The sequence below is a fragment of the Palaemon carinicauda genome, chromosome 30 (assembly GCF_036898095.1).
Source record: "Palaemon carinicauda isolate YSFRI2023 chromosome 30, ASM3689809v2, whole genome shotgun sequence".
In the NCBI taxonomy this organism is placed as follows: domain Eukaryota; kingdom Metazoa; phylum Arthropoda; class Malacostraca; order Decapoda; family Palaemonidae; genus Palaemon; species Palaemon carinicauda.
This window is the reverse complement of record NC_090754.1, coordinates 71,282,529-71,426,707: the sequence shown is the minus strand read 5'-3', so window position 1 is coordinate 71,426,707 and position 144,179 is coordinate 71,282,529. Positions and strand designations below refer to the sequence as shown.

The 144,179-nt window shown below is 41.4% G+C and overlaps 2 protein-coding genes across 7 annotated transcripts in view; both read left to right on the top strand.

Moving 5' to 3' along the window:
- LOC137623272 (quinone oxidoreductase-like) overlaps positions 1-13,379 on the top strand; it is a 129,950-nt gene extending 116,571 nt beyond the window's left edge. For all 4 annotated transcript variants that reach the window (XM_068354041.1, XM_068354042.1, XM_068354040.1 and 1 more), the window contains 2 exons: positions 8,678-8,770; positions 13,296-13,379. In XM_068354041.1, the coding sequence (XP_068210142.1) occupies positions 8,678-8,770; positions 13,296-13,370 (168 nt within the window). In that variant the 3' untranslated portion in view covers positions 13,371-13,379. The remainder of the gene's footprint in view (positions 1-8,677; positions 8,771-13,295) is intronic.
- Positions 13,380-56,929: 43,550 nt separating this feature from the next.
- On the top strand, positions 56,930-111,902 carry Gmppa (GDP-mannose pyrophosphorylase A). Of its 3 annotated transcripts, none has more exons than XM_068354038.1 (10): positions 56,930-57,086; positions 67,302-67,500; positions 67,698-67,927; positions 68,436-68,586; positions 68,891-68,986; positions 82,473-82,644; positions 85,235-85,350; positions 87,030-87,178; positions 88,603-88,709; positions 111,627-111,902. In XM_068354038.1, the coding sequence occupies exons 1-9, from the start codon at positions 57,044-57,046 to the stop codon at positions 88,701-88,703; spliced, it is 1,257 nt and encodes a 418-aa protein (XP_068210139.1). In that variant the 5' UTR covers positions 56,930-57,043; the 3' UTR covers positions 88,704-88,709; positions 111,627-111,902. The 3 variants fall into 3 exon arrangements, with proteins under 3 accessions (XP_068210139.1, XP_068210138.1, XP_068210137.1); XM_068354037.1 differs by having other exon boundaries at positions 88,603-88,729; XM_068354036.1 differs by lacking the exon at positions 88,603-88,709.
- Positions 111,903-144,179: the final 32,277 nt, after the last annotated feature.

Here is a 144,179-nt window from a genome sequence, read left to right as displayed (position 1 = left end):
TTAATACTGAAAATAATTCATCTGATGGGCTCACCTGATACTGACAGCATTCTTAATATGGTGATCTCTTTGTTGCAGAGTCAGTGAGTGTTTCTAGTGCTTGCTTTGTGATAAGTCCCCCTGGATATTATTTTGTTGCAGTGGAGGAAGCTCTTGTAACTTCTTCCTCATTAGTGCACTCATTATCGGTTTCCCAGACCATGACTCCTGTGTAAAGGAAGAATTGTTGGCAAAGGGAAGAAGAGTTCACCCTTACTCTTCCTCTTTTACCAGTCTCTTCTCCCTCCTCCATTCCCTGCTTCAGACATTTCTTTCTGGAGAAGATGACAAAGATAGTCACATATAAAGTCTTCTGCCAAAGGTGCCTTGGAACTTATAATGATTACCCTTCCCCTTCGGGGAGGGAGTGATGGTACACTAACTGGTGCCTTCGGGATTGGTCTAGCAACAGTGAGGTGGGGTTAGGTACTGGTGTTACACTAGGAGCAGTGAGCTGTCCTTGCTGACTGAAAATCAGTACAGTAGGCCAAAGGAGGATGGGAGAGTATGTACACACCTTTCTTGTTCCTATCATGAAATAGGGAGTGTTCCTTACCTTGGTGGTCTCTCTGTGCCTTCTGGAACTTGCCTGCCGACCCTTACCTTTGGGATTGGTTAGCAATCATAAACCTGGTGTTACAGCCACTGTGGTTTCACCAGTTTCAGGTGAGCGGTCCTACCCCTACGATATCTAGCACCGTACAGTAGGCTAATACTTGTCATGCTGATAAGGTGCTCACGTATCTACTGGTACCTTCGGGGCTGGTTAGCTATTGTGAGGTTATTGTTATAGCACAACTGTTTCATCAGATGCAGGTGAATAGTCTTATCTCGTGCCAATCTCGAGCACAGTACACAGTCTCCATGGGTATTGTTTTCGTTACTGAGCATAGTCAATGGAGCTCACACGTCAACCTGTACCTGTGAGGTCGGTTAACAATCGTGAGCAGGGGGTAACAGTTGCAGATGTTCACGTTTGCGCCACTATGGAGTTTTATAACCGACCAGTACTTTTGGAGTCAGTCAGCAATATGAGACCAGTTAAGCAGTAACTGCTCTTTGTGATTGGACCTTCTGAACCAAACATCAACTTCTAGTGGAATGAAGATAAAGGTAAAATATCATGTGAAGCTATTCTCCTTCTCTTTCTCTTTGGAGTCTGACGCTTCATCTTGGAAGTTGAAGAAACCCAAGAAGGCTGATTGCAAGTCATCCAGTTGGACTTAGTACTGCAGTGCTACTTGAGGAGGAATCGACACCTTGCTTGCAAATGTGATAGCCTTCTCATTAACCCAAGCAGGAACAAGAAGTGTCTATACCCAGTTTCTTCTGGCTTGACGAAGCTGCTTATAGATATGACTATGGTCAGTGCATATCTCCACTATTGTAAGTAAGAAGTCATAAGCCTAGCCCTCTTAGTAGTCTAATGAAGAGTGTTCTGAATGTGAGACCACCTTTTCCTCTCTTTACCTTACAGGCATTGCCCTCACTAGGGAGTGAATCTGCCTATTTCAAAGGAAGAAAGGTTTGTTTACACACGGGAACAAATGATAAATTTTAAAAGTTATTTGTATTTTTCCTAACCATGCAAACCTGAGTCCTTTGAATTAAATTCCCCACTTCAACTGCCCCTCTCAGTCTAAGGCCTAAGGACAAAAGTGGCTATTATGTGACAGGCAGGTAGGTGTGTTTACTTCACACCACCTCGGTAACCAACTATCTTTTTAACAATTCAATAACTGTTCTGGTGTCACTGAAGACGGATACCTATTTTAAAGGTCTCAGTTTTGTACAGTATAGTTAGGGAAAATACAAATTAGTTTTATAATTTTATTTTTATGTAATTTTTACATGAATATTTGTAAACTTGATGAACTATATTGGGAGTGGTATTTTTGATTATTTTTTATATGCTGTATAGTATCCAAGCTGCATCTTAGCAAAAGTAGAACTGGACAGTCAATAATTTTTATGATTTTTTGCCTTACCATCATGTTTTTCTATTTTTATTTACTTGCCATCGTTATTTTTAAATATTTAACTTAGCCGGTGAATATATAATGGCTGCTGCTCCAGTGGCTCGACAGAAAACACACACAAAAACTCGCGAGCGATCGCTATGAAGGTTGCGGGTGTGCCCACCAGCGCCAACTATCGGCCAGATACCGCATATACATGTAAACAGACCCAATTTTTCTCTGTCGGCCTTAACGACAAGACGTATCAATACTCGCTGTATAACCTGGAGTTTTCTCAACATATTTGGTGAAGAACTTCCTTTTGGTTTGAGCTTTTGCAGTGCAGGTGTTTTATCTTCAACTTAAATCTTGAACTCGTTTTTGGATAGATTTAATTTTTGATGACTTTGGATGGTTTTTTGGACTTTCTTTGACTTTTAAATGGCCGACCCTTCCCTTAGTACGGAAGTGTGTTTTAGGCTTTTAGCAATTATCTTATCACGTTATAAATTAATTATAGATTTTCCTCTATATATTTTATATCTCAACCGCCTTCATTAGGCCTCTTCGATTAGCTTTCCATTTATAATAAACATCAAGATAAATTTTAATGATTTGTTTATATGCGACCTTTCCTGAGAGTAGGCGGTCCTAACTTGGAAACCGAAGTTAAACAACGTTGAGCCCTTTCAATCGTAAATAACTTTTACAGAGCAAATGATTTAAAACTTATTAAATGAATATTTTTTAGTAGATATTTTATGAAAGATTTTCTTTGAATAGTCTTCGTACTGTTTCAAAGATGAACTAACGTTTAGTTTATTTATGCTACGCAGTTTGCGCTCTATCGTTACGATAGAGAGAGAGAGTATCACGGTTTCACTTTGCAGAAAGAGTAAATCGATTCTGACGTTTTGTTCATCCTTCTTTCAAAGCTTAAATGTTTTAAATACTATTTTAAAGGAACTTTTTAATTGAAAAACCTTTCAGTTTTTTCCTTTGGTCAAATAACCTGTTTATTGACGAAAGGTAAGTGGGCTCTCCTCTTCGGTGCGAAATCAAGAGAGAGAGAGAGAGAGAGAGATAGAGACAGAGAGAGAGAGAGGAGAGAGAACGTTCCGATCTTTATTCTCGTCCCAAGCGAGTAACGTTGTTCTCGAGTCAGTTTTTTACTCTCGTCCCTAGTCTCTGTACGGGGAGAAAGGATAAAACGTTTTTAGTTTTTATTCTCGTCCCAAGGCACTGTACGGTGAGAGATTGAAAACGTAGTTTTGAATGAACTAGTGTTTAGTCTCCTTCCCAGCCACTGATCTTTTTATCTTAAAATATGTTTACTGTTTTTTGCTTGTATTAATGTGCTTACATTATACGACTGATTTCGCAATTATAACCTTTTGATGAGGGTAGAATTGCGTGCTTCAGGTAGAAATCAGTTTTATTCATACCTAATGTGAATTGTTAAAAAATTTAATTTCAGTGAAATAAGTGCAAAACAGAAAATCGTAGTGATAAAGTGATAATTGCGCAAAGTGTTATCAGTGTTGCGACCGAGGGTTCGTCTGTTCGTGCCTGTCGTTCTCCTAGTCCGAGACCTCTTGCAAGCTCCCAAGCCCAGGGGAGAAGTAATGTCGTACGACTTATGGGTTCGAGAGGACTTGATCAGCGAACAGACGTTCCCTCTATGGTTTCAGGCGTGTCTCATCAACACCGCCCCTACCATAAGACGAGCGAGACGATTTTCTCCTCGTCATCCGAAGGCTTTTCGCATAAGAAACCGTGGAACAAGGTTTCGAGGCCCTTTAAGCGAAAGTCAGTCCTTTCAGGACAGGTCCAGCGTCCTGGTTTTAACTATTAGGACAGCTCTGACCCTATGCAGTCATCGGAAGACTGCTCGCCGCCTAAACAAAAGCGTAACACAGGCTCCGAGAGTCTTTTTGTAGGCAAGGTTTTGCAGTCACAGACGTTACCCTTGTCTCTTACCGCAACCATTCCCGTTGATCCTAAATGGGTTGTACGGCAAGACATGCAGAATAAGCTTGCCTCTCTTATGGAGGACTATTCTGCTGAGCAGGTTCACGATGATCCTCGCCGCTTAGCTGATCGAGATCCTGGCCGTCAGCCGCCCAAACGAACCTTTGCTCGTCCTGTTGACGTTGACGTTACAAAGTCACGTCAGTCACGTTTTGTAGAGCCTCACTCGATGCAGTCCAGTGTTGACTTTCAGCCGCTTGTGGACGTTCAGCCGCTGCCGCATGCTCTTGTTGACGTTCAGGACCTTCGCCAACCAGCGAAGTTGACTTGTTTTGACGTTGAGCGTCAAGCACCGCAGTCAAGAGTTGTTTTGACTGCTCAGTCTAGGCAGTCAAGGCAGTCTCGAGTTGACGTCGAGCGTCCTCCCGCACCTGTTAGTTGTTGCTGGTCAGTCCTTTAAGCAGTTACATGACATAGCGTCCTTGACTGCTACTGTTGCTCCTTTGCGTGTGGACTCTGTTTGTCAAGCATTGCCACCACGGCAGGTCTCTCCCTTGCTTGAGACTCGGCTATTGTCGGACAAGGTTCCTTCAGATGAGGAAGTTGCTGTTCCCCCTCCTACTGATATTCCCTTGAGGACTCTGTCAGACGGAGAGGAGCCTAAAGCTGCTCAGCCCTCTATGGACTTTAAATAAATCATGCTGATTTTTAAGGATCTTTGTCCGGATCTTTTTGTAACTGCTGCTCCTCGTTCGCCTAAACGTCAGAGTTTACACTAGGCCTAGCTACTTCGAAGCCGTTGTTTTATAAGCTAGTGCTCTCTCGCTCTTCTAAGAGAGCTTTACGTTTGCTAGGCGACTGGTTTATCACCAGGAGGAGTTTGGGGGAGACAGCCTTTGCTTTCCCTACTTTTAAGCTGGCTTATAGAGCAAGAGTCTGATATGACACGGGAGAAGTTCTCGGCTTGGGAGTTCCTGCCTCTGCCCAGATAGACTTCTCAAACCTCATAGACTCTCCCTGGCGCCTGGCCATGAGACGCTCCAAGATTTTAAGGTCGACTTCAGAGCTAGACCATCTCCTGTTAGGAGTTTTTTCGAGCGTTTGAAGTTTTGCTGTACAATTATGTCATGCATAAACAAGGCTTTCAGGGATGGCTCCAATGATCTGACAGCCACGTTCTCTGCAGGAACAAGTCCCTCAGGGATGGCTCCAATGATCTGGCAGCCATGTTCACTGCAGGAGTACGTAAGAGGCAAGTGCGCTCAATTTGTTCATTGTCAAGACAAACTTCACGATGAAGTCTACCAGGCTGTCTTGACAGCATTAATGGAAGGCGACTGGATGGTCTCTCTCGACCTTCAGGAGGCATACTTCCACATTCCTATACACCCGGATTCCCAACCGTTTCTGAGGTTTGTTTACAGGAATGTGGGGTACCAGTTTCGAGCCCTGTGCTTTGGCCTCAGTCCTGCTCCTCTCGTGTTTACGAGGCTCATGAGGAATGTGGCAAAATCCCTCCATCTATCGGGGATCCGAGCCTCCCTGTACTTGGACGACTGGCTTCTCAGAGCATCGTCCAGTCTTCGCTGTCTGCAGGATCTACATTGGACGTTGAGTCTGGCCAGGGAGTTGGGACTTTTGGTCAACCTAAAAGTCCCAACTGATCCCATCCCAGATTATTCTATATTTGGGGATGGAGATTCGCAGTCCAGTTTTTTCGGGCTTTTCCGTCTGCCACCGAATAGAACAAGCCCTGCTCGAAGTCCAACTAATGCTGAAAAGAAAACGTTTGTTCAGTCAGGAGTTGGAACAGTCTCGTAGGGACTCTCTCATCCCTGGAGCAGTTTGTCTCACTAGGGAGACTACACCTTCTGCCTCTCCGGTTCCATCTAGCCTCTCACTGGAACTAGGACAAGACGTTAGAGACGGTATCATTCCCAGTCTCCGAACCAGTAAAGGCATGCCTGAAATGGTGGGACAGCAATATCAGTCTGAGAGAGGGACTATCCCTAGCAGTCAAGAACCCAAACCACGTGTTGTTCTCAGATGCGTCGGATTTGGGTTGGGGTGCGACCCTGGACGGTCGGGAATGCTCGGGTCTGTGGACCTCAAGTCAGAAGAGCTTGCACATCAACGGCAAGGAGCTATTAGCAGTCCACTTGTCCTTGATGATATTCGAAAGCTTCTTCGAAACTAAGTGGTAGAGGTCAACTCAGACAACACCACAGCTTTGGCGTACATCTCCAAGCAAGGAGGCACACACTCCTTCACGCTGCTCGAGATCGCAAGGGACCTTCTCTTATGGTCAAGAAATCGAGGCATCTCCCTGTTGACGAGATTCATCCAGGGGGACTTGAACGTCTTGGCAGACTGTCTCAGTCGGAGGGGTCAGGTGATACCCACGGAATGGACCCTCCACAAGGACGTGGGCAAGAGTCTTTGGGCTACTTGGGGTCAACCCACCATAGACCTCTTTGCCTCCTCGTTGACCAAAAGGTTACCAATCTAGTGCTCTCCAGTCGTAGATACAGAAGCAATCCACATAGACGCGTTTCTACTGGATTGGTCTCTTCTGGACTTATAGGCATTCCCACCATTCAAGATAGTCAACAAGGTACTGCAGAAGTTCGCCTCTCACGAAGGGACAAGGTTGACGTTGGTTGCTACCCTCTGGCCCGCGAGAGAGTGGTTCACCGAGGTACTTCGATGGCTGGTAGACTTTACAAGAAGTCTTCCTCTAAGGGTAGATCTGTTACGTCAGCCCCACGTAAAGAATGTCCATCAAAGCCTCCCCGCTCTTCGTCTGACTTCCTTCAGACTATCGAAAGACTCTCAAGAGCTCGAGGCTTTTCGAAGGAGGCAGCCAATGCGATTGCAAGAGCGAGGAGAGCTTCTACCATTAGAGTATACCAGTCGAAGTGGGAAGTCTTTCGAGACTGGTGCAAGTCAGCATCTGTGTCCTCGTCCAGTACCTCTGTAGCCCAAATCGCAGATTTTCTTTTACATCTGAGAAAGGTTCGCTCCCTTTCAGCTCCCACGATTAAGGGCTACAGGAGCATGTTGGCTTCGGTCTTTCGACATATAGGCTTAGATCTTTCCAACAATAAAGATCTCCAAGATCTCCTTAAGTCTTTCAAGACCTCTAAGGAACGTCGTTTGGCAATTCCTGGATGGTACTTAGACGTGGTCCTAAGGTTCCTCATGTCAGACAGGTTTGAGCCATTACATTCAGCCTCCCTGAAGGATCTCACCCTCAAGACACTTTTCCTAGTGTGCTTGGCTTCGGCTAAAAGGTTCAGTGAACTTCATGCCTTCAGTAAGAACATCGGCTTTTCTACAGAAAAAGCCACTTGTTCACTTCAACTTGGTTTCCTGGCCAAAAATGAACTGCCTTCTCGTCCTTGGCCTAAATCTTTTGATATTCCTTGCTTATCAGAGATCGTAGGCAACGAACTGGAAAGAGTATTATGTCCTGTTAGAGCTCTTAAGTTCTATTTAGCTCGTACTAAGTCATTACGAGGTAAATCTGAGGCATTATGGTGCTCAGTTAAGAAACCATCATTGCCTATGTCAAAGAATGCTTTGTCATATTTTATCAGATTTTTAATACGAGAAGCTCATTCTCACTTGAATGAGAAAGACCGATGTTTGCTTAAGGTTAAGACGCACGAAGTTAGAGCTATAGCAACCTCCGTGGCCTTCAAGCAAAATAAATCTCTGCAAAGTATTATGGACGCGACTTTTTGGAGAAGCAAGTCAGTGTTCGCGTCATTTTACTTAAAAGATGTCCAGACTCTTTACGAGGACTGCTACACACTGGGTCCATTCGTTGCAGCGAGTGCAGTAGTGGGTGAGGGTTCTACCACTACATTACCCTAATTCCAATATCCTTTTTAATCTGTCTCTTGAAATGTTTTTAATATTGTTTTTTGGGTTGTACGGAAGGCTAAGAAGCCTTTCGCATCCTGGTTGATTTGGCGGGTGGTCAAAGTCATTTCTTGAGAGCGCCCAGATTAGGGGTTTGATGAGGTCCTGTTGTATGGGTTGCAGCCCTTAATACTTCAGCTCCTGGGAATCTTTCAGCATCCTAAGAGGATCGCTGGGCTTCGTGAGGAAGACAGACTAATAAGGCAGAGTAATCGTCTAAGTCAACTTCCTTACCAGGTACCTTTATATATTTGGGTTTTGTTATGATATAACTGTCAAAAACTCTAAGCATATACGCTGTAAACTTAATTAACTCTGGTCTCTACCCACCACCATGGGTGTGAATCAGCTATTATATATTCACCGGCTAAGTTAAATATTTAAAAATGATATTTTAATTATAAATAAATTTTTGAATATACTTACCCGGTGAATATATAAATTAAAGGCCCCCCCTTTCTCCCCGATAGAGACTCAGCGGGATGAGAAAAATTGGGTCTGTTTACATGTATATGCGGTATCTGGCCGATAGTTGGCGCTGGTGGGCACACCCGCAACCTTCATAGCGATCGCTCGCGAGTTTTTGTGTGTGTTTTCTGTCGAGCCGCTGGAGCAGCAGCCATTATATATTCACCGGGTAAGTATATTCAAAAATTTATTTTATAATTAAAATATAATTTTTCCGGCTTATTGTCATGATATGGAAATTTAACCAAGCTACTTTCTGAAAAGTTTTTAGAACTTCTTTTAATGCTATATTGAAGGGTTCTCTTGCTTTGTAGGATGAATGGTCTGAAATTGCTGCTGCCATTGTTGATGGTATCATGGCTGGTTGGGTAAAACCTATCGTAGATAAAGTTTATTCTATGGAAGAGGTAAGTTGTATTTTATTTTTATTTTTTATAGTATATTTAGAAAACTGGTTACTTGAATTACAATTTGTTTCTAGACAAAATACAAACCATCGTCCTTTATGTAGGGAATGTGTTAACAGTGCGAGCTGGATGGTGATTGAATCGTTTTATCGAGCAGTTAAGCGACAGGTAGGAGCGAGGGGGAGGAGCCCCACCCCATGCCTGTCAAAATTTCTAAACTTATGTTTTCGGCCGGGGTTATCTGACAAGGTTATTGATTTCTTAGAAAAGCCATCCAAGCTTTCCACACAGATAGGTATTGTCTTGTGGATGAAGATCTCTTGCAGCTCATCAAATAAATCAAGTTGTCACCTGAAAAATCCCTCTTGTTGAAATGGAAGAGAAAATCCAAGAGTGAAGGATCTGGGTTAGAAAGGATGAAGTTAAAATAATCCAACTTCTTACTTTCTGATACAGCTGTGCAAACCAAAGCAAGTGGTGTTTTGATCTCAGATGCTGTAGCAGTGGATATCATGGGCTGTTTGGCTAAAGTGGAGCTTTTAGCACAGCTGACCTTGAAATGTCCTGAAGGATATTGAAAACTTTGAGATAAAACTCATCAGAGGGAACATAGATTGATAACCATATGTTCTAATCCAGATTCAGAGCATCTCTTGCCACTGCCTAAGAATCCACATTTGGGGCTGTACATAGGGGAAGTTTGTAATTCTTTTGTTTTTGTTGCAAACAGTTCTATTTAGAGATCTAGAACTAAATCTAGAATCTCATGAAAAGAGCTCTAATCCAAGGTCCATTTCGTATGCATTACTATCTGTCTGTCTGGATAAAGCATTCGCCAGTACGTTGAGAGATCCTGACATAATGGGAAGAGCCACTGCATTGAGAATTATCTTTGCTTGAATTCCATCTGCTGAATGTAGATCTGGGATTGCTGAATCCCTTCATAGAGATCCAGCCAAAATTAGTGAATGGTACAAATTATAGGGCATGAAGTGATCCTAACAAAACTCAAAGTATGATTGTAAGTATGTTAAAACTGACTCCTCAACCTCCAGAACTCTGCATTGATAATGTTCCTTTAACTCTGTATGACTCCTTTAAAATTTTAGGTGTGATTCTTGATTGCAAATTTAATTTTGAGGAACACATTCTGTCTGTTTCTTACTCAATTGCATAAACAATTAGCTTATTGAGAAAGTCTTTTAAGATTGTCGTTGATCAATCTATTCTGAAGAAATGTTTTAGTTCTTTCATTCTGCCTTGTTTCGAGTATTGTTCTCCTTTCTGGTCTTCAGCTGCTGAATCTCATCTTAATTTGTTTGACAAGAACTAGCAGTCTATTAAATTTGTTATTCCTGATCTACATATTATTCTCTGGCACCATCATTCTGTTAGTTCATAATGCATGTTGCATAAGTATTTTCATAATTCTGACCATCCTTTACATTCACATCTTCCTGCACAATTCCATTCTGTTTGTAATACTAGGCAGGCAGTTAATTCTAATAGCCAGGCCTTCTCCATCATGAGGCTCAATACTACACAGTATTTTAGAAGTTTTGTTCCATCTGTGATCAGATTGTGGAATGATCTTCGTAATTGAGCAGTTGAATCAGTGGAACTTCAGAAGTTCCAACGTGGAGTGAATGTTATGTTGAACAGGCTGATATTGGTCTCTCTTCATAGGTGATATATGACAATCTATTCTAATGTCGTTACTGATCGTAAGATATTTTATATTCATTGTTCATTACTTCCCATGTAGTCTATTCATTTCCATATTTCCTTCCCTCACTGGGCTATATGTCCCTGTTGTAGCCCATGGTTTTATAGCATCCTGCTTTTCTAACTAAGGTTATAGCTTAGCTAGTAATAATAATAATAATCCACCCCTTAATCTGAGGCAACAGACGAATGCTTAGTTGTTTATGAAAATTTTTATACTGTTTGGAAGTTCCTTCTTGGACTGAGTCTCTTCAACTTTAGGAAGACTGCCAGCAGTTTGAACACAATTATGTGAAATGCTGCTAACTGAGGGGATCATTTCTGAACAGATAGATCTCCTATGAATAACCTCCCCAACCCAACCGAGATGCATCCGTATGAAGAGTCATGGAAGTCGAAGGAGAGACCAATGGGACTGACATGGAAAAGGCATTTGATATTGTCCATGGCCTGAAAAGTCTTGCAACAACCAGGCAACTAAACCAAAAGGTCTCGAAACCTCTTCATGCCACTCTTCTCCACACCCAATGGAAGTATATCAACCTGGTTTTTAAAACCGGGTCAACTATTGAGTCACACTGAGGAAGGCCCAAAATCTCAAGTTGCTGCCTGGTGGTGAAGTGGTTTGAAAGAAAGAATTTAACCTTGCTCAGAATTATTTGCTTAGATGCTCTAGTTGGACATGGAGTAGTTTTCACATATTCCATTGAAGACCTGGCCACTGAAATATCCTTATTGGAATTAGTCTTGATTTTATAAAGTCGATCAGAAAACAAAGATCCTGAAAAACTTGCTAGACAGGATTTACCGTATATTTCCACGTATAAGGCGACCTCCGTATAAGACGAGGTACAAAATTTGAGCAAATTTTTATGAATTTATCTCATATCGGTAGTATAAGACGACTGTTGAATCATAAAACCATCTGTGTATAGCCTAGGCTAGCTTTTGCAACACCAGATATCTTATGAAATATAGATTATGTAAGGTTGATGATATTACTTACTGTATCCTTATAAATTAAAAGTAAATGAAATAACAAAACAAATCCTTTATTGTTTTCCTAGAACACACGTCACCTAGCCTGCGTTGTTTTGTTTACGCTCATCAGCTGCTCACGTACGAAATGCCTGTTTCTCCTCTTTCTTCTTCTTCTTTTATGTTCTTTGCGAGTTTGTTATAAAAGCATAGGATAATGTAAAGGTGGAAAGTGTCATGAAATAATGTTTAAAATACGGGATCTCAAATGACATGGATGGCAGTGAAGACGATTTATTGTACGAATGTGACGACGAAGCCAAAGTCGACTCACCGGAACCGGACTGGAATCCTTACGATGATGGCGTATATGATAAATCTCGTGATATGTTCGAACAGCTTTTCGAAGCAGACAGTGATAACTGTGGGGAGTTTTAGTGGTGTTAGATTTATACATGTCGCAGGTTTGATGTTTAATATTGATTGGAAATAGTTTTACAAATTTCTAAGTTTTAAATGCAATACTGTTATGTACTGTAATTTCTATTGAGAAATGAAGATTGTACCGTTTGTAATCCAAAATTGTTAGTTATAGCTAAAAATAATAATTTTGAAACAAATAAATATGATATCCTATGTTATTACTATCGTAATTAACACTAGCATTAAAATTACTGAAAGGTTGGCGAGAGAAAAAGTTGCTAACAACGCAACCAATACTCGATGTTTACATTTTCTCAGCTGTGCGCGTATGGTTAAAAGTTGGAATTAATCCTCGAATTTATCATTTATCCCATTTTTGTAGATATGCCAATAATATATACGGTAAAAATGGTTTTATTAATTTCATTATACATTTATATATTAATGTAAATCATTTCATGTGTGTCGGGGGTAATTGCACCTCAACCTAGGCTAGCCTACTGATAAACCTGACATAGAATTCAAGGTGTGATTTTTATAACGGTAGTATAAGACGACCCCTCATTTTTAATGGTTAAATTTTGGAATATAGGGTCGTCTTATACGCGGAAATATACGGTATGTATTTTTGGCATAATTCTGTACTGTACTAGGTAAGACAGCTAAATCATACTTGTTAATTTTTAAATTTAATTAAATTTCTTTTGTTTATATGTACCTAGTGTAACATAGCCAAGATATGGTAATGTAGAAGGAGTAGTTATTAAAAAAAGAATTAATAGTTTTGCTTCCCATGGGTAAAAAGGTAAAAAGGCATCACTAATATTTTTGATGGCTTAAACATAACATATGATATTTTATATTATGCATATTCATCCCAACATACAAATTTGGTTATGATTGCTGAAATCTGGTAGAAAAATAATCAAATATCTGAATTTTTTTTTTTTGCTATATTTCTTTATCATAGTGGTTTGTTGATGTTTTGTATTTGCTAGAATATAAAAAAAAACATTTGTTCTTAGTAGGTTGAGTAAAGTCATGTCCACCTTGTAATAAAAAGGTCAGTATAAAGTTTTGCCTATGTGCTCTAAGCAACTAGTTTTGGTGTGTAGGTTTTACTGCCTTATCCTTAACAGTATTATGTAAATACTAAGTGCGATGGTAAAAATATCAACACTCAAAATAAATACAGACCTGGACTTCGGACCAGCTTGAAGATTAGAGATTTTTGAAGCCCCACATACACAACTGCATATCAATACAGTATTGTCACCTTCTTGCAAAGTGGTTTTTTTTTTCATTTAATGCTGTTATAAATAGTAATGTGCACTTATGATAATCAGAGCTCTTTTGTTTTCCTTGTACAGTAACTTCAATTTACTATTTTCCATTTCAGGCTGGTCAAGCTCACCATGACATTATACACTCAAAAGGCGCAAAAGGAAAGCTTATTGTCAAAATACAGGACTGAGTGTTTGCTGTATCTTTAACAGCCTTTTATTAATATTAATGCTTATACTTTATATATTTTTTGAGGAATTTAATATTTTGTGAATTATGAATAGCATGTAACACTTCTAAGGAAAGGCACAACTCATGTGGAAGTGGAAGTTGGTAAGTTATTGGCATAATTGATTAAAATTGTAATTTTTGTCACCATTAACATAGTTGCACTGTAGTGTTATTGTATTTATGATTGCTAACCCAAAACATTTAACTTTTTTCAGCTTAAAGTGGCAAAAGAAATTGCCACCTCCCAAAAAAATGTTCAAAATGTGAATGGAAATCATTGAAGAATATACAGTAAATGTGAAAGTACTTGACATGTAAAATGTCCAAATAGTGAGAACTATTACAGTATTCATTTTTTACGTAAGTTTCATAATTAATGAAAAATTATCACCATGGTATTTTATTAGTCCTACACTAATCATTTAGATGTATATACATTTGTAGTCGCATTGGGCTAAAAAATTCTTTTAATATTTCAGTTGTATTGTCCTTAGTGAATTGTATATTTGCAGCTACCGTATATTACTGTGTAAAGGGCAAAATTTTAAGATCAGTTTTGGATGAAAAAACTTCAGGGTTTGCTCATTACATGAGAGTTACTTTTGGAATTATTAAAATATTTATTTTCTCGTTTGTATTATTATTATTATTATTATTATTATTATTATTATTATTATTATTTGCTAAGCTACAACCCTAGTTGGAAAAGCAGGATGCTATAAGCCCATGGGCTCCAACAGGGAAAATAGCTCAGTGAGGAAAGGAAACGAAGAAATATAAAATATTTTAAGAAGAGCAACAACATTAAAATAGATATCTCTTATATAAACTATAAAAACTTTAACAAAACAAGAGGAAGAGAATTAAGATAGAATAGTGTGCCCGAGTGTACCCTCAAGCAAGAGAACTCTAGCCAAAGACAGTGGAAGACCATGGTACAGAGGCTATGGCACTACCCAAGATTAGAGAACAATGGTTTGATTTTGGAGTGTCCTTCTCCTAGAAGAGCTGCTTACCATAGCTAAAGAGTCTCTTCTACCCTTACAAAGAGGAAAGTGGTCACTGAACAATAACAGTGCAGTAAGAAGAATTGTTTGGTAATCTCAGTGTTGTCAGGTATATGAGGCAGAGGAGAATATGTAAAGAATAGGCCAGACTATTCGGTGTGTGTGTGTGTGTGTTTAGGCAAAAGGAAAATGAACCGTAAACCAGAGAGAAGGATCCAATGTACTACTGTCTGGCCAGTCAAAAAGACTCCATAACTCTCTAGCGGTAGTATCTCAACAGGTGGCTGGTGCCCAGGCCAACCTACTACTGTTAGGGTAATCTAATTGCTTATGCTTCATTAATAGGTTAGTAGTTTAGAAGGATTGACTTAAAATCATATAATATACTCACTTTAATCACGGTACAGTATATAGTTTTATGTGTAAGTAAAATAGAAATATTTACTGGTAATTTCATGTTTATTTATTTAAAGTACAGTACTAAGGCTATATTGTGTGAACCTTTTGGTAGGCTAGCCTAGTTGTCCGAAACCTAGATTGTTCCAACACAGAGACTTACCTCGAACTACTTTCTTAGGAGGTACCTGGAATCTCCTCTCAACCGACCAGAGTTTTGTGTAGTTTACCCTACTTCCGTTTCTGAAACGGTCTTACATCCGGGCCCAGGCTTCTACTGTCGTCTCTTTCCGGTGGAGAAAGCGACGGGGGCTTGGAGACCTGTGATAAACCTGTCAGCCCTCTACAAGTTTGTGTGCAAGACCGACTTCAAAATGGACACCCCAAAGTCGGTCTTGCAGTCCTTGAGGGAAGGGGACTTCATGATGTCCATAGACCTCAAGGACGCGTATTTTTAAATCCCTATCCACCCCTCAAGCAGGAAATTTCTCCGGGTGAAGTGGGGTACCCAGATCCTGCAATTCAAGACCCGCTGCTTCGGATTGTCAACAGCGCCCCAGGTATTCACGAGAGTCTTCACGACAGTCTCTGTGTGGGCTCACGAGCGGGGTATTCGCTTCATTCGATACCTGGACGACTGGTTACTCCTTTCCTCCTCAGAGGTAATTTTGAAGGAGCAAGGCGTGAAACTAATACAATTCTGCAAAGTTCTGGGTATCACGATCAACCTGGAGAAATCGCATCTGTCTCCCTCCACCAGGATTACTTACTTTGGGATAGTGCTGGACTCCCATCTAGTGAGAGCCTTTCCGTCGGAAGAACGGTTGAACAACCTAGAACAGATCCTCCAGCCTTTCCTTTCGGGACAGCCCAGGAGAGCCAAGGACTGGCAGAGGTTGATAGGTCACCTAGTGTCATTAGAGAAACTGGTTCCCCAAGGGAGGCTCAGACTCAGGAGCATCCAATGGAACCTGAAGGGGCTCTGGAGCCAAGTGGACTTGCCATACAAGTTAATTCCCGTCCTTCCGGAGGCAAAACAATCCCTGGAGTCATGGCAATATTGGCCGAATACCCTCAAGGGGATGCCCTTCGCAACCGAGCCCCCCGAGATGCTTCTCTTCACAGACGCCTCCAAGGAGGGGTGGGGAGCACACCTCCTCAACAGGTCAGCCAGAGTATCTTGGACGGAAGAAGAGAAAGCAAAACACATCAACGTCCTAGAGATGAAGGCAGTCCGAGAAGCGTGCCTACAATTCGTAGATCTTCTAATTGGAAACACAGTGGCGGTGATGTGCGACAACGCCACTGTAGTAGCGTACATAAAGAAGAACGGAGGTCTAAAATCGAAGGAGTTGTGCGATCTCGCGTTGGAGATCCTGGATTGGGCCGAGTCGGAAAAAATTGTGGTTTCAACAAGGTTCATTCCAGGCAAAACGAATGTCCTAGCCGACGGGCTCAGCAGGATGGGCCAAGTAGTGGGTACCGAGTGGTCTCTTCTCCCAGGAGTAGCCAGGCTCATCATTCAGAAATGGGGTTCGCCGATGATGGATCTTTTTGCAACCAGACTGAACGCTCAACTCCCCGTATTTTGTTCTCCTGTCCCAGACCCAAAAGCGGCATTGGAGGACGCTTTTCAACACAAATGGGACAACCTCGACGTGTACGCTTTTCCTCCCTTCGCATTGATCAGGCAAGTGCTCAACAGAGTAAGGACAGCTCACAACTTATGGATGACTTTGGTAGCGCCAAGGTGGCCGGAGAGAGAGTGGTTTGCGGATCTAAGAGATCTAGCGTGTCTTCCCCCGTGGCCTCTGCCCGACAGACCGGACCTACTTCGGCAACCACACTTCCAAAGGTTCCACGACAATCCTCGGTCTCTTCGCCTTCACGCTTGGAGACTATTGAGCGACTCCTGAGGAAGGAAGGATATTCGGCAGGAACCGCTGAAAAGATGTCGCGTTATCTGAGGCGATCTTCAGCAGCGGTCTACCAGGCAAAATGGGCTACTTTCACGAAATAGTGTGCCTCAAAGAACATCAAGCCTCTAAAAGCCTCGGTTCCGGATATTGCGGATTTCCTCGTGCACCTCAGAGACGGGGTGGGCATGTCAATACCGGCCATCAAGGGAGTCTGTGCAGCCTTGGGCCAAGTTTTCCTCCTGAAGGGCATTGATCTGGGCTCTTCTAGGCACATCTCTATGCTCATCAGGAGCTTCGAACAAGCATGCCCTCCGCAAGCCTCCAGGGTACCGCAGTTGGACGTGGCAAGAGTATTGAAGATGTAAAGTGAACCACCGTTCGAACCCCTGAAGGACATAGTGAACAGGGATCTCACTCTCAAAACGGTATTCTTGTTGGCCTTGGCCTCAGCTAAGAGAGTAGGAGAAATCCATGGGTTGTCCTACGAAGTCTCTCATTCGAAGGGGTGGCGGGAACTCTCCTTCAGGTTCGTCCCTTCTTTTGTGGCAAAAACACAGAATCCAGCAGTCTGGGACCCTAAGTTCGAGGGCTTTTCAATACCAGCTATTCCTAAGACAGGGAATCCAGAAGATTTGAAGTTGTGCCCCGTCAGGGCCGTGAGGAAATACCTTGAGAGGACGGCTAATCTCTGCCCTGGTATCAAAAATCTTTTTGTCTCTACGGGTGTAACGAAAAAGCAGGTATCTAAGAATACCATCTCCTATTGGGTAAGACAGGTGATTGTCAGGGCCTATAGCAAAGCGGGTCTTCCCCTGACAAGTAATCCCAGGCCCCATGACATTAGGGGTCTTAGTACATCTCTGGCTTTTGAGAGGAACATGGCGGTGGCCCAGATCCTTAGAGCAGGCACCTGGTCGAACCAGTCGACCTTCACAATGCATTACCTCAAAGATTGCTTGAGGAAATCTCTAGACGGGTTCTCTATTGGGACAGTCATCTCCGCGCCCCAAGCAATTTAACGGTGAAGCTCCAGGTACAATCGTGGGTGGCAAGACCAAGAGACACAGGTTCGTTCCCTTTCACCCTTGTCCCTTTTTCCCTTTCCCGACTCGGAGATAGACCCAGATACAACCTGCAAAAGACACGTCTTCACAACTTCGCCACAGGACTCAGCATCATGGGATTTTTGAAAGGGTGAGTACTTAGACACTAACATGAGCTCTTTGTGTAGTTTTTACCTATGTTTCGTTTTCCGGATATCTTAGAACCTAGTTTACCACCTAGGTTCCTGGTCGGCCGTTTAGTTGGGTCTAGAGTTCAGGAAGACAGTCCCACCTCCTAATGTGTAAGTCTCCTAAGAAAGTAGTTTGAGGTAAGTCTCTGTGTTGGAACAAATCACAAATTTTAAGTACAGTGGAACCTCTACATCCGATCGTATCTACATCCGATCGTATCTACATCCGAATTTTCCAACATCCGAAGTAAAATTCGAGCAAATTTTTGACTCTACACCCGAATTTTATTTCGACACATGAATTAGCAATTTTCGTCGTACCGGTTGTATCCGAATTTTTAGACACGCGAAGTACAATTCGAACACGTTCCGACTCTACACCCGAATGTTTTTTCGACACCCGAAGTAAACAATACTCGTACGCGTAGTCGGTGCTCATAGCGCCTGAAGTGTTTTTTATTTCCGCCGATAGAAGGCAGCACATCGACCTCGGAGGGACGCTCAATTAGCGCGGCTTGGGTCAGTCCTCTGTTCTCGTCGGCTTCGTGCGGTTGTGCTCTTTGCGTTGTGATATTAACTGTGAATTAATCGTGATTTTTTACGTGCATCCATTAACGATAATTTACGTAAATCATGGGTCCAAAAAGGCTTAGTTTTGCCAGTGGTAGTGGTAGTGGTGAGAAAAGGAAGAAGGAAATGCTTTCTATAGAAATTAAGCAGGAAATTATTGAAAAACATGAGCGTGGCATCCGCGTGAGTGAACTTGCTAAACAGTATGGCCGTAATATGTCGACGATCTCGACAATCCTTAAACAGAAGAAAGCTATTAAAGCAGTGAAACCTTCTAAGGGGATCACTATAATTTCCAAACGCCGTACCCCTATCATAGAAGAGATGGAACGACTTCTACTAGTGTGGATTAAGGATAGAGAGATCGTTGGCGACACCATCACCGAAACCGTTATCTGCGAGAAGGCGCACGCCATCTTTACGGACTTGAAGGAGGAGAGCTCTGTGGGTGATGCTGGGGAGAGTTCAACCGAGCCTTCCTCAGATGATTTCAAGGCATCTCGTGGCTGGTTCGAGAAATTTAAGAAACGGTCCGGGATTCATTCAGTTGTTCGCCACGGAGAGGCTGCTAGTGCGGACACAAAGGCTGCAACTGACTTTGTTAAGAAATTCGAAAATATCGTAAAGGAAGAAGGCTACGTAGAGCAGCAGGTGTTCAATTGTGATGAAACCGGGCTGTTTTGGAAGAAGATGCCGAGTCGAACCTACATCACTGCTGAAGAGAAGAAATTGCCTGGGCATAAGCCAATGAAGGATCGGTTGACTCTTGCTCTATGTGCCAACGCTAGCGGGGACTTTAAAGTCAAGCCCTTGCTTGTTTACCATTCGGAGAACCCTAGGGCCTTTAAAGCACACAACGTCGATAAGGATCAGCTTCATGTTTTCTGGCGATCCAACTCGAAGGCCTGGGTCACTAGGCAATTCTTTGTGCAATGGGTAAACCAAGTTTTCGGTCCTTCTGTGAAGAAGTATCTTCATGAGCAGAAATTGCCTTTAAAGTGCCTGCTATGCCTTGACAATGCACCCGCTCACCCCCCCGGACTTGAAGATGATATCTTCGATGAATTCAAGTTCATAAAGGTGCTGTATCTTCCACCAAATACCACCTCTATCCTCCAGCCCATGGACCAGCAAGTCATCTCTAATTTTAAGAAGCTGTACACCAAGCACTTATTCAAGCAGTGCTTTAATGTCACGCAAAGCACCAACTTAACTTTGCGTGAATTTTGGAGGGGCCACTTCAATATCGTGCACTGCTTAAAGATCATTGATCAGGCTTGGGTGGGATTAACTCGACGGACCCTCAATTCTGCATGGAAGAAGCTGTGGCCTGATGCAGTTTCTCCCCGAGATTTCGAGTGTTTTGACCCCGAACCTGATCCCGTGGTCGGTGCAGCGGAAGCCGTAGAGGAAATCGTCTCCCTTGGCAAGTCCATGGGTCTGGAGGTCGACGCAGATGACGTTACGGAACTCGTCGCCGAACATCACGACGAACTGACGACGGATGAGCTCAAGGAACTCCATGCTATGTCGGAACACATGAGTGATGACAAGGAAGAGAGCGAGGAGGTAGAACATGTGTTAGGTTCAGCGCAAATAAAAGAGGTGTTAGGAAAATATCAAGACGTGGTCGACTTCATCGACAAATACCATCCAAAGAAATTGCAGGTTTGTCGTGTAGTTTCTCAATTCGATGATGTTTGCCTAACGCACTTTCGAAACATTCTGAAAAGCCGTACGAAGCAATTATCTATCGATGCTTTCTTTAAAAAAACTGCGAAGCGAACTCGCGATGAAGAGGATGTAAGTGAACCGAAGAAAACGGCAAAGAGTGAAGAGGAAGAAAGGGAAACACAGAAAACGGAAAAGAGTGAAGCAAAAGAAATTCAGTCAATTTTAAATGTAAGTGATAGTGATTAAAATTACGTAATCATCAAAAAGAAAAAAAGAAAATGTAAAAAAAGATATAAAATATAAAAATAAAAAAAAAATAAGCTAAGTTATGTTAAAGTTCACTTAGTGTAAGTTAGAATAAGTTACGGTAGTGTTACGTTTATCGTAGTTAACCTCTCTACCTCCTCGCCGTCCGTCCGTCTCCTCTCTCCTCTCTGCGTAGCGAAGACGAACAACACCTGCGCTGGAGTTTCTAAGGTAAAGTGACGCTAAAAACCCGTTTCTTATTTATCATTTTTTGCTAATTCTTCTTATTTACATGTCTATTCTTCTTATTTACATGTCTATTCTTCTTATTTACATGTCTATTATCTAATTTAGTGTTCATTATTCTCATGGGAAAGTTATGTGTAGTAGTTTATTAAGAAGTTATCATAGGTTTTTGGGCTCAATCACGGATTAATCCTATTTCAATGTATTCTTATGGGAAAATTCGTTTCGACATCCGATCAATTTCTACATCCGAAGTTGGTTCTGGAACAGATTAAATTCGTATGTAGAGGTTCCACTGTAATTTGTATTTTTCCTAACATACTTACCGAGAACTACTTTCGGGTAATGGCCCTCCCTTCCTTCCCCGAGTGCCTTACTGACCCTTAAGACATTTTGTAACATCCAGGAACTTACTGAGGAGCGAGACCCAAGCTAACACGCGACCTGGCTCGGGACTAGCCTCAGGGCACGTATCCTTACGACTTGGGTATTCCTCACAGAAAACGGAAGTAGGGTAAACTACACAAAACTCTGGTCGGTTGAGAGGAGATTCCAGGTACCTCTTAAGAAAGTAGTTCTCGGTAAGTATGTTAGGAAAAATACAAATTACTTGAAATTTGTGATATTTTACATATTAGTATTTGTAATTAATTTTTCTACTTACATAGTAGTTAGGAAGGATTGACTTAACAGTGTATAATATGCTCAGTATAATCATAGAGTGTAGATGTGTATGTAAAGATAAGAATTATTTTTTTCTATATTATAATACTTCTGTCACCAAAATTTGTTTCAGACAACTAGGAGTTTACATTATTTGCCAAGAGTAGTGGTGGTTGTACGAAACCTAAAAATTTGCAGGTTATCAGTGCCTACGTTGGTATATAGGAAAATAATGATGCAAACAAGTTTAAAAAAAAAAGAAAAAGATATTTAATAAACTTGAAATTAAAAACCATCAAATTTAACAACCCTGCCATGGGGATTATCTTCATTGCTTTCGTTTGCATTACTAGCAGCCGTTGTCTTCTGGTCCATCTAAATTGAAATGCTTTTCCTGTATACTTAGAAATCCAAAATGAATTAAATAAAGATTTTTTATCATGCTTTTGCTAAACGCGCTACCTAAAACCGATACCTTTGGTTTGTTTATGTTCCATTGCCGATCATAACGAACAAACGAACGCATTTACACATCTGTGTATAGGTTAGCTTTAAGAGCAGTAACTATTTCATAAAGTATTGGTTGTGTAATAATAATATGATTAATGTCTATTTACTTACTTTATCCTTATAAATTCAAGATAAATAAAATAACGAGTGATTTTATGTCATGTTTTTCCTAAAAACACCGCCTAAAACAGAACACGTTTTGTTTACGTCTCATTGCCGTTCATAGCATTTACACATGCAAGTGATAACAAATGATACTAAGAGCCTATGGTAAAGATATTATAAATAAAGATGAAATATGTGTAAAATATTTATAATAAAAGTGTAGTAACATTAGGCTGGCCTTGAATTTTCCGTTCGCTCATAACATGGAGTATATGATAAAAATGCTGTTTTTAAAGGAAATTTTGGGGTTCGCCCTTTACATGGGGTCGTCCTTTACTCAGTAATATACTTTATTTTTTTCTAGCTGGGTCCTTTTAGATTAGTTAGCTGAAACCAGATGGTATCCCTAAATTTTTGTTGGATTATTGTATTTCAGTCTTAGTGTGAATGTCTTTACTGGAGAGTTGACTAGGTTATATTTTCTTTTTGTCAATTTCACTTTTTCAGCTGTAATTTTTGAGTGAGTAGAATATCATTTTCCGTGTCGGCTTTTACTCTTAGATTTGAAATCTATAATGTTGTTGCCTTTACTTAGTGTTGCAGTAGTTGCCTATTTTCACCTAGTGTTGCAGTAGTCATTTTGGATTTAACAATGGTACACAAAACAACCTTGACAGTGAATTGGCGAAAAATGGTAATAAAAGAAACTATGCAATTAGCTGTTTAGTTAAACAAGCTGAAAAGTAAAAGTTTCACCGAACAGTAAGGACTACCCTGAATTACTTCATGAAGTCTTTAAGACAAATGTCTTCAGTTGGCATTCCTTATCCTGTTGACTGTCATTGTAGGTTACCTCATTTGATTTTCGTTCAATAAATATAAAGATCAAAGGCAACCTAAATATTTGTTGTAGACAATATAAAGGTAAGTTTGTTAATCACCTTTAAAAAGTGAATGGGACATTTGTTCCTACACGAATACAAATCTTCGTCCTATAATAAGAGTATGATTCAGCGAAGTTGTTTTTGCCAGATGCACCAAGCAGCTATCTCTCACAGAAGCCATGTGCCTGAGGAATTCAAACTTGGTAAACTTTCCTATGCTGTTCCCACCTACAAAAGTTGCTGTAGCGATTGAAAAGGCAGAGAAGGCTAACCAGTCTTCCTCTGTTAGGAGAACTGCAGCCCCAAGGATGCCCGGCCCTCAGCAATCTCCAAGGAATTCTCCCTTTAAACACCCAATCCAACAGATGCTTGTTGCCTCCTATGGATTCCCAACAGCCCCGGAAGCAGGACCACCAGCCCACCTTTCGCCACCAGTGGGGGATGTCTACAAAACCATTGAGACAGGTGGCAGTTCTTCGGGTGTTGATCCCAAGACGGTAGAAGTTCTATAGGAGTATCAAATCTCGTTCATAGACTGTACGCCCCTGTTAGCTTGGACTTTGGCAGTACGACTATACTATTTGTAGTGAAGCTGTCGTAGACCTCTCCCACATGAACCTGTTTGTTTTGCAAACAAAGTTCAAGATTGGACTCCTTTCACAGTTCTTCAGTCCTTCAGCAAGAATGACTTCTTTCTGACCTTAGACCTAAAAGATGTGTACTTTGAGGTCCCTATCCATCCCTGACCAAGAAAGTATTTGAAGTTCTCTTTCAGAGAGAAGGTCCTACCACATCAAGGTGCTATGCTTCAGTCTCTCTACGGCACCTCAGGTCTTCACCAGGATCTTTGTTTGTGTGTCATCCTGGGCTCATGCCTTGGACATCCGGTTCCTACGGTATCTAGACGATTGACTTCTTCTAGGAGAGTCATGAGCCCTGCTCGTACGCCACGGATTTCCACGACTTTTGCAAAGAGTTGGGGATTCAACTGAACCTAGATAATTCCAGCCTTGTTTCTAGGCACGGAAATCAACTTGGTCCAAGCCAGAGCATTTCCAACTTCCAGCAAGGTAATGAGATTCAAGTAAGTGGTAGAGCCCTTTCTCGAAAGGGAATCGCTCCCAACGTGCACTTGGCAGAAGCTTCTGGGGCACAGCCTCATCGGAGAAGTGGATCCCATTCAGGAAGATGCATGTTCGTTTAGTACAGTGGGCTCTGAAGAGCCAGTGGTTACAAACATCAGACTCTCTGCACCCTTAGTGTCATTGCCCCCAAAATTCGTGACAGATCTGCGGTGGTGACAGAGGCAGGAAAACCTACTAATGGGTACAACTCTACAGGTTCCACCTCCAGATTTACTTCTATTCTTGGATGTTTCTCGCCTTTTGGAGGGAGCAAATATCAGGCCTGTGGTCACAGGAAGACAAATCCTTCTTCATCAGTTACTTGGAAATGACAGCACCATACCTGATGTTGCTTCTTGAAGACCCTCAAAGGTCATTCCTTGGTATTGATGAGTGACAACTCCACAGTGGTGACCTACATCACCATGCAAGGGGTTTCAGTATCCCATCTGCTATTCCAACTAGCAGTGGGATTTCACCATTGACCACAAGTTAATGTGGTCCTTCTGTCAGGGAGATTCATTTCCGTGAAGAGGAATGTCATTGCAGACCATCTGATCCGACCAGGAACAACAGTTGGTTCAGAATTGTCTTTGCTTCCCTAGTGGTGAAGAGTCTTGTGACTTTGTGAGGTTGACTGACTCTGTACATATTCACCAGTCGCCTGAAAGCCAAATTCCTAGTGTATTGTTTTCAGCTCCAGACCCTCCAGTGGTGATGGAGGATGCCTTCCAACATCCATGGAAAGGACTGGATATTTATGCCTTTTCACTGTTTTGTCTGATTCGTTAGTTACTGAACAGAATCAGTCTGTCCCAAGAAGTCAGAATAACACTAATCACCCTAAAGTGGCTGCAAGCGGAGTAGTACCAAGACCTGCTGAATGGAGGTTATCCGGCACCTCCTCCAAAAGAGAGACTTTTTTAAACCAACTACGAAACAACTTTCCGGATACCTCTTAAAGTCATTCACAGCGGTCTACCAAGCCAACTGGTCAACTTTCTATGGTGTCGTAGGGGGAATACGGCTTCACTCGAGGCCACTATTCCACTGATTACAGACTTTTTAGTGTTCCTGATGAATGAGAAGTCCCTCTCAGTCACATCGCTAAAAGGCTATTGCTCGTCCATGAGCCAAGTCTTTAAGCTGAGGGGACTCAATTTCTCCTTCTCCTGGGAACTAAGCTTTCATCAGGAGATTCAAACAGACCAGCCCTCATTGGGAACTTAAACTTCCATGGAATGTGATTAAGGTTCTCCCTCCTGAGGGCTCCTAATGAACCTTTACATAAAGCCATGGATGGAAATCTAACTCTAAAAACTCTCTTCCTTCTTGCCCTTATCTTATCTTATTTCACATTCCAATTGATGGAAAGAATTATCCTTCTCTTTTGTTCCCGAGTTTGTGACTTAAACCTAAAGTCCGGCTATCAATGACACCAGATTTAACTCTCACGATCTCTTCTCTAAGAGAGGTAACGGATGATCTGGATAATCTGTTACTGCGTTCTGTAAGAGCAGCCAGGAAATACCCGAAGAGGACAGCACCTTTCACACCTAATATTGCTAATCTGTTCTTAAGTACTGGTCACTCCAGAAAGTATGTTTTAAAAATCATGCTTTCCTTTTTGGTTGCGGGGAACTATTATACATACATATACCAAGGGCACTTCCCCCAATTTTGGGGGGTAGCCGACATCAACAAATGAAACAAAACAAAAAAGGGGACCTCTACTCTCTACGTTCCTCCAGCCTAACCAGGGACTCAACCGAGTTCAGCTGGTACTGCTAGGGTGCCACAGCCCAACCTCCCACATTATCCACCACAGATGAAGCTTCATAATGCTGAGTCCCCTACTGCTGCTACCTCCGCGGTCATCTAAGGCACCGAAGGAAGCAGCAGGGCCTACCGGAACTGCGTCACAATCGCTCGCCATTCATTCCTATTTCTAGCACGCTCTCTTGCCTCTCTCACATCTATTCTCCTATCACCCAGAGCTTTCTTCACACCATCCATCCACCCAAACCTTGGCCTTCCTCTTGTACTTCTCCCATCAACTCTTGCATTCATCACCTTCTTTAGCAGACAGCCATTTTCCATTCTCTCAACATGGCCAAACCACCTCAACACATTCATATCCACTCTAGCCACTAACTAATTTCTTACACCCGTTCTTACTCTCACCACTTCGTTCCTAACCCTATCTACTCAAGATACACCAGCCATACTCCTTAGACACTTCATCTCAAACACATTTAATTTCTGTCTCTCCATCACTTTCATTCCCCACAACTCCGATCCATATATCACAGTTGGTACAATCATTTTCTCATATAAAACTCTCTTTACATTCATGCCCAAACCTCTATTTTTTACTACTCCCTTAACTGCCCCAACACTTTGCAACCTTCATTCACTCTCTGACGTACATCTGCTTCCACTCCACCATTTGCTGCAACAACAGACCCCAAGTACTTAAACTGATCCACCTCATCAAGTAACTCTCCATTCAACATGACATTCAACCTAGCACCACCTTCCCTTCTCGTACATCTCATAACCTTACTCTTACCCACATTAACTCTCAACTTCCTTCTCTCACACACCCTTCCAAATTCTGTCACTAGTCGGTCAAGCTTCTCTTCTGTGTCTGCTACCAGTACAGTATCATCCACAAACAACAACTGATTTACCTCCCATTCATGGTCATTCTCCCCTACCAGTTTTAATCCTCGTCCAAGCACTCGAGCATTCACCTCTCTCACCACTCCATCAACATACAAGTTAAACAACCATGGCGACATCACACATCCCTGTCTCAGCCCCACTCTCACCGGAAACCAATCACTCACTTCATTTCCTATTCTAACACATGCTTTACTACCTTTGCAGAAACTTTTCACTGCTTGCAACAACCTTCCACCAACTCCATATAACCTCATCACATTCCACATTGCTTCCCTATCAACTCTATCATATGCTTTCTCCAGATCCATAAACGCAACATACACCTCCTTACCTTTTGCTAAAAATTTCTCACATATCTGCCTAACTGTAAAAATCTGATTCATACAACCCCTACCTCTTCTAAAACCACCCTGTACTTCCAAGATTGCATTCTCTGTTTTATCCTTAATCCTATTAATCATTACTCTACCATACACTTTTCCAACTATACTCAACAAACTAATACCTCTTGAATTACAACAGTCATGCACATCTCCCTTACCCTTATATAGTGGTACAATACATGCACAAACCCAATCTACTGGTACCATTGACAACACAAAACACATATTAAACAATCTCACCAACCATTCAAGTACAGTCACACCCCCTTCCTTCAACATCTCAGCTTTCACACCATCCATACCAGATGCTTTTCCTACTCTCGTTTCATCTAGTGCTCTCCTCACTTCCTCTATTGTAATCTCTCTCTCCCATTCTCATCTCCCATCAATGGCACCTCAACACCTGGAACAGCAATTATATCTGCCTCCCTATTATCCTCAACATTCAGCAAACTTTCAAAATATTCTGCCCACCCTTTCCTCTCGTTTTAACAACCTTCCATTTCCATCTTTCACTGTCTCTTCAATTCTTGCGCCAGCCTTCCTTACTCTCTTCACTTCTTTCCAAAACTTCTTCTTATTCTCTTCATATGACTGACCCAATCCCTGACCCCACCTCAGGTCAGCTGCCCTCTTTGCCTCACGTACCTTGCACTTTACTTCCACATTTTTCTCTCTATATTTTTCATACTTCTCTATACTATTACTCTGCAGCCATTCTTCAAAAGCCCTCTTTTTCTCTTCCACTTTTACCTTCACTCCTTCATTCCACCATTCACTGCCCTTCCTCATGCTGCCTCCAACAACCTTCTTGCCACACACATCACTTGCAATCCCAACAAAATTTTCTTTTACTAACTTCCACTCCTCCTCTAAATTACCAGTTTCTCTTACTCTCACCTCGTCATATGCCATTTTCAACTATTATGAGAAACTATAAATCCTCGGGAAGCACTGCCAGTGTCCCCCTTTGAGCACATGACGTTCGTGGCCTTGCTGCAACATTGATGTTCTGCAAGATCCACTCGGTGACCCAGGTGCTTAAGGGGGCCACCTCAGAAATAAAATTCCTTTTCTCTCTCCATATTCCGTTGTCCAACCACTTGATCCTTCCAACTAAGTCCATTCTTTATCGTATAATATAGGCTTGTACTACATCAAACGATATGTCCACCTAAAAAAAAAAAATTCCTTTTCTCTCCACTTTCCACAGTCCAACCACTTGATTCTTCCAACTTAGTCCATCCTTTATCCTATGATGTAGGCTTGTACTTCTACATCAAAGGATATGTCCACCTCAAAAATAAAATTCCTTTTCTCTCTAAATATTCCGTAGTCCAACCACTTTATCCTTCCAACTGAGTCCATTCTTTATCGTATGATGTAGGCTTGTACTACATCAAAGTTTATGTCCACCTCAAAAATAAAATTCCTTTTCTCTCCATATTCCACAGTCCAACCACTTGATCCTTCCAACTTAGTCCATCCTTTACCTATGATATAGGCTTGTACTTCTACATCAAAGGATATGTCCACCTCAAAAATAAAATTCTTTTTCTCCATATTCCACAGTCCAACCACTTGATCCTTCCAACTTAGTCCATCCTTTACCTATGATATAGGCTTGTACTTCTACATCAAAGGATATGTCCTCCTCAAAAATAAAATTCTTTTTCTCTCTCCATTTTTCACAGTCCAACCACTCGATCCTTCTAACTAAATCCATCCTTTATCCTGTGATGTAGGCTTGTACTTCTACATCAAAGGATATGTCCACTTAAAAATTAAATTCCTTTTCTCTCTCCATCTTCCGTAGTCTAACCACTCGATCTTCCCAACTGAATCCATCCTTTCTCCTATGATGTAGGCTTGTACTTCTACATCAAAGGATATGTCCATCTCAAAAATAAAATTCTTTTCTCTCATCTTCCGTAGTCTAACCACTTGATCCTTCCAACTGAATCCATCCTTTATCCTATGATGTAGGCTTGTACTTCTACATAAAAGGATATGTCCACCTCAAAAATAAAATTGTTCCAACACGGAAACTTACCTCGAACTACTTTCTTAGGAGTACTGTACCTGGAAATCTCTTCTCATCCGACCAGAGTTTTGTGTAGTTTACTCTACTTCCGTTTTTTGTGAAAGCTAACCTCAGGCATAAGAATACGTGCCCTGAGGCTAGTCCCGGGTCAGGGAGCGTGCTAGCTTGGGTTTCGACCCTCAGTAAGTTCTCTGGTCGCGTCGTGATATCATCTCGACGCTCTCCTTATCTCAGTGCGACCCTTTGTGTCCCCGACTCCATTGTGTCCTGTGTGGTTCCCACGTGGTATCCCTGTGCTTTCCCTTTGTATCCCCGTGTGGTTAACTTATCCTTCCCTTGTGTTCTCACGTGTTATCCTTGTCCTTATTACCCTTTCCCGCTGCGTTCCTGTGTCTTGCGGTGTTGCGATAGTGCATGATGGAGCATCCCTGCTGTTGTCCTGGGCCTAGAGCTGGGAAGTCGTGTGGTGCGTTCTTTCTAAGCCGGAGGTAGACCCTCATTCCTTGTGCTCGTCGTGCAGGGGTAGAGTATGTTCTCCGTCGGACACGTGTTCGCAGTGCGTTTCTTGGAGTGAGATCCAGTGGGTACGATTCAGTACCAAGAAAAAGAAGTCTGCCAAGCTTTCGCCCAAGAAGGCTAACACCTCTTCGCCCTTTACGTCTCCAGAAGGACCTTCGATTAGGGTTTCCCTTCCATCTTCCCCTACCCAGAGTAGGGGACGAGGTAAGTCCGTTGCGGGGAAGAAGCCAGAGGTTCTTCCCCAAGAGTCTTTTATCCATGATAGTGGGGTAGCAGCATCTTTCTAGCCAAGCGGTGGGCCTGAAGGTGAGTTTAGTGGGGGTCCTACAGACGATGCCCTGGTGCACGCGGGTCACCTCTCTTCGAATGACCCCATGTGGAGTAAAACTGTCCCTGTCTATTCGCCCGCTTCATGGGCAGGTTTTTCAGGTACCTCCGCAGCTGAAGGCGCCCCAGAGAAGGAAGACTCACCGGCGGCGGATCCCCTCGAATGGGTCCCTCCTAGGATGCCCTGTAGGTCACCGTTGAGGTTGGAGGAAGGCCTCGGATCCTGGTTCCCCAACGTAGAACTTCCACGCTCTCCCCCAGCACCGCCGTCGTCAGTTCCGGAAGTGTTCCTGCAGCCCGCCCTCTCCGTAGGACAACAAGCCGCTCAGACGACCACTCTCCGGGCCCCGGCCCCTCGGACGGGTTATGAAGAGTCCTCCAATTCATCGGTAGCTACAACCCCCTATTCCTTGGAAGGAGAAAACCGGAGGAATTCCCGACTTAAGCGTGAGAGATCCCGGAGGAGGCACTCCCGTTCTCGGTCACGTTCCAGGTCTCGACGTGGGAGGAGGCGCTCCAGGTCTCCAAGGAGAAAATTCAGGAGGAGCAGATCACCAGTGGAGGAATGGGTGGTCATTCCCCGCAGTAAGCTCGTGGACCTTACTTCGGTCCCGAGCACTTCAGGCTGGCGACCCAGAGACAAGTCCCCAGGAAGGTTCTCCTCCAGCCACAAGCTAGAACCACGGAGGGACCCGGCCTCACGGACCTCCTCCGACAGGCGTAAGACCGCGAGGGTTCCGACTCAATCCGCCCAGCGGAGGGAGTCGCCCCCTCGGACGGGCAGCCTCGTCGTGCCCTCAAAAGTGGCACCACGGATCCTGGAGAAGGAGAGACGGTTTCCTCCGTCGGGCAAGCCCACGGAAGCCGCGTCCTCCATGACTAAGGACAGACAGAGGACGGAACCCCTCGCCACCACGGCAATGCCCCGTCCTACATCCAGAGCCTTATGCGGAGGCATCCGCCTGTGGGATTCCCTCTAGAGAAGTAGGCCGCCAGACGGAGGACATCGACGACGACGTGGAGGGCGCCCCAGCGGAGGACTCAGCTTACAGGAGGGTGATAGGCCTCATTAGACGACACCATTGTATTGAGGAGCCTGAACCCTCCAACGAGGATCCCTGGCACTCTAGCCTCAATAGACTAATGGAGGCCCCAGCCCAGCGGAGGGCTCCGTTGGCTCTTCCAGTGGCCAGCAACATGTGGCTCGGTAGAGCTCACGTCAACAAGATTGTGACTGGCAATACAGAGGCCCCCCAAGTCTCAGAGCTCCTCGAAGTTGCTCCAGGGACTGAGGTCCCAGAGTAAAGTCTACCTTCCGGAGGGTCAACGTCCAGGGGCCTGCAAGTTGGAACCCTCCCTCAAAGTTTTAGGACAAGGGGCCCCGGAAGACAGGGCCTCATCAGCCCCAATCTACTTCTCCCAGTCAGAGGCGACTATGATGGAGGAGATGGCAAAAGACCTTGCGAACGTCGCCTCTTGGTTAGATTGGTGGGCCTCCACTCTCGTAAGTGTTCAATCCTCCTACGACCTTTCAGTTCCAGGGAATCAGGCTCTCCTGAAGGAGCTAATCATCTCGGGAGGTAGGGCATTAAAGTTCTTGTCTTACCAGTCCCTTGCCCAATCAGCCAACTGGGTACTCAGGAGGAGAGACACTGTCCTGAGCAAGCTGTCGAGGAGGATACCGGACAGGGAAGTGAGGGCCCTTAGAAGCCTGCCCCTCTGGGAAGACGTCCTCTTTCCCCTGAAGGAGGCAAAGGAGATCATGGAGAAGGTCTTGAAGAGGAAGGAGGTGAGTGTTCCTAGACCTCAAGCACCGAGGAGGCCCTTCCACAGGAGGCCCGCGTCCGATGGTCCTGCTACTCCTTGAGCCTTGTTTAGCCAGCACAGGAGAGACTCCCCAGCGGCTCCTTGGTCGCAGCCTTCTCAGCCCTCCCGAAGGGTAACAGCATTAGCCCCAGCCTCCTTTAGAACTTCCTTCTCGGCCTCCAGGAGGGGGCGTACAGGTCGTTCCTCCAGAAGAAGATAGGGAGAGAGGCCCCCTACTCCTGCCTAAGCCTCAGGTGGGGGGGTGCCTCAGACTTTTTTGGCAAGCATGGAAAAACCACGGAGCAGACCCGGGGACAGTAACAGTGTTGAAGGAGGGGTACAGGCTACCATTCCTGGCAGAACCTCCACCCCAGATCCCGGCCATTCGGGCGGAGGGGTTGGCTCCCTAGGACTCCTTGAAGAGGAAGTTTCCACGATGTTGGCGAAGGGAGCAATGGAAACGATACGGGACCCGGGCCCGGGCTTCTACAGTCGGCTCTTCCTGGTGGAGAAAGCAACGGGAGGTTGGAGACCGGTCATAGACCTCTCGGCTCTCAACAAGTTTGTGTGCAAAACCGACTTCAAGATGGACACCCCGAAGTCGGTCCTAGAGACCTTGAGGGAAGGGGACTTCATGATGTCCATAGACCTCAAGGATGCTTATTTTCAAATCCCAGTCCACCCCTACAGCAGGAAGTACCTTCGGGTGAAGTGGGGTCCCCAGACCTTGCAGTTCAGGTCCCTCTGCTTCGGACTATCCAGCGCCTCAGGTCTTCACGAGGATCTCCTCGACCGTCTCTGTGTGGGCTCATGAATGGGGCATCCGCCTTATTCGTTACCTAGACGACTGGTTACTCCTTTCATCCTCAAAGGAAGTTTTGAGGGATCAAGGCGCGAAGCTTCTGCAGTTCTGCAAGATTCTAGGCATCACCATCAACCTGGAGAAGTCTCATCTGTCACCCTCCACCAGGATGACTTATCTAGGGATGGTCCTGGATTCCCGTCTAGTGAGAGCCTTTCCATCGGAAGAGAGGCTGACTAACTTGGACAAAATCCTCCGCCCCTTCTTGACGGGACAACCCAGGAGAGCAAAGGACTGGCAGAGGCTAATAGGTCACCTCGTGTCATTAGAGAAACTGGTTCCCCAGGGGAGACTCAAGCTCAGGAGCGTCCAATGGAACCTGAAGGGACTCTGGAACCAGACGGATTCCCTCCACAAGGTGGTTCCAGTTCTCCCGGAAACGGGAGAAGTCCTAGTGTGGTGGCAAGACTGGACAAACACCCTCAAGGGGATGCCCTTCGCAGCCGAGCCCCCGAGATGCTTCCAAGGAGGGATGGGGTGCCCATCTCTTCGGAAGGTCAGCAAGAGGCAGTTGGACGAATGAAGAAAAGGCACAACACATAAACATCCTGGAGATGAGGGCGGTTCGAAAGGCGTGCCTACAGTTCGTCAACCTTCTACGGGGAAACACTGTGGCATTGATGTGCAACAACGCCACAGTAGTAGCATACATAAAGAAGCAGGGAGGACTGAAGTCGAGGGAGCTGTGCGATCTCACGTTAGAACTTCTGGATTGGGCCACGGCAGAACAGATCACGATTGTAGCGAGGTTCATTCCAGGGAAAAGGAACGTCCTGGCCGACGGGCTCAGCAGGATGGGTCAAGCGGTAGGAACCGAGTGGACCCTGCACTCAGAGGTAGCCAAACTCATCATCCAGAAATGGGGTTCGTCAGTGATGGATCTCTTCGCAACAAACTGAACGCACAACTCCCCGTATTCTGTTCTCCTGTCCCAGACCCAAAAGTGGCGTTGAAGGACGCCTTTCAACACCGGTGGGACAATCTGGACGTATAAGCCTTTCCCCCTTTCGCGTTGCTCAGATAGGTGCTCAACAGGGTGAGGACGGCCCACAGCCTAAAGATAACTTTGGCAGCGCCCTGGTGGCCGGAGAGAGAGAGTGGTTCGCCGACCTAAAAGAACTAGCGTGTCTTCCCCCGTGGCCTCTTCCAGACAGACCAGACCTGCTGCGGCAACCCCACTTCCAAAGGTTCCACGACAATCCCCGGTCCCTCCGCCTTCACGCGTAGAGGTTATCGAGCGTCTCCTGAGGAAGGAAGGTTATTAAGCTAGAACGGCCGAAAGGATGTCGGGATATCTGAGGCGTTCATCGGCAGCGGTGTACCAGACTAAGTGGACCACCTTTACGAAGTGGTGCTCCTCCAGAAACATCAAGCCATTGAGGGCCTCTATTCCGGACATTGAGGACTTCCTGGTACATCTCAGGGATGTAGTCGGTATGTCTATCCAGGCCATCAAAGGAGTCTGTGCAGCTTTAGGACAAGTCTTCCTACTGAAGGGCATCGATCTAGGTTCCTTGAGACATATCTCAATGCTCATCAAGAGCTTCGAACAAGCATGTCCCCCTCAAGCCGTCAGGGTGCCGCAGTGGGATGTGACGAGGGTCCTGAAGATGTTAAGTGAACCCCCGTTTGAACCCCTGAAAGACCTAGTGGACAGGGACCTCACCCTCAAGACTGTCTTCCTGTTGGCACTGGCATCAGCTAAGCGAGTGGGTGAGATTCACGGGCTGTCTTACGAGGTCTCACACGCGAAGGGTTTGCGTGAGATTTCCCTCAAGTTCGTCCCGACTTTTGTGGCTAAGACCCAGAACCCAGCAGTTTGGGATCCCAAGTTTGAGGGTTTCTCAATACCAGCAATTCCTCGTTCGGGCAATCCGGAGGACTTGAGGTTGTGTCCTGTCAGAGCCATAAAGAAATACCTGGAGAGGACTTCCAATCTCCGTCCTGGTATCAAGAGCCTTTTTTTCTCCACAGGTACAGTGAAAAAGCCGGTTTCGAAGAACACTATCTCCTTCTGGCTAAGACAGGTGATTATCAGGGCCTATAGCAGTGCGGGCGTTCCCCTGCCGGGAAAACCCAGGCCCCATGACATTAGGGGTCTAAGTACCTCCCTAGCTTTCGAAAGGAACATGGCAGTGGCGCAAATCCTAAGAGCAGGCACCTGGTCTAACCAGTCTACCTTCACAAAGCACTACCTGAAGGAATGCTCAAGAAAGTCCCTAGACGGGTTCTCTATAGGAAAAGTCATCTCCGCGCTCCAAGCGATTTAACGGTGTAGCCCCAGGTACAGTCGTGGGTAGTAAGACCAAGAGACACAGGTTTGTTTCCTTAAGGTCCCCCTTGTTCTTCCTTCCCCCTCTTTCCCCTGGAGATAGACTCAGGTAGAGCCTGGACAAGACCTCAAGTCACAACATCATCAAAGGACACATCTCCGAGGAATTCTTACACAGGTGAGTTACTTAGACACTAACATGAGCTCTTTGTGTAGTTTTCTCCTACGTTTCATTTTCTGACCGTCTCTGAATCTAGCCCCTTATCTAGGTTCCATTGCATCCTGCTTAGCTAGATCTAGGGGCCAAGAAGGACACTCCCACCTCCTAAAGTGCAAGTCTCCTAAGAAAGTAGTTCGAGGTAAGTTTCCGTGTTAGAACAAATCACAAATTTCAAGTAATTTGTATTTTTCCTAACATACTTACCTCCAACCACTTTCGGGTAATGGCCCGCCCTTCCGTCCCCGAGTGTCTTCCTGACCCTTTAAGTAATTAAACAACCAAGAACTTACTGAGGGTCGAGACCCAAGCTAGCACGCTCCCTGACCCGGGACGAGCCTCAGGGCACGTATCCTTCCGCCTGAGGTTAGCCTTCACAGAAAACGGAAATAGGGTAAACTACACAAAACTCTGGTCGGATGAAAGGAGATTTCCAGGTACTCCTAAGAAAGTAGTTCGAGGTAAGTATATTAGGAAAAATACAATACTTAAAATTTTTGATTTCCTTTTCTCTCATCTTCCGTAGTCCAACCGCTTTATTCTTCCTACTGAATATATCTTTTATCCTATGATGTAGGCCTGTACTTCTACATCAAAGGATATGTCCACCTCAAAAATAACATTCCTTCTCTCTCTCCATTTTTCACAGTCCAACCACTCGATCCCTCTAACTAAATCCATCCTTTATCCTGTGATGTAGGCTTGTACTTCATATCAAAGGATATGTCCACCTCAAAAATAAAATTCCTTTTCTCTCTCCATTTTTCCGTAGTCTAACCACTTGATCTTTCCAACTAAATCCATCCTTTATCCTATGATGCAGGCCTGTACTTCTACATCAAAGGATATGTCCATCTCAAAAATAAAATTCTTTTCTCATCTTCCGTAGTCTAACCATTCGATCTTTCCAGCTGAATCTGTCCTTTATCTTATGATGTAGGCTTGTACTTCTACATCAAAGGATATGTCCATCTTGTAAATAAAATTCCTTTTCTCTCTCCATTTTCCATAGTCTAACCACTCGATCCTTCCAACTGAATACATCCTTTACCCTATGATGTAGGCCTGTACTTCTACATCAAAGGATATGTTCTCCTCAAAAATAAAATTCTTTTCTCTCATCATCTGTAGTCTAACCATTCAATCTTTCGAGCTGAATCTATCCTTTATCCTATGATGTAGGCTTGTACTTCTACATCAAAGGATATGTCCACCTAAAAATGAAATTCCTTTTCTCTCTTCATCTTCCGTAGTCCAACCACTCGATCCTTATCCTTTGATGTAGGCTTGTACTTCTACATCAAAGGATATGTCCACCTCAAAAATAAAACTTTTCTCTCATCTTCCATAGTCAAACCATTCGATCTTTCAAGCTGAATCTATCCTTTATCCTATGATGTAGGCTTGTACTTCTACATCAAAGGATATGTCCACCTAAAAATGAAATTCCTTTTCTCTCTTCATCTTCCGTAGTCCAACCACTCGATCCTTATCCTTTGATGTAGGCTTGTACTTCTACATCAAAGGATATGTCCACCTCAAAAATAAAACTTTTCTCTCATCTTCCATAGTCAAACCATTCGATCTTTCAAGCTGAATCTATCCTTTATCCTATGATGTAGGCTTGTACTTCTACATCAAAGGATATGTCCAGCTAAAAATTAAATTCCTTTTCTCCCTTTATCTTCCGTAGTCTAACCACTCGATCCTCCCAACTGAATCCATGCTTTCTCCTATGATGTAGGCTTGTACTTCTACATCAAAGGATATGTCCACCTCAAAAATAAAACTTTTCTCTCATCTTCCATAGTCAAACCATTCGATCTTTCAAGCTGAATCTATCCTTTATCCTATGATGTAGGCTTGTACTTCTACATCAAAGGATATGTCCACCTAAAAATGAAATTCCTTTTCTCTCTTCATCTTCCGTAGTCCAACCACTCGATCCTTATCCTTTGATGTAGGCTTGTACTTCTACATCAAAGGATATGTCCACCTCAAAAATAAAACTTTTCTCTCATCTTCCATAGTCAAACCATTCGATCTTTCATGCTGAATCTATCCTTTATCCTATGATGTAGGCTTGTACTTCTACATCAAAGGATATGTCCAGCTAAAAATTAAATTCCTTTTCTCCCTTTATCTTCCGTAGTCTAACCACTCGATCCTCCCAACTGAATCCATCCTTTCTCCTATGATGTAGGCTTGTACTTCTACATCAAAGGATATGTCCACCTAAAAATGAAATTCTTTATCTCTCTTCATCTTCCGTAGTCCAACCACTCGATCCTTCCAAGTGAATCCATCCTTTATCCTATGATGTAGGCTTGTACTTTTGAATCAAAGGATATGTCCACCTCAAAAATAAAATTCCTTTTTCTCTACATCTTCTATAGTTCAACCACTTGTTCCTTCAAAATAAGTTTATCCTTTATCCTATGATGTAGGCTTGTACTTTTACATCAAAGGATATGTTCACCTCAAAAATAAAATTCCTTTTTCTCTACATCTTCTATAGTTCAACCACTTGTTCCTTCAAACTAAGTTTATCCTTTATCCTATGATGTAGGCTTGTACTTTTACATCAAAGGATATGTTCACCTCAAAAATAAAATTCCCTTTTCTCTACATCTTCTATAGTCCAACCATTTGATACTTCAAACTGAGTTTATCCTTTATCCTATGATGTAGGCTTGTACTTTTACATCAAAGGATATGTCCACCTCAAAAATAAAATTCCTTTTTCTCTACATCTTCTATAGTTCAACCACTTGTTCCTTCAAACTAAGTTTATCCTTTATCCTATGATGTAGGCTTGTACTTTTACATCAAAGGATATGTTCACCTCAAAAATAAAATTCCCTTTTCTCTACATCTTCTATAGTCCAACCATTTGATACTTCAAACTGAGTTTATCCTTTATCCTATGATGTAGGCTTGTACTTTTACATCAAAGGATATGTCCACCTCAAAAATAAAATTCCCTTTTCTCTACATCTTCTATAGTCCAACCACTTGATCCTTCAAACTGAGTTTATCCTTTATCCTATGATGTAGGCTTGTACTTTTACATCAAAGGATATGTCCACCTCAAAAATAAAATTCGTTTTTCTCTACATCTTCTATAGTCCAACCATTTGATACTTCAAACTGAGTTTATCCTTTATCCTATGATGTAGGCTTGTACTTTTACATCAAAGGATATGTCCACCTCAAAAATTAAATTCCCTTTTCTCTACATCTTCTATAGTCCAACCATTTGATACTTCAAACTGAGTTTATCCTTTATCCTATGATGTAGGCTTGTACTTTTACATCAAAGGATATGTCCACCTCAAAAATAAAATTCCCTTTCTCTCTCCATTTCCGTAGGGCAAACACTTGATCATTCCAACTTGTTCTATCCCTTATGCTATGAGGTAGGCTTGTACTTCTACATCAAAGGATATGTCCACTTCAGAAATATTATACCTTTTATCTCCCCATCTTCCACAGCCCAACCACTTGATCCTTCCAACTGAGTCCGTCCTTTATCCTAAGATGTTGGCTTTTATTTCTATATCAAAGAATATGTCCACCTCAAAAATAAAATTCCTCTCTCTCTCTCTCTCTCTCTCTCTCTCTCTCTCTCTCTCTCTCTCTCTCTCTCTCTCTCTCTCTCTCTCTCTCTCTTCCATAGTCTAACCACTTGATCTATCCAACTGAGTCCATTCTTTAGCCTATGATGTAGGCTTGTACTTTTACATCAAATGATATTTCCTCCTCAAAAATAATATTCCTTTTACTCTACATCTTCTATAGTCCAACCACTTGATCCTTCCAACTGAGTCTATCCTTTATTCTATGATGTAGGCTTGTACTTTTACATCAAAGGATATGTCCACCTCAAAAATAATTTTTTTTTTTTCTACATCTTCTATAGTCCAACCACGAGATACTTCCAACTGGTTCTATCCTTTATCTTGTGATGTAGACTTGTACTTTTACATCAAATGATATTTCCACCTCAGAAATAAAATTCCTTTCTTTCTCCATCTTCCAGAGTCCAACCACTTCATCCATCCAACTAAGTCTATCCTCCATCCTATGATGTAGGCTTGTACTACTTCTACTCTTTTTCCTCCTCCTTCTTCTGCTGTTGCTGCTGCCTCTTTTTTGAATTTTATAGTTTATATATAATATTTTATTTTAGTTTTTTATTAATTTATTTTTTTTTCTCCTGCTGCTATTCCTCCTCCTCCTGCTTTCGCTGCGGCTTCATTTTTTGAGGTGAATTTGTACTGTTTATAATTTTTTTTTATGGATTTTGTCATTTTCAATATTTAACTTAGCCGGTGATTATAATAGCTGCAACTCTGTTGTTCGACAGAAAACTCTAAGGTAAAACTCGCCAGCGATCGCTACACAGGTTGCGGGTGTGCCCAACAGCGCCATCTGTCGTCCAGATACCCAGTACTCATTGTAAACAAAGACTCAATTTTCTCTCTGTCGTGCTACCGACAAGACGTACTTACTCGCTGTTGCTAAACTGGATTTGTTTTCACAACTAATTGGTGAAGTACACTATTCTAGTTTTGAGCTTTCGCTGTGCAGGCTTTCTCTTCCCAAATCCTTGAACTCTTTTTGATTACGGATTCTTTGTTGATGACTTTTTGATAGTTTTTGAATTCCCCTTTGACCAATTCAAAATGGCTGACCCTTCACAAGTCCCAAAATTTAGGAAGTGCAATGCTAGGGACTGTTCAAGGCGTCTTCCGAAGGCCTCTATCGACCCTCACACTGTTTGTTCCAATTGTCGGGATAAAACCTGTCAATTGGAAGATCGATGTGAGGAGTGCGTTGGGCTTTCGGAATTCGATTTTATCGAATTCCAAAAGTATACACGTAGGCTAGAGAGAGATAGAGTTAGGAGAAGTTCCTCTCGTTCTATTGACATTTCCTCTCCTCATGCCCCACAACCTATTCCTTCCCCTGTAGTGGTTGCTCCTAATCCCCCTTCTGGCACTCAGGAACCTTCGATGGCTGATATGATGCGTGCCATCCAAGCTCTGGGTGAGAGAGTTGAGTCCCTGGCTAGTGACCGTAATCAGCTCATGGCGTATGTGAAGGAGCTGAAGTGTAAAAGTGCAGTGGGAAGTGTTAAAGTGAGTGATAGTGTTGTGGATAGTGTTGCGCTTGAGGGTTCGTCTGTTCGTGCCTGTCGTCCTCCTAGTCCGGGACCTCTTGCAAGCTCCCAAGTCCAGGGGAGAAGCAATGTCGTACGACAAATGGGTTCGAGAGGCTTTAATCAGCGAACAGACGTTCCCTCCGTGGTATCGGGCGTATCTACCCAAGATCGCCCCTGCCTAACAAAGACGAGAGAGCCCATTTATACCTCGTCTTCGGAAGGTGTTTCTCGCAAGAAACCATGGACCAAGGTCTCACGACCGTTAAAGCGCAAGTCGGTCCCTTCCGCACAAGTCCAACGTCCCGGTTGTAGCCACTGGGTCAGTTCGGACTCGCTGCAGTCATCCGATGACTGCTCACCTCCTAAGAGAGGCAAAGCGGTACCGCTTCAGACAGTTACACCGTCTGTCGCCGCACCTGCTCCTGTAGACCCTAAGTGGTCTTTACTGCAAGACATGCAGTCTCAACTAACGTCGCTTATGCAGGACTTTCGTGCGGAGAAGTTTGCTGCCGCACCAGCTAGTGCAGCTCCTTGCCTACAACCACCCATACGATCGGTTGTGCGTCCTGGGGACGCTGAGGTAACCTTCTCACGCACTCCAGTTGAGAGAGTTCTGCCACCCATGCGTTCCAGTGTGATCTGCCAGCCGCATGTTGACGTTCAGCAACGCACGGAGGTATCCGTTGACGTTCGTGAGGTTCAACAACCGTCAGAGTTGTTTTGTTTTGACGCGGTGCGTCAACCTCCGCAACCCAGTGTGGTTGCCACTGCTCACCCACATCAGTCTAGACAGTCTGGAGTAGACGCTGTGCGTCCCCGCGCTGCTATGGTTGTTGCCAGCTCACAGACTGGGCAGCAGTTCCATGACGTTGCGTCCGGCTCAGTCACGCATGCACCCGTGCGACCGGACTCAGCTAACCAGCCGTTACCCACTCCGTTGCCGCTCCCTCATCAGTTCTCGGATGAGGGACTTTCTGATGATGATGGTGCTGCACACGTAGATGAACCGCATTCAGAAGTGGACGAGCCTAAGTCTACGCAACCCTCTTTGGACTTTAGGAAAGTTTTGGCCCTGTTCAAAGAGATGTTTCCGGACCAGTTTGTGTCTGTGGCTCCGCGTTCTCCTCCGTCAGAGTTTGTGTTAGGCATGCCGTCAACCACTCCTGCCTTTACTAGACTCGTCCTCGCACGCTCGTCCAAGAGAGCTTTGCGGGTGATAGGAGAATGGCTGCAGTCCAAAAAGAGTTTAGGGAAGACAGCTTTTACTTTTCCCCCTGCTAGACTCTCGTCTAGATCGAGCGTCTGGTATGCTACGGGAGAAGTTCTCGGCTTGGGAGTTCCTGCCTCTGCCCAGGGCGACTTCTCAAGTCTTGTAGACTCTCCCCGCCGCCTAGCCATGAGACGCTCAAAAATATGTTGGTCATCTTCGGACCTAGACCACCTTTTGAAAGGTATCTTTAGAGCCTTCGAGGTTTTTAACTTCCTAGACTGGTGTCTAGGAGCTCTAAGCAGAAAGATCTCTCCGATGGAGTAGGAGACGTCCTTGCTCATTATGTCCTGCATGGACAAGGCCGTACGTGATGGGTCTAATGAGCTTGCTGCATCTTTTGTGTCCGGAGTCCTTAAGAAGCGTGAAAACCTATGCTCATTCCTTTCAGCTGGAGTTACACCATGCCAGAGATCCGAACTTCTGTTGGCTCCTCTTTCCAAGTGCCTTTTTCCAGAGGACCTGATTAAGGAAATTGCCGCTTCTTTGATACAGAAGGATACTCACGATCTTGTTGCGTCCTCTGCTCGCAAAGCCACCCCTTTGCCTACCTTGTCAGCTAGACCAAGGATGGACACTCCAGCGTCCCGTTTTATTCCGCCCTTTCGTGGCAGAGCCTCCAGCAGAGGAGGTGCTCGTGCCGAAGGGAGACGTGGAAAGAAGAAAGGAACCAAGTCCTTTAAGGGCAGAGTCTGACTGCCAGCTTCTTTAGACAGCAGTGGGAGCCAGACTCAAGAACTTCTGGCAGATCTGGGAAAAGAGAGGCGCAGATGCACAATCTGTGAAGTTGCTCAGAGAGGGGTACAAGATCCCGTTTGTACGAAAACCCCCTCTAGCAACGTCTCCCATCGATCTCTCTCCCAGGTACAGAGAGGAAGACAAGAGACGAGCATTGAAACAGGAAGTGTCTCTCTTACTAGAGAAGGGAGCGGTAGTCAAAGTCCTGGACCATCAATCCCCGGGATTCTACAACCGTCTCTTCTTGGTGTCAAAGAAGACAGGAGGGTGGAGGCCGGTGCTAGACGTCAGTACGCTGAATGTCTTTGTCACAAAGCAGACGTTCTCCATGGAGACCACAAAGTCGGTTCTAGCAGCGGTCAGAAGGGAAGACTGGATGGTCTCATTAGACCTAAGGGACGCCTACTTCCACGTCCCCATCCACCCGGACTCCCAACCTTTTCTGAGATTCGTTTTCAAAAAGGTTGTCTACCAGTTTCAAGCCCTGTGCTTTGGCCTAAGCACAGCTCCTCTTGTGTTTACGAGGCTGATGAGGAATGTAGCCAAATTCCTTCATTTAGCGGACATCCGAGCCTCCCTCTATTTGGACGACTGGCTTCTCAGAGCTTCTTCCAGTCGTCGCTGTCTGAAGGATCTAAAGTGGACTCTAGATCTGACCAAGGTATTGGGTCTCCTTGTCAATATGGAAAAGTCACAAGTGGTCCCATCCCAAACTATTGTGTATTTAGGGATGGAGATTCACAGTCTAGCGTTTCGGGCTTTTCCGTCGGCCCCCAGAACAAGCCAAGCCCAGTTATGCATCCAGAACATGCTGAAGAAGGAAAGATGTTCAGTCAGGAAGTGGATGAGCCTGATAGGGACGCTATCATCCCTGGAACAGTTCGTGTCATTAGGAAGACTACACCTCCGTCCTCTTCAATATCACCTAGCATTTCACTGGAAAAAGGACAAGACGCTAGAAGCGGTCTCGATCCCCATTTCCGAGAAGATGAAGTCTTGCCTGACATGGTGGAAGGACAGTATCAGCCTCAGAGAGGGTCTGCCCCTGGCTGTTCAGACTCCCAACCACGTTCTCTTCTCGGAGGCATCGGACGTAGGCTGGGGTGCGACATTAGACGGTCGGCAATGCTCGGGAATATGGAACTCGAGTCAAAGGACAATGCATATCAACTGCAAGGAGCTACTGGCAGTACATCTGGCCTTGAAAAGCTTCAGGTCTCTCCTTCAAGGCAAAGTGGTGGAGGTGAACTCGGACAACACCACTGCTTTGGCGTACATCTCCAAGCAAGGAGGGACCCACTCACTGACGTTGTACGAGATTGCAAGGGACCTCCTCACCTGGTCAAAAGGTCTAAACATATCACTAGTAACGAGGTTCATCCAAGGCAACTTGAATGTCATGGAAGATTGTCTCAGTCGGAAGGGACAAATAATTCCAACAGAATGGACCCTCCACAAGGATGTATGCAAGAGACTTTGGGCCACCTGGGGCCAGCCAACCATAGATCTCTTCGCAACCTCGATGACCAAGAGGCTCCCAATATATTGCTCACTAATCCCGGACCCAGCAGCAGTTCATATAGATGCCTTTCTCCTAGATTGGTCACATCTAGATCTATGCAGAAGAACCACAGGGAAAATGAAAATACAGAATATACACTTGAGTCCTGACTAGTTTCGTGATACTTCCTCAGAGGACTGATTTTATTGAGAGAGGTTTCTTACATTACCAAGGGATGTGTATATCGTATTCCATGCAATGCTTGTGAAAAATACTATATTGGTCAAACTGGTAAAGCCCTAGAAAAGAGAATTGAACAACATAAGAAAAGTGTCAGGTATGCTCAAGATAATAATGCACTCTTTGCCCACGTTAGAGATAAAAATCACCCTATTAATTGGTCAGGTGCAAAGAAATTGGTTTATTCAAATAACTTAGTAGAAAGAAACATCATAGAGTCCAGTTTCATAAAAGAAACCTTTGAAAACAACTTGAATATTGGTCATGGAATGTATAAACTCGACGCCTTTATATGTAAAGAGATTTGTAAACTATATAAAAAAACATTAACCACTTAATGTAGAATTGAATGTATTGTGAATAATTAACGTCGGTGTGAAATTAATATTTAGACCTAAGCTACCATTCATTAAAGGAAACAATTATTTTATATAGTATGCATAAGTATATTGGCACTATATAGTGTTATGCTAGATATAAGTATTGATATATACATGATTATATGTTTATGATATTAATGTTGTATACATATGAATGTATATATGCATAGGTATGTATGTGTATATATGTATACATGTATATATGTGTGTGTATATATATATGTATATGTGTATGTATATGTATGTGTATGTGTAAGTATTTATGTATATGTATATGTATTTGTATCTGTATGTATGTATATATATGTATATGTGTATGTGTATGTATATGTATGTGTGTGTATGTATGTATATGTATATGTGTGTATGTGTATATATATATATATATATATATATATATATATATATATATATATATATATATATATATGTATATATATGTATATATATATATATATATATGTATATATGTATATATATATATGTATATGTATGTATATATATATGTATATATATATTTGTATTTTTGTGTATGTTTTGCTTATGTATTTATATAGATAAGGCTACCGCATTGACATATAAATAACTGTAATGAAAGTAAAATAAGAAGAAAACAAGAATATACCCGCCACTAGAAATGACCCTTTTTAGCAGGTGTCTAACGAGCTTTCGGACTCCTCCTACGCACACCTGAGTCAAACCCAGGTAGCGGGTAAGGGAGTGTCATTGTTCTCTAAATCTCTATATGTATGTTCGTACTTTTGCTTTCCCTATAAAATGTAAGAAACCTCTCTCAATAAAATCAGTCCTCTGAGGAAGTATCACGAAACTAGTCAGGACTCAAGTGTATATTCTGTATTTTCATTTTCCCTGTGGTTCTTCTGCATCTGAGCATCACGTTTTCCTGTGATTTTTACGCATCTAGATCTATATGCATTCCCTCCGTTCAAGATTGTCAACAAAGTACTGCAGAAGTTCGCCTCTCACGAAGGGACAAGGTTGACGCTAGTTGCTCCCCTCTGGCCCGCGAGAGAATGGTTCACCGAGGTACTTCGATGGCTAGTAGACGTTCCCAGAACTCTTCCTCTAAGGGTGGACCTTCTACGTCAGCCACACGTAAAGAAGGTACACCAAGGCCTCCACGCTCTTCGTCTGACTGCCTTCAGACTATCGAAAGACTCTCGAGAGCTAGAGGTTTTTCGAAGGAGGCAGCCAGAGCGATTGCTAGAGCAAGGAGAACATCCACCCTTAGAGTCTACCAATCGAAGTGGGAAGTCTTCCGAAACTGGTGCAAGTCAGTATCTGTATCCTCGACCAGTACCTCTGTAACTCAAATAGCTGACTTCCTCTTATACCTGAGGAAAGAACGATCTCTTTCAGCTCCTACTATCAAGGGTTACAGAAGCATGTTGGCATCAGTCTTCCGTCACAGAGGCTTAGATCTTTCCAACAATAAAGATCTACAGGACCTCCTTAAGCCTTTTGAGACCACGAAGGAGCGTCGTTTGGTTACACCTGGTTGGAATTTAGACGTGGTACTAAGATTCCTCGTGTCAGACAGGTTCGAGCCGCTACAATCAGCCTCCCTGAAAGATCTCACCTTAAAGACTTTTCCTGGTATGCTTAGCCACAGCTAAAAGAGTCAGTGAGATTCATGCCTTCAGCAAGAACATCGGATTTTCATCTGAAACGGCTACATGTTCTCTACAACTTGGTTTTCTAGCCAAAAACGAGCTGCCTTCTCGACCTTGGCCAAAATCGTTCGATATTCCAAGCTTATCGAATATGGTTGGAAATGAACTAGAAAGAGTCTTATGCCCTGTGAGAGCTCTTAAGTTCTATTTAAAACGAACTAAACCTTTACGAGGCCCGTCTGAAGCTTTATGGTGTTCAGTTAAGAAACCATCTTTGCCTATGTCAAAGAATGCTTTATCCTATTTTATCAGACTGTTAATACGAGAAGCTCATTCCCATCTGAGTGAGGAAGACCAAGCTTTGCTGAAGGTAAGCACACACGAAGTTAGAGCTGTCGCAACTTCCGTGGCCTTTAAACAAAATAGATCTCTGCGAAGTATAATGGACGCAACCTATTGGAGAAGCAAGTCAGTGTTCGCGTCTTTTTATCTTAAGGATGTCCAGTCTCTTTACGAGGACTGCTACACTCTGGGACCATTCGTAGCAGCAAGTGCAGTAGTGGGTGAGGGCTCAACCACTACAATTCCCTAATTCCATAACCTTTTTAATCTTTCTCTTGAAATGTTTTTATTGTTGTTTTTGGGTTGTCCGGAAGGCTAAGAAGCCTTTCGCATCCTGGTTGATTTGGCGGGTGGTCAAAGTCATTTCTTGAGAAGCGCCTAGATTAGGGGTTTTGATGAGGTCCTGTTGTATGGGTTGCAACCCTTGATACTTCAGATCCTAGGGGTCGATCAGCATCCTAAGAGGATTGCGAGGCTCCGTAAGGAAGACGTACTTAAAAAGGCAGAGTAATTGTTCAAGTCGACTTCCTTACCAGGTACCTATTTATTTTGTTTTTGTTATTTTTGATAACTTCTAAAATGAAATAAAAACTCTTAGCTCATAATAATGTAAACATATATTGCTGGTCTCTACCCACCCCCCTGGGTGTGAATCAGCTTTTATAATCACCGGCTAAGTTAAATATTGAAAAATGTTATTTTTATAATAAAATAAATTTTTGAATATACAGTGAACCCTCGCTACTTCGCGGTTCGACCATCGCGGATTCACCACTTCGCGGATATTTTCCATAACCCATATATATACAGTAATATATATATATATATATATGTATGCATGTATTTATGTATATATGTAGGTATGTATATGTGTATACATATAAATATATATATATACACACACACACACACACACACATATATATATATATATATATATATATATATATATATATATATATATATATATATATATATATATATATATATATATACCTAAAGTAGGAAGATGTAATGTAGTTCTAAGGGAAAAGTATGGGAAATATGTCTGGGTAATAAGCAAAGCTCTACCTCCAGTTTGTTTCTACATTATGATCAGAGATAAATGTAAACAAAACATTGGTTGCCATTTTTTATCGTGCTTTTTAGCATGTTTAGGAAATGCATGATATAAAATCACCTTTAATATTTGTGCCTGTTTTAGTTTAGGGTACTGTAGTACATGCATTAAGTGTTCTGTACATTAAAGGGTAGTTTGTTAACAGTACTATGTACAAGGGAAGGTTTTAAAAGTCTGAATATACATGTTGAATAAATAGGTAAATGTGGTGTCACTACTTCGCGGATTTTCACCTATCGCGGCCGCGACTGGAACCTATCTACCGCGATAAACGAGGGTTCACTGTACTTACCCGGTGATTATAAATTAAAGGACCCTCCCTTCCTCCCCAATAGAGACGCAGTGGAACGAGGAGAAAATTGAGTCTTTGTTTACATTGAGTACTGGGTATCTGGACGACAGATGGCGCTGTTGGGCACACCCGCAACCTGTGTAGCGATCGCTGGCGAGTTTTACCTTAGAGTTTTCTGTTGAGCAACAGAGTTGCAGCTATTATAATCACCGGGTAAGTATATTCAAAAATTTATTTTATTATCAAAATAACATTTTTTATTTTTATTTTTTCTAGTCTTTTTCTGCTGCTGCTCTCCCTCCTCCCCCTGCTATTGTTGCTGCTGCTTCATTTTTTTTCTAGCTTTTATAATCTTTTTATTTTGTAGTTTTTAATTTTTTTTTCTGTTGCTGCTTTTCCCTGTCATCTCCTGCTGTTTGCTGCTGCTTCGTTTTTTTATGTGGGTGGGGTGCTAGTTTTTATATTTTTTTTTATTTTGTAGGTTTTTTAATATTTTTGAATTTTTTAGTTTTTTTTTTTTTGTAATTATTTTTGAGATTTTATTTTTCTGCTGCTGCTTTTCCTCCTTCCCCTCCTGCTGTTGCTGCTGCTTCATTTTGGAGAGAGAGAGAGAGAGAGAGAGAGAGAGAGAGAGAGAGAGAGAGAGAGAGAGAGAGAGAGAGAGAGAGAGAGAGAGAGGGGGGGGAGAGAAATACATATATAAGAGTGTCATAATACTTGTAATACATAACAAAGCTAAAATAGTGATTCTGAAATAAGATAACTCATCACCCATGGTTGTGGTGGCCTCTGTGGTAACGTCCCTGGGGTGATCGCCAGACTGGGTTTTGAATTCTGCTCAAACTCGTTAGTACCTTTGGTCACTGCAACGTCACTATCCTTGTGAGTTAAGGATGTGAGGTTGGGGGAGCCTCTAGGTCTATCTGCTGAGTCATCAGTATTCATTGCCTAGCCTTCTTTGGTCCTAGCTTGGGTGTAGAGGGTGCTTAGGCACTAATTATATGTATAAATGGTCAGTCTCTACACCTCTGCCATTCTTGAGCAGCCTTTATTATTATTTTTATTATTATTAATATTATTATTATTATTATTATTATTATTATTATTATTATTATTATTACTTGCTAAGCTACAGCCCTAGTTAGAAAAGCAGGTTGCTATAAGCCCAGGGCTCCAATAGGGAAAATAGCCCAGTGAGGAAAGGAAACAAGGAAAAATAAGATATTTCAAGAACAGTAACAGCAACATTAAAACAAACATTTCCTATAATATCTTTAACAAAACAAGAGGAAGAGAAATAAGATAGAATAGTGTGCCTGAGTGTACCCTCAAACAAGGGAACTCTAACCCAAGACAGTGGAAGACCATGGTACAGAAGCCATGGCACTACCCAAGATTAGAGAAGACTGGTTTGATTTTAGTGTCCTAGAAGAGCTGCTTACCAAGAGGAAAGTGGCCACTGAACAATTACAGTCCAGTAACCTCTTGGGTGAAGAAGAATTTTTTGGTAGTCTCTGTGTTGTCAGATGTATCGGGATAAAGGAGAATTTGTAAAGAATAGACCAGACTATCCGGTGTGTATGTGTAGGCAAAGTGAAAATGAACCGTAACCATATATATATATATATATATATATATATATATATATATATATATATATATATATATATATATATATATATATATATATATATATAAAAACACCATATGGTTTGTGTTGAGTGGTCAATTAGAGTCAGATTTTTTTTCTAGACCCTTGACTACTCTCAGTCTGTAAGCCTAATTACACTAGGCTACTCATTTTTTGGTTTGTATACGAACAAGAGAATGTGACCAAAGCCCACATATGCAAGTAAGCTGAAATAAAAAAAATACTTTGGTCATAAAATCTACGTAGGAAAATATGAAGGCTTCAGAGATCAAGAAAACTATCATGAAGAAGATAACCACGGATGTTGAACGGATCAAACCCTCTAAACAAGGCCACTTGGTAGTTAATTTTGTGGATAAAGTTGGGTTAGAAAAGGCTAAAAATTACTTTAAAGATGTCAAGAACGACTTAAGGTAGAAGTGGATGAAAAGGATCTACTTAAACCGAAGATCAAGGTCTGCAATATTGATGAAAATGAAGATGATATAATTGCCAGTATAATGGAGAAGAATGAATGGTTGAATGATATATGTGAAAAGGAAAAAGACTTTAAATTGATCAGGAAGTTTAAATCAAGACATAGCGGTAAATCACATGTCATTAAGTGTAGTCCAACTAGCAGGAAAGCTTTCCATAAAAAGGACGACCGAGTATATACCACGTATGGAGGATGCTGTAAAATTTATGATTCCTACAATGTATTTCAGTGTTATAAATACCAGGAATTTGGTCATACTGCCGAAAATTGTAGCAAGACTGGTATGTGCCAAGTGTAGCCAGGAACACCGAACCAGGGATTGTAGTGTTGATACGTTAAAGTGTCATAACTGCTCAATGAGGAATTACAATGATACGAATCATAAGATATATGATGAAAACTGTAAAATATACAAGGAGGAGCTTACCAAGATAAAAAATAGAACCGATCATGGAGTCTAGCCCATTGGTTAAGTGTGGTCTGATAAATATTCAATCGGTGGGAAATAAAACCATAAAGATTAGAAATCTTATCAATGGAATGGAATTAGATTTATGCTTATGAACTGAGACTTGGTTGCAGGGAAATATTAGTGATAACTCAAAGATTCAGGAGATGACGCCGTGTACTCACGATTTCTACCACGTACCAAGAAAGGATAAAACTGGAGGAGGAGTGGGTGTCTTCGTGTCGAAAACCTTCTCTAGGGTTTCTATCATGAATGAAATAGTATTTGGCACGTTTGAATATATCTATTTAAAACTGACAAGAAACAGCAAGGTACTGAATATAATATCATTGTATAGACCACCAGGGAGTAATATGAAGAAATTCATTGAAGAATTTAGTGTTCTTGTGAGTGTGGTGGACGATATTAAAAATACATTAATTGGTGGTGACTTTAATTGTTGGGTAAATGATAAAAATGATAATAAGGCTAAAGAACTTGAGGAAGTATTTGAGATGTTTAATTTAATAAACAGTGTTTTGGTATCAACGTCAGTGGGTGGTCATGCACTCAACTTTGTCATATGTGGGAAAAATTCTGACCTAATAAGAAACCTTGAAGTGGAACCAGACTTTGAGATCTCAAAAACACATAAACTCATCACTTTTGATGTTAATAGAAATTGCATCAGAGTATTGAAGAAATGGATCACATATAGGGAACGGGAAAATTTCGATGCAGAGAATGTTATTCCCGGAAAATCAATCGGCCTACAGAGCTAATCATTCTACAGAAACTACTTTGTGCTCAGTAATGAATGATATGATAGGTCTTCTTGATGGGGGAAAGTGTGGAATTTTAATTATGTTAGATCTTAGTGCTGCTTTTGACACTGTTGTGCACGAATACTTACTTGACGACTTGAAGTCTATTGGAGTGACTCAGGAAGCACTGAAATTTTTGCGAAGTTACTTAGTGAACAGGAAGACTATTGTAGAAGTTTCTGGAAACCGATCCAATGAGAGAATACTTATGAAGGGTGTACCACAGGGTAGTGTCCTGGGCCCTATCTTGTTTAACATATATACTATTGAGCTATCACACATCTTGAAAAAACAAAAAGTGGGTTTTAAACTATATGCAGATGATACTCAGTTTTACCTCTCAATTTCAACAACACAAGATACAGGGAAGAAAATTGATGAGATAATGACTGAAATAAAAACATGGATGCAGAGGAAAAAGCTCAAATTAAATGATGATAAAACAGAATGTATGTTTTTCGGCACAAGGGTGGCTTTGAAGAATTACCAGTTAATTCAAAGTATAAAAATTGGTGATGCTGATGTTGGGATTGTGCCTGTTGTGAAAAATTTGGGTGTAGCCTACTGATAGACTGTAATTTGTCAATGAAGGACCAAATTGTGAACACAGTGAAAGTGTGTAACTATCACCTGAGAAACATAGCATTTATTAGAAAATATTTAACAGAGGGCAGTACAAAAATTTTAGTGGTGAGTCATGTAATATCAAGGCTTGATTATTGCAATACTCTGTACTACAAATTGCCCAATACACTACTAAGGAAGCTTCAAAATGTGCAAAACCGGGCGGCTAGACTGATAAAAGGCATTAAATTTCAGGAGAGAATAACTCCTGCACTGATCGATCTACATTGGTTACCTGTTAAGGCTAGGATTGAATTTAAAATTTGCTTGTTGACTCACAAAGCACTTACAGGTGATAAGCCTAAATATCTTCGTGATTGCTTGATCCCCTACCCTGAAGCTACCAGCGCCACTGTAAGAGTTAGACATGCAGATGACCCACATAGACTATTCGAAATTAGTGTGAATCATGCAATAGGAGGAAGAACGTTCAGTTATGCTGCACCGAGACTCTTTAACGACCTTCCACTCGATGTCAAGAATAGCACAAATGTGGCTGCCTTCAAGAAAAACCTGAAGACTTATCTTTTTAGAAAGTGTTATAATAGTGACCTGAAAACTATTAAGCCTGAATACAAATGCTAGCGAAATAACTGATAACGATACAGAGCAAAATAGTAACTGGAAAGGAATTATTTTTTCATACATCAAGGCCCGCCTGAACAGACCTTTAGTGTTTGATGGAGGGCGAGAAATAAACCTCTAAAAGTAAAAGTAAGTAAGCTAGTGTAGCGCAAATGTCTTGTGAGAACATACAATGTGAACGTATGGTAGATGGAGAATGTGTTAGGTGTTATACCAAAAAATATAATGACAATTTTGGAAAAATGTATGATATCAAGTGTCCTATAAAGAGCAAACAAATAGTTGTACACGAAAATGTTAGATGGTATAATAGTGAGCAATAATATTAAAGGCAAAGAGACATAGACGTAAGATGGAAGGTAGATGGAAAAGAGCCAAATCCTCACAAGCCGGAAATCTATATAACAAGGCCAGAAATGACTATAACATCCTGTTAGAAAAAAAAAAAATCTACAACGGTGAAAGTAAAAAAAACTAACAACATGACGGAGTTTCACAAAAAACTAGATGATTTGAAGGGATTAAAGAAAAAATATGTCTTGCCTGATAATGTCTGTGCAGAGAAATTTGCTATATTCTTCAATAAAAAATTTATAAAATTTATAGAGGTTTCCTTCAAAATCAGTTAGGACAGTCAGTTATGCCAGTGAAGGAGGGTAAGAAGATAATAAAATTTTAGGAAATAACTGTGACTTGTTAAAGGTTATGAGAGAGGTGAAGAATACATGTTGTGGAAACGACTCTTTCCCAAATAGTTCAATAAGTGAAGCTCCAAACAAGCAAGTTGTATATAATATTTACCTGAACATAATTAACCTAAGTATATCACAATCCAGTTTTCCTAGCTGTGAAAAACTGCGTTGATCAAACCAATATGCAAAGGAAAAGGTGATGTAAACGAACTAAATTCATATAGGCCCATTTCAAATTTATCCTACATGTCTAAGCTTATTGAAAAAAATCATAAGTGAGCAATTATGGGCGCATATTGATGAGTTAGAGGTATTCCCGGAAAATCAATCGGCTACAGAACTAATCACTCTACAGAAACTACCTTATGATCAATAACGAATGATATGATAGGTCTTCTTGATGAGGGAAAGTGTGGAATCTTCATTATGTTAGATCTTAGTGCTGCTTTTGACACTGTTGTGCACGAGTACTTACTTGACGACTTAAAGTCCATTGGAGTGACTGAAGAAAGCACTGTAATTTTTGCGAAGCTACTTAACGAACAGGAAGACCATTGTAGAAGTTTCTAGAAACCGATCTAGTGAGAGAATTCTTATGAAAGGTGTACCACAAGGTAGTGTTCTGGTCCTTATCTTGTTCAACATATATACTATCTAGCTATCACATATCTTGAAAAAACAAAAAGTGGGCTTTAAATTATATGCAGATGATACTCGGTTCTACCTTTCAATTTCAACAACACAAGATACAAAGAAGAAATTTGATGAGATAATGACTTAAATAAAAATATGGATGCAGAGGAAAAAGCTTAAATTAAATGATGATGAAACAGAATGTATGTGTTTTGTCACAAAGGTGGCTTTGAAGAATTACCAGTTATTTCAAAGTATGAAAATTGGTGACGCTGATGTTAGAATTGTGCCTGTTATGAAAAATTTGGGTGTACTGATAGATTGTAATTTGTCAATGGGGGATCAAATGGTGAATACAGTGAAAGTGTGTAACTATCACCTGAGAAACATAGCTTTTATTAGAAAATATTTAACTGAAGGCAGTACGAAAATTTTAGTGATGAGTAATGTAATATCAAGGCTTGATTATTGCAATTCTCTCTACTATAAATTGCCCAATACACTACTAAGAAAGCTACAAAATGTGCAAAACCGGGCATCTAGACTTATAAAAGGCATTAAATTTCGGCAGGGAATAACTCCTGCACTGATCGATCTACATTGGATACCTGTTAAGGCTAGAATTGAATTTAAAATTTGCTTGTTGAGTCACAAAGCACTTACAAGTGATAAGCCTAAATATCTCCGTGATTGCTTGGTCCCCTATCCTCAAGCTACTAGCGCTGCTGTAAGAGTTAGACATGCTGATGACCCAGATAGACTATTCGAAATTAGTGTGAATCATGCAATAGAAGGAAGAACGTTTTGTTATGCTGCACCGAGACTCTTCAACGACCTTCCACTTGATGTCAAGAATAGCAAAAATGTGGCAGCTTTCAAGAAAAACCTGAAGACTTATCTCTTTGGAAAGTGTTATAATAGTGATCTGAAAACTATTAAGCCTGAATACAAATGCTAGCGAATAACTGAAAAAAATACAGACCAAATATAAACTGGAAAGAAATTATTTTCACACATCAAGGCCCGCCTTAACAGACTCCTAGTGTCTGATGGAGGGCGAGTAATAAACCCCTAAAAGTATAAGTATTTTGTGAGTTTTTTTTCTTTTTAATAAAGAATAGTTGATTAAAAACCAATCTTATTAAAATTTCTCATGTTTTCCATAGATTTCATAACTGGTGTAGACATTCAAATCTCATAATTTTCCGTATTTCTGCCTCACTGGTTTCTGTTGCCCTGGTTCTAACTCCACAAAATAAGATTGCGGGGACTCATCAAGTAATAGATAGGGACGAAGCATCCAAGCACTCTTCCTTGTTTCCTTTATCTGTGTACCATTCTTCCAGTTACCAAAAGTTATATAGTATTCCTTCACTAAACTGTACAGTTTTCTTTTGCTTTGATCTCTTCTATCCATCGTTAATTATTCTACATGAACAAAAATATGTTTTAGGACCTGCAGTGTGCTCTGGCTTTTCCGTATGATAAAATACGTGGGAAGGAAGACCCAGTTATACATGGCTGAGGACTAAACCGCGAAGTCGATGATGATGAATGGAGAAGTATTGATTTTATTGTTCAAGATAGGGATGACTGGCGAAATCTTTGCGCCAATAGGCGTAGGAGATGATGATGAAATGACCTGGAATAAACTCTTAAAGTAACGTTGATTAACATGCATATACATTATGTCATTGTTTCCAAATGTAAACTTCAGTAACTCATTACTTTTAAATGTAATGGAAAGGCATAAACGAAATTTTCCCTTTTTGTCTGGCAGCTTGTTATTAGACTTCTAAATTTTCTTTTATTTATTACATATCTTTTTTTACTTATTTAATTAAGATATCGTGTGGTGAAGAGAAATGAATGTTAACTTCACCAAGCAAGTGCCAATGGTAGTATTTTGTATCAAGTTATTACTAGTTTGCTTCACATCTGTTTACCTACGATGCCACATTTCTTCGCGTGTATTGCAGTGTTGCCACAACACTGACAGCCTCTCATATATGTTTTTGTAATTTATTCATATACGTATGTCATCATCATCCGAGGCTAGTCCACCGCAGGGCAAAGACCACATACATGTCTTTCCATACGCGTCTAGTTATGATCTTTCTATGCCAGTTTATACCCACCAGGTTTCTTAGTTCGTTAATACACCGTCTTCTCTTTCTTCCCCTCATTCGTTTGCAATTTCTAAGGCCGGCCATACATTATTATGTACACCTGACAGGTACACCTGAACAGTTACGCCTTTCAGGAATACCTGATACCTGAGGAGCACACACGCTCTTCATGCATACCTGTCAGTGTCAAGTTTGTCAGTTCGCCATGGATTCTCGAGAAGATGAGTTGTACGTTCTCTCATTATTTGTAGTTTTTTGTGAAATGTAAAAACAAACGGAATAAACTCAAACAATGGTGTAAGGAATGGCTGCAAAGAAGAAATAGATTTACCCATATCAATCTTCTTAAATAATTGAGACAAGAACCATCTGATAACAATTTTCTGCACATAAATGAATCAGTGTACAACGAGTTGCTGTCACTTATATCTCCCTTGATTAAAGGAACTCCACTGTAAAATAAATAAAAATGACAAAGCTGTAACCAGAAAAAAAAATTAAACTATCCACATCAAATGATTGTTAATAACTGAAAGACCTGTTCAGATACACCTAATGAAACCGCCACACACACACATCAAGTTTACTCGCCTGTCAGGCGGAACTGATCTAATTTTCATCAGTTGTCAGGTCGCCTGAGAGGCTAGCTTTTCCCGCCATACACTATCAGGTATACCTGAGAGGCGTAACTGTTCAGGCGTACCTTTCAGGTGTACATGATAGTGTATGGCCGGTCTAAGGATCCATTCTCTTATTCTTATTGACCATTTATGATCTATCATTCTCATAATGTGTCTCCCCGTATCCATTTATATTTTCTCACGTGTTAGAATACTTTCTACTTTACCTTATTCTCATATCTATGTTGCTCTTTTACCGTTTCTTATTGTTGTTCCCAACCATTGTTCTTTCCATTGCTTTTTTGAGCTGTAATTTTATCTTATGCTTATCCTTCTTTTAATTTCGGTCTCGTGCATGTATGTAAACGTATATATTCATAAACTATTAATATTTTTTTATTGACAGTAATGGTATCCTTCACCTTTTAGCTGGCAACACTGAATACTCAGTCCAGGTTGTGTCAAAGCAATCGTGAGATCGTGAAAGTTCCCTCTGCAGACGAATATTTGTTGTGTTGGCAGGTTAACATTGACAGTATTGACTCAGCAATTTAGTTTGAAACTATTAGACATGATGTTGAAGGCTGTGATATTAATAGGAGGACCCCAAAAAGGTATTGTGATGTATGAAATAACGGCGACTTATTTTGTTGATGCCTCTTGTTACTATAAGTACAATTTCTTCCCTAAAAGCCATAGTTTAGCCCAAAGTAGACGACGTTTCAATTTTGGAATGGTGCAATATTAGTTAGGACATTGAAACTCTCATAATTGAATTGATCTGTGCAAGCACGCTATTTTGAATGCCGTATACCACTGGCGGTAACCTGTAGTAATTAAGTTACAGATTTTTGTAAGAAATACCTGTTTTGCTCCTTGGGCCGCGGCACAATCATAGGAGGCTCTTTCTACCCAGTAGTTCAGGGTTTTCGGCAAAAAACATAAAAGTGTGCTATTAAGCACATATTTAAGATCCGTAGACAATTTCCAAACGATCTTATTCTATACAAGATAACAGTGGGAGCAATAATAAACAAAATATAGGGGGGTGGCCGGAGCGCTACAAACTACCATATATATTCAGCCTGATCATTAGAAATGGAAGCCAAGTCCATCCTCTAACAGATGCTGGAGTACGAAGTGACAACTCGCCCCATTGTTAAGTTTTATAACTGATAATAAATGCCAAAATGCTAGCCCATGGGACTAACATGCGTAGCGAAACTTAGTCTGCCTGCCAGAACATAGGAGCAGTGAGATAATGTTTGATCGCAAGCATATGGCAGAGCAAACTCCAATAAATCAGTAGGTCAATTAAGTAAAGAAATATTTGTAAAATGAACACTGTAATGATCGATGCCATAGAAAATGGTATGAAGGCCCCCATTTTCTATGCATCCAGAAGTCCTGGTAAACATAAGCTCCAGTGTTTTGTTTATCGATTCATTTCTGTTACTCGGTTTTAATTACAGTAACTTTTTTTATGACTGATGGAAGCAATGTTTTAGAAAATTAATTTAAATACCAACACAATTAGACAAGTACACTATACTTTAAGGTGTTTCAAATGTAATTGATGACGATACCTAGCGCAAAGTCATAGCTTTTCAGTTATGGTAGTTGACCCACCATAACACAAAAACTATGGATTTCCACTCAGAATCATGATCAAAAATTTTCAAAAAAAAAAAAAAAAAAATGTTACAAGCAAGACTTATTTTCTACAAACGTTTATGGAACCTTTATATAATTTTATCGACGTGACTGGTTAGTCAGGTCCTCTCATAGACCATAGTTGTGTTATACCATATACTGTATTACAGTAATACTATGATCCGACAAAAAGAGGAAGTTCATCTTATGTGGGGTCGGGTTTAATATTCTTAAATCCTGACCAAATTAACAAAAGGATTTACCCGTTCATATTGGAATCCCTTGAACTGACATTGTAATTTGAAAATTCATGTCTTAGATTAATATGTTACTGTACTATTTTATTTGTGCACGTTCTGACTAAAGAATTACGATCAGGATTGTTATTTGGGAGCCTTTGTATAACGACGGACAGGAACACGTGCTTAGAACACCATCTAATCTAACCTTTCCAATATTGAAAATGAATAACAAAAGAGGTTTAGAATATGAAATGTTAGGCCCTTTATTCTGTTCATACTAGTAATTTACGACAGAAGCACCACCCATGAGTATTTTTCTGAACTACCCTGTGGAAGGAGCCTCCTTTGATTATGTGCTGACGACAAAAGGAGCAAGACAGGTATCTTTTATAAAAATCTTTAACTTCAAGCTGTGTTCTTAACTTACCTAACGAAGGGGGCTAACAGCCCCCCTGTGACCCCCTTAGACTGCCAAATTCTTAGTGGTAGGGTTAAAAAATAGAGGAGTTAGCCTATGGGGCGTAGCTGTCATCATATATACATAACATTATTTTTAAGCACTTAGGTACAGTATTCTATTTCATATGGTCAAACTTTACCTGTGAAAAATTTAAATACTGTACTCTGATGTATTATGTGCGTGAACATGTTATCCTAGGTCATTTTTGTAAAGGTTGAGGTTAAGGATAAGTAAGGACACAGCTTTTTAAGTTTTGGTTTGGGAGGCATGTGAGAAATTGATGTTTACTTGTGACAGCTTGCTAGTATCTCTAGATGGATCAAGAGCTTCCTCTGAAAAGATAGTAGGTTATCATCATTTACAGGTCATAAGGAGCTTAACTCTCCTAATAATGACCAGAAAAGAAGAGCAATGTTCTTCAAATGTATTAGGGCACTGTATTATACCCAGTGTCATAAGGAAACATGACAACTTTTATATGATACTTCACTAAAATTTTGAGTGTAATGACTGTTTTAGGATAATTTTTCTTCCTTTTAACCATGCTTAAGTTATGTTAAATGGGGATTCTGGGATTCCTAGAGTTGTAATATCTTGAAAACTATGATGAATTAGGAATGTGGTCAACAATTGGTGATCCTTATTTTTAAGAAGTTGTTGCCCTCCCCACTTATGACTTTTAATGGGATGTATCCTAACTAGGCGGCCCTTATGATATGGTATACAGTATATCTTTCCCTTTCAGTCTGTTCTCCCCATCTTTTTAATTTAATTTTTGATGCACATGTAAGAATATGGCAAACTGTAAGCTTATTCTCTATTCAACTTTTTCACATATAATATGATTTCAATTTACTTTAGCCATGGACCTAATATATCTGTGGGCACATCACATAAAATTCTCTAGGTTTTGTATGCTTCCCTCTCGCCTTTGTAGAGAAATATGTGCAGATCATTAACACACTTCATTAGATTTATGCTTAGCAAACTGCCGTGATGTTCATATTTACCAGTATTCTGTCAATCTTTCCACTCGATCCAGGTTGTATTGTATACTGCAATATATATATATATATATATATATATATATATATATATATATATATATATATATATATATATATATATATATATATATATATATATATATATATATATATATATATATATATATGTATATGTATATGTATATGTATATGTATATGTATATGTATATGTATATATATATATATATATATATATATATATATATATATATATATATATATATATATATATATATATATATTTAGCTTTCTTCCTATGAGGTATGGTGTGCCACTGCCTAGTGTAAAATGTTGCTTGTGAATGATATACCAGAGTAGGAGTACAGTACTACTGTAATTTGAGCTATTGCTAACACAATGATGGAATATCGTAGATAGGAACATGTTTGGAAATTTTTCCTGACTATATCTTTTCAGTTACATAAAAAAAAAAAAAAAAGAATATGTTGTCAGAGTCTAGAATATGTGAATATTTTTTATTATGATAGGTTTACTGGACAAGGCTAAGTGATATTTACCAAATTTGAGTAAAGCTTTAAACTATAACTTTAGTTGATCTTGACATTTATCATGTGTAAAGATCTCTTCTTATATAATAATGTGCAGTTCTAAGAATTCTAATTTCATTTAGGATTACAGTACTGAATAGCTCTAGTTCTGTACCGTAAAAGAATTTTTTTACAGGGTATTGTATTTGATTATGAAAGGAAGAGATTTTCTTGATTAAATATCTAATTTTATTCTGAATCAAACAGTAGAAATTACAATATAGACCTATTGAAGTTCTTATTTTTTGTCTACACCTGTGATGTTCAAATTCCCCATACACTTTGATTGATAGAGTAACTAACAAAATAATTGGTGGTATCTCTGTGTGTGCACATATGGATCCTTGGTTCTCAGTAGTTAACTGCCTCATTATTTATGAAGTCTTGAAAAGAAAAATAATGTACATGTAACGTCTTTCAACTGTCCCAAGACAGCCTTGTATTTAGGGATAAGAAGTACCCCATTTATGAAATATGCTATGTAGTTCCAGATCCATTCAGGATTTTGAGTAATGGTTGTGTACAGAATTTAGTTTTTTGTTCCCACATGAATACAAATGCCCATCATTTAATAGGAGTATGACTTAAGGTAAGCTGATATGGCTTTTAAAATTTTAATGAGGCAGTTATTACTACTACTACTACTACTACTACTACTACTTGCTAAGCTATGACTCTAGTTGGAAAAGCAGGATACCATAAGTCCAAGGGCTCCAATGGGGAAAATAGCCCAGTGAGGAAAGGAAATAAATAAACTATAAGAGAAGTAATGAACATTTAAAATAAAATATTTTAAGAACGGTAACAACACTATAAATAAATTTTTCGTATACTGTATTAACTATAGAAACATAAAATCCAAGAGGAAGAGAATTAATATAGAATGGTGTGCCCGAGTGTACCCTATACTGTAGCCTAACCACAGACAGGTGGCACGGAAGCCCGGGGCGCCCACCAGTTTATCAACTAGAAATTCAAAGTGGACTTCGGTCACAAGCAATACGCACGTAGCCTATTCTTGCTGCCTCTCTGATTTGACTTTTAAATTTTCTCTTTCTTAAATAAATGGATGTGTACAGATAGGTTGTTGTTCAAAACATACATTAAAGAAGAATACAAGGAAATGCAGACGTTTTCCAATAATGCAGTAAATGTGACAGGGTTAAGTGCAAACCTGTCTTTAATCTCATCATCATTGTTCCTTTTATGGGGGGGCAGGACTTATTGCTTGCAGTCATCATCTTGCTATGTAAGGCAGTATAACATTAACAACCTGAACCTAAGGAAGTTGGTCTTCCTTTTTTGTCTGCTGTCAGGATTTCTAAGGCTGCCCCTACAGTGTATTCCTGAATCCTGTTTCACCTGTGGAGGCACTGAAGTATGTGACACTTGTTGGTGTTGTCTCTGCTTCTGTGAAGTCTCTCTTGTCCCCTCTTCCCCTGTGGAAGTGTAGTCGTTGGTTTCTATGACCCTATAAAAGTTGAGCGAAAAGCTTGTTTACTCCTCATCCTCTTCTGTTTGTTCCTTCTTCTCTGCCTGGTCTTTGTTAGAATCTTTAGAGGCTGCTATTTCTAAGATAAAGAAAGCCATTAGACTGCTTGACAGGAGTAACTTAAGACTTTGACCAAACTTTCCCCCCTTAAGAGTGAGAGACGGTGAGGTACTGAGAGTCTATTCAGATTGAGGTGGTATCTCAATACATGATACATGATATAGGTGCTCATTCTTTTACCGAAATTAGCATATGCACTGTGGGGCGGGATGAAGGGCATCCCTCTTCCCCTTTTCCTGAACGAAGAACCAACCTGGACTGGGAGAGTTTCATTGCGCGGTACAGGTCATGCCCTCGTGTGAGCCTTGATCAGCAATACGATCCTGGGTTTCGTTGTGATCGTTCACGGCGAGGTCAGTCAATGGCAGAGTGGTTGCTGCTCGATCTGTCACTGTGTGTTGATTTTCCTTGAGACCCTTGGGATACAGGTAATGCCCTCACGTGGTTGTACTTAAATGGACAAGATCATAGGCCACCTGTTCTTTCCTTCCTGGCCGGTCCACGCACCAAGAAGTTTCCACGTATGACTTGGAATAGGAATGTACCACCCAGGACTGCTCTCATTGCTTTCATGAGCACCAAGATACCTATTGAGTGCGAGTGATCAGTGGCAAGTCTCTTCAACACCAAATGAATAGTATGCACTCGACGAGCCTTTGCGTTGCCTGATATTGTGCTCACTTTCATGTTCTTCTGAGGCTCAAGCTTGATGTACTTTGTCAGTCACTTGTGGCGTGAGGAACAAGGGAACAAAGTAATTGTGCTTCAAAAGGGAAGGCTGATCATCAATTAGGCTGCTCCTCATATTCTTTAAGGTCTCTAAGGTACACTTCCAGTTCTGTTATCATACTGGATTGTGCATACTCTTTAAAGAAAGATGAAAACTTTAATCAGGTACTTGCTGAAACCTATTTTCATCCCTAACGGTGTCTGACTCTGGTTCAGCACCCTTGGAAGTGATAATCCAGAGACTGAGTGTCGCTTGTTGATGCTCTTGCACTGAATAGTAAGTTCAATAACCTTGGAGATGTTTGCCATGGCTGCTGTGGTTGGGTTTTGGCGCCCCTCAAGGATCAAAGATCTCACTTCAGTTGCCACTTGCTACCATGGCCTTGGACATGAATTCTCAAATCGGTGAGCCTGAGCATACCCTTCTGTCTAGTCGGTCAAGGAAGATCCTGCCACTCGCACTTTTTAACCGAGGTGATTCTACATTCCCAAGGGTACAAGGGAGCCTCATCTTCCCTTTGATTCTGCAGTTTCTGCTTTAATGGTAGTTTTGTGGGTAGAGAGAATCGAGACTACAATCTTTTTAGTTCTTAACCCTGTTGTCATGGAATCCTTCCATGGCTAGACTCCAGGTGGCTTTCTGTATCAACCAATGTTCCAGTGCAGTTGCTTACTTCACCATTACTAAAGACGTTGGTTATGTTCAGTAAGTTAGTTTTGTTTGGTGTAAAGGCAGTGAGTTTCTGTGTATACCAGGCTCTATTTCAGAATGACTCACTCATCCACTGTACAGTTACCTTTAGAGGCCCACTCCATTTGAAGGAGCCTTTGGTGAGACCAAAGGTCTCAGACACGCCTTCAGCATTGTCTTTGTAGGAGCTCCAGCTGCCTCTATTGTCTGATCAGGACCTTCAGCTGCTTCATCCTCTAAGAACAGTGTGGACAGTGCTCTTCCATTGGTGCCTAACCTAGCTGTACATGAATGGGGCTCTGAAGTTGGGAGTCCATTCTTCAGCTGCTGCATGTTGGAATACATATCCTGCCATTGTGCAATGTGGCATCAACATGAAATGGGGGAGTGGGTGGAAGAAACCCTTCAGGATGGGTACCTCCTGCCCTTCATAGTTTTTTGTCCTCCTCTCGCACTTCAATGGCTTTCCGAAGTTTTCTTTCTGAAATCACAGAGGTGAAAGCAATAGAAGAGAAGAATGCTTACGAATTCTTAGTTCTCGGGTGTTCTATGGTCAACTGTTCCTGGTAGAGAAATTAACAGGGAACAAGATCAGTCATCGATCTCTCACTATTGGACAAGTTTGTTTTTCCAACTCCGTTGAGCATGGAAACGGCAAGTACCATCAGGACATCCATTTTATAAGTTACTGGGTCTGAATGTGCAAAACAACGTATTGAGATTTGTTGCCAATAGATTCATGAGGGAGTCTTATAAATGATGTAGCGCCTTGCAAATATCTGAGTTTAATGATCATTACAGAGTGGGGGGACGTTGGCCAATCTCTTGCCAAGTGCTTGGTGACAAAGGGTTTTAGATCTTGGGTCCTTTTATTATTAAATATGCTGCTGTAGTCATTATGCATGTTGTCATTCCTGCCCTCTTGGTCTTCCTGTGATAAGTGAAGGATTGGAAACCAAGAAATGGATTTTGGAAACCCAGGAGGCGATCTCCTCATCTTGTGTTTCACATTATATGGATACTTGGTGACTGTCCAACTGAGTTGTTGCTGGTAGAAACCTGAGAATTTGCTGCATTAGAGACCAAATTCTGAACCAACTGAATGGATCATCTCTTCCAAATATATGAGAAGACCTATCACCAATTTCTACATCTTGACAAGGGGGATCCCACTTCTGTAGAAGCTTTTGAAGCAATATCAACAATGTTTGGGTCATGCCATCTGTGGTACAAATTAGGCCAATTTAACGTATCTACAACTACTAGTGAATATGTTGCCTTTATAGTATGTTAAATATCAAACTTATCCTAGTTGACCTACAGAGTCTTACCCTATTTTTGTAACACTTAAATATGTTATTAATTGAATGAGAACCTTTGCAAAGCCTGAGTTGCAGTGGCAAGATCAAAGCAAATAACTCTTAACAGGAATATCTTCCCTGCACAGTCAAACTTACATTTCCTGTAAGGTAAATGTATCAGTGCGGGAAATTAGCTGTCTTAAGATTGAAGCTATGACATCCAACTTCCAATATTGGACTACAAGGCAGAGGCTACAGTTTCTATCCTGAAAGGGGTCTGGTAAGTACTTCCTCAGTGAACTTAAGAGAGAGAAAGACCTATTCCCCTGTTGCTATATGTAAGCGGAAATAAGCAAACAGAATTGCTGTAGTTGGAGATCTGTCCAAAACCATCATTACTGCTTGATCTTATAACATGAACTTCAGCTCTATTTCTTTTCATGTACAAAATTAAATTTAAATTCAAACGGAAATGAACTGGGACTAACTACCAAAAATTATCAGTCTAGATCACTGCTCATCAAGTTGATAAACTTTAAACAAAAAACACTAGAAACATTAAAAAAAGAGGAAAGTAATGCTAATGAAGCAAAAGTTCCTTTATCTCAAGTGAACAAGCTACATAAAGTCAATTCTTGTGAACTTCAAATTCAAAAGATGCCATAAACCCTTACCAGTTGAAATTATATCTACCTGGCAAGGAGCTATAATTTTCTTACACCGCAAGAAGTAGAATGTGAGTGAATGGAGTAAATTGGTTATGCAAGGAGAATGATTTTTAAGCAATCTTGTTAGTTCCAAAGATAAGTAAAGATCTAGAAAATTATATTGAGACCGTTAACTCCTTGGGACCTGGTGATCCATAGCTTCATGTTGCTCATTATGTTGTTTGTAGAACTATAGACATAAGTGTATGAAGCATTTGAAGAACACAAATGTTAGCTAATTACACATTAATGGGTTTGGGATGAAATGAATGAAGTAAATTTGGCTTGTATGTCTTATATATCCATTTTTATTTACTAACATCAACTTTAATTGGTAACTCTTCATCAGATTTAACGCTATGGTCAATTATTGGTAAGTATGGTACTGTATATGGCTTATTTTAAGCTATAAGTAGCTTATTTTGGGTAATAAATACCTGTAGCAGATTTCAGTAGTACAGTACCAGTATTGTCACATATCATTACAAAACATTGATTTTCAAAATCCTCAACTGCAAATTGAGATATCTCGGTTGATGTACTTTCTAGAACTACTAGAGAAGCATTTAACGATAGTTCAACATGTTTCTAAAAGAAAGCAATGCTGTATAAAATATGGCGTCTCCCCCAACAAGCGATTCATTACTTGGTAATAGACTTCAACAAAAAACCTTGTTATTACTTCAAGTTTCGTTGAAATTGGTTCTGCAGTTTTTGCGCAGTGTTCACAACCAAATAATAAACTGACAAAATATTTACCTTTTACTGAACATTGTAATTAGATGTACTTCATCCAAAATGTTACAGATTCATCCTTGGGTCATACCCAACATGACCACCAAGTTTGGTCCAAATCGGTACTGCAGTTTTTGTGTAACGTTGCTCACGAAAAAGAAACGGCAACGAAATTGAAAAAGAGCTTTACCAGAAAGGGGAAGGTTAACAGAGTATTATTAGAAAATGTAACGATTTACACAAAAAAGGAAGGTCACTTTTCCTGCTTCCCCTTTTTTGGAGCTGATGGTGTATTATGTCTTTTAGTGGATATTATTTTGTTATAAAGTACAAGTTACATATGTAAGGTAAACCCTCGTCTATGCTTTATTTCATCATTAACTAACTCCTAATTGCTAAATTGTTCATTGTGTAAAACATCAAATCATGTCAAATATTTCTTTTAATTTTATGGTTGCTTTAGAAATTTTCATATAATGAGACTTACCGACACTATTTATCAAAAGTAACAAAATCCACTTTAACCAAACTAGTTAAATTGATGGAGCAATAATCGTAATGAGCAGAGTTTTCTCTGAATTAGATGATCATAATTGGAGGTCTTTTAATCGAGAATGATATACCTCTATCAATTAAATGGAGTATGAATTTATTTGTTAACTATTTATTGCTTTTTATTAAGATGGCTATTTGGCAATTATTTTGTGCTTGAAGAGAAGTGCCTTTTCAGCGTTGGATTTCTGTAGTTATTAAGGATGGTATGGTGCATTTTTTATATTGATTGAGTAGAACTTTATTTTTACTGGGCAAATATATTGCTGATTATGATTTAATACCAGAATAGACAGTAATGTGTTTTGTAGTTTCTTTCTAATACTATACTTAAAGGTTAATTTTACAGTACTGTAAAGTAGGTAAAATTCTGTTTGTGAGTAAAACAGTATACTACAGTATATTCACCTTCATAGAATTTTCTGTATAATGTATGATACTTTTTAGAAAGTATTATAAAGATGTGATAATGAAAATGCAGAAATATCATATTATAAAAGACATATACTGTATGGATAATGAGAGACAGAAACTAAAGCATTGTTGCTAATATTTGAAGGGTCTCTCATGTGAATGGGAGTTTGCTTATCATTTATCTTGTTTGGTTTTAAAGGTACTCGCTTCCGTCCCCTTTCCCTCGATGTACCTAAGCCGCTATTCCCAGTGGCTGGCCTGCCCATGATCCAGCATCACATAGAAGCATGTGCTTCCGTTCCAGACATGAGAGAAATTTTGCTATTGGGATACTTCCCAGCACAACAGTTGCAGCAGTTTGTGGCAGATATGATTGCTACTTACAAAATCAGAATAAGGTGAGTGCAGCTAAGTGAATGTTGTTATACTTTTTTACTGTATATAATTTAAATGGTGAAATATGTTTTAATCCCCTTTGGTGTCTAATGATTTGAATAGTTTTGGATAAATGAATGCTTTTTTTTTATTGATAAAACACATAGTATTGTAATTTCTTTGTTATTTAAACACTTATTTTATTCTCATATACCTGTAGATACCTTCAAGAATACCAAGCACTTGGCACGGCTGGTGGCATCTACCACTTCCGTGACCAGATCAGTTCGGGTAATCCTGATGCCTTCTTTGTACTAAATGGAGATGTTTGTGGTGATTTTCCTCTCAAGGATATGCTCAGCTTTCATAGTAGTCTTTCTAACCCATCCTTGATAACGATCATGGGTACTGAGGCTACCAGGCAACAATCAACTATGTATGGATGCATAGGCAAGTATTATTAATTTATTAATGAAAATCTTTTTGAGTTTATGTATATCATTATTACCATAGCTTTTTGTTAATAACTCTTTCTAAAGTTGCAAATTCTGAGATATTTTAAAGAGTACAGTAGAGTACTCTAGTGCTTTATCTAACAAAGGAAATTTTCAACTGTTTGTAAGTTTGCATTAAAATATTGCATGGTACAGCCTGTAGAAGGCACAATTATTTATCGTTTGATATGGTTATATAGAACTTACTATCTTATATGCAAACATTGCAAGACTTCTGCATCTTTTATGTACAGTAAAACATTAATGTAATTTTAGAGCTTATTATTCCTTTTTTTTTTTTTGATAATTGACTAAAGCTCACCACCCACCAGAGGTTATAGTTCGAATTCATTGGCCAACCAGAAGTAAGATGGAAAGCTCAAGTATTTAAGCTGCAGATATTTACTGTTTTTGCAACAAACCAACCATAAAGATTCACTTTCTGGTGCTCTATTGCCTTTCAGTTGAAGACAAAGAAACTCACCAAATCCTTCATTATGTTGAAAAGCCCTCCACTTTTGTTTCAAACCTCATCAATTGTGGGGTGTATATTTGTTCTCCGGACATTTTCAAGCGTGTGGGGGAAATCTTCAATTCCAGACAGGATTTCTACAGGTATTGTTTTAATTCTTAGATTGTAACTTTCCTCAGATATTTACTTATTGTTTTTTTCTTTGAATGAGTAATATTTTATTGTCTACTGTAGTGAAAAGGTACATTAGTGATTAGTGTAATTGTATCTAGGTGATAGGTTTAACCTTTATCTTTACTTAGTGTTTTGTATGATATAAAATTTACATAAATTTTAAGAAAGTATAGTAGTCTGGTAAAGTATCAATATTGTTAGAAAAGATGAAGAACCAGGCTTAGAGCTTTTATGGCCATCACATGAAATTTAGTTATGCAATTTCTCTTACAGTGACGACAGTGAATTTACAGAATCTATTCAGCTTGAACAAGATATCCTTATGCCAATAGCTGGTACTGGACAGGCTTTCGTATATTCTACTGACAGGTTAGTTATGGTTTTATTTTTTCATCAATAGATAATGTGTAGAGGAAAAATTGGAAATATGATCCTCAGTTATGTATTATTAATGACTGCATTCTGTCTCTGTGTTGAAGGTCGCATCAAACACCAGAGATTTGTGTTCATTGCTCTGTCAAAATGCATACCTTATAAATGGGAGTTCTTTCTTTCCATAAATTACTTAATGTGATTCTAAGATACCCTTTTGGAGAAATAAACATTAATTTTTCAATACATGTAGTTTTTTTTTTTTTTTTTTTTTTTTTTTTTAAATTGGTTACATGAAAAAAGAGTTTTGATAAATGAAAAACCCCACCCTCTTAATTGTCAAAGTATCTTCTCTTAATTTTTCAGCTGTATAGAGTATGCATTTACAGATATGCCCTCAAGTGAACTTTTCATTTTCTTTTTGGAAGTTAGCGAATACATCAGGGTGTTTTTCGTTGAACCGCCTTTAAATCTGCACACTCTGCTCTTGCTAGGGGCACAATTATTCTCAATCATTCCCGTGTGCCAAGTACCACATATACTGTACATACTTTACTGCTTAGGTTTACTTCACGTAGTCTATGTCTAAACCAACTCGTAAAACTCTGGATGCCCTGAAATTCCATATTAGCAAAGAATGCTAGTGAAGGAAGCAATTTTTTTTCACATCGTAGCTTTTACGAATGGAACTTTTTTAATTAAGGAGGTCATCAAAATATGGATAACCCCTGTTGAAAGGGACTTGTTAGTTTTGGTATTTGGAAACAAAAATATAATTCTAAGGTCGACACTGGATAGAGTTTTCTATCTCCTGAATAGGGCCAAGATGTAAACAGATCTCGTCTCTGAAGAGGCTGTGTGTTTTTTTCTAGAAAAAGGATACCTGGAATCAGAATTATAAGACGACCCGGGATTATTGTAATGAATTCCTGGTCCCTCCAAAACCACAATTGAAGCTATTAAAGATATAGCTTTTTGTAAAGATTTTTAAGGAAAATTAATTAATGATCTAACTTAGCCAAAAACTCAAGCATCCTATCCAGAGACCAATAAACAAAAGTAGTGGGAGGGGATGGTCAATGTAAAGCAAAACACTGGGTGATCATATAAAACATGTCTGAGTCGAGATTCACATCAAAGCCACCCTTGAGCGGGTTCTGTTAAAACAAATTTATGTGACAGTATAGTTGATGGCTGGAGCCTCCTCTCCTCAATGAGATGGATCAGAAACGAAGCCAAGAAGTCTGGGATAATTTGACGAGGTGACTGACTCCATAGAAAACCTGTCCATGTCTCCCATACAGATTGTCTTCTGGATAAAGACCTCTTGCAGCTGATGAAATGAAATAAATTGTAGGCTAAGAAATCTTTCTCGTAAATACAGGTGAAAAAATCCAAGTGAGGCAACAAATGAGGGAAGTTTGTGATTCTCTTTTGTAGTAAACACATTTATTTGGAGATCCAGAACTAGCTCCAAAATCTCTTGAAAATAACTCTGGTCCAAGGTCCATTACAGGACTAAAACGTCCACCACTACCTTGAGTGAACACAACAGATGAAATGGTGAGAACACATTTCTCGCCTTCAGAAACTTCATGATGGGAATAGTTACTGCATTGAGAATTCTTGAGCAGGATCCCTCTTCCTGAGACAACAGACAGCCTCCTGGTTGTGTATGAAAATCCTTATATAGGAGTTCCTTCTTGGACCAATTCTTTTCAGTATCTGGAAGACTGCTATCAGTTCCAACACACGTGAAATGATGCAAACTGAGGGGACCATTTTCTGAACATAAAGGTGTCTTCTGAATGATCTCTCCAACCCGACCATGATGCATCTGCATGAATAATCCTGATAATCGAGGGAGAACAAATGGGACTGATGTGGCCATGGTATTTGGTGTTGTCCATGGCCTGAGAATTCTCTTTGACCAACCAGGCAACTGAGCCCTTCGCCACACCCAATTGAGGTCTTTTAACCTGTTCTTTAACACTTGGTTGACTATCAAGTAAAACTGAAGATGGCCCAAAATTTTCTCCAGATGCCGCTTATTAGAGAAGCGGTTAAAAAAATTATCTGATCTTGCTTAGAATTCTTTGCCGAGGAGCTTTCGTAAGGCTTAATGCGGCCTTCCCCAAATTCCATTGGAGACCTAACAATTGAAATATCCTTCTTGGAATTAGTATTGATTTTGCAAAGTTGAACAGGAAACCTAGGTATTGAAGAATGTTCAAAACCTGATATGTGTATTTGACATTATTTTTTTGTCTCGGCAGAAATCAGCCAGTCGTCTAATTAAGCTATGATCTGAACGCCCTGCAACAGTAGGAGTTTGATCACTACCTTTATTAGCTTTGTAAACATTCTTGCAGGAATGGTGAGGCCAATAGCATTGCTTTGAACCTGTACTACCCACTCTCAAGCTGAAACCCTAGATAAGGTTGGAGGTGGTAGGCAATAGGAACATTTTTTAGATCTATAGTACAGGTCAAAGCTCTCAGTCATGCAGAACAAGGATCGCTCTTCTCTCTGGGGAGTCTTGCTTTGGTACACTTCATAGTCTGGCCTTGAATTTTCAAAACTTGCACCTTTCTATGACTTCTTTACAAAGGAGATGACTTCCAGGCTTTTGGCCAAATGAAATATGTGGTGAGGATGGGGGTTTTGCTATCCAGAACCAACCAAGACCTATTGAGATTAATCTGCGCCCACCAAGAAAAGGTCCAACATTCCTGAAAACGATGTAGACGAACCCCAACCCAAAGCTCCTTATTGACAGGATCCTTTGCCTCTATTTGGTTTACTAGTGCCTCTGTTTCCTTTGAATAATCTCCAATGGCTTCCTCTTGCTCTAAAGCCAAAGTTTAACTGGCCTTGGGATGGGGTATTGTCATCTCAATGCCTCACCTTAGAAGGTAGTAGTTTTGCTGTCCTCGTTCCTCTCGATTAAACTTCTGTGTAGTAAAAGCTTGGGAGGGAAATCATGAGTTGGTCTTTTTCTGGGATGGTTTTGAGACTGCTGCTGGATCTTATAGGTTGCAGATTTATGAAAGGAAGCTTTCTTGTTTTCTCCATTTTTTCGGAAGTGACGTGGCCATTGCTATGTCCATTCGTATAATGATCTGCACAGTGATCATTATACGAAAATTCCTCTACCTCCGCTTTCTCTTGATCAAAGTTCAAACTTTGCTCTAATAAAGTTCTGCAAGGCTTACATAGTAACTTGACTACTGCCGCAGTGGCCATCTGGGATTCCTCTATAGGCCTCCACTTTCAAAGAAGTTAAGGCTGACACCAAGTTGAACAATGTCTGTTTGGCACCAAATTTCACACTCCAAAGGTGATTTGGGAGTAGAGTAGAGGGAAATGGTCCCCCAATTTATTGGTCCCAACCTGAGCATTTTAGGATGGAAGACTTCCCAAAACCCTTTTAGTGCTGTGAAGCCTTCAAACTCCTTGGGGTATACTCCCAAAAAGGGGCTACACTCTTTGGGCAAGGTAAAATTACCTTTAAGCAGCACCTCCCTTATTGACTCTGGAGCTAATTTTGCCATTTTAGCCAAAAAGGGGAATTTTTGGTTAAGCAGTCGTTCTATTCACCTAAGTATCAAGCAAACTGTGGTCAAGAAGAAAACCCCCATCATCTGATGCTCCTTCTGTAAAGGTATTGAAAGCAGTCTTGAATGGCATCAGAATTCTCTCCTTAGTAGTTAGCTTGAGACATGCCCTAAGAGATGGATCTTTGAATCTCCACATTAAGTCTGGAAATGACGCAGGTTTTTAAATTTGAATGGCAAATCTGTATATTTATGATTAAACATTCAAATCAGGCCAGAATGCACATCTATCACAGGATCACCAAGGGTTGATTACTAAATTCTCCTCCTAAGTATCCTTGGCAGAAGCCCCCTTCTGCCACATCCCCCCACTACTGAATGCTCTTCATCACTTGGAGTGGAAGGAAGTGCTTCCTATGGATCCTTCCTTGGAAGTTGGGAACCTGAAAGCCTAGCCACAGCTGAATCCCTAGAACCAGAAAGAAGAGACCCCATTAGAGCCTACCTTAAAAGCTTATACCCCGAAGGTCCAGCCACAGCAGAGTCTGCAGGGACAAGGAAGAGACCTCCCTGAACCCTCCTCCTTGGAAGCTGGTAACCCGAAGACTGCGATAGCTTAATCCAAAGGACCAGAGGGAAGCGCTCCCGCAAGAGCCTTCCATGGAAGCTGGTAACCTGAAGCCCCAGCCACAGCCAAATCCTCAGGCTGGAGCAGGAAGAAAGTAGAAGGCAGTTCTAAGTGTACTGCATCTTGAGTGGGCTGGCCATAGAGAGAGCTGATCGATGTCTCTATTATTCTAGCTATCAGCAAGGTGTCCATGGGGGATGCAAGTGAACCAAATCCTGGTGGACCTGTAGCCTGCTTAGTGGAGCCTTGACTTGGATCCAACCTAAGCAGTGAAGCGGTTATTGAGATGTACCTCGGATATTTCTTTGAACAACCCGAAGGCTTATCTTAGTAACCCAGCATTAAGGTTTCGTTCTCTGCAGAGTCTAGGTCATCCTCATATCCAAAGTTAACAATGTGGATAGGGACTTGGTCCACTATGACCCTTATCTTTGCTAAAAATCTCTTAGTGTCATTATTCATCACATGCATGTGTAAATGCATTACTTTTTTATGATTGGCAATGAAACGTGGAAAAAAAATGGTTTCTGTTTTAGGCAGTGTGTTTTAGAAAAATATGTTATAAAATTGCTCTTATTGAATTTACAGTATTTTGCATTTCTAAGGATAAAGTAAGTAAAAGAACATTAGTTCTAACATCATCAATACGTAACCCATACTTGATAAGATATCTGTTGCTGCAAAAGCTAACCTATACACGTGTAAATGCGTTTAATTTGATTATGCTCAGTGATGGAATGTCAACAAAACAATACATTCCATTTTAGACAGCGTGATTAAGAAAAAACAATATAAAATCGCCTTTATTTAATTTATTCTGGATTTCTAAGGATACAGCAAAAGCTAGCCTAAACACTGATAATTTTGTAATTTACCAGTTGTATTATAAGTGAGAGATGCACTAAATTCAGTAAAATTTTCCCTAATTTTCGACATCTTATTTAAAGGTCATCATATGTATGGAAATATACACTACTCGAATGCCGGTGCTGTAACCTGAAGCATGCTTTATATTCATTAATTATTCCCCCCAAAAAGAAAAACCTGAATTTGGTTTCTTAATATTGTGCTTGAAGACACTCAATGATATGATAGATGTTTTTTCCACACTCCACTAACCCTGAGGGCTTGTTGTGATGTAGAGACGTTGGGGATAACTAAGAGGATGGTTCCTTTCTAGGAAACTATACCTGATATCACTCATAGCAGACAATTTTTAGCTACTAGGGTGTTATGGAAAGTTCAAATGAGTCTGAACTTGCAGGTCTTCCCTATACACACTGAGTCCGTGCTTTGCATGTTGATACACTGCCCCTAGAGCAAGGGAAACGATATTGCCTTGGTAATTATGTCATATTGGATTCCCTGTTCTAGCCTTTCACAGGAATGTCCTTGGAGACCATTGGCACCTCAAACCCAGAAGTATAGGATTATAAAAAGAAACAGCAAATGGACAGGCAGATAAGAATGGTTTTGGAGTTGGGCAAGTTAGTATCCCATAGCTGTGTTGCTTTGTCTATTACCTGTACCAAAGTATGTTACAGTTCTGTAGGATAATCATTGTATTGATTAAATGAAGTTATCGATGCATATTAATGAAATGAAGTTATTGATGCATACCCAGGACTCATATTCATAGACTTGCTGGTCTGACTTGAAAGATTACTTATATGTGGGAAGAAGTTGGAGCAGGAAAAGTTGAAATTTGACAGCCTACAAGGTCACATAACAATAATTGATCCAAGACACAATGCTTTAATTATTATTAGCTAAGCTGCAACAGGGAGAATAGCTCATTGAGAAAAGGAAATAAGGAAATATATGATAGTGTGACTGGGTGTATCCTCAGGCAAGAGAACTCTAACCCAAGGCAGTGGAAGACTACAGTACAGAGGCTATGGCACTACCCAGCACTAGACAACAATGGTTTGATTTTGGAGTGTCCTTCTAGAAGAACTGCTTATCATAACTAAAGAGTCTCTTCTATGCTTACTAAGAGGAAAATAGCCACAGAATAATTACAGTGCAGTAGTTAACCCCTAGATTGAAGAAGACTTTATTGGTTATCTTAGTGTATTAGAATGTGTAAAGAATAAGCCAGACTATTCGGTGTGTGTAGGCAAAGGAAAAATGAGCTGTATCCAGAGAGGGATCCAATGTAGTACTATCTGGCCAGTCAAAGGACCTAGTAACTCTCTAGCAGTAGTATCTCAACAGGTGGCTGATGCCTTGCCCACCCTACTACCTACTAGAGGCTTAAAAAAAATAATTTTTATGAATAGAACTTACCTGGCAGTTATATATACATAGCTAATTATCTCTATTTCGGCAGAATTTTTCTAAAACTAGGCAACCGCCTTGTGGTGGTTGGGTGGTAACACCCGTTAAAGGGTGGTAGGAGGAATCATTCCCGTTTTCTGTTCTTCAGTTCATCTCTGCCGGCCGGATCGATAACACGTTGGTCCGTCATTAAGAGTTTTTCTTCGCTTTCCCTGCTCGGTGTACCAGTCTGCTTTTTTGGTGAAGTACTCTGTTTTGGGGTTTTGGCGATCGTTGTATTTTGTTTTCTCTTAGCCTTTTTTTTTTTTTTTTGCTGTTTTTCATTATGAGTGAAAAGAGTCATTACCGTATCTGTGCGAATGAGGAATGTAAGGTGAGACTACCCAAAATGGCGGTTGATCCTCACACTGTTTGTTCTCATTGTAGGGGTTTTGTTTGTGCCCTTGATAATAGGTGTGGGGAATGTAAGGTTTTGGATGAGAAAGATTGGTTAATTATGAAGCGCTATGTGCGTAAGCTAGAGCTCGATAGAGTTAGGAGAGCTTCTAGGTCTAAGTCTAAGTCTGTTAGTGGTAAGGAAGACGAACTTAGCGTAGATTTATCTATTGATCCTATTATTGATTCCTCTTTGGAAGTTGATCCTTCCCTTGAGGTAGTAACTCCTGCACCTCCTACAGGTTCCGTATCTACGGATGACCCTCGGTACGCTAGCCTGACGGCCGAGTTGAAGGCCATTAAAGAACAACTGGAGGCCTTTAAAGGTAAGGAAAGTGAAAGTGCAGTGGAGGTGGCGACTGACCGAATCTGTCATACCCCTAGGCCTAGACCTCTACCAAGCTCCCAGGACCAAGGGAGAAGGTACGTCGATGACCGAAAGGGGGTGAGAGGTACGTACCCTTGGTCAGCCGTCGCCTCAGACAGTCCTGTTGTCGATTCCCAGGCTGCTCTTGACCGTCACGGGAAAGACGTGTCGGATGTGTTGTTTTCTTCTCCGAATTCGTCCAGACGTAAATGGAAGTATGAAGCTTCAAGACCTACTAAGAGGAGATGGAACCGCGACGAACGGTCTCGTTCTTTCTCTCCCGGTTCTAGCAGTTATGAACCTTGTCCGTCGGAGGATGATTTCGACTCCGTGCCTGTGAAAAGGACGAAGCCTGCTGCCGAAGATACGAGTGTTATTCGTCAGCCCCCCCTTCGGGTCCGCAAGACCCAGCTGATGTTGCTAAATCCTTTATGTCTGTCATGCAGGAACAACTTTTGACTTTAGTACAAGCCTTTAGCCGCCCTCACGCCCAGTCTGACAGACGTAAAGACGACTCGTTGCCGATTAAGAAGTCTGCTTCTAAGAGAGAACAGAGTTCTTCTATAAAGAAAACTTCTCCCTCTCTACGCCAGGATGAGGAATGTGTGCTTTCGCCAGGCGATACTTCTTCGCGATACCAGGGCGATACGTTTTCTCGTTCTCGATACCGGGACGATACCTTATCGAACGACGCTGCTTCTCGTTCTCGATACCAAGACGATTCCGCCTCCCGTTCGCTTCGACACGACGATACCTCCTCTCGTTCACTTCGCCACGACGATACCTCCTCTCGTTCGCTTCGCCACGACGATAGCTCCTCTCGTTCGCTTCGCCACGACGATACCTCCTCTCGTTCACAACACCACGACGATACCGACCCTTGTTCTCGACGCCACGACGATACCGCCTCTCGTTCACGACGCCACGACGATGCCGCCACGACGATACCGCCTCTCATTCTCGCCGCCACGACGATACCGCCTCTCGCTCTCGACGACAGAACGACTCTGCCTCTCGTTCTCGGTTCCAGGGCGATACCACCCTGCCTCTTCGGGACGATACTGCCTCTCGTCCCAAGGATTCTTCTAGCGCGGGACTCCAGGATGCAACCCGTCTTTTGCAGGATGATGCCTTTGATTTGCCCTTGTCGGGTTCTAAGGATCCTTCTTTTTCGAAGGATATTGCGGATGTGGATCAGGACCTCGAGGATGTTTCTGATGACGATGATAATCCTGCCGACGCTGTGGGAGATTACAAAGTTCTCTCTCGCTCCTTTCTTGAACTTTTTGGAGAGGAATTCCAACATGCTGCCCCTCAATCTCCTCAGTCCCAATTTAACAGAAAGAAGGCCAAGAAACAGTCGGCCTTCATCAAGATGAAGCTGTCTATCTCCGCAAAGAAGGCTCTCACGAAGATTGATGACTGGATGATGGAGCGGAGACAAACAGTTAAGACTTCCTTCTCGTTTCCACCAGCTCGTCTTGCTTCAAGAGCGGGTATGTGGTATGCAACTGGAGAACCTTTGGGTCTGGGAGTGCCTTCCTCCTCCAAGGGTGACTTCTCTGGTTTAGTGGACTCTGCTAGAAGGCATGCTCTCAACTCAGCCAAGGTCATGTGGTCGATGTCGGAGCTGGATCATCTCGTCAAAGGTATTTTTAGAGCCTTTGAGGTTTTTAGTTTCCTAGACTGGTCGCTTGGGACTCTCGCAAGGAAAACTGAACAGATGGAAAGATCTAGGGACCTTACCAGCATTATGTCCTGTATGGATAAGGCCCTCAGAGATGGGGCGAATGAGTTGGCTGCTCTGTTCTCAGCTGGGGTCCTAAAGAAGAGAGCTCTGCTTTGCTCTTTTGCTTCTAGGTCTGTTACCAATGCTCAAAAGTCTGAGCTTCTTTACGCCCCCCTCTCTCAACATCTTTTTCCCGAGTCCCTGGTTAATGACATTACGCGTTCTCTGGCCCAAAAAGCCACCCAAGACCTTTTATCTCGTTCTGCTCGTAAGCCATTTGCAGCCCCTCCTTCTTCTTTGAAACGGGAGGAAAGGAGATTCCAGCAGCCCTTTCGGGGCAGGACTACTTCAAGATCAGATTTTAGAGGGAGAAGGCAAGATTCAGGACCAAGATCTACCAGGGGTTCTTTCAGACCTCGCTCCAGAAAATGAAGTTCGTCTCCTCCAGACAGTAGGCGCAAGACTGTCAGGTTTTTGGCAGTCTTGGAAGAGGAGAGGGGCGGACTCCTGGTCCCTCTCAGTCATCAAGGAAGGATACAAGATCCCCTTTCTGAAAAAACCTCCTCTCGCGGATGCTCCGCTGGCCTTAGTAGCCCGGTACTCAGATCCTGGGAAACAGAAGGCCCTAGTAGACCTTGTCAACCAAATGCTAGACAAGGGGGCGATAGAACCGGTTCGGGATCTAGTCTCCCCGGGCTTTTACAATCGCCTGTTTCTGGTCCCCAAGAACTCGGGCGGATGGAGATCCGTCCTGGATGTCAGCGCTCTCAACGTATTTGTGGAGAAGACAAAGTTCTCCATGGAGAGGACTCAGTCGGTGCTGGCGTCAGTACGTCCAGGGGACTGGATGGTGTCCCTCGACTTGCAGGACGCATATTTCCATGTCCCCATCCATCCGACTTCGAGGAAGTACCTGAGGTTTGTAATGGAGGGCAAGTGCTTCCAATTCAGAGCTCTTTGCTTCGGTCTCAGCACGGCTCCTCAAGTCTTCACCAGGGTAATGGCGAATGTGTCAGGTTGGCTGCATCAGGAGGGAATAAGGATATCCTTCTATCTGGACGATTGGCTGATTCGTTCACGATCGAGGGAGAAATGTCTGGAGGATTTACGGAAGACTTTTATGATGGCTCAAGATCTAGGCCTGGTCATCAACAGGGAGAAGTCTCAGATCAGACCGAATCAGACTATTCTCTATTTGGGGATAGTTCTGAATTCAGTTCTTTTTCGGGCTTCTCCCTCTCAGGAAAGACAGACCAAGTGTCTCGTAAAAGTCAGAACTTTCCTGGACAAGAAGAGATGCACAGCGAAGGAGTGGATGAGTTTGCTGGGGACTCTATCCTCCCTCGAACTGTTTGTCTCTCTGGGGAGACTCCACCTAAGGCCTCTTCAGCACTTTCTTTCGAAGACATGGAACAGAAAGATGCAGGAAGACTCCTTTTCCTTCCCCATTCCAATAGAAGTCAAGACTCTTCTGAAGTGGTGGCTGAACCCACCCTTGTTAGGGGAAGGGATCTCCTTACACAAGAAGAACCCAGACCTAGTGTTGTTTTCAGACGCATCAGAGTCAGGCTGGGGGGCAACACTAGGAAGCAAGGAGGTCTCAGGCTATTGGGAAGGAATTCAGCTGGGATGGCACATCAACAACAAGGAGCTGATGGCCATTTTTCTGGGGCTAAAGGCCTTCAAGGACTTGGTGTCTGGGAAGATTGTGGAGGTCAACTCAGACAACACCACAGCTCTTGCTTACATCAGGAAGCAAGGAGGGACTCACTCTCTGTCTCTCTTCGAGACAGCAAGAGAGCTCCTTCTTTGGGCGAAGGAGAACAGGATAAGCCTGCTGACGAGGTTTGTTCAGGGACAGAAGAATGTGAGGGCGGACATGCTCAGCAGGAAAGGGCAGGTCCTTCCCACAGAATGGACCCTCAACCAACAGGTCTGTCAGAGTCTCTGGAGGCTGTGGGGGAGACCCCTCATCGATCTTTTCGCCTCCAATTTATCCAAGAGGATCCCCATCTATTGCTCCCTAGTTCCGAACAGAGAGGCAATAGCAGTAGACGCCTTCTTGATGGATTGGACGGGGATGGACACTTATGCTTTTCCCCCGTTCAAGATCATCAATCTGGTAGTCAGGAAATTCGCCCTCCTCGATTCGGGACGGATGATCCTGATAGCTCCGTTCTGGCCGATGAGGGAATGGTTCACGGAGGTGGTGGACTTGTTGATGGACTTTCCAAGAAGCCTCCCTGCAAGTCCAAATCTGCTCAGACAACCCCACTTCGAGAGATATCATCAAAACCCCCTCGCTCTCAATCTGACTGCCTTCAGACTATCGAGAAGCTCGTCAGATCGAGAGGCTTTTCAGCGCAAGCTGCGAAAGCTATCGCCAGAGCGAGGAGGGTCTCTTCGCAGAGGGTCTACCAGTCCAAGTGGGAGACTTTTAGGGTTTGGTGTAGGAAGCACAAGATTTCCTCATCCACTACCTCTGTGAGCCAGATTGCGGATTTCTTGTTGTACCTCAGACAGGACGCTAAGCTAGCTGTGTCCACTATCAAAGGGTACAAAAGTATGCTCTCTTCCGTCTGTCGGCATAGAGGCTTGGACTTGTCTCGCGATACGGAATTACATGACCTCTTGAAGTCTTTTGAGACGACCAAGCAGACCCAGTTAAAGCCCCCTTCTTGGAACCTTGATGTGGTTCTTAAATTTCTCTGCACCAAGAGATTTGAGCCCATCTCACAGGCTCCCCTTAGGGAGGTTACCAAGAAGACCCTCTTTCTTTTGGCCTTAGCAACAGCTAAAAGAGTTAGTGAAGTCCATGCAATTGAAAAACAGGTAGGCTTCAATCTGAATGGGGCAGTTTGTGCCTTGAGATTAGACTTTCTCGCTAAGAACGAGAACCCTTCTAAGCCCTGGCCGAGGACCTTTGAGGTTCCTAACTTGACCAACCTAGTGGGTCAAGAGCAAGAGAGGCTGCTCTGTCCAGTACGAGCCCTCAAGACCTACTTGTCTCGTACAAAAAGTGTGAGAGGCTCTTCTAGCTCCCTGTGGTGTTCTGTGAAAGATCCTCAAAAGCCCCTTTCCAAGAACGCTTTGTCCTTTTTCCTGAGGGAAGTGATAAGAGAAGCGCATCTCTTGTGTGAGGAGGAACACTTCGGACTTTTAAAAGTGCAAGCTCACGAAGTGAGGGCCATTGCGACCTCGCTTGCTTACCGCAAGAACATGTCGCTCCGTCAAATTATGGATGCGACATTCTGGAGGAGCAACTCTGTGTTCGCCTCTCATTACCTCAGAGAGGTGAGGGTGGATTATGAGAAATGTTATACCTTGGGACCATACGTAGCTACGGCTTCTGTATTAGGCAAAGGAGTTACTACCTCCCCTCAACCTTAGTTTTGTTTACTTGTACATAGGTTGGTGTATTTTTTATTGGTTGTCTGAGGACTTCGACTTGTGTACAGTCACCTCAGTCTAGTTAGATAATTTTTATCTACTTTGCAAATGTTAGGTGGTTGGTTTGGTAAAGTTGCGGTTCTTTATTTTGGGCAATAGGTAGTCCTGAAGTCTAGTCAGATTGTTGGTCTCACCCCGTTGACAGACTCGATTGAGTGTTTTTCAGCACTGCAGGTCACATCCTGGCTGACACTCCTAAGGGAAAGCGACTCAAGAGGCAGGAACCTTTGAAGTCAGCTACCTTAGCAGGTAAGGAATCAAGGTGTTTATTTATCCTACAACTTTTTTGGTTGTTTCCCCAACGATGTTACTGTCTATCACCCTCCTCCAAGTGTGTTAATCAGCTATGTATATATAACTGCCAGGTAAGTTCTATTCATAAAAATGGAGTTTTTATGATAAAACAAAGTTTTGTGAATACTTACCTGGCAGTTATACATTCGAAGGCCCACCCACCTCCCCTCAGGAGACAGGTCGGGCATAGATGAACTGAAGAACAGAAAACGGGAATGATTCCTCCTACCACCCTTTAACGGGTGTTACCACCCAACCACCACAAGGCGGTTGCCTAGTTTTAGAAAAATTCTGCCGAAATAGAGATAATTAGCTATGTATATATAACTGCCAGGTAAGTATTCACAAAACTTTGTTTTATCATAAAAACTCCATTTTTCGTTTGGTAATTCAATCTAATTGTGATGCAACCTAATTTCTTCAGACCTGCTGTTGTTTTTGTATCAATAACATATGTTAAAATCACTGTAAGGCAACATCTTGTACCATTAACTAATGTCCAAATTAATGTAAAGAAAAATTTTCCTGTTTCAGCAACCAAGGAGACAAAATAATGAACACTTGCAAATGTAACATAGGCAAAACTAATCTTTCTCCTACCCAGCATTGTAATTTCTTTATGAAATGTTTTAACATGTACTATGTGGGTTTGGTTCATAGTAAGATATTAATGAGGGTTTTATGTCACTTTTATCTATGAAAAATTACTTGAGGTTACCAATATTGCTTTTAAAATGTTCCAGGTGGTGGTCCCAGATTAAAACAGCTGGTTCAGCAATCTATGCAAATCGTCACTACTTGCAACTGTATCAGAAACTGAAGAAGGAACGTTTAGCTGTAAATGGACCCGACAAGCCTACTATTTCTGGTGATGTGTTTATCCATCCATCTGCCACTGTTGATCCTACTGCAGTTGTAAGGATTGTGTAGTTTCTCGTGTACTGTATTGTAACTTTGAACAGAAAGATTTTGTTCCTACAAGACATACAAACCGTCGTCCTTTAATTAGGGAGATTGGTTCGCCTTGAGCTGGAGAAGGTTTTTAGAATTGTTAACGAGTGATTAACCAGCTGGTGGAGTATGCGGGTGAGAAGCCCTGCTCCCTTCCCCAGTCAGAATAGGTCACTTAAGATTTGGCCGTTCCCAATTACGCATGTAAAGTCAGCTCCTTATCAAACTTTTTATGCATGTTTTTCTATTTAAGTAAGTGAAAGGATCATTGGAATTGTGATGGAAGCTAAGCAAGATGTTTGTATTTGGTGCAGGAGGGGTGGACATTGTAATCAGTTTATGAGTAAACCTGCTGTACAGTAGATCCTCATTCCCTCTGTACATCTTGTAGGGGACACGATTGTGCGCAATCATCCCCATGACACTGAGTGAAGGCCATGAACTCCTGTGCAGTGGGAAGTATACACTTTGAAGGGAGAGAAGCGAGCTAAGCCTTCATTGGGTCTGTCCTGGTAATGCCCAAGAAGTCACTAAGGAAGTCTTTGGCTGCTTCGGTCTCCTCAGGTGCTGCTACCGCTGCCCCTGTGCAAATGCCCATGGGTTGATCCCAGTGAGTATACTTCAGGAGCATGGAGCCCTTGGATATGCATTGGTGGGCTTTTTAGGTTTTGTGGGCGGCGTGGGTTATCCTAAGTATTCGTCACACTCCTATGAAAGGTGGAAGCTCTCCACCCATCTCCATCCAGACTGCTGATAACAAGTTTGACCTAAGGAAGTCTTGGCTTCCTTAGGTTCCCCTGCATTTCTGGTGATGCCAGTGGTCAAAGGCTTGGTGGGGGCCAGATTGTCAGGGACTCTGGTGGCCCTCTTCCAGCCCAAAAGGACTGTGAAGCCTCATAGAGAGGTTCCTGTGCCACCACAGTGGAGTTCCCATGGTCAGACAATCGCATGCCGGATCAAGGAGGTTGAGCAACCATTCCTGTTGAAGACAAAAATACCAGCCCATCGCTGGCAGTCTTTTATCAGCCACTTTTCCTCAGAGAAGCTCGTTCGTCATGGGTGTCTCCGCCTGAAATACCCGCAGTGGTGTGTGAAGGATCATTAAGTCTTCCGACAGGGATCCCTGTTCCATCCTGCTCCAGTGGGACAGGAGGTTTGAGCCGATCTTGCCTGGTAGTTCGACAAGGAAAATCTCACCAGGGGAGTCCCACTCAACTCTGTGCCTCCGTACATGCAGCTGTTCTCAGATGCGTCATGGGAAGGGCGGGGAGCACACCCAGACAACCTGGTTGTCTCGTGTGCCTAGTATCAAGAAAAGAGGTATCTGCACATCAATGCAATCATTATATGCAGGATCGGACCTGATGCTTGTAAACTAGTCTTTGTGTCTCCATTCTTTATGTCTAAAGAAGTACTGTATATCCCTCATCCTCCCTAAACGACGGTGGTGTGGAATTTATATCGACCTACTGATCAGCTTACATGTATAGGATATCCAACTGATACCCCTTTAGGGAAAGGGTTTCTTTATTTCATAAAGTACATGCATCCATATGCAGACCTGGCCCTCCTAGTCTTTTCAATCCTATGAAAAACAATGTAAGGTAGGTCCAAGCGGTGGATACTTCCCGGTTAGAAAATGAAGCATCCAGTTTGGTTCTAATTGGACTTCGAACACACCAAGCACTAAGTCATCCTAATTAAAGGATGATGGTTTGTCTGTTACGTAGGAACAAATCACAAATTTTTAAAGTCATCTGTATTTTTCATAGCTATACAAATCTGAGTCCTTTAATTTAACTTTCCTCCTCACCCACCTCTTTCAGTCCTTGGCTGAAGGCTCAAAAGTGAGCTATTCCAGCTGGGGAAGAGGCTGGGGCTTCCTACGTGCACCCTCCTCCAGCTGGTTAACCCCTCGTTAACATTTCTAATGACCATTTTCAGCTCACGCTGAATTAGTCTCCCTAATTAAAGGAATGGGGTTTGTATAGTTAGGGGAAAATACATATTACTTTAAAAATTTATATTTTCATGTATTCTTAATATTTTTTACATAAATGTAGAACAAGGTAGAAACATGATTTAAGAAATCAGACTTTTATTAGTAGTAGTTATAAATTTGATGTAAAATATCTAAACATAATTACAGTAAATACTTTGAGGCTATACAGTACTTGCATGATTTTAAGATGCTGAAATAAAGCTGCCAAAAGAAAGTTTCCTATGAAGTTGTATTATGGAAGAGGGATGAGATGATATTGAGGCAGGTTTGTGTGCAGGCAAGAGTTCAACTTGAGTTACCATTGGTTCATTTGAAAAGCCAATAATCTATTTTGTATGAGGCAAACTTTTGGATATCTATTTGGATTTCTGTCTTTTGTATTTAATAAGATAGATTAGGGTAATTGGAAAGTTATGTTAAAAAGTTTTTATTTATAACGGGAAATATTTAGAACTCAGTAAGCTTGATTTTAAAATGTATTAATAAGAGTACAGTACTTAATTTTAAATTGATTCTAGTGAACCTTAATATATGAAGTTCGTGTTTTTTCAGCTTGGACCAAATGTGAGCATTGGAAAAAATGCAGTCATAGGTGCTGGAGTTCGCATTCGGGAATCAATTGTTCTTGGGAATAGTACCATTGAAGAGCATAGCTGTGTCCTTTATACGTAAGTATATTACTTTCTTTATCCAAGGCTTTTATACTCTCTTGTGTTCTTTATTGATGTTGGTAACCAGTCAGGGAATAAGATGGTTGCAAATATTAATATGAACTTTATGATGTTGATATAATAGTGGAACTAAAAGAGAACTATTGCTGGATAGGTTAAAATCCCTCGTGAAGATGGAGAATGGAAAAACTCCAGGTGCATCCAGAATAAGGAACTTGCTAAAAGTAGCTGGAGATCCTGTCTCCTATGAGCTTACTAGTGTACTGCATAAGAAAATTTGATAATGGAAGATATATATGGCCAGGAGAGTACAAAAAGTCTTGTATAATAATAGTACTGTATACAATGGTAAAGGGGATGCTTTGCAGTTTAGAAATTACTGTCTTAGAACTTTTTCATCATACTCTGAAAATTTTAAAAAAAGGCACTAGAAGAAAGGCTGGTTTAGTGTATTGTCAGTTTATCTTCATGCCAAAGAACAACGGAAACACTGTTATTATGAAAGACTAGGAATTTAAATGCCATTGCAAAAAAAAAAAATTGAATCTCCAGTATGAAGTCATGAGCTAAGAGAAATTATTGGTAAAATACAATAACAGTAGATCTATAGAGCAAATACAATGGCAAGATTATCAGAAGGGTTCAAGATAAGTGTTGCACTTCAAGGTTCAGCGCTGAGCTCTTTATTGTTTTGTTTTGTTATGCGGGAAGCTACACAGTAGTGGAGGAAAGAGTCCCATAGGAGTTATTGTAAGGTGTAAGAGGGGAATGATGAAGGGATTGAACATCAACATGAGGAAAACAAAGATGAGGCTGGAAAGAAAGCCAATTGATAAATTTTCCTAATGGTTGATATGGGAGAGGAGGGGGTTTAGCTTTATCCTGTTCACCGAATGTAACAGATGATGTTAAATTATGAGGCATGGATTAAAAAACCTACATGGACTGATTGATCTTCCAAATTATGATGGAAGAGCTGGAAACTCCTTTGTGATAGAGGAGTAGGTTTTAGAAGAGGCAGAGCTTTTCCGTTACCCAGAGGACACCTTGAACTGCAGGAGTTGAAAAAGCCTTGTGAGTGGTGTCCCCATTAGTAAATATATCAGAGTTATGTGTACTAAAGGACTGTATCACTGCAGAAGAAACATGGGCACAGACAGAAAATTTAAAGTATTTGTATATGGTGTTACTTTCTATGCCAAGCTTGGAAGAATGTATTGCCAACAAGAAACTGGTGAAGGAGAGTGGTGTCCAGCAGCTGGGAAAAAAGACCAAGAACTCAAAGATTGAGGTGGTTTGGACAAGGAACAGTCGACTCAGGTAATCAATGAATGTTGAAGTGGCAGGACGAAGACTGTTGGGAAACTGGGGGAAAAGATGAATATCTATTCCTGTTTATAGTTCAGGAAGACAGAGTATGAGATAAAAGAGAAATTGTAGAATTCTTTTTACATCTAACTTTCTCTTGCTTCTGAAATCAAATACTAAAGCCTTTCAGAGGCTCATGAATTTGTACCATCTTGCTTATTTTGAATTTTCATTTGCTATACTGTACTTTAATTACAACTGCTATGTATCTGTAGTTTTTAGGGGTTACATATTTAGATATTTTATAGTACTAGTCGAGAATCTAAGAAAATTTGAAAAGAAATGTAACAGAGCTGTCAATTTTTCAGTGTCGTGGGGTGGAATTCTACTGTTGGAGCATGGACTCGACTGGAAGGAACACCGTGTGATCCCAATCCAAACAAACCTTTTGCCAAGATGGATAATGTACCCCTTTTCAACAGTGATGGCAAACTTAATCCTTCTATTACAATTCTTGGTAAGTCTCAATAAATTACAGTTAATGAAAAATCTATAGTCACATGCCATAGTGCCTCCAGTTGTCTTTTGATGGGTTTTATTTTTTTTTGCATAACCTTTAAAATTATTTATTATGCTTATGCAAACATCTTAGAGCTGTCTTTATAATGCTATTTCACAATCTACATTGTTTTTATTAAACCAGTTTAACAAGACCAGAGTCAGGGTATGGACTTCCAACATCAATAAAAAAAATTAAAATTTAATGGATTCTCAACGTTAGTCAAGAGGACGCAATTCTAAAGAGGCAAGATTATCATGTGGATAATTAACAAATTCAATTCTAGTTTTTTAATTTTCAACATTCGTCAAGAGGCAAAAATTTCATGAGGACAATAATTTCAATTTTAGTTTTTGTAATGGATTTTCAGCATTGGTCAAGAGGAATACTTTTTTAGGAACCTAAAATTTCATGAGGATAATGAAGTAAAGTAATTAAATTTTAGGAAAAGAGCAAAAATACAGGAAGCAACACAGCTGGTATTGAAATAATGTTGAAAGTTGCAATACTGCTTAAAAGTCATTACAGACATTACTCCTTAAAATGGTGTACTGTTGTCTACGAGCATGACATTCTTATCTATAGCTATTTTTTGCCTGTTTTGTTCATTGTTTGTAGTTTGTCTGTTTGATTGAGCAGCTCTTATTTGAAAAGCAAACCCCTTTATGCCTTTAGATATTTTTTCCCCAATATTTTGAAATCGGTCAAAAGTCGATGACAACTCCCCAACACCGGCAGTGGTCCTGTAAATATCTCGGTTTGAAGTTCCATAACATCTTAGTTGTGTTATTAATGTTACCAAATACTATAACACACTATTCATTTCTAACATGGCACTTAGTTCACATAAAATGAAGTGACATTCATATTAAATGAATGTCACTAAAAATGATGCTTCATCTTTTCACAAGAGAAAAAGGTTAGTTTTACCACACAGCACTATTAGGGGTAACAACTTCTGTCGTCAAATTTAAAGATTGTAGCGTAACTAGAATGGTTAATTGTTTTGCTTAATGATAGAAATGTCTTTTCTATTCGAAAACTGAAATTAATTTTGCTATTTCTAATCTGTAAAACGAGAGTAGTTTCTATAAATGCAGGTTTCAATAATATGTCATATTGAATATATGCTATAGAGAAGAACCCTCAATGAAAAAAAATATAGGGAATACATTATGCTAGAGTTAATAAACTAAATTGACCTCACATTCTCCCAAACTGGATTTTTTTTTCTCGCTATTATCTAGCAATATACTTAGCTTATTTTAATTTATTTTCTTTAGGGACATCCCTTCCTGACCTGACATTCATAAAAGGAATTCAGTTTGTATATTGAAGTACTGTTCATATGTAGCCTTTTTGCAGTTCCTTATTTATCACAGGTAATGATGTCAAAGTTCCCTCAGAGGTGGTCGTTTTGAATTCGATCGTACTCCCATATAAAGATCTCGGAGGCAGCACCAAGAATGAAATTATCTTATAAATATCTGTCAGTGGGCTTCCTATATGGTACTTTGAGTGATGCATGAGTTTTATAGTAACCCATTAAGTTTTTTTTGTATTGGAATTAAGTAATAGCATACCATGGTTTTGAGTTATTTAGTTATATGCATCTTATTTTTTTTTTGTATTTTGGATTGATGCCTAGGACCAGTTTTCTTATATTTTTCTACCTTATCTCTGATAATTTTATTGCTTATGTCTTTATCAAAGAAGCTTAGGTCCTGGCCTATTAATTGTTTTTCTCCTGCCTACTGTATTTTGTTTGAAGGTATGATTTTTTTCATGCGTTCAGATAAGCTTTATTTATTTCTTCTGTTTAAAAACAAAATTAGCCATGAGTTGTAAGGAATGGTAGCAAGTACCAATAATATTTTATTTGAGAGGTATTACTAGATAAAATTGTACAATTAGAAATTATGGTTAAGACATTTCATTTCTTGGAAGCTATTCTTTTTTTTTTGTTTCATTCATTTCGTACTTTATATCTTGTGAGGGTATATATTTTTAATACAGCTGTATGCACTATTTTTATATGACATAAGATTCTAGACCCCTTAAAAGAACTTTAATTATGTAGGTTTATTTGACCTTGAAACAAATATAAACATTTTGTATGATTTAATTTTGTTTTGGGTATAAAGCTTTAATATGACTTCAAGGTCATGAAATATTAGAATTATTGAAAGAAAGTTTTTATAGATATTAATATATCTTGAAATGTCAAGATAGAAATATTCACATTATCCAAAAAAATATTAAACATGAGCTATGCAGTGTGGGTTAAAAAAATATAGAAGTTTTTGTTACATGACAGTTAAATGCTATGAATTTATACACTCCTTAATCATTTTGGAAGGTTTTAGGACAGTGTGATTAGGAAAAAAACTAATTTAGTTCTTCTCAACCTAAATTCTGTCCTAACAATACTAACTTGAATTAGAATTTAGTTTTGATGCACTAACACCTGAAATGTCTGTGCTTGAAAGTATTTAGTTTTAGTAGTAGTGGGGAATTTTTGGGTTTATTATTTCCATTCATTCTCATCATCATCATCATAATATTATGATAAGTTTTAACCAAGAGAAGGTTAGTGATTATGGGTTTTATAATGGTGAGATGGTACAACTTTATACAATTTCATCATGTTTATAACACATTCATAGTCCTTAAGAGTTGATGAATGATTAAGGCAGCCTTATTTATATACAGTGAACCCTCGTTTATCGCGGTAGATAGGTTCCAGACGCGGCCGCGATAGGTGAAAATCCGCGAAGTAGTAACACCATATTTACCTATTTATTTAACATGTATATTCAGACTTTTAAAACCTTCCCTTGTACGTAGTACTGTTAACAAACTACCCTTTAATGTACAGAACACTTAATGCATGTAATACAGTACCCTAAACTAAAACAGGCACAAATATTAAAGGCGACTTTATATCATGCGTTTCCTAAACACGCCAAAAAGCACGATAAAAAATGGCAACCAATGTTTTGTTTACGTTTATCTCTGATCCTAATGAAGAAACAAACGCATTTACACATCTGTTTATAGGTTAGTTTTTGCATCAATTATATTGATTATTCAGTACAGTATGTTGATTTGGTTATTACTAATATTTTACTTAATTTTTCTTAGGACTTCCAAATGAAATTTTTTCTTTATGACGCCGCCTGAAACGACGGCGTCATAAAGTACGCTCAGTAAGCAAACTAAGGAATTTAACTCGCATGATGAAAGTGATAAATAATGATATTACAGTAAAAGGTTTTATAAAATATGTTATTACAAATATTATTTACCGTATCTATATAAAATCATACATACGTAGCAAAGCAGGAAAACAATCTACGAGAGAGAGAGAGAGAGAGAGAGAGAGAGAGAGAGAGAGAGAGAGAAAGTTGTTTTACATACGTAAATGTAAATTTTAAACAAAACAAAAATAGCCCCATTTCATATAAAATAGATTACAAATATTTTACTTTATCATATTACAGTAGTCTGTATAATACTGTAAAGTTCAGTACAGTATGTTGTTGTTAAAGTCGTGGCGATGAAATTCTCACGAAACAAAAACACGCCATTTGATTACAACAGCTGATTCATTCTCTCTCTCTCTCTCTCTCTCTCTCTCTCTCTCTCTCTCTCTCTCTCTCTCTCTCTCTCTCTTCGTGTTATACAATACTTACATTTAGATGAAGAAACTAAAATTAGTTTTCTTAGTGTCAATTAAATACGAAATTAAATAATTAGGCCGAGTCTACATCCATTTCAATCATAGCCAAAAATAGGGCATCCGATTTCATCAGCAAACCACTATTTTTTTGGAAATATCATTTTATTCTAGAAAATTGCCACTCTTTAAATAGTTAATTGCACATTAAGAAAGCGTGTACTTTTGTTTTTAAATTTCGGGTGTGTTTTAAAAATCGAGTATTGTTGACTTTTTTTTTTTTTTACTTTTGGCTGTGATTAGATCAGCTGTCATCTAGCTGCCGCTCTTGAGTGTGTACGAATACACTAACAAAGTATCATTTATACCATTTCTTAACTTATTCAAACCGTCTACAGTATACAGTTGATATTACATAAGCACCAATGTGTTATAACCTATTAAATTTTTTTGTTTATTACATTTAAACCCCCCTCTACTCTCTCTCTCTCTCTCTCTCTCTCTCTCTCTCTCTCTCTCTCTCTCTCTCTCTCTCTACCTCTCTCTCTCTCTCTACTCTCTCTCTCTCTCTACCTCTCTCTCTCTCTCTACCTCTCTCTCTCTCTCTACCTCTCTCTCTCTCTCTACCTCTCTCTCTCTCTCTACCTCTCTCTCTCTCTCTACCTCTCTCTCTCTCTCTACCTCTCTCTCTCTCTCTACCTCTCTCTCTCTCTCTACCTCTCTCTCTCTCCGTGGGCTACTTTTCACTACCTCCCATTCCTTACCTCTCTCTATCTCTCTAACAAATGATATCTTTGTTGCTCCTCAAAGTTTCATTTATATTGAAAATCAATCATGATTCAATTTTCCTTACTTTCTCCAATCTCGCACCATCGGTCACATCGCGGTATTTTCGATATTTCCGGAAAATCCGCAATATATGTATAGACATGGGTTATGAAAAAAATCCGCGAAGTGGTGAATCCGCGATGGTCGAACCGCGAAGTAGCGAGGGTTCACTGTACTTTATATGTTAACGAGGGCTGAAGTGTTTTTTTTTTTTTCTTTTCAGAAGTGGGTATTTAGTTTTTAATAAGGGTAACAGTTTTTTTTTTTAGAGTAGCCATGGATCTGGAGAAAGCGTATGCTAGAGTTGATAGGGAAGCAATGTGGAATGTGATGAGGTTATATGGTGTTGGTGGAAGGTTGTTGCAAGCAGTGAAAAGTTTCTACAAAGGTAGTAAAGCATGTGTTAGGATAAGAAATGAAGTGAGTGATTGGTTTCCGGTGAGAGTGGGGCTGAGACAGGGATGTGTGATGTCACTGTGGTTGTTTAACTTGTATGTTGATGGAGTGGTGAGAGAGGTGAATGCTCGAGTGCTTGGACGAGGATTAAAACTGGTAGACGAGAATGACCATGAATGGGAGGCAAATCAATTGTTGTTTGCGGATGATACTGTACTGGTTGCAGTCACAGAAGAAAAGCTTGGCCGATTAGTGACAGAATTTGGAAGAGTGAGTGAGAGAAGGAAGTTGAGAGTTAATGTGGGTAAGAGTAAGGTTATGAGATGTACGAGAAGGGAAGGTGGTGCAAGGTTGAATGTCATGTTGAATGGAGAGTTACTTGAGGAGGTGGATTAGTTTAAGTACTTGGGGTCTGTTGTTGCAGCAAATGGTGGAGTGGATGCAGATGTACGTCAGAGAGTGAATGAAAGTTGCAAAGTGTTGGGGGCAGTTAAGGGAGTAGTAAAAAATAGAGGGTTGGGCATGAATGTAAAGAGAGTTCTGTATGAGAAAGTGATTGTACCAACTGTGATGTCTGGATCAGAGTTGTGGGGAATGAAAGTGATGGAGAGACAGAAATTGAATGTGTTTGATATCAAGTGTCTAAGGAGTATGGCTGGTGTATCTCGAGTAGATAGGGTTAGGAACGAAGTGGTGAGAGTGAGAACGGGTGTAAGAAATGAGTTAGCAGCTAGAGTGGATATGAATATGTTGAGGTGGTTTGGCCATGTTGAGAGAATGGAAAATGGCTGTCTGCTAAAGGTGGTGATGAATGCAAGAGTTGATGGGAGAAGTACAAGAGGAAGGCCAAGGTTTGGGTGGATGGATGGAGTGAAGGAAGGTCTAGGTGATCGGAGGATAGATGTGAGAGAGGCAAGAGAGTGTGCTAGAAATAGGAATGAATGGCGAGCGATTGTGACGCAGTTCCGATAGGCCCTGCTGCTTCTTCCGATGCCTTAGATGACCGCGGAGGTAGCAGTAGTAGGGTATTCAGCATTATGAAGCTTCATCTGTGGTGGATAATGTGGGAGGGTGGGCTGTGGCACCCTAGCATTTCCAGATGAACTCGGTTGAGTCCCTTGTTAGGCTGGGATGAACATAGAGAGTAGAGGTCCCCTTTTTGTTTTGTTTCATTTGTTGATGTCGGCTACCCCCCAAAATTGGGGTTAGTGCCTTGGTGTATGTATTATTATTATTTTATCATTATTATTACTAGCTAAGTTACAAAACCTAGTTTGAAAATCAGGATGCTCTGCACTACTGAATACGCATGGGCTGATGAAGAAACACGAGCAGGAATTGGATTGTGCGGTGACACTGAAGACCTGGAAAAGAAAGCGTCATGAACGCAGGCAGGGTGATCACACGATAATGGGAGATCTTGATAAGGAAGACTGGATCGTGAAGAGTCCCAAGGAATGTAGCGCTGGGTCAGCAGAGTTACACGCTGAAGCATGCTCATAAGCTGAAAGCTCAAGGGCTCAAACAGGGAAAAATAGCCCAGCGAGGAAAGCAAATAAATAAACTATTTGAAAAGTACAGTAATAAACATTTTTAAAAAAATCAAGAACAGTAAAAACATTAAAATAGATCTTTCATATATAAACTATAAGAAGACACATGTCAGCCTATTCAACATAATATTTGCTGCCAGTTTGAACTTTTGAAGTTCTACCAATTCTACTACAGTACCTGATTAGGAAGATCATTCCACAACTGGGTCACAGCTGGAACAAAACTTCTCGAATACTGAGTAGTATTGAGCTTCATGTTAGAGAAGGGTTGACTACCAGAATTAACTGCATACCTAGTATTACGAACAGGATGGTACTGTCCGAGAAGACCTGAATGTAAAGGATAGTCAGATATATGAACTTTCCCAATGCTGTTGCCAATTATCATAAATAAAATTCTCACCCATATGAGCCCAGGGTGGGTCTAAATAGTTGTTGTGCCTAGAAGACATCCTTGACGTCGTGGGAACATCCCTCGCCATTGTTGCTGCCGTTGAAGACGAAGAAGTTTATGGGCTGGAAATCACTTCCAGGAAGTCCGTGGCTTCGGCATCGGTACGGGAGAGATTTCTCTTACCTGACTATAAGGGGACTGGCATGGCGTCTCGCTCTAGCTTGTAAGAGCGAGTCAGAGAAAGCAAGGATCTGGGCGAATGTTTAAATGAATCTTGTGTTGCATTCTTCTGTAATGTTATAGGAGTGTGAGGGGCTGGAATATGGCACTCTGCTGGGTGCTCGTTGCTGGAATGTTGCATGGTACAGTACTGGGCGATCACTCTCCGCTGGGTGGCTGCGCACTGACAATTATTGCGAATAGCTGATTCTCTGCACTACTGAATACTCATGGGCTGATGAAGAAACACGAGCAGGAATTGGATTGTGCGGTGACACTGAAGACCTGGAAAAGAAAGCGTCATGAACGCAGGCAAGGTGATCACACGATAATGGGAGATCTTGATAAGGAAGACTGGATCGTGAAGAGTCCCAAGGAATGTAGCGCTGGGTCAGTAGAGTTACACGCTGAAGCATGCTCATAAGCTGAAAGCTCGACGCTCTCTGGCAGGAACTGGGTCACGTGTTGCCTGGGTATGACCTGGAGTCCAATGAGGAGTGCTGGGGCCGGATAAAGTGCTGAACCACTCCAAGACATGGTAGAAGGAGATCTCTCTGGGTAGCGACGGGCGTTCTGGCCAATCCCCGTCTCTGCTGCACGACAAGGGTGAAGAGCGCTGGGTAGCGAGGCATGGTCTGAGCTCTGATGAAGAAGGGGCGATGGTCTGGATTCCCTGGGAAGGTGGCGAGAATTCCTGGATTCCGAAACAGGAACAGGACGAGGCGAGGCTAGAGCGTATGGAACTCGCAGGGGCCGATTAACATTAAAAGGTGAACCGTGCTACGAGGGGCTAGAGTAAGGTGGGATCAAAGCCCGACGCCTTCTCAAAGTTTCCTGTGGCAGCGATCACTCCGGAGAGGACCTAACCCACAAACGGGAAAGGCAACTCTCAAGAGGAAAAGGAACATGCCTCGGACTCCCCCTCCCTCCTCCGACTGAGAGAACTCAGAATGAGGGGAAGCGCCTTTGTCGGTTGAAACTACGGCAGGCGGAGTTAGAGAACTTTGGGTCTAGAAACACTGCACCGGACATGGAAGTATGGAACTCCTTCGGCATGAAACCTTCGGAGCCCTTCAGTGGAAGCAAAAGTGGCAAGACAACACCGATGTTTGTGAGCAGGGTAGCTGTTACTAAACCCCCTACTCCCACTAACTAGCAGTGGGGTAGTTACACATCGCTAAAAATCTTATGGCTAGTCTTCCAGCTTTGCCAAAAGTATATTCCCTAATAAAGAGCATAAGGGTTTGTATTTAGTGTAGAAACTAGTGCCAATTCTTCTCTACCTAGAACCAGTGACCTGTCACCACCTGATTCATTAGATGGAGTCCCTAACCTTCCTTTGATGCATCGGAGAACAATAGTAGTTCTAGGAGAAGGTTCTCTAATCTGGCATTTTTCCAGAGGTTCTTGTCCTCTAGCCACCAGTGAAGGTCTTATCTCCTCTCCTGAACCACCAGAACTGGATGGTACGGAGAGTCGATGCTCTGGTTCTAGTGTCTCTTGGGGTATCACTGGAGAAAGTTTATCAACTGAGAGGAATCAGCTTTTCCAGGGACAGCAAATAACCCAACAGTTGTTGCCATCATCTGGCAACCCGTTAATCTGGAGGGAACACCCTTTTTGACATCGTATTGGAACTTTGGTTAGTGGAGGAGGAGAGTCAGTGAACAGGAGGCAGTACATGTAACGAAGGACCTCCATCATCTATTCCTCAGCCTGTGATATTGCCACCTTGCCCACAGTCTTGTCAGGCATTAGCCTACTCGTGGCACTTGGAGGGGGTTGCCCTCCCTAGTGGTATCTGGCTCCTCTCCTGCCTCTTCCTCTTCTGTTCAGGCAAAAAAGAGAATGAAAATGAGGAGCAAAGTCAAAAGTTCTTCTAATATAAGAGGCATCAGGAATTGTTGCTTTAAACCCACACCCTGCCTTTCGGAGAGCGGATTTCAAAGACATCGTCATCGCCTTAGGGGTGATGGTTGTTGTGTTCTTGAAGGACACAGCTCGATGGGAAAAAAATAAACTCTTAGCTGGACCTTCACTTCTTGCTTTTTCTATCTATCCACATCTTCATTCAAGAAGAGGGTAGTGTTACGTCGAATCAGGTTCTTTTGAATTGGTTAATCAACAATAACCGAATGAAAAAAGGAATGTAGAAAGAAAACTCGCAAAAGAAAACAATTATATTCACAACTAGTCAAAGATCAATGTTTCTTGATTGAGTACTTGGGAAGCACAGAATTGAACAAAGAAAATCATCTGATTAAACTACACTTCAGCAAATTGGGGAACAGTCAAGAAAGCAGACAAATAATACTTAAAAGAAATAATGGTACTCTTCACAGCAGATCTTGACGATTCAGGAACGTAGATATTTCAGGTCTGGGCGCTTCGTGGTTGGTATTAACGACAGGGGTCAACTCGTTCCGACATCTCGGACAAGTTGTCGTAAGGCTGGTCACATATGCATTCTGGTCCCCCCCCCCCCCTCTCTCTCTCTCTCTCTCTCTCTCTCTCTCTCTCTCTCTCTCTCTCTCTCTCTTTTTTTTTTTTTTTTTTTTTTTTTGATGTTTATATACCCCTGTATGGGAGGGGCTAACTATGGACAATTCCATGTAAGGAAATTTTCTTTCTTCATCCTCATTGGTTTTCCTTAAAACCACGCCTCTTTGACCGCATCTTCCCGAACGCTCTGCTGGTGTAATCATGATCCATATGGCGCTATAATTGAAGCGAGACATGTGTTTACCCTCCGTTAATGTATATTCTTCGGCGACAACAGGCTCTCCTTGTGCTATGGGTCCTTCCTAAACGCTGGCTCCTCGAATTGCTACAACAGACGATCGTTATGCCCCAGGTCTGCTGATCTAGGCACATCTAATAAGTATCTTGACCTCAGTCAATGGCGGTGACAGTTTTTGGTAAACACTAGCAGGACCTCCTCTCTCTGCTTTTTAAGAGTAGAAACTTTACATGTTTTTACATTCTTTTCTATATTATTCTATCTACCCATGACAGGCAGGGTCATGGGCGTATTTCTTAACGTTGAAGCCTCTCTTTGGCCAATCTGTTAGGCAAACTTGGAGACTACAGCTTTCCTCCATTTAGGGACCTAGTTTGTCCACTGTTTAACCGACTACTGCGCTAGAAATGTGGCTATCTTTGCCCCAGAAAACACCGGGTTGATCAGCTGTTTCTTTTCAGGGTCTGACAGATTCTGTGTAGTGGCAAAGTAAGCTAGTGTACCCAAACAACGATCTACCCAAGATGGTGCCTGAAGGATAGACATGGCTGTAGCCTCCAGGTTCGCCGACTCGGCTGCCAAAAAGATTATAGATTGAGACGCCAATATTGCTGCCAAAATCTCAGGCGTTTATTTATGAAGGGTGCCTCCACTGACAGAATAGAGGTGTTAGCCTCTTCACTTCCCCTTCAAGAGCTTGTCCTGAGTTAGATCAAGACTGGTGCCTTTTCTCACACCGCCACAAGAGGCGCAGTTAGGGAGGGATACAATGGCAGGGTACCAGGGGTAGGAGCAAGAGGTCTGGCCAACTTCCAAGACTTCGAGGAAGACCCCGAAGGAGAATGGTCATCCTTAGATTACTTCTTCCTTCTCTTGCTATATGCCTGCCACTGGGAGAGCAGCCAAAGAATGGGCCTGATTATTCGGTGTACAGTATGTGTAGGCAAAGGAAAAATTAACCAAAACCAGAGAAAGGGATCCAATGTAGTATTATCTGGCTAGTCAAAGGACCCAATAACATTCTAGTGCTAGTATCTCAATGGATAGCTGGTGTCTTGGCCAACCTACTACCTAAAACAAACTAACAAGGAGGTACTGATTTTCTACACCTTTGCCAATTGGCTATGCAAGCTCAGAAATGGGCATTAGACAATGCAGTGGAGCTCTTGGCAGGATTCAATCCAGGTAAATGAAATGTATTCTTTGTCAAACTCAGTTGCCAAGGACAGGTTGTAGGGTCAGATTGTTCCCTTCATCCTCAAGTAGCAAGGAAAATTTTGGCTTTGATCTACCAACAATAGACCTGTTTGCAGTAATGCTGAACAAGCTACCGTTGTATTGTTGACCAGTACTGGGCCAGGCAGAGGCACTGGAAGACTTCCTTCCAACATCCTCTGGATGAACTAGACATCTATGCTTTTCCGCCATTTTGCCTAATTTGCAGAATAATCAACATGGTATGATCAACCCTAAATCTTGGGGGTGATGTTGGTGGCACCCAGTAGACGCATGCAGAATGGTTCCTATACCTTCTCATACTGTTGGTTTAGATTCTGAGAGTTTTCCCATTGGCTCAACCTTCTACATAAACCATACCTACAGAGATACCATGACTGGGTGACATCCCTATCCCTTCACAGATTGTTATCCAACATCTCCCCAGAGTAAGAGGCTTTTTGCACTGCACATGAGATGTCAGGGTACCTCCATAGATCCTCTGTGGCAGTATACCAAGCCTAGTGGGCATCTTTTGTGGTTGGTGTTGTCTAAGGGGTACCTTTTGTCTCAGAGCCTCTATTTCCTTAATTAAGGATTTAATAGATGACTATTTCCTTAATTGTGGATGTAATAGATTTCCTGCAAAGGGAGAAACTCCTTTCAGTCTCTGTGGTAAAAGCTTGAGCTAAGTCTTTAGACTGAGAAGATTAGACCTTTCCTTTCCGTGGGAACCGTCAGTCATAATGAGGAATTTTTAGCAGTCCTACTACCCTCCTTGGGCAATCAAACCTGCAGCTACCATTGTATTGTTGGCCAGTACTGGGTCAGGCAGCAATATTGGAAGACTTCCTTTCAACATCGTCTGGTTGGCCTAGACATTTATGCTTTTCTGCCATTTTGCCTAATTTGCAGAATAATCAACAGGGTAGGTCAACCCTATATCTGGGATGATGTTGGTGGCACCCAGGTGACCGCATGCAGAATGGTTCCCGTACCTTCTCATACTGTTGGTGAAGATTCTTAGGGAGTTTCCCCCTTGGCCCAACCTTCTATATAAACCATACCTACATATACCACGATTGGGCGACATCCCCTCATTTCACAGATTGTTGTCCAAGATCTCCGCAAAGTAAGAGGCATTCGTAAGGCACTGCACACGAGATGTCAGGGTACCTCCGTAGATCCTCCGTGGCAGTATACCAAGCCAGTGGGCATCTTTTAGGGTTGGTGTTGTCTAAGGGGTATCTCTTCTCTCAGAGCTTCTATTTCCTTAATTGTTGTTGTCTAAGGGGTACCTCTTCTATCAAAGCCTCTATTTCCTTAATTGTGGATTTAATAGATTTCCTGCAAAGGGAGAAACTCCTTTCAGTCCCGGCGTTAAAGGCTTGAGGCAAGTCTTTAGACTGAGGAGATTAGACCTTTCATTTTCATGGGAGCTGTCAGTCATGAGGAGTTTTGAGCAGCCCTGACATCAAACTTTCAGCTTGAAATGTAACCAGAGTTTCCAGGTCCCTAAAAAGGTCTCCTTAAAAACCATTAAAACACATGTCTGATAAGGATCTGATACTCAAGACAGTGTTTTTGCTTATTGTGACTGCAACTAAATGTGCTGGGGAACTACACTGCTTGTTATATTGGCTTACCCATTGCAAACATTGGAGGCAGGTCTTCTTGCAAACATTGGAGGCAGGTCTTCTTTCCTTTGGACCAGTTTGTAACAAAAACTGCTATTCATGATTAAAGTTTTTACACTTACTAAGTGACCGATAATTCAGATGATTTGCTTCCTTGCCTTGTAAGGGTGCTAAGACGCTGCCTCAAAAGGACCCAACCTCCTTGACCAAGGTTATAGATTTTGTTCATTATGTCAGTGCTATCTTTAGAATAAGGTGAGCTGGAGGGACTGACACAGGCCCAAGTTGACGAGGTCCATGGAGTAAGAATAATTTTATCCTTTTGGAAGAGCTTGTCAGTGAGTCAAATAGTAATAGCAGGTATCTGGAGATGGCAGACCACCTTCATGGCTCACTACTTACGGGAATGCACTCACGTCACTTGATATCTTTACCATAGAACCTGTCGTAGTTTCTCGACAGGACAAGAAGCAAAATATTTAAGAAAGTAGTTACTCCAGGAGTGTAGAATGAGAGTGAGAATGTCTCTATTCCTCCTCTCTTTCCTTCCACTTCCTTCGGGCACAGCAGTCATACTGTTGTGTTGCTGGAACGGATGTTATGGCAGTAAACTTCAACGAATGAGTACCATTTCTATTTTGAGTAAAATGAAAGTGTATCCCCTCATCCTTCTAATGAGAAGGGTAGATAGTAACGTAAACCCAACAAGTTACTGTTGCCTTACATTACGGACACAATGTCCTACAAGGATGCAAGTTGTTCCATGACTGCTTATTAGAAAATACCTAGCCTATAGCCTAAAAATAGTGCCACAGAAAGTGGATTGGAGTCATCTCTCTGCTCCCAAGTGATCTGAATGCTTAAACATCACAGAATTATAGCCAGCCAATTTAGTGATGTGGACTTACTTCCCACCTAAGGATAATTATTAAAGACAAAGGTTTGCATTCATTTAGGAACAAATCACAAATTTCAAAATTATTTGTATTTTTCTTAACCAAGCAATCCTGAGCCCATTAAGTTGTACTTTTGTTTCTTCCACTTGCCAAACCATAGATGAAGGACAAAGTAGCTATTCGGTAAAACGGCAATAGTGTTGGTAACAACCGACACCTCGTTATAAATTCGTCTAGTTTTTCAGCTTTGCTAAAATCATACTCCTGTTAAAGGAATTTGTGATATTTCTCATTAGCTCCTTAACTTTTTAAATAATACATACATTGTTGTTCTTTGTCTATTTGTACTGAGGCACCAAATGTTATTGACAAGTTTTGTTAGAAAAGATACCAGGTAAAAAATGTATGTAATTAGTAGAGTTAATTTTTATTGTTGGCTTCTTGCTTACATTGTAGGTACAGCATTTGGTTTGAGGGGGTCTGGAGAGAAGAAAATAAGCATTTCAGATAAAATTGGTCATCTTATAGTTTGCATTATTTATTACAGTAGTTTGCTTCTGTTCTTGGTCATTTTAATTATTCATGTGGTTTGTTGAATATCTCATGTATGCCCTTCTCACTACCTTAATGCAGTTAAAAACAAGTGTTATTAAAAGTTATTGAAGGACAGTAGTCTTAAAGGCTGAAAGTTGAAATTAGTTTTTAGTAAGACATTTGTTTTATGTTGATACAAAAAGTTGATAAAATTCCTAGCAACATTACAACTATTTGTAACATACTTAGTCGTTTTCCACTTGTTTATATAAACTACTATATTTTGAAAACTGCTTTCCTATATTAGAATATTGTACTGGATATTGCAAACTTGAATTTATTGGTTTTGTATATTCATACTATTTTCTTAGCTTTAGATGAAACAAAACAATGGTTTTAGTACAAAGCCAGGTTTTTACTAACCCATTCTCATCATCATTGCCTTATTTTAGTGAAAAAAAATACCAGTCACAGACATATTGTTCAATATTGAGAGGGTCCATTGTGCAAACCCAGACCATATCATATTCCTTTTACTATTAATTTTTTTCGTATACCATCAATGCATGTCCAATGTGCAGGGGAAGAATTGGGGGCTTTCACACCATGATTTCTCGATTAACCCCACTGACTTATCGCATTACCAACTCAAATTTTATGTTATCAGAATTGTCATTTCAGATGAAGGATGAAGAAGAGAAACCATCTGGTAAATCTCTTTCAACAAGTTTAAACAATGAAAAGGACCAGATGATAATGCTAATGGTAGAATCCCCATAGTGGGGTAGTGCCATCAATGCATTATACTGTAGGCATCATTTGAAGGTTTTTGCAAAGCTTTCAACACATACTCATGTTCCCTTGAGTAACAAGAAAATCAAAACTCTTACCTCACAAGGGTTGACTGGTTATCCAACATTCCACCACTGTTTCTCCTGAAGGGTCTGGCTGACTTGGTCCTTCTCCCAATATGGATGTTGTACTGTTTGAATTTGTTTCAGGTAGTCATTAATAAACACCCTATGTCCAGACCAACCTGTAAAACTCTGGATGTCCTAAAATGGCTTATTAGAACGCTAGTGAAAAGGCAATTTTTCCTACACCGAGGGTTTAGGGATGGAGATGGTCAGTTTTTTTTAATTAAGGAAGTCATCAAAATACAAAAAGCTCCTGTTGAAAGGGGCATGTTGGTTTGGGTGTTTTGAAGCAAACTACCTTTTGAAGATGTGGATCTCCGTAAATATAATTTTCAGGTCCATAGGACAGAGGTTGCTGTCTCCTGAATCTAGAGCCAAGTTTTAAACAGATCTTGTCTCTGAAGAGACTTTTTGTTTTTGACTAGAAAAAGGAGATTGTTGTAATGAACTTCTGGTCCCTCCGAAAAGCCATCAGCTCACCGACTCTTGCATCAGAGGCTAAAGCTATTAAAAGTATGGCTTTTTTAAAAGTGGATATGGTGCTTGAGATTTTGGCCTAGTTAGGTCATTCATCCATCCTCCTTAAATTAGAGACCAAGAAACCACAGGAATGGGTGGGGATGGTCTATGCAAAGCAAAAGACTAGGTGATTTTACGAAACCTGTCTCCGCACTTGGAAGGTTCTTTTTAAATGGATTTATATAACCAACACCATCTTCCAGTTACCAAAGCGACAAAAGACCACATGGAGACACCCACGGTCTGAACACTGGCACACCCTGGACTACGTCCTGACCAGAGCCAGAGACCGAGGAGACGTCCGCATCACCCGATCCATGCCCGGACCGGACGACTGCTGGACGGACCACAGACTCCTCATCTCCCGACTCTCCGTGACGACCCTACGACCACCCAGAAGGGCACCTGACAGCGTACCACACCAACGCTTTGATTGTAGTATGCTCCGCAACCCACAGGTGGCACAGAACTACAAGGAGGCCTGCGAACAACACCTCGCAGACCCCGTGGGTCAGGCCACTGTTGAGCACCACTGGACCACCCTCAGAAACGCCATGGCCCGTGCCGCGGAGGAAACACTAGGCTACACCACCAAGAAACGGCAGGATTGGTTTGATGAGAATGATGCCACCATCTCTCTTCTCATTGAAACCAAACGACAAGTACGCCTGACTTTGGAAAACTAACCAACAGCAGCTAACAAATGTGCTCACAAGCTGGCTGAAGCTGGTTGCCAAAGAGGGATCCGTGAAGCGCAGAACACCTGGTGGCAAAGAAAAGCTGCAGAAATACAGAGTTTCGCTGACCAACGTGACCTGCGCAGCTTCTATGCAGCAGCAAAGGAAATATTCGGTCCCACACGGTCATCAGTGGGCAGCCTGAAGGACGCGGATGGGGCCACGACCATCACCGACAGCGAGGGCATCCTGGCCAGGTGGAGGTCTCACTTTTGAGAACTTCCTCAATGACCAAGCAGACACCCCAGACGATCTCCTGCGAATGACCCCGCAGCATCCCGTCCGTCAGTGGATGGCACTACCACCCTCCATCCATGACTTCAACAAGGCCCTGCAGCGCATGAAGCCCGGCAAAGCCCCAGGGCCTGACAACATCCCGTTGGAGCTCCTCACTCACGGTGGCCCCGGTTTGAGGAACCGTTTGATGCTCCTTATACTGAAAATATAGGAGACCAAGACCCTCCCCAGTGACTTCCGCGATGCAAACATCATTACCATCTTCAAGAAGGGAGACAGGGAGAAGTGTAACAACTACCGGGGAATATCACTACTAAGCATCGCGAGTAAGATTTTCGCTCGGATTCTCCTTGACCGCCTCCTTATTCTCGCAGAAGACGTCCTGCCAGAGTCCCAGTGCGGCTTTCGACCTTCCCGCGGGACCATAGACATGATCTTCTGTGCGCGACAACTACAAGAGAAGAGCCTCGAACAACAACAGCCCATAATGTTCATCTTCTGGGATTTGAAAAAGGCCTTCGACAAAGTACCTCGACCTGCCATGTGGGCTGTTCTCAAAAGATATGGCTGCCCACCCGATTTTGTCAAGCTGGTGCGTGCCCTCCATGACGGAATGGTTGGGAGAGTCTGCCACCAGAACTCTTTTTCAGACCCATTCCCCATCAACGGCAGCCTGAAGCAGGGCTGTGTTCTGGCCCCAACGTGTTTCTCGCTATACACCGCAGCAATGCTCAACGAGATTCCCCCAGACACACCCTCAGTCGACCTACGTTTCCGCATGGATGGAGGCGCTTTCAACCTCGCTAGACTCCGCGCCAGAACCAAGACCACCTTGTGTGCAGTGCGAGAACTGCAGTATACTGACGACAATGCCACCCCAGGTCAGACGGCAGAGGACCTGCAGTCGTTAGCTGATGCATACAACTCTGCCTACGAACGTTTTGGGATGCAAGTCAACACAGACAAAACCAAGACCCTCGTCTAACATCCACCAGGACTGATGCTCCCAAACTTCAATACCACAATGAATGACCAACCGTTAGAACAGGTGGACCAGTTCTCCTACCTAGGGAGCATCCTAACATCAGCTCCCACAAGCAAAAAGGACGTGGAGAACAGGATCAGGGCAGCCCACTCCGCCTTTGGCCGACTCAACTGCTGCGTATTTAACAACCACGCACTGACAATGACCACCAAAATAATGGTGTTCAGGGCAGTAGTCCTCTCCACGCTCCTGTATGCTTGTGAAACATGGACGCTATATAGAAACGATCTTAAAAACCTAGAACGCTTCCGACAAATGAAACTGAGGCAGATCTTGAAATCTCCTGGGAGAGCCACACCACCAACATTGAAGTCTTAGAACGTGCCTCGCTAACCAGCGTAGAGGCCACCATCATCCACCACCGCCTCCAGTGGATAGGACACGTGTATAGGATGGATCCATCTAGGCTCCCAAAGAAAATATTCTACGGAGAACTGACCCAGGGCACCAGACCACGAGGAGCCCCAAAAATGCGCTATAAAGATCAACTAAAGCGCACCCTGGCTCTAACTGACATCGATCCTTCCTCATGGGAAGAAACAGCCAGGGACAGGAAAACCTGGAGGAGTACAGTACACCATGGCACCGTGGACTTCGAGGAGAGGAGGAGGCTAGGAGGAGAAGAAGGAGAGAGCGATTAGAACAGCCCCGCCCACCACCTACCCTCCCTTGTGAACACTGTCCGCGACTCTTCCACCACAGACTAGGACTTAACCGCCACATCAGACATAAGCACCCACCCCATAGATAGGAGGCTGATGGCTAACGACAGAACCCAATACTCGGACACGAGTGGGCACCGACGACAACGATAGTTGATGGCTGAAGTCGGACCAGAAGGGAAGCTAAGAAGTCCGGGGTTATCAGACAAGGTGGTGGACTCCTTAGAAAAGCCATCAATGCCTTCCACACATGGGGATGAAGACCTCTTACAGCTCATCAAATAAGACAAGTTGTGGGCCGAGAAATCCCTCAAAAATGTGGGAGAAAATCTAAACCTGAAAGTTCTGGGCCCTAAAGGAGGAAGGGAATGTAGTCCACCTTCCTACTTTATGACAGCTGTGTAGACATAATTGGGTGTATTCTTGGTCTCAGATGCTGAAGCAGTGGATATTACGGGCCATTGGGCTAAAGTGCTGCTATTAGCACAGCTGTCCCTAAAAAATCCTGAAGTATCGATATTCAAAGTCTGAATTCACTCTCGGAGGAAACGGATAGATCGCCGACCATCTGTTCCAATCCACATTCAGAGCATCTCATTCCACTGCTTGATTGAGAGTCCACATTCAGAGGTGCGTTTATTAGAAGCTTATGGTTCTTTGTAGCAAACAGGTCTATTTAGAGATCTGAAACTAGCTCCAAAATCTCCTGGAAACTCTGGTCTTGGGCCCATTCTGTGTGGAAAAGGTCCTGACCATTACTTTGAGTGAACCCGACAGATGGAATGGCAAGAACATACTTCTCTCCAGAAAGAGCTTCGTAATGGGAAGATTCACTGCATTGATGGTTCTTGAACAAAATCACTTCCCTACTAAGGCAACAGACAGTTGTCTATAAAGATCCATATATAAGAATTCCATCTTGGTCCAATTATCTTCAATGTCAAAAGACCGTCTTCAGTTCCAGCACATATGTGAAATGCTGCTAACTTAAGGGATCATTTCCCAGTCATAAAGGTCTCCTCTGAGTGACCTCCTTATCTCGGCCAGGATTCAACAGTATGAAGATTCATGTTAATTAGCGAGGTACTAGTGGGACCGACTTAGCCAACGAATTTCATGCGATCCATGATCTGAGAATTCTTTTGCAAGGCCAAGCAAGTGTCGAGTCCTAAAACCCCTTCCGAGCTGCCTTTCTCCACACCTTTCCACCTGTTCTTTAACAGTGGGACCATCAAGGTGAACTGAAGGAGGCCGAAAATTTTCACCAGTTGCAGTGTCCTTCATCGAAATCCATTGGAGACCTAAGAACTGAAAAATCCTTGCCGGAATTAGTCTCAATTATGCAGGGAAACCTAGGATCTGAGGAACCTGCAAAAACTTGTGTACGGCTGAAAAAGGTGGGCAATAAGGACTTGCCAATAAGCATGCTTCAATCTATTGTTTGTACAGGTCCAAGCCCCCAATTATAGTAATTGGCGAATATGCAGGATGGTCATTATTTTAAATGGATTGCTCCCGATGCATTTATTAAGGCAAGACAAGGTCAAGGATCACTCTTGTCTTTGGTCCAGGTCTGAGGAAACTTGTGGCATGGAGGAGGAGATTTTCATATCCATAACCAACAAAGACCCACTGAGAGCCTCCACCTCTATGGGATTTACCACCTCCTCCGTTTCCCTTGGACGATCTCCAATGGCCTCCTCTTGCCGTGAAGCCAAAGTTTGACTGCCCCTGGGATAGGCAAGGCACGATAGCTTTGCTGTCCCTGTTCCTCTTAGTGAAACTAAGGTGTAGGTTGAGGCATGGTACGGGGAAAAATGGCTGATCTCTTTGTGGGTTGTTTATGAGTCAGCTGCTGGATCCTGTAGGTTGCAGATTTATGAAAGGAAGGGCTGAAAACCTTTTCTACATCTCTCCCAAAGTGATGTGGCCATTGCCTCTGTAGTGACTGCAAATTCCTCTTCCACCAAGCCATAGTTGACATAGTGGATTGCTATACATAAATTCTTATACCTTCCCTCTAAGAAAGTTTTATAAGGCATTGTGGACGGGTTTAGCCTATAGAGTAGATTTACTACCGGTGAAGTGGCTATCTGAAATCCCCCTACAGCCCCTACTTCTGAGGAAGCCACAGCAGGCAATAAGTTCAACAAGGTCTGCCAGGCACTGAATTCTACAGTCCTAAGGTGACCTGGGACTAAAGGGAAATAGTCACCCAATTGATTGGTACCAGCATAAGCATCTAATTTTATCTATTTATTATTTTCTTTTAAAGGAAGAAAGACTAAACAAAACCCTTTAGGATAAACTTCCACAAAGGGGGCTACATTCTTTTGAGCATGGTAAAATAAACTTATAACAGCACCTCTGTCATGAACTCGGAAGCCAATTTTAATATTTTATCCTAAAAGGGAGTTTAATGGCCTGGCACTCCTTCAAACCACAGAAGCATCCAGAAAACTGTGGTCTAGAAGAATACTCCCAGCATTTGATACAGCTTCTGCCACGTTATTAAGAGCACACTTATCTCTCCTCAGAACAACCTCCTTTGGGGTTACCTTGGGACATGCCCTAAGAGATCTTTGAATCTCCATCTTGAGTCTGAAAATGCCATCTGGTTCTCAAATTTTTAGTCATTGAATGGCAAGTACGTATACTTATGCCAAAAATAATTTGACTCAGGCCAAAAGGTGCACTCATTACAGGATCACTAAGGGTTACCTACTACAGTAAATCCTCCCTTTTCTACATCAATGGCAGAAGCCCCCTCTGCTATACCCATCCCACGCTACTAAGCCTTCTTGACTTAGAATGGAAAGAAATGCTCCCCCTGGATCCTTCCTTGAAAGCTGGAAACCTGAAGACCTAGCCACAGCCAAATCCCTAGAACCAGAAGGAAGAGACCCCATTGGAGCCCTCCTTGGAAGGAGTTAACCCGAAGGGCCAGCCACATCCTAGTCCACCTTGGAGCCTCTCTTTGAAGCTGGTATACTGTATCCCCAGGCTGGAGTGGAAAGACAGTAGACAGCAGGTTAACACAACCTGGATGAGTCGCACCAGGTGGATTAGGTACCTACTTCGTGGAATCCCGAGTTGATTCCAATTAGGGCAGCAATGTAGTCTCTTGTGAGAAACCCTGCAGATCCAAGGTCTAAAACATGGATAGGTTTCTTGCCCACTATGATCCCACTTCCTAAACCCCTAGATGCATTAATGGGAAGATCAAGACTAATAAGCTCTCAGAGATCCTTACTTGGTAAATATTCCTCATTGAAAGGAGGATAATATCCTTGGGTCCTCCACCTCAGGATCTGTATTCCAAGCAGAATTGATACACTCCAAACAAAAGGAAATTTTTTCAGGGTCCCAAGCCCTGCCCCAATCAGTAAAAATATCACAATAGATCCGTAAACACTTATGATACCATTTTGGCCACACCAGGTTATCTCATCCAACACTGATAAATTTTTAGAAATTTTTTAAATTAAATCACCATTGGGAAGGGGTAGGATATCTCCCAACCCTCTCATATAATGATCACAAAACCAGCAAAGATATATTCACTTCTAGGTAGGCTATGGTCCATCCCAGCCCTAAATCTTAGTGTCATTAACTTACCAAACCAAAGGTATGGGAACAAAACACACAGTTACCCATCCAAGCCCTAAGATAGGAAGAGAATTTAAAATACAGTAACCATATATATGACTCCATCATACTTATATTTTCTCCCTCCAATACCCATATCACACAAATATGAAAGTACTACTGTACCTTTAAGAAGGGGCTGCCCGGCCAGCCCTCTCATATCATGGTCATATACCTAATTGGAGACATGCGGAAACAATCCCTCCACAATATTAAATATGCCAATACATACATGTATGTGAGAATACTGTCTACAGTAATTAATAGGTTATAATATAGTTAAACCCCACCTCGTGCTCCAGAATTAACCAACAACAATAAAAGAACTCTATTCAGGATTCATCAAACATTACGCCATTAATTAAACACAGTTACTAATTGTAATAATATTCATATTCACTTATAAATTGCTAGACAAACTCCAACAAGGTTACGCTAGCCTAACCCTAGTTATAGATGCCATAAAGTTAACCTTCCTTCATATTTCATAACTAGCTCTGATAACTGGAACTCGTCTGATTAATGAAATTAGAGTTCCCCAAAAAAATGACGCCAACAATTAAAATAACTCAAAACTTCCAAAATTTGAGTAAAGTTATTGAAATAAGGAACATACAGGCTATGCCGTTTGAGGCATAAACAGAATCTAATTTACGAATTAGTTAGGTAAAAAGTATCAAACTAGATTCTTGGAATGATAGAAAACTAAAACCCAACTCAGAGTAGAAAGAAATGCATGAAAACTAACACCACCGATCGAGCCGGTGACTAACCAAACAATCAAATACTGTAACATGAAGCATGCTTTTATATTCATTTATTGTTGCAAAAAGATGATAAACCTGAATTTGGGTTCTGCTGGTTTTCTGAAAAAACACGACAATTTTCCCTATAGCCGACGGATAATGAATGGTGATTGAGGGTTTGTTGTGGTGTCAGTATGCTGGCAGTCAATTGAGAGCATGGTTTTGATCTATGACATAGGATATGACGTCGCTCATAAGAGACGAATTTCAGATACTGTGTGTGGTGGCGCGTTCTATGAAGCCTGAACTCATGGGTCTCCCTTTTATTAACCGAGTCCATATTTTGCATGTTAGTACACTTACTCTAGAGCAGGGGACACAATATTGCTTTAGTATGTGTCGGCTTGGCTTTCCTGTTGTAGCCTTACACAAAGAAAATCCTTGGAGACTGCACAGTACTTTAACCCCAAAAAATAGTACAGTACAAGGTGTCAGCTAAGAGGCTTTGACGACTGTGTAGGTATGGATTTTTCTAAGGTTCAATTTCCTGCTGGAAAATCACATGAGAGATTTGTAATCATTGAGAGCAGACAATATTCTTTTGAATGTGTTAAAAGATGAATTCAGCAGTCAGTGATATAGAGACATTTAGTACGAGTACCGTTTTTCATTTTTACATTATAACGAAGTTGATCCACATCCCTTAGTGAAGTTTAGCTATTTATGTCCTGAAGGTTATCACAAAATGAAGCTTCTTTGGCCGACAGAAATACTCTCTTGAGTGCATGAAGATGGAGCTACTCCAGGCAATCATGAAACCTGTGGATGTAGATCTGCTTCAAACCTGCAAAAAACAAAAATCTAAATTCTCAACGGCAGTATCCAACCACAGTAAGACCTGGTGGAGCCGAGCAATAAATTAGGCATTTCTTATTAAGTGATATTACAAATAGATGGACTAGAGAGATCCCCCATACTCCAAATATAGTTAACCTGGTGGAGGCAAACAATAGATTGGGTATTTCTTGTCAAGTGAAATTACAAATAGGCAGACTACAGAAGTCCCCCATCGAAATTAAACTAGTCGGCCAATATCCATTCTTATTGACCACTGTAAAAGAAGTACCTTGAACCTTCAGGTTTAGGGCATCTGGAACCACATGATGAGTCCCTCTAATGAGTCTGAATAAAGATTGTTACCTTTGCCCAAACATATTTTAGTACTGTATTGCTGAATGTACTGGGATAAGCAACAGTGTTGAAAGTGTCACTAAAACTATTGATTAGTAAAGGAAGCTTAGTTTGCTGGTGCAAGCATTTGGAATAATTCTCTTTGTATGTTGAACAGTACAAGTCAGCCAGTGTGACTGGGCATTTCCTTGTCCACAGAAGTAAGGCAATATAGCATAGGATTACTAGAATAACGATGAGACAAATTGAACCTTCACTTAAATTTGTTATCTTGTCCTGCTAAAAGGTTTATCAAAATCATTTTAAATTGCAATTCATCTTTTACAGCTATTTACTTTCCTAACATCAAGACAAAAGTATGATACCTGAAGATTTCTAAATGTCTATTTACTGATAATCAGTAATAATGTTACTTAATTTTTGTAATATTTTGGTTGATATAAGCTTGGTTCTATTCATAGTGTAGGTTACTCAATGCTTTATGAATGTGTGTACAAAAGGATAAAGTTTACCTAAGCAAATCAGGTTATAGTTTACCAAAGGAAATGTTTTTATGATGGGATGATCTAAGTCTGTTCCATGTTTCTGATTTCCTTATTTTCTCTGGTTTCAGGTTGTAATGTGACAGTTCCACCAGAGAAAATAGTGTTAAACTCCATCGTTCTCCCATACAAAGATCTTGCAAGCAGCTATAAGAATGAGATAATTCTCTAAAGATGTTTGTTCATCTTTTATTTACTGCGTATTGTACACTACTCGGTCAATATCCTTTTTTGTTATGCAGTTGTGTGTTTTACTCCTGCCAAGATTATCCATATTTTATTAATTTTATTCTAATGTTAAGGTGAAGAAATATTTTGAATTTTAATAATTAAAATAGGAAAAATAATTTTGTTTTATTAGTAATAAAAAGAATTTTAGATTTAAGTAGATACCAATTATGATATTTCAAATGAAAACTTAACCATAAAACTTAACAATATAGTTATTAATTATACAGTATGCAAAATGATACATGTTTGCAAAAAAATACATGTTTGAAAGACATTTTCAGCTTTGCTATATATAGTATAGGAATGTCAATTAATTCTGTGATTAGGTAATTATTCCATAGAGTAGGCCTGTCTTTATAAAGAAAAAAAAATCTGATAAAACTGAATGCCATTCTACAATGGAGAAAGGGAGTTAGGTGGTAAAGCCTGGCTCAAGTTGCATTATTTAATAATTTTCTTGAACTTCTTTGAACACTACAGGTTTCTTACTTTTGCTTGTCTGTTTAATACTAAATGAGTGAAAGAATCTAATCTTTAGCCATTTGTTTTATTATCTCCAGGCAAAGCCAAATAATGTCATGGTTCGTAATAGAAAATCAAAATACGGTAGGTTTCCATTTTAAGACACAAAAGACGTTCAAACCACAGAAAGTAGTGACTAATACCATTTGAAATATGATGCTGAACCATAGTTTCTTACTTGACTGTAATTAATCCAAGATGCTAGAAATCTTCAAATAAGGACTCATAAAAAATCAAGAACATAGTTATGCTGAAGGATTCATGTTCCATAGTTTGCAGTTTTGCTTTTGCAATGGCCTTAGATCATTGATGCCCTTATTGGAGTTTCCAATGCTGTACTGAAATAATTGGACTGTGGTCAGGAAGTTCATATGATTGGCCTTGATTTTAGTGCCTACTTTGAGTGTTAATCATGAGGTCTTCAAGTTCAAACTTTAAACAGAAGGCAAGCTCTTTTCTATGCACCTTTATTGAAATTTCAACAAGTAGATTGCAAATAGTAGTTGTGGATAGGCACCATAGTGATTAGGAATACTGTTATAATATCTGCAGTTCCTCAGGGTAGTGTTTTCGGCCCATTACTTTCCATACTATATATGCTTGATATTTGGTTTAGCCCGGAAAACAAGCTTGTTGCATATTTAGATGATGCTACTCTCTCTACAACAGTTCAATCTCCTGAATGTAGACCTGTGGTTACTGAATCCCTTAAAAGAGATCAATCTAAAATTAGTGCAAAATGTAGGGGATGAAGTTAAACTTTAACATAACTAAAATTATAATTTTAAATAGATCAAGGACAGTGGCTTCTCAACATTCTGATCTTTGCATTGACAGTCTTTAACTATATAAAACTCATAAAATTCTAGTGTGATTCTTGATTGGAAAATTGCTTTTGAGAAACTCATCCTGTTTGTTTCTTCTAAAATTGCATAGAAAATAGTCTTACTTAGAAAGTCTTACAAGATTTTTGGTGATCAGTCTATCCTTGGAAAATTTTTAAATTTTTTAATTTGCTATGGTTAGTTTCTTTTTGGATGTCAGCTACCTTCCTATTGGGTGAAGTGCCATGGTAGATAGATGGATAGGCGTTTTGAATATACTGTAGTTATTTTGTCTGGTGTTCAGTTGCCAACTCATTTTAATTTCTTGGACAAAACCTTGGTCTAATAAATTCCTTATTCTTAATCAGGGTATTAATTTGTGGCACCATCGGTTAAGATTTTTCATAATTCAGATCTTAACTAAATTGTACCATCTAGTATGTACCAGATATGGAATTAATTCCTAGTCTTGCCTTATCCATCATGAGTACACAGTATTCATATAAGTTTTATTACAGCTGTGGCCAGATTGGAATGATTATCTTGTTGTTGAATTGGTGAAACTTAAGAAGTTTTAAACTTCTTCTAAATGCTTTTTTTTGTTGAACAGGATGAGAGTCTTGATTCCCAGTACTAGGTATGCAGTAATTCCAATTCTTGTCCTCTACGTCATAAGATTCAATACTGCACAGTATTCTGGAAGTTTTATTCCAGCTGTGACCAGATTGTGGAATGATCTTCCTAATCTGGAAGTTTAATCATTTGAACTTCAAAAGTTTAAACTTGTTGCAATTGCTTTACTATTGTACAGGTTAACAAGTCTCATTTCATAGTTTATATGGGACTGATCTATATTAACATTGTTATTGGTCTTAAAATATGCTATATTTTTCATTTCTCAGGTGTACCATTAGTTTTTTCTTTATCTATTTCATTTCCGCACTGGGGAGCTTTCCCTGTTGGATCTCTTGGGTTTGAAGCATCCTGCTTTTCCAACTATGATTGTAGCTTATCCAAGCTACAACCATAGTTAGAAATTAATAGTAATAATATCCTGTGATGTAATAATAATAATAATAATGAATTTTAACAATGAAATAGGGATATAATTTGTTATTAGACTAGGTATCACAAAAGCTACAGACATACTTGACTTGCTACATAGTTAGTCCTACTGAAGCAGTTTCCTTATTCATAGTGCAGAACTACAGATTACATTTTGTTGCTTATTGAGAGCACAAAATTAGTTTTCATCTTAAATTTTAAAAAGTAGCTTGGTAGTGGGTAAAGTGTTATCAGAAAAATGCATAAGATACAAAACATATCCTCTGATACATAAGATACAAAACATATCCAACATCAAATTGGTAAATTACAGCAAAGGTTTTCAACACCAGGAATAGTTCAAATGTTAGATTCCCAGATAATGTTTATGAAACCCATTATTAGGCTGCCAATATAAGTTGAAAAATAATTGTATAGGGGTACAGGTTCATGTTTAAAATATTGAAAGAGGATGGATCAAATATGACAACATAGAAATGAATTAGTTTTGGTATGGTGTATGAATTTAAGCGTTGGGAACTTCGAGGCCATTAAGCACCCAAGTGCAAGTGCAACTGGGCAAAATCTCTGCAGTGGTACTATGAATTGAAAGTTTAATAGAGGTTAGATGGCAAAAAGGAAGCAGAACCAAGGTGAGGTAAGATTTAAAAAAAAAAAAAATAGCAGATAGGGGCCGAAGGAACATGGGAAGACCTTCAAGTAATTACTTGCAGTGCACATCATAAGGTGCACTGACATAGTAATAGCACTCCCACTCCCATGGGGAGGAAATTAATCAAGCCTACACATTTATAGAATTATCAGCATATATGCATTTTTCATTATTATGTGCTGTATTATTGAAATTAAAATATAAATGTAGTGTACAAAACATGAATTTGAAAGTGGGGGAAATCAGTAGTTTATAATTGATATATTTTATAGATTAGTTTCATTTCTCTAGGTTTCAGTTCTCTAGCTCCAAGATTCATAGTCAATTTGAAAAAAATAAAAGATTAATTGATTCTAATAAAACATAAAAACTGACGGATACATACCAAAAACCTCAAGGTATGCAAGCAGTCAGTGTTATGATATGAGCATTTTCACATGGGTTAGTGCCAAATCACATCTCAAGTTTGTCAGTGTCTTATGTTATTTATACACATGTATGAACATTGTTCAGATAAAATAGCTAAAAAATAAATATACAAAAGTTATTACAAATACTATTACCTTACACATGCCTTATTTTACTACACAGAGCAGAAAAGCTAAGGCTATTATCAGTAATTAGTCGTTATTAGTTAGGCAGACAGGTGAGGCATCCCCCACAGCTTACTTACAAAAGTATTAACTTTCAATTTCCCCGGTCTGATAAAGTTTGCAAGGTTTCTTGCTTCCATTTTCACAAATTTTACCCATCGCATAACTATTCCTGCTTAGAAGTGTAAAAAAGATTACATTGAAGTGGCGAGAGGACCACATTATTATTATTATTATTATTATTATTATTATTATTATTACTTGCTAAGACACAACCCTAATTGGAAGAGCAGGATGCTATAAGCCCAGGGCCCCAACAGGGAAAATAGCCCAGTGAGGAAAGGAAAATTAAAATATTTTAAGAAACAGTAACAACATTGAAACAAACATTTCCTATATAAACTATAAAAACGTTAACAAAGAGTTAGAGAAATTAGATAGAATAGTGTTCCTGAGTGTACCCTCAAGCAAGAGAACTAACCCAAGACAGTGGAACACCATGGTACAGAGGCTATGGCACTACCCAAGACTAGAGAACACTTTCGATTTTGGAGTGTCCTTCTGCAAGAACTGCTTACCATAACTAAAGAGTCTCTTCTACCCTTACCAAGAGGAAAGTAGCCACTGAACAATTACAGTGCAGTAGTTAACCCCTTGGGTGAAGAGGAATTGTTTGGTAATCTCAGTGTTGTCAGGTGTATGAGGATGAAGGAGAATCTGTAAAGTATAGGCCAGACTATTCGGTGTATGTGTAGGCAAAGGAAAAATGAACCATAACCAGTCAAAGGACCCCATAACACTCTAGCGGTAGTATCTCAAGGGGTGAAATGAGTATCATCGCTTCTTATAGTTCTTTGTACCTTAAAGTTTTGGAGAAGATACCATTAAACACCTGCTCAACCAAAACTTTTTAAAGGATTACATTTGTATTTTTAAAATGCAAAATTGTGAACTCTAAAAAAAGCGGGAAGTTTCTACTTATGTGTGTTTGAGCAGGATAACTATAGTAAGGAAGAAAACCTGACAAGTGGAAAATACAGTAGATAAAAGTGCCGAAATTAATTTAGCAGGCTTTTGTAAACTTTTTATAAATTCTTGTGTTGCATAACTTATCAATTGTAATGTATTTGTTTTCTTACTTAATATAAATGTAAGTATAATTAATGATAAGTTTTCCATAGCCTCCCCTAATGCAACTGATGGAAAAAAAAATGTTATTTTTATTAATAAAATAAATATTTGAATATACTTACCCGGTGATTATATAAGCTGCAACTCTGTTGCTCGACAGAAAACTCTACGTTCAAAATACGCCAGCGATCGCTATGCAGGTAGGGGGTGTACATCAACAGCGCCATCTGTCGAGCAGGTACTCAGTACTCAATGTAAACACAGAACCAATTTTCTCCTCTGTCCACTGGGTCTCTATTGGGGAAGAAGGGAGGGTCCTTTAATATATAATCACCGGGTAAGTATATTCAAAAATTTATTTTATTAATAAAAATAACATTTTTCAATATTAAACTTAGCCGGTGATTATATAAGCTGATTCACACCCAGGGGGGTGGGTAGAGACCAGCATTACTTGTTTACATTATTATGAGCTAAGTATTTTGTATTTCATTTTAGCAGTTATTCAAAATAACAAACATAAAATAAATAAGTACCTGGTAAGGAAGTCGACTTGAACAATTACTTTGCCTTTTTAAGTACGTCTTCCTTACGGAGCCTCGCGATCCTCTTAGGATGCTGAGCGACCCCTAGGATTTGAAGTATCAAGGGTTGCAACCCATACAACAGGACCTCATCAAAACCTCTAATCTAGGCGCTTCTCAAGAAATGACTTTGACCACCCGCCAAATCAAGTAGGATGCGAAAGGCTTCTTAGCCTTCCGGACAACCCAAAAAACAATAATAAAACATTTCAAGAGAAAGATTAAAAAAGGTTATGGAATTAGGGAATTGTAGTGGTTGAGCCCTCACCCACTACTGCACTCGTTGCTACGAATGGTCCCAGAGTGTAGCAGTTCTCATAAAGAGACTGGACATTCTTAAGATAAAAAGACGCGAACACTAACTTGCTTTTCCAATAGGTTGCGTCGATTATACTTTGCAGAGATCTATTTTGTTTAAAGGCCACGGAAGTTGCGACAGCTCTAACTTCGTGTGTCCTTACCTTCAGCTAAGCTTGGTCTTCCTCATTCAGATGGGAATGAGCTTCTCGTATTAACAGTCTGATAAAATAGGATAAAGCATTCTTTGACATAGGCAAAGATGGTTTCTTAACTGAACACCATAAAGCTTCAGACGGGCCTCGTAAAGGTTTAGTTCGTTTTAAATAGAACTTAAGAGCTCTTACAGGACATAAGACTCTTTCTAGTTCATTTCCAACCATACGATAAGTTTGGAATATCGAACGATATTGGCCAAGGCCGAGAAGGCAGCTCGTTTTTGGCTAGAAAACCAAGTTGTAGAACATGTAGCCGTTTCGGATGAGAATCCGATGTTCTTGCTGAAGGCATGAATCTCACTGACTCTTTTAGCTGTGGCTAAGCATACCAGGAAAAGAGTCTTTAAGGTGAGATCTTTCAGGGAGGCTGATTGTAGCGGTTCGAACCTGTCTGACATAAGGAATCTTAGTACCACGTCTAAATTCCAACCAGGTGTAACCAAACGACGCTCCTTCGTGGTCTCAAAAGACTTAAGGAGGTCCTGTAGATCTTTATTGTTGGAAAGATCTAAGCCTCTGTGACGGAAGACTGATGCCAACATGCTTCTGTAACCCTTGATAGTGGGAGCTGAAAGAGATCGTTCTTTCCTCAGATATAAGAGGAAGTCAGCTATTTGAGTTACAGAGGTACTGGTCGAGGATACGGATACTGACTTGCACCAGTTTCGGAAGATTTCCCACTTCGATTGGTAGACTCTAAGGGTGGATGTTCTCCTTGCTCTAGCAATCGCTCTGGCTGCCTCCTTCGAAAAGCCTCTAGCTCTCGAGAGTCTTTCGATAGTCTGAAGGCAGTCAGACGAAGAGCGTGGAGGCCTTGGTGTACCTTCTTTATGCGTGGCTGACGTAGAAGGTCCACCCTTAGGGGAAGTGTTCTGGGAATGTCTACTAGCCATCGAAGTACCTCGGTGAACCATTCTCTCGCGGGCCAGAGGGAAGCAACTAGCGTCAACCTTGTCCCTTCGTGAGAGGCGAACTTCTGCAGTACCTTGTTGACAATCTTGAACGGAGGGAATGCATATAGATCTAGATGTGACCAATCTAGTAGAAAGGCATCTATATGAACTGCTGGGTCCTGGATTGGTGAGCAAAATATTGGGAGCCTCTTGGTCATCGAGGTTGCGAAGAGATCTATGGTTCGCTGGCCCCAGGTGGCCCAAAGTCTCTTGCATACATCCTTGTGGAGGGTCCATTCTGTTGGAATTATTTGTCCCTTCCGACTGAGACAATCTGCCATGACAGTTGCCTTGGATGAACCTCGTTACTAGTGATATGTCTAGACCTTTTGACCAGGTGAGGAGGTCCCTTGCGATCTCGTACAATGTCAGAGAGTAGGTCCCTCCTTGCTTGGAGATGTACGCCAAAGCCGTGGTGTTTTCCAAGTTCACCTCCACCACTTTGCCTTGAAGGAGAGACCTGAAGCTTTTCCAGGCCAGACGTACTGCCAGTAGCTCCTTGCAGTTGAAATGCATTGTCCTTTGACTCGAGTTCCAAAATCCCGAGCATTCCCGACCGTCTAATGTCGCACCCCAGCCTACGTCCGATACGTCCGAGAGGAGAACGTGGTTGGGAGTCTGAACAGTCAGGGGAAGACCCTCTCTAAGGTTGATATAGTCCTTTCACCAAGTCAGACAAGACTTTATCTTTCCGGAAACCGGGATCGAGACCGCTTCTAGCGTCTTGTCCTTTTTCCAGTGAAAAGCTAGATGGTATAGAAGAGGACGGAGGTGTAGTCTTCCTAGTGACACAAATTGATACACGGATGACAGTGTCCCTACCAGACTCATCCACAGCCTGACTGGGCAGCGTTCCTTCTTCAGCATCTTCTGGATGGATAGCAGGGCTGGGGGCTGATCGTCTTGTTCAGCAACGTCCTCATCAGAGGGGCAACGGAGTGGGCAACGTCTGAATTGCTGAATCCGGTCGCACTGGTGGATGCGTGACAGAGCCGGACGCAATATCATGGAACTGCTGCACAGTCTGTGAACTGTCAACAACCATGGGTGCGCGAGGAAGTACAGCGTCAACCCGAAACTGTCTAGACTGTCTGGGTTGTGCAGTCAACACCCTACCGGGTTGCTGAGGTTGACGCACTGCGTCACAACAAGTCACCTTCTGGTTGTTGTTGAACGTCCTGAACGTCAACAACCACCTCCGAGCGTCGCTTAACGTCAACGTGCGACTGGCAACCCACACTGGGTCGCATCGGTGGAGGAACCACCTCAACTGGCAGACGCGAGTAGGTTACCTCAGCGTCAACAGGGCGCACAACCGACCGGTTGGAAGGTTGTTGGCCAGAAGGAGGAACCACCTCAACTGGCAGACGCGAGTAGGTTACCTCAGCGTCAACAGGGCGCACAACCAACCGGTTGGAAGGTTGTTGGCCAGAAGGAGGAACCACCTCAACTGGCAGACGCGAGTAGGTTACCTCAGCGTCAACAGGGCGCACAACCGACCGGTTGGAAGGTTGTTGGCCAGAAGGTTATTCTCTGCATTTAAGTCCTCTATCAAGGACGCAAGCTTGGACTGCATGTCTTGCAGCAAAGCCCATTTAGGGTCTACGGGAGCAGGTGTGGCAACAGACGGGGTTAGCGACTGAGGCGGAACCATTTACCATCCCTGAAAGCCTTGTTAAGTGTGACATAATAGTACAGCAAAACTTCAAAGGCTCGACAAAAGTTGAGAAGTTGACCTGTAAACAACTTGGAGCGTCTCCTGGCTAGGCGCCAGGGCGAGTCTACCAGAATTGAGAAGTCTATCTGGGCAGAGGCATGAACTCCCAAGCCGAGAACTTCTCTCGTGTCCTATCAGACTCTCGCTCAATAAGCCAGTTTAAAAGAAGGGAAATCAAAGGCTGTATCCCTAAAAACTCCTCCTGGTGCAAAAACTAGTCGCCTAGCCAATGTAACGCTCTCTAGGAGAGCGAGAGAGCACTAGCTTAAAAAACAACGGCTTCGAAGTAGCTAGGCTTAGTGTAAGTTCTGACATTAAGGCGAACGAGGAGCAGCAGTTACAAGATCCGGACGAAGATCCTTAAAAAATTATCATGATTTAATTAAAGTCCATAGGAGGCTAAGCAGCTTAAGGCTCCTCTCCAAATGACAGAGTCCTCAAGGGAATATCAGTAGGAGGGAGAACAGCAACTTCCTCATCTACAGGAACCTTGTCCGATAAAAGCTAGGTTACCTCAGTGAGTCTCTCACTGGTGCATTAGTAGCAGACCAGAAGGCAACGTCATGTAACTGCTTGACAGTCTGTAAACTGTCAATAACTGAACTGTCAACCACAACAGGTGCGTGAGGACATACAGTGTCCACTCGAGACTGCTTTGACTGTCTAGACTGAGCAGTCAAAACAACTCAAGAATGCGGAGGTTGACGCACCGCGTCAAAACAAAACAACTTAGACTGTTGTTGTACCTCGCGAACGTCAACGGAAGGTTCCGTGCGTTACTGAACGTCAACATGCGGCTGGCAGGGTACACTGGAACGCATGGGTGGCGGGACTCTCTCAGTTGGAGTGCGGCAGAAGGTCGCCTCAGCGTCCACAGGACGCACAACCGTGGTTGGTTGTAGGCTAGAGGTTGGTGCAGTGTCAACCTTCTCCGCACGAAAGTCCCGCATCAATGACGTTAACTGAGACTGCATGGTCTGCAGCAAAGACCACTTAGGGTCTATAGGAGCAGGTGCGGCAACAGACGGTGTGACTGCATGATGCGGTACCGCTTTGCCTCTCTTAGGAGGTGAGCAGTCGTCGGAAGACTGCAGCGAGTCCGAACTGACCCAGTGGCTACAACTGGGCCGTTGGACTTGCGCGGAAGGGACCGACTTGCGCTTAATAAGCCACGAGACCTTGGTCCATGGTTTCTTACGAGAAACCTCTTCCGCAGACGAGAAATAAATGGGCTCTCTCGTCTTTGAGTGGGTGGGGCGATCTTGTGTAGATACGCCCGAAACCACGGAGGGAAACGTCTGTTCGTTGATCAAGGCCTCTCGAACCCATAAGTCGTTCGACATTACTTCTCCCCTGGGCTTGGGAGCTTGCAAGAGGTCCCGAACTAGGTGAACGACAGGCACGAACAGACGAACCCTCGGACGCAACACTGTAACACTTTGCGCATATCACTTTATCACTTCGATTTTCTGTTTTGCACTTATTTCACTGAAATCGAAACTTTAAGTGGTTTGTACCTGAAACACGCAATTCTATCCTTCATTAAAAGGTAGTAATTGCGAAATCAGTCATATAATGCAGCTCATTAATACTAGCAAAAAACAGAAAACATCTATAAAGATAAAAAATTCAGTGGCTGGGAAAGAGACTAAACACTAGTTCAAATAAACTACGTTTACAATCTCTCACCGCACATAGCCTGGGGACAAGAATAAAACCCTAGAAACGTTTTACCTTCTTCCCCGTACAGCGACTAGGGACGAGAGTATCACGAGAACAACGTTACCCGCTTGAACGGAACGTTTTCTCTCCTCTCTCTCCCTCCGTCTCTATCTCTCTCTTTCTCTCTTGATTTCGCACCTAAGAGAAGAGCCCAATTATATATCGACAAAAAAAAAACATGTTATTTGACTAAAGGAAAAAACAAAGGTTTTCCAAATAAAAAGTTCCTTTAATTTAGAATTTAAAACATTTAAGCTAAGAAAGAATGAACAAAACGTCAGAATCGATTTACTCTTATTGCAAAGTGAAACCGTGATACACTCTCTCTCTATCGTAACGATAGAGCGCATGTTGAACGTCCTGAACGTCAACAACTGCGTAGTCTAAAAAACTAAACGTTAGTTCATCTTTGAAAACAGTACGAAGACTATCAAAGAAATTCTTTCATAAAACATTAAATTTAAAGTTTTAAATTCTTTAAAGGCTAAATACGATATAACGGGCTCAACGTTGATTAACTTCGGTTCCAAGTTAGGACCGCCTACTATCAGGAAAGGTCGCATATAAACAAAACATAAAAATTTATTTTTATATGTTTATAATAAATGGAAAGTTAATCGAAGAGGCCTAATAAAGGTGGAGAGATATAAAATATATAGATCTATAACGTGTTAAGCAAAATTACTAAAAACCTAAACACACTTCCGTCTAAGGGAAGGGTCGGCCATTTAAAAGTGAAAGAGAGTCCATACTCTCTTGTCACCATAATTAAATCTATCCAAAACGAGTTCAAGTTTTGAGATGAAGATAAAACACCTGCATAGCGAAAGCTCAAAACTAGAATAGTGTACTTCACCAAATAGTTGTGAAAACAAATCCAGTTAGTAACAGCGAATTAGTAGGTCTTGCCGGTAGCCCGACAGAGAGAAAATTGGTTCTGTGTTTACATTGAGTACTGAGTACCTGCTCGACAGATGGCGCTGTTGATGTACACCCCCTACCTGCATAGCGATCGCTGGCGTATTTTGAACGTAGAGTTTTCTGTCGAGCAACAGAGTTGCAGCTTATATAATCACCGGCTAAGTTTAATATTGAAAACTTAATTTTGCCTTTATGAATAATCTGATCGGAATTTCCATTGTTTATTGATGTGTGTTTTTTCAGACTACTGTATTTTTAAGGCTAAAAATGCTTTAATTTTTAAGTATCTTATCACATATTCCTTGTTTTAGACAATCTCTGTAACATGTATATAGAGTCGGTCAATTGCCAATAATGTTTCTAAGTGACATTCTTGGCCCTGCCTAAAGACGTTTTAACTGCTGCTTTAAAAATGTAAAAAAGGAAAGATGAAAGATTCAAAGGACATCTTGAAGTAGAGTCTTTCTACTTATTATAAAATTTTAAAGTTATAGGTAGCTTCTCTTTGAATATCATCAAGACACTGTATTAGGGAGGACCCTTTGGTGATAAGTTTGAAAACAATTCCTCTATATACTGTATCAACAAGGGATGCAGTTACCAGCCTTGTACATCCCATATTGTCTTTTGATAAGAACAGAAACAGAGTTACCCCACAGTGTTACCAATTCAACTCCTCTAATATAACACTCTTCAACAGGTGGTTTCATATAACACTCTTCAACTGGAAGTTTCATCAAGTGTGTTTTATTAGACAGGCTGAATTGGTAAAAACTGTGGAGTAACTCAGTTTCTGTACTTCTTATTGAACGAAACACTATGAGAGGTGCATCAATAGGTGTGGGAGGAGATGATGTCATCTATCTTCCCGATATGTGAAGTCAAAACTTTCACAACACTAATCCCTTAACATTTAACTTATCCATACCCCTACATGTGTGTATAGCTCTTCTCCATCCAACTGAATTGTACCTTTTCTCCTCATTCCATTAGCTCCCATTTCTCCTCCACCTTTCGACCCTCTTTCCACTGGCTTCTATATATGTGGACAAAACGACAGTAACTTGATTTGAGACAAAACATAGCAATCCTCAAGTGTGATCAAAATGTCTTGATCTCTCCTACAAAATGGAAAAGGTATATAGTACTGATAATATCACTATTATTATTTTATCATATTTATTTGGTATTATTATTGTAATTTATCTTACACTGTATAAAATACTAAAATTATTTTTACAGTACTTAATTACTAGCCGAACTACAATACTGGCTGGAAAAGCAGAATATTACAGGCCCAAGGAAAGTAACCTAGTGGGGAAAGGAAATATGGGAATAGCAAATAAACTACATATAAGCATATGTAAAGAATAAGAAATAGAAAAAAAATTAAGAATAGTAATGTTAAAATAGATCAGTCACATGTAAATTATATAGAGAGACTTGTGTCCACCATTTCAACAGAAAAATATTTGCAAAAGTTTGAACTTTGGAAGTTCCACTGATTCAACGACCAGATTAGGAAGATCAATCATTCCACAATCTAGTCACAGGTGAAATTAAAATTCTAGAATACCTGTACTGTCCAGTATTGAACCTTATAATAAGGTATGCCTTAGAATTTCTGTCACTGCATACCTAATATTGCTTACAGGATGGCAGAGTTAGGAATGATCTGAATGTATTGGATGAGCTGAATTATGAAAAATCTTATGCAACTTCCATAAAGAACTAATTGATTGATTGTGCCAAAGATTAATATCCAGATAGAAAATAAGAAATTTAATATATAGCAAGTTTGTATCTAACAAATTAAGATGAGAGTCTGCAGCTAAAGAACAGACAGGAGTACAATACTCGAAACCAGGTACTGTAGAGTGAATTTTATTTTATATTTCCTAAGGATAGACTGATCACCAAAAAATTTTGTAAGACTTCCTCTATAAAACAATATTTTATGCAAATGAAGAATAAACAGATCAAATGTGTTTATCACAAGTAAATGCGCAATCTAGAATTTAAAGAATTGACACTATACAGTTAAAGAGGGTCTGTCAATACAAAGATGGGGATGTTGAGGAGCTACTGTCCTTGACCTACATGCAATCATACTTTGAGTTTTGTTAGGGTTGAACTTCATGCCCCATATTTGCACCAAGCACTAATTTTAGCTAGATATCTATTAAAGGACTCGGCAACCACAGGCATACATTAAGGAGGTGAAATTGATGCAAAGATTAACATCATCTACATATGCTACAAGCTTTTTTTCTAAGCCAAACCACATATCAAGCACATATAGTATGAAAAGTAATGGGTCGAAAACACTACCCTGAGGAACACCAGATATTACATTCCTATAGTCACTATGGTGCCCATCCACAACTATTCTGCACAATATGTTACCTAAAAATTCAATAATAATGTTAGAAAATACTGACCTATTTCCATCAGTTGAAGTTTTAATACAAGGTCCTCATGATTAAAGGTAAAGGTATTCATACAAATTTCCTGACCACAATCCAGGGATTTCTGTATAGCATTGGAAATTATAAGAAAGATTTCACATGTTCTAAGGACTTTGTGAGAGCCAAAATGCAAATTAGGGAAAGGATTATTACATTCAGCGTTCCTCTTTAGACGTTTTGTCAAAAGACAATCATAAACTTTAAATGATATGGGAGTTATTAATGGTGTGTTTGACAGTAAGCAGTATAGTGAGATACTTGATCTTCCTCTTTTCTGTTTTCCTGAGGCAAAGGTAACTAGTTGGCTTCTCGGTCTCATAAAATTAAAGCTCACTTGATGGACCTTGATGTTTTATGGAGGTGTAGACCCAAATGGCATTTTTCCTTTGTTTTTTATAAAGACTGCAGATTTCTTAGATCCTAATTTATCTGTTATTTTCAGCAAGTTAGCAAAAAGAGGGTCCTTCAGCAGTTGTTGGAGAATTGGTAATGTTACTCCATTATGTAAATGTGTTTTTGGTAGCTCAAGTCCAGCTAATTACCACCCAACTTCCATAACTCCCATACTGTATTGTCTAAAGTTTTTTAATGTCTTTGCAATGCATCTAAAAAGGGTTACTGAATGTAATCTTCTGTTCCCTAGTTCAAAACTTGGCTTTCTTAAGGCCTTGAAGCATGCGATAGTCTTCATACAATCTCCAATGCTGTATAGAAATCCCTTGATTGTGGTCGGGAAGTTTGTATGATTGGCCTTGATTTTAGTGCTGCCTTTGACCATGTTATTACGAGGCCTTTGTTTTCAAACACGTATAGTCTGGAGTGTGTGGGCCTTTTCTTAGCATCATTATTGAATTTTTCAGCAATAGATCACAAGGCGTTGCCAATGGATACCATAGTGAGTACAGTATAGGAATTTGATACTAAATTATATGACATGTGGTTTGGACTAAAAAACAAGATAGTTGCATATATAGATTATAAGACTCTTTTTGGGCTCAAGCCATGTCGTCCTGATGGAAGGTTCCTATTGGTAGCTTTCTAAGGGATATTTGGCTACAGTGATATTCCCTGAGAACTGACCTTTAGGTCTCCAGAATTCTAACTCCTGGCACGAATACTGTATCCTTAAAATTTCTCTTAAGGATATCGCATAATATCATTGGACATATATCTTGATACGGAACATAGCAATCTTCACCCCGAATAGCGTTTTTGTTTCGAGGGGGAAGAGTGGCGAAAACAGAAGGGGAGCCGTTATCAAGGTTACCCTTCCTCCCGTACTATTACGAGTATCCAAGATGGTGCTTATTCCTATTTTTGTAGTGAATTCACATGGTGGTTTTCCCTGTTGCTCTAACGTTTGTGATCGATTAATTGAGGATTTATCATACAATCTCCAGCTTCTGGAAAGTTGAGTATTTATTTTTTACAGTGTATAATTTTTAGCTCCTGCTTGACAGAGAAATTGAGTAATTTTGTGTTCAGAACTTGGCCGATCACCGGAGGCGCCATGGGCGCTGTCGTTCATGACGCATATGTTATTTAGTTAGCAGAATGACATTCCCGGTTGTAATAGCATTAATAAATTATGAAAGCTATTTAGGCACAATTATACTAGTCAAGATATATATAATTACTGTATGCTATATTTTCCTCCTCATGTCGATCGTAGATGTTAGGCTACCTAGCATACGCGCTTCAGTATACTTTCATCCATGATCCCAGTTTACCCTCGTGTATCATTTTATCAATTCAACAGGAGATGGATATCTCCTAGAATTATTTATATAACTCTATACTCGTCTCCTGTGGAGATTTAAGGGTAATCCTTCCTTCCCTTTGAGTGCCGCCATAGGCGACAACCCTATCTTGGTCTCGCCATAGAGTAGTCACTCCGGCTTGACAAGGCTAGTGTTTTCTGTCTCCCACCCTTGCCGGCGAGTATCTCGGCTTTGGTTTTCGACAGAACCTCAGAGTATTCAGACTTTCTGACGGTAGCCGAGCAGCAGGGCGAGTAGTCACTTCCCTGCCGGCTTACAGCTGCCGGCATAGGAGGCTATGGCTCCCTAGGCCGCACCTGAAGCGTAGTATGATGCCGCCTCCTTCTCCCCTACGGACTAGAAGACTAGTCCTGTTTCGGCAGACCCTAGGCTGAAGAATAGATATTCTTCTGCCACCTAGGATGGCGCCGATACTGAAAGTGTTTCTCCCTTGTGTGGTAGTAGTGGCGGCAACCCTGCCGCCTTCTTCCACACTTGATACAGGATCCTTTCCCTGCCCCTCTCTGTCCTTTAGCGATGGCCTTGCCATCGCAGCCCTGTGGCCGTCGTCCTACAATCTCACCGCTTGCCGGGTAGGTTGTGGTGCCGGTCGGGCTCCTACATAAGCAGCTGTATAGTCACTCAGTCTTTCGCTTATGGAAGCAAGGCTCCGGGAAAGGTTGTGCCGGCTGTGACGGCTGTCGGTGGGAGACACCTCTACTGTCAAGTGTTCTTCAGTTCTTGGATTCTCAACCACATCCACATCCCCGAAGCCAAGATGCACATGGCTACCTTGGTAAAGGACCTGTACGGCTTTATGAAAGCCAGGAGAGGATCGTTGGACCTTCAATCTTTGGGCCCACAGCCTAATCAAGAACGGACTTGGATGGAGCTGGAGCAAGGCTCCACCATTATTTCCTCAATTCTTCCAACACTCCACCCCTTACTAGAAGAATATACCCTAGAACTATTGGGCAAATGGGTAATAAGGAGGGCAAAGTCCATCAAATTCCAGGGAAGGCTGCTTTGTGTTCCCAAGAAGGACTCAGACAAACTCAGAGTCATTCTGGACTTGTCGCCACTCAACAAGTTCATCGAGAACAGCAAGTTCAGGATGTTAACCCTTCAGCACATATGGACCCTGTTACCAAAAGGGGCGTACACAGTCTCAATAGACCTGGCAGATGCTTACTGGCATATTCCAGTCAACTGCCCCCTCTCCTCCTACCTAGGATTCAGGCTACAGAAGAAAAATTAAGTCTTCAGAGCCATGCCCTTCGGACTAAACATAGCCCCAAGGATTTTCACGAAACTTGCAGACGCAGTCGTTCAACAACTACGTCTAGAAGGCGTTCAGGTACCAGCGTACCTGGATGACTGGCTGGTGTGGGCAGCATCCAGGATGGCTTGTCTGCAAGCATCAAAGAAAGTGATCCAGTTCCTGGAACATCTGGGATTCAAGATCAACATCAAGAAGTCTCGACTTTCTCCAGCTCAAAGCTTCTCGTGTGCTGCGTCCCTTGACTCCGCTGACTTGGGGTCGCCGAAACCCTCAGCCACCAGTGTCGAGCAGACGTTGCAGTCCTTGGGGTCCCAATACCGCAAGGTTTCAGTGGTAACAACGCAGGCAGCATGAGATCTGCACTTGGTGTGACCGCAAAAGTTCCTACTCTTACGGTTACAGTACATCACACCGCACTTCATTTTCTGCTTCTCCTGTAAAGAAAGGAAATTGAAATGAGTATGTGGTAATTTATCACACTTGATAAATAATTTTCATGCAATAAATGTTTTGGTATCTTAACCATTATAGCTTAGGATAGTAAGCTAGAAAGGAAATAGGAAAGTCATACTTGTGCCTCCTGTCCAGCCAACTACTGTGACCTCCCCCAATATTAATATTAGGATTTCCTTATTACAGGAAAATCAAAGGAGAAGGGTTCTAACCTCTAGTGTTAGAATTGGTGTATACAGTACTAGCACTAACCATTTCATATAAGTATCAATATGGTGGGTAAATTATGATCTGATGATTTTCATTAGTGTATTGAAGGAATACTTCACTTCAATATAAGATTGGTTTCAACAATGGACTGTGAAAGGATACACAGGATATGTTGGAAAATAAACTACTGTATGATATATACTATAGTTTTCTGCCTGCAGTATGTACTATACTGCAGAAATACTGGCTACTGTATAAGCATATACTGTAGTTCAGCCGGCATGTTGCCGGCTAGGCTAGTACCTGGCAGCAGGGTTAGTACCTGACAGCACTAGCCAACAGAGAGAGAGAGAGAGAGAGAGAGAGAGAAAGCATGGAGCAAAGGGCTACCTTATTAGTGTAGTTTAGCACAATGAATAAGGGTGTAGGTATTATTATTCCTACTGCCTTCCTCCAGAATGAGAGTTCAAATGGAAGGGAGGAATGAATCATTCTAGCTTCCATCCACCCACAAGATCTGCTGCCGGCTACTGCTTGTTTCAGGGATGTGGATGGCAGTCCAAGGGAGGACTGAAGAACACTCAAAGACAAAAGGGTCTCCCACCGGCAGCCGTCATAGCCGGCACAACCTTTCCCGGAGCCTTGCGTCTGTAGGGGAAAGTCGGAGCGGCTATCAAGCCACCTATGTAGGAGCCCTGCCGGCGCCACGTTCTACCCGGCAAGCGGGGAGATTGTAGGACACCGGCCACAGACATGCGATGGCTAGGCTATTGCTAAAGGACAGAGAGGGGCAGGGAAAGGGTCTTGTATGTTGTGTCGGGAGTAGGCGGCAGGATTGCCGCCATTTCCAAACAGTTGAAACCTTGTTTCAATATCGGCGCCATCCTGGGCAGCAGAAGAATGTCGATTCTTCAGCCTAGGGTCTGGTGAAACAAGACTTATCTTCTAGACCGCAGGGGAGAAGGTGCCGGCATTGTACTACCACTTCAGATGTGGACTAGGGAAGCTAAGCTTCCTATGCCTACAACTGTAGGCCGGCAGGGGAGCGACTACTCACCCGGCAGCCAAGCCGTCGGCATAACGACTGAATACTCTTGAGTTACTGTCGTAAAACCAAGCCGGGATACTCACCGGCAAGGGGGAAAATGCAGAAAACACTAGCCTAGTCAAGCCGGAGTGTACTACTCTATGGCAAGACCAAGATAGGGTTGTCGCTTAATGGCGGCACTCAGAGGGAAGATGAGTATCGAATTATATAATTAATTCTAAGAGATATACTATCTACTGTTGAATTGATAAAGTGATACGCGAGGGTAAACGGGGATAATGTATGAAAGTATACTAAAGCGTATAGGCTAGGTTAGCTTAGCGCGGGGCGAGATCTCGGCTACCTATATCACCACTATTTGCATGATCTTGTCTTCAATAGTATAATTTTGCCTAAATAGCTATAATTCATTAAAACTAAATACCGGGAATGTCGTTCTGCTGACTAAATAAAGCATGCATGACAAATGACAGCGCCCAAAATGGCGCCTCCGGTGACCGGCTATGCTCCAATAAACACAATAAATTTATGCTAATTTCATTGTGAGAAGGGAGCTAAAAATTATACACAGTAAAGATTAAATACTCAACTTTCCAGAGGCAGAAGAGACTGGAGAATGCATAATTCCTCGAGAATAGCGATCTAGAATACTAGATAAGCAGGGAGAACACCGTGCGAAAGCACTACTGAAATAGGAATGAGCGCCATCTTGGAGCCCTGTAATAGTAGGGGAGGAAGGGTAACCTTGATAACGGCTCCCCTTCAATTTCGCCACTCTTCCCCCTCAAAGCGAAAATGTTATTCCGGGTGAAGATTGCTATGTGTCGTATCAAGATATACATCCCCTGATATGCGATATCCTTAAGAAAAATTTTAAGGATACTCGCGCCAGGAATTAGAATTCTGGAGACCTATTGTCAATTCTCTGAGAGTATCACTGTAGCCAAATAGCCCTTAGAAAGCCGTCTATAGGAAGCTTCCAACAGGATGACATGGCTTGAGCCCAAAAAATAATGTTTACCAGATTCTCATTCAAAAGAATGACAGGCTCAGCATTTCATACAATTGTGACCAATTCAAATGCAAAATATAACTAAAAAGGCAAATCCAATCTGCTTGTGATTTTATAAATTTTTTTTTAAAGAATTTGACACATCAGGGATAAGCTGCTCAGGCTTAATTATTAACGAAAGCAAGGCATGATCAGATGTCCAAACTGAAAGCACACGCTTGCACTTTATAATTCCAGGGGAGTCAATGTATACCAGGTCCAAGCAGTCACCAGATCTGTGAGTAGCTTCACTTATGATCTGCTCACAGGGTAATGATCTGCTCACAGGGTAATTCAGAGGCAAAGTCCAAAGCTCTTAAACCATGGCAAGGAGTAGGAGAACAGAATTTAACCACTCCCTATGGTAAGACCGAAATCACAAACAAGAACAATAGAGGCCTTCTATCATCTTCTTGTATCTTAGACATAGGGGTAAGAAGACAAAGAGAATCACCCATGTCTAAATTCTGAAAGATGGAATACGAAAGTTGTTATGCCTAAGTCATGAGATTCACAAGACTTGAGAAGAAGGATACACAGTCCTAATATACACAGCCATTCCCCTTGCCCTAGGAGTGGCACCACGTTTTAAAATTACTGGCTTCTTAAAACCTGAAATAAGCAACTCAGGCCAGTGCCACATTTGAGAAACGAAAGATTCTGAGCATAATGAAATATCATACTGTCTAGAGGCAACTGTAAGGTCTCTAATATTGCCATGTAGTCCACAAATATTACAACACACTAGATGACACTGACAAAGTCTAGGATACACTATTCTGGGGTTTTGTTTATCGCCGGACAGAATAAGAATACAAAATAATAAATTCTTATCATACTTAACAACAAACTTAACAACAACAATATTTAGGTAAAACCATATACAAAGCCATTCAAAATACCAACAGACTAAGAACAAAATGTTGGATAAAATAAGTAAATATGGAAGAGCTGACACACCATGCAAGATTTGGTACCCACCAGGATAGCAATTAGCAACTTCAACTGAGGGAAGGACGGTAACAATGGTATTGAAAATGAATACCATACCAGAAGATAAAGAAACGGATAGGGGAAAAGGCAACTTCTTGGTAAACCACCAGGCACCCATCTCCCTTCTATTAAGCCTGCTCAACGCACCATTTAAAAAGAAACGAGAAAGAGATAACCATTAAAAAAGTGTATCTGAGTCCACCCTCTTACACATCACTTTTCATTCTTTTAAATAATGAATCACTTTTGGAATTGTCCGCTGGCTACAAATTACGTTCCAAACAAGTCATAAGGTAAACACAAAAGAAATATGTTCAATAGTATCACTGATAATGAAAATTAACAAACTTCAATTTTTCATTCTCAAAATAAACGATCTTTTGCTTTTTCTTGCTGATGGCCAGGAAGAAAGCGAGTGTGTTTTCCATTTTTGGTATGCAGTGTTGCTGCCAAAGTTGTCTTTCTGTTAAGAAACAATAAGAGGATAAACAATCTACATGAAATATGGAAACAAATGTTGGAAGCTTTATGCATCTAGCAATGGGTTATCATGAGGACAGAAAAGATTAAGAGTATTTTATACTAGTACTTTAGTGACAGATGTAAAACAGATGAGGAGGATTGTGTATAAAGTAGATTATTATTTTAAGAGAAAGCCAGAAGCTTAAGTGAACATAAATGACAGGCCCACATGTGTAGGAATGGGAATGATTGTTTTTTCCCCAGATAGCCGAAAGCCTTAAAGTTAGTGAAGGGGGTAGCGTGTGTGATGTCAGAAGGTTCTGGGGATGGGAGGAAAGAGTAAATATAAGCACATTCAAGGATTAAATAAAGGCTGAGTCAATCTTGTGCTGGGGAATATTGTAGTCTAGGAATGAGAAAGGAAAAAAAGAGAAAAAAATCTTTTGGGAGTATCTGACACTTTGCCCGGATGTGTTTACAGAACATGCAAAGGGTAGATGAACAGTACTTTAGTATCTGAATGCAAAGCTAGGCGAGCTAAGGCGACAAAGAAAGTTGGTGATAGGGTCAAGGAATAATTAAGATTAAGTTTCTTGGAAAGAGAATAGATTATTGAAAATGCATAAGTTTCATATGAAAAATAATTTTGTGTATTTGGGAAAGAGAAAAGACTCGGAAGAGAGTTGCTAAATTGTGTTAGTATAAAAGTCGATGGAAAAAACAAGTTGGTAGATGTTATATTAAAAGGAATAGCTTGATGTAGGACATGTCTGAAAATTATAAGGATTGGACTGGATTGATGAATTGGGCTAGAAGCCAGTCGTTGGGGACCATGAGGCCTTCAGAAAGTGAACATTTGGCTGTAAAGGTTAGTAGAACATTGAGAAGCAAAATAAGGATGTTAAAGCATATAAACAAAGAATTGAATGAGCGTGGGCTTGGGTTGAGTTCAAGTCGAACTCCGTTTGTGTACTTATAATCGAAACCAACTCTTCACCCAAATTGAAAGCCGACTGCTACAGAAGTAACACAAGGCCTTTTCAGCAATGCATGAGTGTCTATTCTCTTCAAGTACTTAACTATGAATACCCATTGAAATTTGAATGCACATAACACAGGTGATAACTTGACTCAACAGAATTATGTATAAATGCATTTACCCAGACCAGGATTATTCAAACCTATAAGTTTATTTCAGTCAAAATGAAATGATACTTCTTTCGATGTCATCTTTGTATCGAACTCAATAGGTGTAAGTTCAAATCCTTCCAGGGTAATTTTCAGTGAGTACAAGATTTTACAAAGGTAAAGGAAATTAGATACAGATATATGAACATGTTATATGCATCGATACATACATACACACGCACACATACATACATACATAAATACACAAACACACACATACACACACACATATATATATATATATATATATATATATATATATATATATATATATATATATATATATATATATATATATATATATATATATATATATATATATATATATATATATATATATATATATACATATAACGGATTTTGAGCGAAGCGAAAAATCTAATTTTGGGTGAGATAGCCATGGCGTCCTGATGGAAGGTTCCTTTTTGGTAGCTTCCTAAGATATTCCCAGAGAATTTAACCACAGGTTATCACAGAATTCTAACTTCTGGAGCGAGTATCCTAAAGGTTTCCCTTTTAAGACATCGTATATCAACAGGGGACACATGTATTAACGCGCCACATAGCTATCTACACCCCGAACAGAGTTAATGCTTCGGTGTGTAAGGGCGGAGAATAGCTGGGAGCCGTTCCATAGCTAATCTCATCCGTGGCTACTTTTGGTACTCGAGACGTAAACAAAAGGGCGCCATTGCTTAAATGACGTCACGTCCGTCTTCATCCTGAAGCCAGTTGCTTGCCGATCACCATGATACAGCAGAGCAGGGCGGGACCTAAAAACTGGACGAAGTAGCAGGGAGGGTCCATCAGGACGCCATGGCTATCTCACCCAAAAATAGATTTTTCGCTTCGCTCAAAATCCGTTTTTTGGGCTCAAGCCATGGCGTCCTGATGGAAGAATACCAGAGAATCAATGTATCGTGGTAGATTTTCCCCTATTGGGTAAGCGCCAAGGCCTTTGAACAATGTAGCATAGTAATCTTAATAAAAGAAACGTAGGGAAGAATCTTCCTGCCCCCCTTGGCAGTGAAGTTCCCACGGCCATGCCGAGATCAAAGTGGTTATCGAAGGGCTATTCACCTTGCTAGAAGAACCTGAAGAACTTGGAGACGAGACTGAATGGTTGGCATTCATATCGGAACATTCTGGAGGGCAGACAAGTGGTGGTTAGGCACTGTGTGCTAAGAAGGTTAGTTTCGTCTCTAGGGTATGAAGATTAAGTATTCGTATTGGAATATTACATTGTAAGAGTGAATATATACTAAGGGTTAGGATCTTAGTATCTCCATGAACCATAGGGAAGGGGATAATAAAACTATGACAGGCATATATTTCATAGTATAAGTAGGAGCGGATTGAGACGCACAAGTAATAAAATAGGAATTTTATTTCACAGTTGCAGAAAATTTAAAATAAATTACAGCAATAAGTAAAGTTAATTTACAGTGAATTATAATGTACATAGTAATAAAGACTTGCTCTTGAATCTGAAAGGGAATTTCAAATTTATTAGTAGGCATTCGTTCTCGAGGAACGTCAGTCTTTAATTAAAACACATCATGCTCTAGGCATGCGGCGCTTGTGTGACGACTATGACATTTCACCTGGGATAAGAACAGTTATAAGAAAGCACTAAGTGTTTTCGACATCACTATGTATCGCTCGAGGGTCAACATAGGCACCCAAAGAGTTAGAGTCCCAAGTAACTCGCTGTTCTATGCAGAGTTAGGTGCAGGTTTCATAACACTACCTGCGGCTACCACAAAATGTTTGACTTCGTGCACTTGTTTCGCATAATGTTTGAAGAAAACACGCGAGGACTTCCAGCCTGTAAAGCTTTTAAGGCTTTCGAAGTCCATACTCTGAAAGAAATTCAGAGACGATGCAACTTTTCTAGGATCGTGACCGGCGGGTGTACTGTCAGGATCCGCTCTGCGAATGAAGTAGGTGATTTTCGCTCTTAGTTGTTTCAGTGACAGGTCGCTGCCCGATGTTTCTCCTTTGAAGAGTTGGCCTCCACCAAAGTTCGAAGTTCTGCGAAGATAGACCTTGAGGCTCTCTACTGGGCATAGAGAGGCATCTTCCTTCAGGGGGCATATTCTCCAGGGGCCCCATCTTTTGGTGGGTAATTCGTTTTTAGCGAGAAACGTCGGATCCGGGGAGAGGGTAATGTCTCCTGAATCTGTAAACAGGATATGGCCCTCTTCTCTTGACAATGCCACTATTTCGCTGACTCGGGCTCCTGAGGCAAGAGCAAAGAGAAATATAACTTTCTGAGTCAGGTCCTTGAGAGGGCATGAATCATTATCCAAGTTGGAGGCAAAATGGAGCACCTTGTCCAATGACCAGGAGCGCATGCTTTCGGCAGTTTATTGAAGATGTTACTGGACAGATCAATTTGGAAGGCATACAGTAGTGGTCTAGTCAAGGCCGATTTGCAAGTCGAAATCGTATTGGCTGCTAATCCCTGTCCATGAAGGTGAATGAAGAAGGACATGCAGAAATCAATGGTGATTTCTTTAGGATTTTTTGCCTTGACGAAAGAGACCCATTTTCTCCAAGATGATTCGTATTGCCGTCTTGTGGATTCGGTCTTGTATTCCTCGAGGAAGTCTAGACTTTTCTTCGAGATCCCAAACCTCTTCTTTGCGGCTAGGGAGAGAAAATCATGAGATGAAGGTCCTTGATTTTCGATGATGAAGCGAAGACAGTCGACTTCTGTACTTGTTGGGAGAGAACTGGGCCCGGGAGAGGGATCAGCTTGGGCTGCAGCTCCAGGACCAGGGGGTACCAGTTGCTCCGGGGCCACTTGGGAGCAACTAGGGCCGCTGTCCCTTTGAAGGTTCTCAGCTTGGAGAGGACTTTCAGTAGAAGGTTGGTGGGAGGAAACAGGTAGATCTTGGACCATCTGTTCCAGTCCAGTGACATGGCATCCACTGCTTCTGCCTTGGGGTCCTCGTACGGGGCCACATACCGAGGAAGTTGATTGTTGTCGCTCGTTGCGAAGAGATCGATCTGAAGTTCTGGGACTTGGTGAGAGATGAAGGAGAATGATCTTGCGTCTAGAGACCATTCCGACTCTATCGGGCTTGTCCGAGATAGAGCATCCGCTGTCACATTGCGGAAACCTTGTAGGTGAACTGCAGACAGGTGCCATTTCTTCTTCTCTGCCAGACGGAAGATTGGAAGAAGCACCTGATTTATCTGGGGCGATCTGGAGCCTTGGCGATTGAGACATCGAACTACCACCGAGTTGTCTAGGGTTAGACGAATATGGATCGAGGGAGGCGGGGAGAGTTTCTTCAGAGTTAGAAGGACCGCCATGGCCTCCAAGATGTTGATGTGAAACGTCTTGAACAGGGGAGACCAAGTGCCTTGAGCCTGTTTTTGGTGGGAGTGACCTCCCCAACCCTCCAGCGAAGCGTCCGTGTGGATGTTGAGTGATGGAGGTGGGTGTTGAAGAGGAATGGACCTTTTCAGGGCCTTTGTTTCCGACCACGGCTTGAGGAGAAGTCGAAGTCTGTTTGGGAGCCGTCTCTTGAGGTCTCTTCGAGCGATGGATGCAGAACGTCTCCAGACTCCCGCGGCATCCTTTAGCTGTGCACGAAGCACTGGGTTTGTCACTGAGGCGAACTGTAGAGAGCCTAGAACTCGTTCCTGCTGGCGTCTTGAGATCCGCTTGGATTTCAGTAGTCGTTTGACAGACCCTGCTATTTCTTTCCTTTTCTTTTGGGGAATGGAAAGGCGGTGTGACTGAAGGTTCCATTGGATTCCTAACCATTGGAACTTCTGAGCTGGAGAGAGGCGAGATTTCTTCACGTTTATCTTGAATCCCAGGTGTTCTAGGTACTGGGTGACTTTGCTGCAGGATTTTAAACAATCCTCGGGCGATGGAGCCCAGACTAGCCAATCGTCGAGGTAGGCCATCACCTGGACGTCTCGGAGGCGGAGCTGTTGTACTATGGCGTCCGCCAGCTTTGTGAAGATCCGAGGGGCCACATTGAGGCCGAAGGGCATGGCCCTGAAGGCGTAGCTTTTCCTTTGGAGTCGAAATCCTAGGTAGGAGGAAGCGTGATGGTTCATTGGAACGTGCCAGTAGGCATCCGCCAGGTTTATGGAGACCGTGTAAGAACCTCGAGGCAGAAGGGTCCTTATCTGTTGAAGAGTCAGCATCTTGAACTTGTCGTTCGCTATGAACTTGTTGAGGGGGGATAAGTCCAGAATGACTCTGAGTTTGTCGGAGTCTTTCTTGGGGACGCAAAACAGTCTCCCTTGGAACCTGGTGGACTTTACCCTCCTTATCACCTTCTTGTTCAAGAGATCTAGGACATATTCTTCCAGAAGGGGGGTTGATTGTTGGAAGAATTGCTGGAAGGTTGGGGGTGGTTGAGTCCAACTCCAGCCTAGACCCTTCTTGACTATGCTGTGCGCCCAGGGATCGAAGGTCCAACGATCCTGGAATTGGCGGAGTCTTCCTCCCACCGGAAGCACTTCATTGCTTCTGGTGTCCCGAGGGCTTACTGCCTCGGCCGCTAGCTCCCTTTCCTCCTCTGCCTCTGGAGGGACGGCGAGACGCGTCTCTGCCTGCACCTCTGCTTGAGCCTCTACCTTTGGGACGAAAGGTAGTCGTCTGTTGCTCGAAAGCAGGGGTGAAAACCGGTGACTGTGACAAGACCGGTAGGGTGACCAGCTGAAAGGTCTGCTGTGGCTGAGCTGCCACTTGGGGAGTAGCGGGTCCCGGAAACTGTCGTCTTGGTTGACGCTGCTGGGGTTTCTGTTTGGAGGATTTCCTCTTAGGTTGAGGTCTGTCGTCCTGAGAGGATTTCCTCTTTTTTGACATGCCCCACTTGTGGAGAAGGTTCCTATTCTCCGTGGCGGCTTTGTCGGTGATCTCCTTCACAAGGTCAGAAGGAAAGAGGTGTTTACCCCAGATGTTGGGGGAAATCAGCCTCCGGGGTTCGTGTTTCACAGTGGCACCTGCGAACACGAATTCACGACAGGCTCTCCGAGCCTTCATGAAGTGGTACATATCCTTCACCAGGGTTGCCATGTGGGATTTGGCGAGTACCATGTAGTGGTCTGGTACTCTGGTGTCACAGGCCATGATATCAAGTTGGACCTGGTGGGACATGGATGCTGCGAGCCTCTCCTTCGTATCTTGTTCCCGACAAAGGAGGTGATCGTTGAGTTTCGGGAGGTCTTCATTAAACTGACGTCCGGCGACGTCAGGATCTACCTTTCCCACCACAAAAGTATGCTGGATGTCCTTCCAGTGTCGAGCGTCGGGGGGAGTCACTATGGAGAAGGGTCTGCACTCCTCCAGTGCAGGGCAGGCTTTTCCCTCTTCCACAGCCTTGAGGCACGCAGCGAAGGCCTTTTCCATGAATGGAAGGACTGCATCGTCGGGTGCGACGTAGGTAGGGTGCTTCTTGCTCAGGGCCGGAAGCTTAGAGCAGGTAAAACCCCTACTTTTAAACGTATTGGCTAGCATAGCCTGGGCCTTCGCGAGATCGAACACTATCTCCTCCTTTGGTTCGGTCTCTTCTTTAGAGGCAGGTTCAGAACGAAGCCGGACGTAACAGTCCGGGTAGGCCTCGAAGTTTGGGAAGAACTCCAAGTCTTCCAGGGGGACCGTGCCGATCTTGTCGCTGACGAAGATTCTGCCGGTCGCGAGAACCATATGCTCAGCATACCTCCATGGGTTGGCGTGTGAGCAAACGGGGAGATCCTTAACCGAGATCTTCTTCGGTTCTTTGGATCCTATCATGGACCTGATGAACTCCTGATTTTCTTTCAGCCTGTCGTCCATGATGGCTTTGATCATCCGGAACATCTCTTGGGCGGATGGCATGGGTTCCGGGGTAGCGGAGGTAGACGGGAGACACTTCCGTCGGTGTAGGAGTAGGGGCGGTGATGGAAGGAGGAGCGACCTCTTGCTCCGACTCGGTGTATTCCACCTGGTCCTCATCATCTTCCGCATCTTGAGCCATAAGGGTCTTCTCCGTGCCCTCCGAAATATCCGACATGTGTTCGTCGTCCTCGGAATCCAGGTGGCACTCGTGCATGGACTGGGCCATGACTACGTCTGGTTCCACCGTAATTTGGACAGTGGGGATCAAATCTTTGGGCACCACAGAATCAGGGGAGGCCTTTGGGAACAAAAGGGACCTCATTTCTTCAGTGGCCAGGTACGGTCCGGTGGCATTCTTCTGGAAGCCACGCACCCACTTGCGTAGCTTATCCCGAGAAGTGTCCCTGACCTCCGCTGAGGGAGGGTTATGGAAGGCATCGACTAGGTGAGCCTGGCAGACCGTACAGTTCAGCGGGTCCCAGAATTTCAAATCCTCTTTCTTGTTAGCACAAGGGGCGTGAGTCCTGCAAGCCGTATGCCCGTAGAAGTGCGGGCGTTTCACAGCGCAGAAGTCGAAGTCACACTTCATCTGCTCCTCCTGAGGAAGAAAGAGAAAATGAGTATGGGGGGAGTCATAAGAATGGCTCTTAACCCTGGATAGGTACGGTCCTCGGACACCCCTTTAAGGGTATACTCGGACGCGAACGACCCCGACGCCAAAAAAAATTCTTGAAAAATCAGTTTTTGCAGTAACCTCCTTTTTTCTTTTGCCAAAAAAAACTTCAATGAATGCTTAAAACAACTATAAAGATAAATACTACTCATCTGCAGAAAAACTATTTATTATAAATATTTTAAAAAATTAAGTAGAAAAAAAAAAAGACCTGACATAAAAATTCATAAAAAAAAGTCTATACATATATACACAAATCCTTTTAGGAATTGATTCTTGAATGTTTAGGACACATCTTGATGTATTTTGGATGAAGTCAGACCCATGGAGGTGAAGATCTGAAATGAGAAAAAAAGGGTAACTTTTTTTGGCCAAAAAAAATTGTCCAAATTTCATGAATTTTTTTGGGTACCCAAATGAAATAGGAAGTGGCTAATTTTTTTAGGGAATAAACATATGTTATCCTAAAATAGAAATATGTAAAAAAATCTTCATTATTTTGTAAATTACATTTATATCAGGGGCCATATCTAAAGGTAATTTTTTGAGTACTTGGAAATTTCGTAAAAAAATACATATATTTATTATATAATATGATATTTATGCAGGTAAAAATATACCAAAATATCACAAATTCTATAGGGAACAAGAATATATATAGATAGGGCAGCTTACGCTTCGGATATGTCCACAAAATGGCCGCCAACCACACTGACTCAGACTCTCTAATCTGCCACTTGAAATGTAGGAAGGGTATGTCAATTTCAAGGTGTTATTTACTAATCTAATTATTATTGGATATGCATAAAAATTGTATGGTGGGTTGCTGGATAATTGTCGATTATTTTACGACTATAAAATTAAAATTCTGACAAAAATTTTTTTTGAAGGGAAATAAAATCGAAAAAAAAAATGTAAAACAATATTTTAGCTAAAAAAATTTGATGATATTCAATCAAAAAAAAAGTAAACAAAATTTTCCGACAAATAAACATCTAGAGGAATCATTACTGTGATAGTTCCTTAGTACGTAGTAATTTTGAAAGAATTGGGAAAAAACGAAAAAATGGCAATCACCGGAAAATCGAACACATACCTATATATACGCCATATCTGGCTAAAAAAAAGATAGGCATGGGTAGCCAGATCATCTAGAAACACTTTCCAACACTATAAAAATATAAGTTTTGCGACACTACTTGCCAATTCCTTACGGTAACATGACTAAGCGAAAAAATGCAAAACAAATAAAAAGGGGCACTCGTGGAAAAATGGCCATTCTAATATACGGCATTTCAGAAAAAAAATTTCAGCCACGTGCTAGGCAAACCATCAAGGCATATTTTCCGACAAATAAACATATAAATGAAATATTACTCTGTGATAGTTCCTTAGTACGTAGTAATTTTGAAAGAAATGGGAAAAAACGAAAAAATGGCAATCACAGGAAAATCGAACACATACTTATATATACGCCATATCTGGCTAAAAAAAAAATAGGCATGGGTAGCCAGATCATCTAGAAACACTTTCCAACACTATAAAAATATAAGTTTTGCGACACTACTTGCCAATTCCTTACGGTAACATGACTAAGCAAAAAAATGCAAAACAAAAAAAAAGGGGCACTCGCGGAAAAATGCCCAACATTCTAATATACAGCATATCAGATAAAAAAAAAGACATGCACGTGTTAGCCCAACCATCAAGGCACACTTTCTAACACATAGACATGAAAAAAAAATCAATAATATACGGCAATTCCTTACTACGTAGTAAATTTTTACAAATATTGAAAAAAACAGAAATTGGCAACCGCAGTTAAATACCCAATATACCAATAACTACGTCGTATCTGACAAAAACAAAATCACGCATGGGTAGCCAGATCATCTAGACACACTTTCCAACATTAAAAAAGCAAAAGTTTTACGACACTATTTCGCAATATCTTACGGAAAAATGACTTGGCAAAAAAATTTAAAAAAATTAAAAAGGGACACTCGCGGTAAAATGTCCGACATTCTAATATACGACATCTCAGATAAAAAAAAAGACATGCACGTGTTAGCCCAACCATCAAGGCACACTTTCTAACACATAAACATAAAAAAAAAAATGAATAATATACGGCAATTCCTTACTACGTAGTAATTTTTACAAATATTGAAAAAAAACAGAAATTGGTAACCGCAGTTAAATACCCAATATACCAATAACTACGTCGTATCTGACAAAAACAAAGTCATGCATGGGTAGCCAGATCATCTAGACACACTTTCCAACACTAAACAAGCAAAAGTTTTACGACACTATTTGGCAATATCTTACGGAAAAATGACTTGGCAAAAAAATGAAAAAAAATGAAAAAGGGGCACTCGCGGTAAAATGGTCCTCGTGGTGATGAACGACATTTTAACTAAAAAAAAAAAACATGCACATGGTAGCCAAACAATCCACCAAGACTTTCCACAACTGATAACCTATACAAGTTGCACCATTCTACGACAATTTCATAATACGTAATAACTTTGATAATTATGCAAACTACCTCAGAAGGGTAAACTCGGACGCGAACGACCCCGACGTGTCTCAGAAATCGGGGAAGGAGTACAGCTACAGCAATGCACATCTGGACACTACTAGAGCGTGTAGGGGAGACACCTCCTGCAGGTCGATCACCCACAAATTCAGTCACAGGGGTGAGTCACGTGAGAAAAACCTGTTTTTTTTTGACGCTCGGGGTCGCAAACGACCCACCGTACCTATCCAGGGTTAAACTAAGTTAATATTAATCATTAATTTTAACTTGATAAAGGGTGTGATGCACAGAGGATTGAGATAGGAAAGAAACATACTCCGTGCATCCCGCCCGGCTGGTTACCGTAAGCTTCATCCTTGGATAATCCGAGGTGGCCGAAGGCACAGGATAGAATTCCAGTAGAAGTCCATAGGGCAAATGGAATTCCATGGGAATTGTCAAGGATAAGGTTGGGACTGAGGCCACTCAGTCCCAAATTAGGGGACTAAAAGATCCCAAAGGGTAACTGCTTCCGGCAACCAGCCGCGCTAAGATACACGCAGCATGCTGGAAATCTGTAAAATGCAAGAAGACAGCATAATTACCAGTAGAACAGTACTAAGGTACTGATCCATTTACGTAAACAAGCCATCTGGTTGCAGTGTAGGGCTATCAGTATTAGATGATAGCTAGTAGAAGGGGGTGCAAGTCGTCTTGACGCCTCCGGAAGGTTCCGGCAGACCTCCGGCACGCCGGGGGCCGCTCCAGCAGAGTTTCTGGCATTAGGACAGACAATATAAAAGTCAAGAGTAATACCAGGGTGGTGGCCTCCGGCACAGCGGCGGCACGCCGGCAGAGGGAGCGGCGGCTCCGGCAGCCGGAGGTTGCCGGATTGGTGACAGGAACAAGGATGGTTATAGCAGAACCGGGTTTCCGGCAGTGGATGCCGGCACTCCGGGGGCCGGCCGGCGGCCGGACGACCAAGCTATGAGGAAGGGGGAGAGCCATCGGCTGGAAGCCGGCGGCAGGCGGCAGTCCCTCGGCACACGGAGGACTGGCGGCCACGGGGATATGGGGTGAGTCACCAAGGTAGGAGGTGGGTATCGCCGACAGTGGAGGCGGCAAGGGACCGGCATCCGGATAGTGAAAGAGACAGAGGGAGGGATGTAGGGGGTCCGGCCATGGACTCCCAGACATCCCCCCTGAGTGGGTGTACCCATGATAGAGGCTGACT

Bases quoted from the DNA above. Each gene is read 5' to 3' on its own strand.
- Gmppa (XM_068354036.1), top strand. From the start codon at position 57,044: ATGATGTTGAAGGCTGTGATATTAATAGGAGGACCCCAAAAAG. The intron at 67,501-67,697 runs GTGAGTGCAGCT...ATATACCTGTAG, and splicing joins ACTTACAAAATCAGAATAAG to ATACCTTCAAGAATACCAAG. The intron at 87,179-111,626 runs GTAAGTCTCAAT...CTCTGGTTTCAG, and splicing joins TCCTTCTATTACAATTCTTG to GTTGTAATGTGACAGTTCCA.